General features: G+C 37.2%; 1 non-coding gene across 1 annotated transcript; it reads right to left on the reverse strand.

Annotated features, from left to right (window-relative positions):
* Window positions 1-71004: 71004 nt before the first annotated feature.
* LOC113831300 lies at window positions 71005-71213 on the reverse strand. The gene has a single exon (XR_003486039.1). It is a non-coding gene; the product is annotated as a small nucleolar RNA U3 (small nucleolar RNA).
* Between the last annotated feature and the right edge of the window lie 72966 nt (window positions 71214-144179).

The following is a 144179-nucleotide window of genomic DNA, read 5'->3' on the forward strand; positions in this document are numbered from 1 at the left end:
GACTTTTAAAAAGACCCTCTTCTCTCCATGAGGAAGAAATCATAGGCACTGCTCAATTAAACTGCCATTCCTTAAAACTTAGTAAATTAATAGAATATCAGAACACAGAGATTCCATCATAAAAACACAGGCTTCCAAATTTTGATCCCAGAAATATAATTTGCCAGCTTTTGCACACATACAAATAAGAAGTGTGGAACAGATGCTTGAAATAGAAGATGACTAAATTTTGCTGAGAATTTCCTTTGTTCTTTTTCTTTTAGAGTGTGTTCAAGGAAGAACAATGCATGCAGTTGGGGAGTTAGAGGTTTATTCTTGAAGGAGAAAAGCCAACAGGAGCAGCGATTTATCACCAGAGTGTGGTCTTAATGGTTTCCTATGAATGTGATTTTGTTCCAATCAGCTCTGAAATTTCTGAGAAGAGGTGCATTAACTGGTCTCCCTGGATCTGATTATCTACCCTAACTATCAACATGCTAGTCAATGAGTATTAGTCAGAGGCCAGCTAAAACCATTGTCGTGATAGTATTTCTAAATCCACCCAGAGAAGAGCTGAGAATCAAAAATTCATTCTCTTTAATAGTCAGTCATGTGATGATAGGTATTTTAAGACTGCGCTCTAATTACTGAGGTGGTGGATCAAGTCCATTTTACCCGGACCCCTGCCAGTGTAACATCTGTTAAATTTATTGCCTCTCCCCCAGTATGACTGTGCAGTGTTGATTAAGTAAGCATGTGGCCCTTCCAATTTGGTGACTCAAGAGAGCCCATATATCACTTAGCACATCAGAAAGCATGTTCAATTGCTTTTGCCTTCATTTATTACCCCCTAGGACAGAAATGACTCTTAGCTTTCCTGATTAAAACACTGTGGCCATGCTTTAAGTTTAATTGTATACGTTGCCAGTTAATAGCATGCACTTCCCCCGGGCACAAACTTTTAAATCTCATTGAGATTGGCTCTGTGCTATGACAGCAGCTCTAGCTTGAGGAAAATGCTTGTCACATTTTTGGTCTCTAGTTATATAATGTGTTAATACATGGGAAGAGACAATGCAACTTAATTCTAAACACACCAACCTTAAAAAATTATTTAACTCCAATGAAAATGATGTAATTTTGACAACTATTCTGTAAAGAAAGCAGGACTATTTTAGGGAATAGTCAGGTAATTTGGAGCTGATGTAAGCAATTCAGGAAAGTGTATGTCACTAATTACAAATATGAGGGTCTTAGAAAATAAGCCCACACAAATTTGAAGAGAAAGAATAACGAAACTTAAAGTGATTGGGAAACATTTAAATGAAATAATCAAAATATTCTTGAACATTCCCAGAACTTCATTGAAAGGTTACTAATTAACTTTATATTTATTATAAAAAAACGCTGTGTTTAAATGGAATTTTGGAAAACAATCATGAGTTACTTAGGCTAAAAACATCTATGTCAATTTTTAACGAATTTCCTCATTATAAAAAGAAAAGTTTTAGGAGAGGTAGAATTCTCAAATCAAATTTCCATGAAGAAACTTAGAGTTTAAGAGACTTCTAGGCATATACTTTCCCCAACCATCAATAGAGGATTGCCTGAAAAGGGAGACTGAAAAGACAAAAAGTGATTAAGATGTAATTTTAGCAATTGTACCTGGGGAAGAAATGGTCTGTATCCATATATCCAAATAAAACAAACTTGAAAATAATCTACAAAATAGGTGATCATTCATGTGACACAAAATAGTTGAAGTAGAATGGTAGTAGATTAACAAATTAGGTTTATTGTTTAAGATTTGACAGACAGACCTTCCCATTTTTAGCTGCTTTATTTAAATGAAATATAGGCATTGGGTCATTTTTTTAAAATTTAAAAATGTATTTTAAAATTTACTTTGATGATTTTCACATTAATATTATTTTACATTTTAATCAATTCCATGTCAATAATAAAGCACGGATATGTTATAGACATGACAATTAATGGTAGCTCACAAAGTTGCTTATCTAAAATAAAAACTGCTTTTTATATTGGTATGGAGAAACAGTGGCAACATAAACCAACTAGTTCATTGACTTCAAGAATTTTACAATTTAGTCAGATAGTTTATAAGTGAATAGATACATGTTTAATGAACTATGGAGACACAGATAGCCTTTTAAGATGTAGAAATAAAAAATGATTTTATTCCACATACAGCTGGGATGACTTTGTGCTAGAGAATGAAATTATCAAATTTTTATCTTAGACATATCACTATAGGTGCAGTGTGAAAAATAGGTTTCTTTAGAGTAAGGATGAAATAGTTCCCAGCAAGGGGACAAATGTTTATCTAGGAAAGGGAGGCTGGTGATTGGAGTAAGTAGTAGCTGTGGATGGGAGTGACTAGGGACTGACAATATTTCCTTATATTTTGATTGTCAAGATGATATAAATTACTGGTAGGTTGGGTGGCGCTTAGACAAAGAAAAGACAAGAATGAAATGTGACAACAGGTTTCAAGGGAGAACAACAGAATAATGTTGCTTCCTGGTTTCTGAAATGAGGATTCACTGGCCAAGAGGGTGACTCAAGAGCTCTGATTTGGATATGTTAAGTATGAGTTATCCATTAGATATTGGAAGGGATGTACTGAGTCTAGCTACATTCATAAAATTACAACTCAGGGAAAAAGTAAAGTCAAAGACAAATTTTCTGTTTGTCAGGGCACATGTACTTTGTAAAGTCAAAGGACCTTTAAATAAAATAAATAAATAAAACCCTGGTGTCATTTAAAGTATTAAAGAATCTAGGCTATGGTCTTAACTGTCTTGAAGTGAAAAGAGGCATAGAAATCACCAATGGATGTCTCAGGGGAGTGGCCAATGGAATAAATAAAACAAAGCCCCGTAGTGATACTCTGAGTTTTGACTGTTACTGAATGAAGCTACACTGAAATTCACAGGGGAGATGATTTGAAAAGAAACACAAAGCACATTTAAATGTACCCAGACTCTAGGAACTTGGTTACAACAAAGTTGTGAAGAAGAATGATTCTAACCCCCATACTTTGTTATGAAAAAATGTTTATTTTTCCCTTCTGAAGTTGCTGGAATCACTTATTGAAAAGGTATAATAACACCGGGGATTTGACCTACTCACTAGAAGATGCCTGTCTTCAACTTCAGCTGTGGTGTGGAAAGGAAAGATAAGAGATTCCATGCCTATTTCCAGGAGGCCATAAGGAGAGGATGTTTCAGGGCCGAGATGACAGCAGGTTGTTACAGGAGACATGTAGGTCTTTGTGCTCACAGATAAGCACTAGGGACATCAGGAATGTTAAATACATAGGATTGTCTCTTTAAAGAGAGAGATATACAGCCTGTTTTCTGCCCAGAAGACTGCTAACAGATGGCAGTAGTTGGGTAACCTTTGAGATATCTGTGTGGTCAGACACACTAGATACCCTAGACCCTTGAATTTGTTTGTGTCAGTCAATCTATAGCATTATCCTGCCCAGAACCTTATCTTAAACCTGTTTTCTCAATTAATCCACAGAACTTATCTTCATAGAAGATGTCACAGTTTACAAAGAGTTGATGCCGTCATGTTCTATTTGTGTGTATGCACAGAGTATTGACTTAATTATCAACAGGAAACTTATTCCAAATTGTGTTATGCTTAAATATACCTAAAATAAAGTACTTGAGTTTGAACCTGGAACCAACACCAGCTACTGAGTCACACTGAGCGAAGCTACCTTCTTACCTCCTGTGTATCATTACCCTGTTGGCCTCACTGGTTGCAGAGCCTCCTTGAAACTTGGGTTATAATAGTGGAGACATTCCAAAATGACTGACCATTGCTGGCATAGCCAACTTCACAGGTGTTTGGTTTATTTGAATATTAACTGAGTTTGGTCATTTCAACATAAAAAAGTAGTTTTCTAAATATAAGATATAATAAATAGTCATGATTTATTGAGATAAATTTTTTCTTTACAGATATCTGTTTTATTCAAGTTATTTTTATAGTACACATGCTCAATGTGAGGTTTTAGATTAAATGTAAGTCTTTTCTCTGGGGGACTAGCCCTTACTTAGAAAAGGTTATCAAAAGATTCTGTTTAGTTATTGATCTACAATGGTGACTCAGCTGGTGCAATAACTTCGCAAAAGTTGTGGAAATAACCATTCATTCTCTGATTGGATTTAAGGCTCACTCCATGAAATGAAACCTATGCCTGACACTGCCTGGGTAGCAAAAATCTGGGACTAGATAGATCACGGACCTAGGAGAAATCCAAGTAATATTGTTCTGGTAAAGGTAGATAGTAATAAAATGACTAAATGGCATTTGGCTGTACACACATAAAAGGGTCTCACCAATCATCAACAAAGAAGATTTTTACCTACAGTTAATGGGAACAAATGCAAAGACTCACAACAAAACTACATGCAGAGAGTGAGAGACATTGGAATACTCAGTTTTAAGTGTGATGTTTCCATTAAACCTCTACTGCAGAGCTCAAGAACTTTGCAGAAGAGGAGGCAGGAAGAATATAAGCGCCAGTGGGGATGGAAGACACCAGTAAAACAATGCCTTCTGGACACAATATGACTGATGCTCATGTGATTTCTTAGAGACAGTCGCAACATGCACAGGGTCTGCAGAGTTCTAAGCCAGATAAGGTTTCAGTTCTGAGAGGTGGCAGGGATAGGATGCCTCATCCTTCACCAAGAAGTTATTTCCAACTGAACCATTCCCTAAGTAAGAATTCGTTTTCTTCAATGCAGTCTCACATACAAACTATATATAAAAGAAGACCCCATGCCAGCAGTATATATTAGCAGAAAAGAACCCAATGTTATTTTTTGAGATTATTTTTGCTCTCATAAAACTTGGTCTGGTCATTTTTTAAACCTTACTGGTTTTTGCCTATATATTATGGTTTCCAATTTTGAGTTTTTATGGTCTCTCTCTCTCTCTCTCTCTCTCTCTCTCTCTCTCTCTCTTTCTCTCTCTCTCTCTCTACCTCCCACCCTCCCTCCTTTCCTCCCTCCCTTCCTCTCTCTCTCTCTCTCTCTCTCCTCTCTCTCTCTCTCTCTCTCTCTCTCTCTCTGTGTGTGTGTGTGTGTGTGTGTGTGTGTGTGTGTGTGTGTGCTTCTCCTGATTCCCTTCCTGTTTGTTTGATATATTCAGGACTGTTTTTTTTTTGTCCTGTTTGTTTTCTAAAAAGAGAGAGAAGGAAGGCATGAAGTTGTATGGTTGCAGAAGTGGGGAGGCTATGTAAGGAGATGGATATATGGATATGAGAGATGGAAAACCGTCATCATAATAAATTGTATGGGAAAATAATTTTGATTAAAAATAGCATTCTGTTTAGTTCTGCTCTAGGCATTTTCTTCACTTGTTATTTGATTCTGTCTTGCACAAAAACTGAAAGTCCCAGAGACAGATACTGGGGTTCAAGCTTCAAGCTGAAGATCAGAGAAGCAAAGCAGCCAGCAAGTAGATCTTACCTCTACCCAGCTGAAACTGCAATCCTGTCTCCACGAGTCCTCAGAGGCAAAAAGTTTTCAGATTCTGTCTCCTTCTCTCTATATTCCTTTCTCTGCCCAACCATATCACTCCTGTCTCCACCTCCCTAGTGCTGGGATTAAAGCCATGTGATCCCAGGTGCTGAGATCACCTTTGTGTGAGCTGTTTCTTTTAAGACTGGATCAATTTTGTGTAGTCTGTTTGGCCTTGGAATAACAGACATTGGCCTATCTCTGCCTCCCAGGTGGAGGGATTAAAAGTGTTTACCACCACCACCTGGCTTCTACAGCTAACTAGTGTAGCTGGCTTTGCTTTCTGTACTCTCAGTCAAGCTTTAGTAAACCATAAATAATATATCACCATAATTCTGTGTTTCTTTTGAGTTGCTTCAGTGACTAATTATAGACAATTTTATTCATTAATTCATGACTTGTTTATGGATACAAATAAATCTTTATCTCTTATAGCTGTTCAGATTTTAGACAATTTTAACTAAATTTCAGTTGTAATTATCTCTCTAATTTACTATTATCCAATGTGAAGCACACTAAAATATTCATTCATTTATAAACATGTCTTTCAGAGGTGGGAGAGGCAGCATAGAGAATATGGGCAGAATCAGATAAAAGTATCTGTGATTGGCTATTTGATGTTTCTTTGTATTTATCTGTCAAGGTACATATAATTATCATATATCAATATATATCAATATGTATGTATGTATGTATGTATGTATGTAAGTATGAACTATCTAGTATGTGTGTATATCACATGTGTGTCTAGTGCTTGCAAATGCCAGGGCAGGGATTCAGATTCCCAGCTACTGGAGTTGTGGGCAGTTGTGAGTTGCTATGTAAATGCTGAGAACTGAATCCAGGTTCTCTGTAAGATCAGTAAGTGCTCTTCACTGCTGAATCAGGTCTCCAGCCCTGAAACCTAGCATACCTAAAACTAAAAGTGGACTATCCTTCTAATCTATCCAATGTGAGTAGAAGGATACTCCTAAAATAAGACCTAGGCTATGAGAGCCTTAATTAATTTGCCTTGAATTTTCCTTGTGGCATATGGATTCCATTAGCAATAAATGCTCTTACCTCCCAAGTATGATTTCAACTATGAAATTATCATTTTAATCTTAGAGTTAATCCATAGCAAAATATATAAAATAATATTAATTAAGGAAAGGCTTGGATTGTTCTCATTTATCACCAACTGTATTCAACTAAACATCCTGACAGGGGCCTCAAAACTTTCCTTCATAGTAAAGTATATCTAATCTTATAGTTTGACATAGAACATAACTTATATGTTGAGAAATATAAATCAAAATTGGTAAATGTTGGATTTTATTTTTTTAAATTTGAAATGCCTTAAAGGAATAAAATATGCCAAAATATAAATTAATTCTTACTTTCCTTGCTTATGAAAATATAAATTATAACAATTTTCCTAATTGAGGGGCAAATACATTTCAGAAAGAGATAAATGCATGCATTGTACATGGCTGGCTTTCTCCACTAAGTATTCTTGATTTATTCTTTAGTGATATCATACACATTTACAATATATCTAATTTTATTCACCTCCAACTTGCTTCTTGCACTCTCCCCAGGTATTTCTAATATAAACTCCTCCCATCTTCATGATCTACCCTGATTCTTTCTGTTAATTTTATTTCACTGAGTTCAATTGGTGTTGCCTGCTGGAATGTTGACTGATCTTGTTCTTGTAAAAGTAACCATTTGATGTGATATTCTAGGCATACTATGGAAATATACAAAGAAGTCCTCATTAAATCTTAACTGTCATTTTTCTTGTGCTGTCCTTGACTCCATGACTTTTGTGACCTGGTTAAATCAGTTATGGTCACAGTCCTTGTGACCTACCTAAAATTACAGTATCAGTCTAATGGCTTACACTCACATTAGAAGATGAGATAGTGGTCACTGGTATTACTTAGGAAAGACTGGGCGGATCCAAAAAAATGAATAAAATGAATAATACAAATTAGACAAACACACATGATGAAATATAAAAAAGAAAATAATACACAAAACCAATAGCTGTTTAAGCTTTGGTACAGCTCCTCTCATCTCCAGTGAACAGAAAAAGCGTGTTATTTCATTAACATGGCTTTATGCAAATTTAAGAAAACCTATTGACTTAGGGAAGGAAAGATAACACCAAGTTTAACCTGCCTCTTCATAGTTCTCTTCCATTAGTGTAACAGTGATAATTTCAATTGCTATAAAGTTTAGTCAGTAATTCTTTTCAAGGGAAATATATAAATATTAAAAATATAAGAATCTACTTTGACTTTCACATACTACAGCAATGCTTTCAAATGATATTTTAATAATTTCTTCACCAGTTTTTCTGGTATTTGCTAGTTAACCCAATTGTATTTTAAGGAAAGCATTGCCATTGATGGCTTAATTTTGTCAAATGTTTTGTGCTTTTTTATGGCACTAGAAAATTAATCTATCTTAAAATTTCTATGAGAGGGATCATGATGTAATTTACAATAAAGTAAATTTTGCTGTTATTGTGTATTATCAAATAAAAGTGTCATTTTTAGCATAGAATAAATACTAAAATTAATTGGTCAGCTATAATGTGTTATATGAGACAACAATTATTTCAGTCTTCCTAACTTGGAATACATCAGCTGGCAATTTTAAGAATATTAGAACTGTGTCTCAGTAAAAGACCTGCACAAGATGTGGAAGCTGGTGCTTCTGAGGCAATGCACCATTTAGCTTTCATTGGGAAGACAAGAATATTGTTGTGCAGTGGACTGGAGGGAACTTGAATTAGTTCAGTCAATTAAGTCATGATTAATTTATGTTAGATCCTGCTCTCTTGAGTCTATAAAAGCTAAGACTTTAGTTAACCAGCAGTATTTAGTTTAATAAAAGTAAAGTCTTTAAAAATGAATTCTGCAGAGAAAAAAAATCTACTGCTGACATGATCAATAGACAGCAGAATTGCATTTTAATTTGTGCCAGTAGAAGTTTGAATGAATTAAGACTAAGTAACTAATAACAACAGTTACTCCTTTCAAATGGATAGCCAAATTTCCAAGATTGTTATTAGCATGGCTTATCCAGTAACTCCTACCCTGACATGTCACACATTTCAAGTATACAGGAGAGCAAGGCTTTCTTTGCAGAAGGAACTGCCACTAATGATAAGTTCGTGTTGTCTCTGGGTCTAAATAGAAACAGTCAATTGCTAGCACCTTCAGTCAAAAATGCTTCTGCAGGGGCTGTGAGTAGATTGTGATTACTCTAATTATCCTTCTGAACATAATGCATGAGTCTAATGGGTTTTTGTGTATGTATGGCATTTAGAGAGAAATGTAGCTGAATGCCTAAGCCACGGGGAAAATAATAGAGATTTACCCTGTTCAATGGAAAGAGCAGAAATTAATCTTAAGGAAAATGCCTTAATTTTGCTCACAGAGTTGCTCAGACACTTGCACACAGTATTTGAGTGAAGGCTCGTGTTGCATTTAGGAGAAATCTTTCTTCAAGAGAATAAATGAAGGCGATACCTTTAAGGGTACCCTCATGGATGGTGAGGAGAAGCTACATGATTGACTATACTCCATGGATGTCTTTTAAAGCATTGAATAAATCTCACCAATGCCATCTGAAATCTAAAAATGTCATGATGATGCTATCATATAGCATTAATTTTGACAGAACTACTGCAATATGAGGCAGTGAGTAGGTGTTGTTCATATAAAACTTGATACAGCAGTGAATACTCTATGTGGAAATTGCTAGACCAAACGGCACAGCCAGGGAATATTGGATGTGGAGGCACCCTCCTCGGCTTTCAGTGCTCTTCTACTCTTTCCCCCTTGCTCCAGGTATCACAATGTGTTTTCCAGTTTGACCCTGAATTCACAATCCTCTTGTCTCCACCTCCTCTGTAGTTAAGATCACAGGCTTTCCAGCTTAGTTGTGCAGTCTTGAACAATTCACTTAAATTATTTGCCTGCAGTTTCTTTCATACATTGAGTGGAAACAGTCCTCATCAGCCCTTCCCAGGCTGTCATGCAGATTTCATGGGTTAATGAGGATCAATCCACCCTGCAGGCAAAGCCCTGAGGAATTTGCCTGGCAAGGAGCAGATGCTCAGGGAATAGCAGTGCTAATTAGCATATGGCCTTTCCTGTCACTTACCAGCATACTTGCAGAGTATGTAAGATGGGGTCTGTGAGGAGAACAATGACCAGTTAGTAGGCTGGAATGTCAAAGCACCTGGTTCTAAATCCTTTGTTTTGTTACAAACATATACAACCAAAGGATAGAATGGGGACTAGCATCAGCCTGATTACCTAAGCCATCTTCTGGATTGTATTTCTTTCTCATTCTCTGAGATATAGTTCAGGGCAAACCACACTGTCCTTACGTGAAAAATGAAGGCTAAGTAGAGATTTCTCTCCAAATAAGTTCTAACATTCACCTAAATATAAGCTATTAGCCACAATAATTACTTTCAAATATTCCTGCAATCCTGTTATAATGCATTCAGAACTACCATTAGTGCCCATATCAAATTTCTGTGAGTACAATATTTACCTTCTTTTTATTTGTTCATTCTTAATTTTATATAGTGGGGATTGGTGACCATCCCTGTGATATTTTTTTCAAACAATATTTTCATTTATTCCCCAGAACTCCGATTAAGGGCATAAGTATCAGATATAAAGTAGCTGTTCAAAAATTTAAATGGGAAAAACTCACTCCATGACTGTAAATGCCCAAATACTTACATTACACATCATGAACCACAGGCTTCAAGTATTGATCCAGGACAGCCATCCATCTTGCTAACAGCAGTGTAGCATGAAGTAAGAAAAGTCTCATCTTTGTGACATGTCATGTTTCATTGCCAGAATGAGATTTTTTTTCCTTTTCAAAAAACATTCGGCAGATAATGATACAGTGGCTCAAATATGTTATTTTCATCAGTAATGATAATAGTTTCTATAGATATAGAAAATCATCAGTGGCTTGTTCACACACAAGAACTAACTGAACTGAAAGGAAAAGTGATTTTTGACAACAATGACACCTGCAGCGTTAGGATTTTATTAAGTATTTTTTAAGTTTAAATTAGAAAGAAGCTTGTTTTATGTGTCAATCCCAGTTTCCTTGCCCTCCCCTCCTCACCTGCACCCCAGTGACCCCCTATCTCATCCCCTTTCTGCTCCCCAAGGAGGGTGAGATCCCTTCCATGGAGGATTTTCAAAATCTGTCATATCGTTATTTTGGTAATTTTTTTTGTAAAAAATTTTTAAATTTAAATTAGCAAAACAATGGCAGGAAGGTAATAAAAGTGCTGTCTTTTCCAGAATGGTTGTGAAGATATCTGTGGGTAATGTTAATGTTAGGTTTCGCCCAAAAAGAGAGAATTAGATAGTGAACTATGTTCTATGATTAAGGAGGATAGGTCACCAAAGTAACTTAGGAATTGGTTAGGTGAGAGGATTCAAGAGAGAATTAGATAGTGAACTATGTTCTATGATTAAGGAGGATAGGTCACCAAAGTAACTTAGGAATTGGTTAGGTGAGAGGATTCAATGAGTCAAGGAAGGAAGATAGAAATAAGAAAGGGAGTATGGGGAGGGTCAACTAACACTAAAGGGCCATTAGAAGGGTCTTATGGAAATCTACTATTGTAGAAAGTTCTTACACATATATATATATATATGTAAGAACTTTCATATTAAACTTCTTTCTCTCCTTTTTATATTCACATAGTATGCTTTATGTTAAGTTAACTGAATCCTATCATTGAGCTACTTGCTAAAATTTGTTTAGGAAATTTGACTGTGTAAAATTATTTGTTTTATTCCAGGAAAATAATTTAACTCGGTGGAACAAAAGCTTGGACTCACGTTTGTTTTTTTTTTTTTTCTTTCAGATTTTCTTTTCTGTTTGCATTGCTTTTTGGGGATTCAGAAGCATGAAACGACTCACCACTGGCTCTTGGAAATAANTATATATATATATAAAAGAAATCTAAATGGAGTCACCAAATAGCAGGGGAGACAGTGCCTCAACTTGTCATTTTTGCTACCAAGTGTAATTTATAGTGCCGGGAATGCATTGCATATAATTGAGTTGTTTGCCAAAAAGGCCCTATAGAAATGTCTGAATTATTTCCAAGGCTATTGAATGCTATCTACAAACTGTTGGTAAAGACAACACTTATATCTCACTGAACATGGGGAAGTCAAGTTGGTGCTTCACTCCTACCAACTAGTGCTCATGGTACTAGAAGGTACTTTATATGCTATCAGAGGAGAAAGGTAACCACAAACCCAGATCCAAAAATGTGGTGTACAATGGTGACCCATCTGTCTGATATACTGGTGTAGTAGTGGCACAAATGTCATAGAAGTAACCAATTGCTCTCTAATTAGATTTAAGGCTCACTCCACAACATCAAGCACTGCTTGGTGGACAAAAGTCTGAGAATAAATAGACCACAGGACTAGGGGAAAACCAAACACTATTGTTCTTCTAAAGAAACTCAGAAATAAAATGACTTAGAATAGTCTGCTCTACACATGCATCACATTTTTTCTCAGTCATCATCAGAGAAGTTTCCTCTTGTGATGAAAACTAGTACAGGGATCTGTAACTAGACAATGTGCAAAGAGTGAAAGGCTTTGTAACAGTTATAAATGGGATGTCTTCACCAAACTCCTCCTCTTGGGGGCTGGGAGGCTATGAGGAAGAGTCAGTAGAAAGATTTTAAGAGCTGGAGATTAGATGGCACTAAGGAAAGGTTGTCCTCCAGATGCAAACAGGACTGACATACGCATGAACTCAGATAGACTATGGTGGCATGCACAGGCCCTGCACAGGTCCAGGCCAGATGGAGTCCCATACTTTAAAAGTTATGTTCAATTAAAAAAAAAAAACTAATTGGTTTGGGCAGATCTAATGGTCCATGGTAGTCCATGTACTTTGCATGCTTGAGGATCCAGGTTGATCTAAGTGAGGAGGGGAGGGAGTGAAGAAGGAAGGGAGCAGGAGAGGGGGCATGGAAGGCGGAGCATAGGGGAGAACAAAGAAAAGGAGAGAAGAGTAGAAAGGAAAGGCGAAGGGAGACTGAATTCCATGGGGACCTTATATAACTACAGAGTTTGGCCCTGTTGGAGAAAATTATGAAGACAATATCTGAGCCATCTACCTACTAATCAAAACTTTCTGGAAAATATAGATGGACAGAATGAAGATAATTTAAAATAAATACTTCTTTATACCACTAAATGATTTCACACAAGGACAGCCAATTTTATACAAAGTAACTAATGTGATCTTTAAATTATTATTCTCCTTGGAACCTTAAATGGCTCCTTAGCACACCTAAAATAATGCCTAAATCACTTTTGTGCTGGCATAGCCACAAATTACCTGGCCTAGGCACTTTCTCTTCCTCACTAATTTCTCAACGCTCTAATTTACTTCTCTCTAACCCAGTACCGAGTTGGGATGTGCAAGCAAATGCCCAAAGCATTCCTGGCTGTTGTCTTAACTTTGCTTGCTGCCTTACCCACATACACATGTTTTACCAGGTCCCTAAGCCAGCACTACTATCTGTAAGAGACTCCTCTTGATGCCACATCTAAAGCTACACCCCTCTCTTTTCACACTGCTATTTCCTTATTATCTGTCAACATCTGGCTTTAATTGTGTATTTGTCTCTCTTGGTACCCTATAAACCCACTAGGATGTAAACTTCCCGGGGAGAGCTACGTAGACCATGGCTTGATATACACATCACTGGCAGTGTGTGCTCAATAATTATTTATTAATGAATCAATATCCAATGTTAACACTTCAGTTATAAAAGTGAAAAGTAAGCCAGGTGGAGGTGGCACATGCCTTTAATCCCAGCATTCCAGAAGCAGAGGATGGTGGATCTCTGACTTTGATGCTAGCTTGATCTACAGAGTGAGTTCCAGGGCAGCCAGGGATACCCAGAGAGACCCTGTCTCCAAAAAAATAATTTAAAAAGTGAAATATATAAAAAAATAAAAAGTGAAATATAATGTTTTGTAATGCTTACTTGGGGTGAAACTTTTAGTACCTTTTGTTCATAAATTGATTTAATCCTCTCAGAAAAATAATGTCTTCTTCTTCTTCACATCTATAAAGAAACTGAGGCAATAATGTGTCAAATAGTTTCCTAGGACACAAGTGGAAAGTGATGCTGTCAGTCTGGTCTCAGAGCTGAAATACCAACCACTACTTCATATTCTCACTCTTGTCTTTCCCTGTCTCTCTCTATTAAGAATATACAGACCTTCTTATATGCATAGATATTCTAAAGTAAGTTAAATTTAATAAAATATTTGGAGTATAATTTTCCATGCCATTAAATGTATTACCAAAGTATTATCTTAATTATTTTATTAAAATTAATACATACAAATAATGTGTCTGGATCTGATCCACCTCCTATTCCCTTCCCTCTAGTTCCATGCTTCCCTCCCACTTTTCCCTTCCAAGTTCTTGTGCTCTTTCTCTCTCTACTTAAAAAAAAATTCAATTGCCACTGAGTCTTAGTGCTTCCTTTAAGTGTATGGTTGTGGGACCATCTACTGGAACTTGGGTAGCTTTTCAGGGCCTGGGTCCCTGAAGAAAAGTGACTCTCCCTCTCCCAGTAGCTATCAGTTTTCAGTAGCTTCTCAGTTAGGCGTGGGGCTTTATCTAGCTTGATCTTGTGCAGGTTTTGTGCATGCAGTCCCCAGCCACTGTGAGTTTGTGTGTACAGCTGTGCTTTCATGTCCCACTGTAGTTGGAATTTTCTGTCCTGCACCATCCTGCAGCTGTTCAGTCCCAAATAAACACACAGAGGCTAATATCATCTTGCTTCATTTTATTGGGGAATTGAATCCACTGATACTGAGAGATATTAGTGAGCAATATCTGTTAACTCCTGTTACTTTTTGTTGGTGGTGATGGTGGTGGTGGTGGTGGTGGTGTGTGTGTGTACTTCTTTTTGTTTTACTGGTGTGTGATTATTTCCTGTATTTTCATAGGCATAGGTAGCCTCCTTGGGTTGGAGTTTTCCTTTTGGTACCTTTTGTAGGGCTGGATTTGTGGATAGATGTTGCTTAAATTTGACTTTGTCATGGAATATCCTGTTTTCTCCATCTACACTGCTTAAAAGTTTTGATGGGTATTATAGTCTGGGCTGGCATCTCTTAGAATCTGCAAGACATCTGTCAAGGCCCTTCTGGATTTTAGAATCTCCATTGAGAAGTGGGTTGTGATTCTAAAAGGTCTGCCTTTATATGTTAATTGACCTTTTCCCTTGCATCTATTTTATTGTTTGTTTTGGTTTTGGTTTTTCGACACAGGGTTTCTCTGTGACCTCAGGCTGTCCTGGAATTGATGCTGCAGACCAGTCTAGCACAAACTCACAGACATCCTCTTGCTTCTGCCTCCCTGAGTGCTGGGATTGAAGATATACACCACCCACTGTCCAGCTCCATTGTATCTTTTAATTGTCTTTCTTTGTTCAGTATGTTTAGTGTTTTAATTATTGTGTGGCATGGGTACTTTCTTTTCTGGGCCAGTCTATTTGATGTTCTGTAAGCTTCTTGTACATTTATAGGCATGTCCTTCTTGAGGTCAGGAAAATTGTTAAAAGTATTTTCTGGGTCTTTGAACTAGGATTCTTCTCCTTCTTCTATTCCTATTATTCCTAGGCTTGGTCTTTTCATAGTATCCCAGATTTGCTGGATATTTTGTGTCAGGAATTTTTTTTATGTTTAACATTTTCTTTTACTGATGTATCAATTTCTTCTGTCTTATCTTCTATGTTTGAGATTATCACTTCCATTTCTTGTATTCTATTGGTGATGCTTGCCTCAGTAGTTCCTCTTCACTTACTTAGATTTTCCATCTCCAAGATTCCCACACTTTATGTTTTCTTATTGCTTCTATTTCCATTTTCAGGTCTTGAAAACATTTACTCATTCCATTCCAAGTTTTTTTTTTTTTTTTTCTTAGCTGTCTTCAGTGGATTTCTTCATTTCCTACGATTTTTTTTCAGGTTTTCCTGGATTTGTTTAAAAAATTTATTCATTTTCTCTACTTGTTTGTTTGTGTTTTCCTGAATATCCTTAAGAAATTTGTTCACTTCCTCTTTATGGATGTCTATTATCTTCAATACGTTGGTTTTAAGGTTATAGTCTTATGCTTCAGCTGTGTTGGAATATTCAGGGTTTGCTGTAATAGGATAGCTGGGCTCTGGTGGTGACATATTTCCCTGGCTATTGCTAACTGTGCTCTTTATGCTGGTCTTTAAGCATCTGGATTTGCGATAATTATATGTAAATGTCGATTTCTGTGTTTATCTCTGTTGTATGAGTGTTTTTCCCCTTTGTTTCTGTTTCCTCTCTGGCCACCTGGTTCCAGTGACATGTAGCCTGTAGTTATGGTGGTGACTGGTGAGTCCTCTGGTCCAGTAGGGTGCCTCTGTTGGGGTTTTGGCAGCCTGTATGACATCTGGGATCCTGGGTGCCTGTGTTATGGGAATATGGTGAAGGAGAGGGAGTGGCTGGGATATGGTGGGTGACAAGGATGGTGGACTTTAGGAGGAAAGACATTAACAGAATGCAGAGGAAAAAGAATCCACCCTTCTGCTGCATACAAGAAATCTACCTCAACATCAAAGGTAGACATTACCTTAGAATAAGGGCTTGGAAATTTTACAAATTTCTGCTCTCTTCCAATAATTGCATTTTCTGTTTAGTAACATATGCTTTGCAAGAAATTTAGCTATATTACTTAACTTTCCCAATTAATTAGCTTGTGGTTATTTCAAATAACTTCTTACCAGCTTCCTAATATTTATGTTTTTTGGAGTTTGACCATGTGTCTAGTCCTGGTGTTTGTGATGTGTGTCTTCTGTCTCCTCTGTTTATACTGTTGTTTGTTAGATTTTAGAGCTTACCTGTTGTTTTCATATATGGTTTCTTTATGCTTCATAAATACCTTTGTCTTTATACATTTTGTCTGATGTTGCTTTCATTTCCTTGTTTGTTAACGTGGAGGCAGAATCTTTGATGTTTCCAGCCTTCATCTTTCCTAATGCTTTTAAGATGATTCTCTCTTCTGCAAATAGATTTGCTTTTTATCTCATTTTAATATTTTATATTTCTATAGTTATTAAGATTAAAATGTTTTCTAACTTCTTGTGGTCTTCTGTACAAGTAATCTGGAATGTTGGTTAAGTTTTGCAGTTAACATTTTGCTATTTTTCAGGCTTAACTCCAATAATCAGAAAATACTATCTGCATAAATTCAGTCTTTTGAAATTTACTAAAGCTTGTTTTATGAGGCAGCATATGTTTAATTTTGCTGAGATGTGGGATGTGTAGGTACTTAAAATTTTATTTCAGAGATGCTGATTATTTTTTTAGGCTTGAAAAAAATCATAAATTCTGTTGGATTTTTAATTCTTCATTTTCATTTAGTTTATTGATACTGAAAGGGTTCTGTTTAAAAATATTTTAGAATAATTATAGTGTTTTCAACTCTTCTCAGATTATCTTTACATAATTTAAGTGTACATTATTTGGTACATATACACTGAAACTGTTCATGTCTTTTTAATAGGGTCATAAATCATCATGAAATTACTCTAATAGAGATTCAGTTTTCTCTTAAGGTAGTTTTCATCAAATTAAACAATTAGATTTGTATAATGCCGCATTTATATTTACTTTTAGTATTTTTGTGTAGTTATATTGAAGGCATGTCTTTTCTAAGTTGTAGATAGTTGGATTATATTTTGTCTGTTTCCTGCCTGACAATTGATTTCAGTTATATTTGGTTTATCTGTTTAATTTAACTTTAATATACTTTCGATTACATATTACTTTCATTGGTTCTACTTATATTTCTAATTTCTTGCCTTTACTGGAACCAATTACTCATCTTTTCCACTTTTCTTTCTACTATGTTGTCCTTTCTCAATGCCGTCTACATATCAAAGACAAATCTTTGGGACACTTAGGTTATGGGGCATATTTGGTGCTTACTGTGCCAAGTAGGCATTGTAAAATTTTAATCTAATTATTCATCCTCTTTCTTGTTGTGTTGCTATAGAATAATGAATATATAGAGGTAAACACATGTGTATATGCACAAAAGTACACACACACACACACACACACACACACACACACACACACACACACAGTCTTAATTCCCAGTAGTCCTTTATAAAAGTATAATTACCCTGAATATATGTTTTTCATATACATGCTTTTCCAGGTATTTTAGTTTTTCTTTTATTCTCTATTACCACTTGACATTATTTCCTCTGCTATTAAAATGTCTCATAATCTCTCTTTTCCTGTTAATAATGTGATGTTGAGTGCCTGAGTTTTTGCTTGTTTGTGCTTTCTTAAATCCACCTTTGTGATGGTTAACTTTCATTGTCATCTTGACAGAATTTATAACCATTTGATACTATTAGGTGTGTCTGTGAAAACCTTTTTAGAGAGGGTGACCTGAAGAAAGAAGACCCTCACTTGTGAATTGGGGTCTGAAACTGAACAAAAAGGTGAAAAGAAAACTGTCCTGAGCAGCAGCCTTGTCTCTCTTTGACTCTATTGGATGTGACCCACTCTTCACCTTTTCACTATTTTTACTTCCTTGAATGATACACTGCATCTCCTCAAATAGTGAACCAAAACTAAAACCTTTTCTTAAATTGCTCTTTTGATATGTATTTTTCATAGTGAGGAGAAAAGCAACATTCATTTATTTTTGAATTGTAAGCTTCCACAGCGAAGAATTCTAGATTGGCAGTAATCACTTCAAGGTAATGATTTTTATCATTGTCTGGATTCTATTTTTATTCCTGTGTTTACTGTACTCCTTTGAAATCAACTTTTGTCAACTTTGAATATTTTTCACATATTTCTTTGTATTGCTTTATATGTTCATTCTGCTTGGGGTATTTAGTATTTCTTAGGTCTGTGACTTGATGATCTCTGTATTTTTTAGTAATTTTCACAAATTGCCCTTTTAGTTACTATTCTCTTCTTTTTCCTTTTGGATTATGATTAGATGTTTTAGACCTTTTGGCCATTTCACACACTGAATACTTCTCAGAGCCTTTTCTGTTAAATTATTTTCATTTTATTTTTTATGTGGTTATATGTTTTGCCTGCATGTATGTCTATGCATTCCATGTGTCTGCACCCATGGAAGCCAGAATAGGATGCCTGAACTCTCAGGAACTGCAGCTAGAGATGGTTGTGATCCACCATGTGGATCCTGGGAGTCAAACATAATTCCTCTGGACAAACAATCAGTGCCCTTAACCATTGAGCTATCTCTTCTACCTCCCTTAGAGCTCTTCTATTAATGTCTTCATTTTGTCTTTTTGTTATTAGTATCCCAGTCTCTAATTATCTTCAATGTATATGTGATTATAAAAACAGAGCATTTAGCTTTTGTACATTTTATTGTGAGAATGTGCATCTGGTATTTGTCACAGTTTTTGGTGGTCTTTGTAAATTCTCCATTTTGTTCTTTAATTTTATGACAGAATTTTTCATATGATTAGGTAACACACACACATGCTATGGCTTGTCTATGGATATAAGATAACAGCTTTTGTGAAAATCGGTTCCTTCCTTCAATCATGTAGGTTCTGGGGAATTAAACTAATGCCTGCAAACTCCATAGCAAGCATATTCATAGTGAACCATTTCACTGGCCCTCATGATAAAAATCAGTCACCATTGTTTTATATGTAGTTACTTCATCCTTTGTTTTTTCCTACCAATTTCTTTTGTTAAGTTTTCTACCTTACTCATTTTTGTCAATTCCAAGGCCCATTTTTCATGTTTGTATTGTAAGCACAAACAGAGATACCTTGAATGTCTAGAGAATGTTATGTTCTCTGATTTTCTCATGCCTTTTCTCAGACACAGTAGTAATGGTCCACAAGTTTCATTCCATGATTGAAGCCCTTTGGAACTCTCTACAATTAATTGTGTGATTTCCCTTTAATCAAAGAAAAGTGGAGTGGAGATGAACTTGACTATTTCTGTCCCAAAATTTTCTTTGCTTAAGTTTCTTGATTTGAAAATTATACCTTCTTATATATGTTTTTAGGTGAAAAGTTTGATGTACAGTTTTTGTTTCAGTGTTTTATGTTAAGGTAATATGTTTGAAGTTTTGGAAATAATCCAGATTAAAGTTATCCTTAATTTTTCCTCAGAATTTGTAAATACCAAAATCTAAGTAAAACTTCAAAAAGAACCCTTCAAAGTCATTTTATTAATATTCCTTCAGTTCCCTACAGAAAAGACAGAGAACTAAATACAGAATCATTTTAAGAATCTCATTGTGTGTCTTTTATCATTTGTTTAAAATTTTATGAAGCAACATGGCTGAAAGCTTAGAATTGTCCAAAATAATAGAAAGGCAAGATTCTTGTGTCAAAAGTAGAGATGCTAGCAATAGATGCAATTAAAATTTCACCTTCACCTTTCCCTTTGTGGAGTAGTAATTGAACACTGCACACCCACGCTCAGGATCAAGGACATATATAAGAGTTGCATGTGTTTATCCTTTTGTTTATAGCTGTTCCTCACAGTTGGACATTTCAAGTGAAAGGTATGTGTAGGGGAAATGTTAGCCATGCCTTCTTGGGGCCTGGCACAGGTGATGCAGACTACACACACTTGGACGTGGTCAGAGTGACGTAGCAAGGCCTTAAATAGAGAGACCTGCCTTCTTGTGACCTTCATATTTAAGGCCTTGCTAGAAGAGAAGCTGTGCCAGTCTCCAAAAGGGCATGGCTAACATTTCCTCTACAGGTATGTCCCCAAGTGTAGCTGAATAAGGAGACAAAAGCTATGGCCTGGGAGAGATCCCTGTATTCTACCTAGTAGCCTGTGCCTAGAAATGTTAGTTTTTGAAAACCCTTAAGACCCTTAAAGAAATAAACGTGACCTGCATATTTGATAGTGATTTGGAGTTCCAAAATTAAAATTCTTCCAGTTTTCTCCAAAAGAATTCTTGGGAAATCTCTGCATATCCCTTTCATAGCCCCTCTAGATGTTTGCAGACAACATAAAGTTGGTTAGCCAGAGACAAGATAAATAATCTTTAAAAACTTTTCTCAAAAGAGTAAAATAGCACACTCAAGGAACTACAGAAGTGAGAGTTAGACATCAAATCCCTACAGTCAAGTTTTAGTATTTAATTAATTAATTAGCTAATTAATTAATTGTGTGTGTGTGTGTATGTGTGTGTGTGTGTGTGTGTGTGCATGCCTGTGAACGGTTTTGCCTGCTTGCATGCATGTCCATCATGTATGTGCCTGATGTTATTGAAGGTCAGAAGAAGGCACTGGATTCTCTGGAAACGGAGTTACAGATGGCTGTGAGACACCATGTGGGTTCTGGGAATTGAACGAAGGTCCTCTGCAACATCAACACATGCTCTAAACTACTGAGCCATTTGTCCTGTCCTGTCCATAGTCCATTTTAAAGAGGAGTAAAACAGTAATTTGTTAGAAGACATGAATGAGTGACTTAAGGCCAGGGTCTGTATTAAGCACAAAGACAACTGCTCAAAAACAGAGATTTGTTATAAAGAAAAATAGGGAATTCATATCAGGACTTTACTGTTGTCTGAGGGGATGTGGTATTACTTGGAGTTAGAGGAATATTTATGGTGAATGCTTTATTTTGGGGGTGAGATAGGGGCATAAAAAAGCATCTCCATATACGTTCAAGGCATGATTTAGTTAATGTCATTGATAAGGAGAACAGGAGGTAGAAACTCTTCTGACAGGAAGTGATTGCATTTTCAGCCTTGGCCAGAAGCTGGAAAACGTCTTTGGTTCTGTCATATCTAGAGGCCAGGGAGGTCAAAAGGGGCTTCAGATTTCTTATTTTTCTCTTTCTTCATGACCACCCTGGCCTGGACTTAGTCTAGAGACCAAACCTTCTGGTGAACATCGTCGGAAATGGATATTGAATTTTTAATTATGCAAATGGATTATTTTCATTTTCCAATTTTACCCTACTTCCTAAATACTTTTAAGTCTCCAAGGGAAATGGTAGGTGGCTAGACAGGTTATTTTAGCCTTGGAAGCTACTGAGAATGCCCTTTCCTCACACTCAGTTTGAGCCCCTACTTCAATTTCCCTGGTAATAGAAAAGTAAACATCATTGTTGCCATTCCTTAAGCTTCTCGTTCAAAGAGTGGAATACTTTTGGCTTTGGGTGGACACAAATCATTCTGTTCTGCTCCAAATGTTAGACATTAAAACTGTTGTCTTCCCTGTTAATCGTCATTCCAGTTGGGCCTGCCAATCAGCTGACCTGGAAGCTTCCCTTTTTCTCAAAGTTAAATCACTTGAAGATAGGTTAGGGAGATGGGAGGAATAATTATCTTCTTAATGAGATAATGTATGTCTCCTTCCTAGAAACCTCTGCATTTTTGAGACCCCTGTATTTGTGCCTGCCTTCTTTCCTGAATTACCCAGAAGAGCGCAACTTCCTTTCCTTCTTTTCTCTCTTTTTCTTTAAGATACTGGCTAATCCTAATCGGGGAGCTGCCAGAATGAGAGGAGGATAAGAGGGGGGGGAGGAGGAAAAGGAGGACCAGAAATGTTGATTTGGGGGAAAGAATAGAGGAGAACAGGATGAGAGCTACCATATCAGAGGGAGCCATAAAGGTCCGAGGAGAGATCTTGCACTAGAGAGATTTCCAGAGACAAACAAGGATGACACAAACTGACAATCCAGGCAAAGATGGAGAGGATAACCTAAATGCCCTTCCCCTATGATGAGACTGATGACTACTTTATATGCCATCCTAGAGCCCTCATCCAGTGACTGATGGATGCAGAGGCAGACATCCACAGCTATACACTGAACTGAACTCTGGAACTTAGTTGCAGAGAGAGAGAAATGAAGATCAAAGGGGTCGGTACCAGGCTGGTGAAACCCACAAAATCAGCTGGCCTGAACAAGGGGGAGCACATGGAGCCCTGACTGCTCTCTGGGAGGCAAGCACAGGACTGAATCAGACCCCTGAACATGGATGTCAATGAGGAGGCCTCTGCACTCTAGAAGGCCACTGGTAGTGGATTAGTATTTTTCCCTGGTGTAAGAAGGGACTTTGAGAGCCCATCCCATGTGAAGGGATGCACTCTTGTCCTGGACACATTGGGGAAGGGCCTATGCCCAGCCCAGGATGATGCGGTGGACTTTGGGGAGCCCACGTTAAGGGCCCTACCCTGCCTGGGGAGTGGAGGGTGGATGGGGTAGGGGGCAGGTGGGGGATTGGGGGAAGGTTGAAGGGGAGGGGAGGGAGAAGGTATTGACATGTGAAGCAAGCTTGTTCCTAATTTGAAAAAAAAAAAAACCTCCAAAACAAAATGATACTGGCTAATACTAGCCCTGAATGTCTGGACTTCCTCACTATTTCTCTGGAGCTTCCTTCCCTTCTGCCTTCCTCCATGTAGTTGCTCATGACTTGGATTTCTTAGCCTGCCTACTTCCTTGGACAATGACATAAAGGCAGTGCTTCCTGTCTGTCTATACTACCCAGCTCCCTCCTCTTGACTGCTGCAGATGTCTATAGCTTATCTGCCATGCTTTTGATTTGTTATTGTTTATTTGTTTCTTTTTCCCCTCAAACTTTAGGAAAATCACCCCAACCTCCTTCTAAGTCCATTTGTAAATTCTTTTGCTAATGAGCCTAAAGTAATCAGAAAAAGAAACTCAATTTCCCCAAGTACCATTATCCTATATCTAAAATAGACTCTCAAACTCTGGGGTTTTAAATGATTTTATCTGGAATCTTATTTCAGACATGTGGATTTTACTTAACCCAAGATGTCTTTTTAATCCATTTTCTAAACTCTGTTTCCCAGATTCAATACCAACGCTTAGAAAATTCTTAGCTGGAGAAATACCTTTAAGAAGTTGCTCCTGGATCTATTTGCTATGATTCCGTTAGAGCCTTTAGTATTTGAGGTATTATCTGTAATGACTAATGAAGAGGAGCAAACTCATTGGACCAGGTAAATCTGGCTTATTTCATGTCAGCATAATGTTCTCTATAGTTTTGATTAGTTATAATTTTTTATCAGGTTATGTTGAACAGACCAGCCTTTTTACTGTGAAGCCTTTTTGCTTGTGGGTCAAAAGCTTGCACATCAAAGTTACCTCTAATGCAGAATTAAAATGCCTGACTTGTACAAAATGTACTCATGCATGCAGTCATTAGGAAAGATGATGGCAATTAGCCCAGCTGGTGTCAAGAGAGCCATGGCTATGGTCAGTACAAGAGACATAGATTTTAGGCAGCTGCATCAAAAATGTGCAAGATATTGCAGACAGCATGGGACAATACCCACCTGTGAGCAGGTGGAAACAATTAAACTAGTTTATAGAAACTCTACTTCTACCAGATCAGCTTAAACACAAGAATTGGAGGAGTTACAATGAACTTCTAAATTTCATCACAGGGTTTAACAGAAACTCTATTTGCAAAAAATGACAAACTATAGATTATCTGAAGCCTAGGTTCTTGTGGTTTCTGAAAGCATGGCTTCTAGTATAATACCTGGGTATATCTGTATGTGTTTTATTAGCTGAAATTAATGATTGATAGTCTTATAAGGCTGGATCATCTTTCTCTTAATCCAAATGCAGTTTACAAGCCATTTCTGTTTTTTACCCTTCAGGTTTGAGGCAAAGGCTGGCCATTTCTCTGAACATTCGTCAATAAAATGAACCTGGGTAAAGCCACACTGTTATTCCTCTGTGTGTTCTTCCTTCTCCCATCACTGTGACAGATTTTCACCAGTCTATTCAATCAACAGCATCCCAAGTAATTCTGAGATCACCATGGTCTCTGCTCCAAACTGTCTAGTATTTTCCCTAACATACATGGGAAATCCAATATCCTGCTCAGAGCACATGGGCTCAGAACTATGACCAGTCTCCTATAATTTTCCCCTCTTGTATCTGTTTAGGCCCCACTAAATTCCATGAAATTTCTCATACACACCATGATTGGAATTTTAGGGTTTTTCCTCTAAAATTTCCACACAGATCTGCAAAGTGAATAGATTCTTGCACTAGTTGATGTCATAAAGGCAGATTTTACTCAATAATAAGCATTGCAATGGGAAGTATTGAATTGAGTTAAATTCTATTGAAACAAAATGCAGATATTATTAAAGAAGGGTGTGTGACTAGAGAGAAAGTTAGATTTAAGGGGGTCTAGCCTGCCAGCTACTCACCTGGGTGTGTTCATTGGAGCTTTCCAGGAAACAGAATTCATGTATCTTCATGACAAATGGCAGCTGTGCAAGTTAAGTGCCCTCCAGACTAAGTCTTTTACCCCAGGAATGGAGAACAAGAGAAAGAGAGAAAGAAAGGCATTTCCTCCAATGCATTTATTTCAGAGAGCTCTCACTCAGGACTCTAGAGTCAATTATGGTCGAAAGACTAAAGCCTTAAGAAATTGGATTAAGGTTTGAGATTTGTTAGCTTTCTGATGTCCTATGAGAAGTTCATAGACTATCTGTTCATCACCAGCTTTTAGGTGGAATAAACTGTCTACACAGCTCTGGACTGGCATTTCAGGCAGGTAGCTGCAGAGGACCAAATGATCATTCAATGATGGTGGTGAGTGGCTGGAAACTGCATTCAAATTCCTCTCTCTTCTCCCTCTCTCTCTTTGTCCCTCCCTCCATCCGTGTGTGTGTGTGTGTGTGTGTGTGTGTGTGTGTGTGTGTGTGTGTGTGTGTGTAAAATAGTCATGAACACTAATTATTACACAGGAACAAGAGAATTGCATAATTTGATTAAAGGTACCATATCATGAGATAAATGAAAATTGAACAATAATCTTTTTGAAAGAAAAATTACCTTAAGGGCATTGATAACATTGACATAAGAGCTAAATTATCTGATATTAGGGTCCTGAAGAAAGATAGTAAACACATTTGGGTATATATCAGCATAGTTTGTTTTTTCCAAACTGTTGTATTTATAATGTAAGAATATAGATATTTGTGTGTGTGAGTGTTGAAACTTGTAATTTTGGCCACGTAACAGCTGGTGTTAAGTGTGATATTAAAGCTCAGTCTCATCCTTTGTGAAGCTTTCCCACTCATATTACAAGGACCCGGCATGACAGCCAAAAGCATGCCCAGATTTCTCTTACATTAGAGAGTTAACTGTCACATGTTGCTTTTCTGATTGCCACATAGACTGTGTTACTGTTATTAGAACACAATAATTACAAGGAGGGAGTCCATTTGTGACCTCTATTCTTATCACATTCATTTTTTGTTAACTTACGTATTTTAGTGAGACAATATTACTTAGACTATACTATAATGTATCCTATTATATTTGTGTCTCGACACCTCTAGTCTACCTGCAACTCTTGTTGGAAGGAAAACACTCATTATGCACTTGAATCATTTAACCTTAAATCCAAACTCAAATATTATTGCACATATATGTCTATATTGAATCAAATGAATGCTACTTTAAACATATTTATAGATAGGGATTTACAATCATATACAGTTTATGGATCTTTCTTTTCATAGATATTATACCACTAAAATAACGTTAATGGGAATCTTCTTCTGAGAAATAGAAATTGTAATTAGATGAACTGGAAGGCCATGATGGTTGTCACTGAAATGGAATTCTGTTTCCTTTCTAGGCTCCTCAAAACACAGTACTAACTATGGGTCAAATTTTTATCTTAGATGATGAGGTGCATATTAGTCTGAGTAACGTTGTCTATGGGAATCAAAAAGGATAAACTTTTAAAAACATTTTTAAAGTAGATAAAAATCCCTACTAGTCATTTAACATAACATATTGCACTATTTATTTTCTCAATGCTCATGAGAAAATATTAATGACATACAGTGCTACTTCATTCTGATATAGGTCATTAAGTCACTCTTGCTCATTTAAATAATGCCACAGTTGCTTCCACTCACTGAATTTCAATCATAAACTTTGCTCAAACAACATAATTGATCATTAATGTTCTCATTCGCTCCAGGCTCACTGTAGATTATTTTCTTAAGAGTGTAAAATTATTACCAGGGAGTGAGAGGCTAATCTCTTCTGTATTACACTTGGTTACCCATGAGGGATGTATTTTCAAGCTAGAGTGGGGTGGGTGGTGGTGGTAGAGCAAAGAACAAGTAAACCTAAGGCTTTAAAAGCTGGATTTATAAAGAGATTTCAGCCAGGATTGCAATATTATTCAGACCCCAATATATAGACTTTTGGAACTACTTTCTCCATTTTGTATTAAGAAGGAATATAAAGTTGTGGCCAGTTAATGTGAAATGCCTTGCTTTCTTCTCAAGAAAGAGAATCCTGGCCCAATTTTAAAACATAAGGTTTCAAAATATTTAGATTTTCTGGCCCCTAGAAGATGAATATCCATGCATCATTATCACACTAGTCACCCTGACACTGATTGGTACTATTGTAAAATAAGCATGCCCATCCTCATTTTAAAATATCTCATGGTGATAAGAGTGTGTGTCTCTGTTTTCACCCTTCACATTACATTTAAATAGGAATAATGTCCATAAAAGTAAACCAAACAAAATCAAAACGTACTGCTTGAATTTTAACTTGCACAGAAATGACCCAATGAAACCAAGGGTTATGCTATCTATTTAGAGTTTTGGAATCAAGTGTAATACATTCTACAAATGCATTTATCTATTTTTTCTGAAATCTTGGCAAATTAAATGGAATAAAATGCTATTAACCAGCAAAATATCAGCTAAAGAATGATACATATATTTTAGAAATTAGAAAATGGGATGAGATGGAAGGGGAATACAAAAGATATTCTGGTATTTTTTTTCCTCTGAAAGTGTCTCTTTTGGGCATCAGGTATGGTAGGACTGACGTTACACAGCGACTGAAGTTTTGAGTGACTTGAGGGTGTCTGAAGGAGCCTTTGATCCTGGGATTCTTTTCCTAGCCTGTGCAACCAAACTACTACTTCTACCTTTCTTGATAGGATGACCAAGCTTTATTTTGTGGAGTTATTGAATTCAAGGCTCCTTATGCAAAGGGGCTCAAGGCATAACAGGAGAGCTATAGAGTCTTGGCATTAAAAAGAGCCAATAAGCAGAGATCTAAATCCTCTCCACATACAATACAAATACATTAATGCCATAAACTGGTAACTCAAGAGCTAGGAGTATAAACCTGATCTATATCCAAATAGTCATTGGAAAAATATCTAAAAGAGAAGAGAAGAATCCAGATAGTGAGAGGTCAGAGAAAGGCCAGTTGTTTTTCATTTTCATTATACTTTTGAAGTGCACTTTTTTGGTCATTGTTTTTGAATGAGGGGTTAAAAAATATACACATAAAATAAAGCATGGAAAAAAGGTTACTGGCCTGAATGGACAGAATGGAACTTAGAGCCCTGTGGATAGCTTCTAACTCTCGAATCTGCTGTCAAGCAGTGGATGCAACCTTGAAACATCGCCTTACTAAGTTGCTGAAACCCTCCAGGAGGCATTGATAAGGTGAGATTTGGCTTCTTGCAAGAAACGAGTCTTTAATTTCTTGGTCTTTCCAAATAGCCAAGTCTATGAGTAAATCACATGGGGCCACATAACACAACTGTATAGTGCTGAAAGCCAATGAAACGGTCCGCAGAAATAAGAATGAAGTGATACCTAGATGGGCCAGTCCATCGTGGGCCCACAAGCTCTATAAGCCTTTTTATACATGCCTCATAGGAACCCTCAGTTTCAGCCTCAGTATTAGCAGACATTTCTCTAACAGCCCAGAGAGTTAGCTTGCCCCCCCCCCCCATTAGCCCTTATCTTCTTTACACATGCTTTTCATCCTGATGCCATCTTGGTAGGATATAGTTCTTGTTTCCAGAGTGAGCAGGAATGGAGTGTGCAGGGGCTTTCGTGACTTTGATCTTTCATTCTCATAATGCCCTGGAAGCTATTTTCTGCCAAGCTGATGAGAATACTAATCACCCTGGCCTTTGGCCTAGTTCCTCTCTTATTTTCCTTTCTCTGTCCAAGTTCAGACAGACTCCATTTCCCCATAGTTTACTAATATAACCCATTCTTGTTCCTCTGGGATGCTCTTCTGAACTTCTTATAAAGTAGACTCATCTATGCATTATGCATTTTACTGTAGTGTTTAAAAATGAAGCAATTTATATAAAATTCAAGCTCTGCAATCTGGAAATGTGTTTCCAGCAGTACTCTGCACTTCAGTGTATGAAGAATTCACCTGTGAGGCCTGTTAAAAGAAAAGGTGCCTGATCCTTCTCCTAATATGTGTTCAATAGTCCTGAAGTGGGGCCTGAAGAGTGTCTATGTGTGTAACAAATATCGAGAAGCGAATGGGTTGACATCCATGCTTTGGAAAACATGAATTTAAAGACGATTTTTCATTGTTTGTGAGATTTAGAATTTTCCTACTTGCACCACATGAGTATCTGGTAAAACATGTTATTTATCTAGTGTGACTATGTCAGGGTGGCATCCCCAAACCCACAAGGGATGAGAGAAATAAACAGTTTCCAAATTATTGAAGTATGAATTCATATTAAGAAGAAAGTAACAACAGTATTGGGAAACCCCATAAATCCTACCCCCAGTGAAGAGTAAAATAAGAATTATATGACATTTACCCATCAAGTTAATATTTGCCTAACAAATGAAATACATTCTTAAAAGAGAAACAAACATAATGGACTGAGCAATAATCTTCATTTTTACAGAAGTGATGACTTGCAAGAAAATTCCAGGGGAGCCAAATGAAGCTGAAATAATTTGAAGGATGCAAATATAAGTTAATTTTAATGATTAAGGATAATTTAACATGCTGCTATTAATTGTGATGTTTGGTATGCCTGGTTGAACAGAGAATTTTTCTTCAGGATTCTCTCTCTTTTTTTTTTTTCTTGAAATTTCTTAACCCTCTTTTTCACCGACCAGTGAGCTTGGGGCTGTAGGGATTGCTCAGCAGTTAGCACAATCCTACTTCTCTTGCAGAGGACCTAAGTTTGGAGTTTGGTTGGCTTTTAGCACCCAGGTGAGTTACTCCCCAACACCTTAACTCCCAATCTATGGGATATCACATCCTCATATGGAGTCTGCCCCCACAAACTTATCCCGCATGTACATATGTACTAATTAAAACTAAAAATAAATCTTAGGAAGAAGATAGTGAGCTTTTCTGGCTAAATGTATAAGAATGCATCAGTGACTCTACTATTTATGCCAGCTTCTTTGGGTCACATTCTAGTCCCTTCTGTGAAGCAGTGCAGCAAAAGACGGTGTGTTATGTTGGTTATCCATCACAGAATGCTCTACATTTGCCATTGGAACCAGAGACCTCAGTGGTCTAAACACTAAGATATTGTCTCAGAAACTGTATCAGCTTTCGTGTGCAAGTGAGGATGCTGAAACTGAAGCTACAAAAGCAATTAATTGACAAAGTTCAATTTTTTTAAAGATTTTATTTATTTATTATGTATACAGTCTTCTGACTGCATGCCAGCAGAGGGCACCAGATCTCATTCAAGGTGGCTGTGAGCCACCACGTGGTTTCTGGGAATTCAACTCAGGACCTCTGGGAGAACAGTCAGTGCTCTTAACCGCTGAGCCATCTCTCTAGCCCTGACAAGGTTCAAATTTTACCACCCAGTTTCCTATACAAAATAAATAATCTGATAGAAGGGTATGGTTTTACAAGACTCCTCTCTGTTGGATGAAGAATCATCCACTGGAGCAAAGAAGAAAATGTAGATGTCTATCATAGGGGCTCCAAGAACATTTCTCAAGACCTTTGGCCTGTAGCCCGCTCTTCGGAGGGTGTCTGAAGCATGCTTACTCTTTCTTCCTTACTCTGAAACTGGGCTGTGAATCCCAGTTCTATAGAATCAGGGATCACCGCGGCAGAGCTCATGTAGAGATTCAATTTGTATTATCTCCGAAGCAGAAGATTCTAGTTCACCTAAATCTTGTGACAAAAGAGTTAAGACTCAAACAGTTCTTTTAATAATGACGAAGTCGAGGGCATGTTGCTGGTATTCCTTGTCTAGGGTCAAATTGCCGCTCATCAGCTGTCATGGTAGTTTAAAGTGCCTACTTTTGTGAGGTTTGAGACGGTCTCTTACAAAGTGCTGTCTGTGAATGTAAGAAGGAATTAATCTTTGAGGTACTTGAATTGATTTTACATCTTCAATTTAGTTTTCATTTTCTTACATGTAAGACAGGACTTCTAGCTGTAACTGCTCAGAATTGTCTCATGTGTACATGAGCTTGAAGGGGAGACAGAGCTGAACCCAAGCTGGAGTCCCCGTGCCCCTCTGGCAGAGTGAGCTTTGCTGCCTTTCCTATGCTTCTCTACTTTAGCTCTTACCATATTTAAGGGAATCTTTATTCAGTTCACAAAGAAATAAAACAGTAATGTTTTAAAATATATGGTATCCAATAATGCATTTAGCTGTCATGATAAAAATTGTGAGCCTGGGCAAGATTCCCCTCATCAATAGAAGTGGCGCTGCCAGCCCAGACCTTTCATTCTCAGAAAGAGATTTTTCTTCATTATGAATTACTATTTGGAACTTTCCCAGCATGAGAACTGCTGGAGAAATATTTCAGAATGTGCATTTTCAGTGTCCAGGGTTGTGCTGCAACAAGACAATGCAGAGCCTGCGAGATTCAGTGCGGCTTTTGTAATTCAGCTCACAGAAGCAGCTTCTATTTCAAAGGAACCACCTGGAGGCCCAGCCCTTCATGGTCAAGTTTTGCGTCTTGGAGAAAAACTCCTTGAGGGATTTTTAATATAACTTTTAAAAATGTGTTTAGACATAGCGAAGTATGTTGTGTTTGCTGTGCAGCTCACAACTGTTTTCCATATGTAGTTAGTTTTGTAGCTACACTGAAGAAACGGTATGGGACATTTCCATCATGCCATGAAAACCTCTCGTACCCGAGAGGGCTAACCTTCACTCACATTCTAGTACTACAGCTTCCACTGTCTGCTCTTAAACCTCATGTCTGGTGCAGGCCAGTTCTGTTTGATTCTTTTTTTTTTTTTTTTTTTTTTTGAGACGCAATCAACCCTTTTGAAGATGAAAAGCACGTTTTTTTTTTTTACTGTTGTTTTACAGTCTAGTGACTGTACATAGCTTGATTCTATTACTTACTGTTTTGTGAGCATGCTTCAGAATTTTTTCTGTTTTGAGGCCACCACTGACAAAGCTGCTGTTCTTACATCGGTGTTTTCTGCACACATTTGCTTTAGGCTCTGAGGGGCAAATCGCTGTTATATAAAAAGGATATGAACAACTTTGTTTGTCTTTCTTTTCCCAAAGTGATCAGCCTTTCCACAGACATCCTTACTGTGCACACACCTGGTAGTTTCATGTCTTTGCCATGTGAGTCTTTTAGTCCTATTATATTTTGGTAAGCGTGTTGCCATTTTGTTGTCAGTTTTATACTCCCTCGAAAGAATAATCAATACCTTTCAAGTGATTATTGGACCTTTAGAAAATCACTTTTGTGGAATACAATTCCAGCTACCCTTTTCATTTTCTTTTAGGGTTACCTGTTTGCAATTGAGACACTGGGAACAGTTTATATGGCACATATGTGAGCACATTCTCAAACATGTAAGTGGAAAACATCCTGACCAACGTGCATGCCATTTGTCCTCAGAGTGACCTGAGTTCTAGTGTGAAGATATCAATTTAATACGGTCTAGTACTGCAGTAAAGCATCATTTCTTCATGAAATCTTTGCCCTCTGCCAGATTCTGAAAGTATGATTTGTGGTCAGTTTTGTCATTCTTCTTGAATATTTTCTTTCCCTTGCAGCTTTTAATATTCTTTCTTTCTTCTGTAAGTTTAGTGTTTTGATTATTCTGTGCTGAGGGGATTGTCTTCTCTGATCCTGTCTATTTGGTGTTCTGTATACTTTTTTGCACCTTGAGAGACATTTCCTTTATTAGGTTAGGGAAATTTTCTGCTATGCTTTTGTTGAAAATATTTTACATGTCTTTGATCTGCGTTTCTTCTCCTTCTTTTATTCCTGTTATTCTTAGATTTGATATTTTCATAGTGTGCCAGATTTTCTGGATGTTTTGTGTGAGGATTTTCATTTTAGAATTTAACACTTTCTTTGACCAATGTATCTATTTCTTCTAACATATCTTCAGTGCCTGAGATTCTTTTTTCCATCTCTTGTATCTTCTTCATAAGGCTTGCTTCTGTTCGAGTTCCTAACGTTTTCATTTCTAGTTTTCCCTTAGTTTGTGTTATTGTTGAACTGCTTCTTTCATTTCTTTCTACTGTTTGTGTTTTAATAGATTTCTTTAAGGGATTTATTTACTTCCTCTTTAAATACCTCTATCATAGACATAAATGCTATTTGAAGGTTTTGTTATGTGTGGCACTTCTCAAGGTCTACTGTTATGGTTGCTGAACTGTACTGGAGATATATTATCCTGGATATTACTGTGTTTTTATGTTGATTAGTGTCTAGGTATCTAGGTCTGGGGTATTTGTAATTATAGGCACTGATATCTGATCTTGTCTTTGTTGGTGGGTGCTTTGCTCCTTGGTTTCCATTGTCTTCTGTTGTTCTTATGAGGGTGTGGTATCTGTGTATTGCCTGGTAAGGAATTCTTCTGTGATCCTGCTAGGCATGGCCACTGGAATTTCAGGATAAAACAAGTTTCTAGATATTGAGAGCTGCTAATAGGGATGGGCTCTGGGGAGCTGAGGGGTCTCCAGGAGAGAGGAGAGCAGGGTCTTCTACCAGGATCTGCTTAGTCCCATGGGAATTAGAGCATAGAGTGAGGATAAGCTAAGGCAGGTAGTCTGTTACAGAGCTGGGGATGAAACTGGGGGGCTGAATTTGGAAGAGAGGAGGGTGAGTGAAGATCCGCAGTTAAACCACCTGCTTCTCTGGCCATGGGAATACCTGCTGGGGGCTGGGATAATGCAATGAGTAGGGACCAAGAAGTTTGGAGGGGAAGAACTGTGTGATCCACTAGAGATGGGGGCAGGAAGATGGAATGCTACAGCATGTGGTCTGCTACAGATTTGGGGGAGACTGGGGATTCGATTTAGAGGAGGAAGAAGTGAAGATCCACCGTTAGCCCACCTGCTTTCCTGGTCAGTGTTCCTTGCTGGTTCTGGGAGAACTGAATTAAAAGCAAAATATGAGGTAAGGTTCTTTCTTTCTCTTTCCTTCTTCCTTCCTTTCTTTCTTTCTTTCTTTCTTTCTTTCTTTCTTTCTTTCTTTCTTTCTTTCTTTCTTCCTTTCTTGTTTTATTTATTTATTTTGTATACAGCCTGCATATATGCCTGCAGGCCAGAAGAGCACAACAGATCTCATTACAGATATTTGTGAGCCACCATGTGGTTGCTGGGAATTGAACTTAGGAACCCTGGAAGAGCAGCCAGTGCTCTTAACTACTGAGCCAACTCACCAGCCCCAAAGTAGAGGTTCTTATAACTCATTTTTATTATGTTTCCCTATGTGGATATACGAATGTCCTATTCATGGAAAGTGGCATTCTCCCCGGACTTGCATTCCAATAAAACTTAGGTTGTAAATCAAGAAAGTACACATGCATTATCTACTCCTAGACTTTTATTCTATTCCATTATATTTAACTGTTTTTCTCTCTTACTAAATGCTATGTTAAGTTTTTCAATTTCAAAGTGGTAGTTTAAAAATATAATTTTCCACTATTTGCTTAGACATGCCACAAGCTTAATATTTCTATATAAACAGTTAATCTCTTGGTTCTCTGTTTCTGTTCTCTTGCTCTCTCATGCACATACACACACACTCACTCACCCTTAGATTTGGATTAGTTTATGCTACATTGTATGTTTAAATGAGAATTTCCTTTATAACCATGTAATTTTCTAATCCAAGAACAGTCCCTCCCCATCTTCTCTCCTTTGCCTTTTATTTATTTCTTTTATTTATTTCTTTTATTTATTTTTTTATTTATTTTTAACTTTCATTGATTCTTTGAGGGTTTCACATCATACATCCTGATCTCACCCAATCTCCCCATCTCCTGCCCTGCCCTCTGCCCTTGCAACTTCACCCCCAAATAAAACAAAATTTAAAAGAAAAGCCAAAAATCAAATAAAACAAATCAAATCAAAACCAGAAAACAAACAAATGAGCCCCCCCTGCCCAAAATGGGGGGAGAAGAATGTCTTCTTGGAAGCTGCAGTATGGCCCAGTGAGTCACACACTTCACCTTTTAGTCTTTTCATCTTCACTTGCAAGTGTTCATTGCCATGACTCACTGGTCTGGTTTGAGGCCTCTGATTGCTGCAATACCATTGATAACGGAGTCCCACTGGGTCTCTTCTTGGATATTTTGTTGTCCTGTGTTGTGGAGATCTTGTAGTTTTTGGTCTGTAGGTTAGCCTGCTTCTAATGCTTTAGCAGTTTGTAGATGAGGTGGATGTTTGAGTGGACCAAGTCATAGTCCTGGTTCTAGACCAGGGTGGTAATTGGGCTGGTCAGCCCACCCAGTGCAGTCTGAAGCTGGAACCTGGCCAGTTCTGCTCTCATTCAATCAGGTCCAACTCACCCACACTCACACCACTAGGGCCAGCTCTATCCCTTGCCCAGGCAAAGTACAGGGCCCTCTCTCTGGTTTGCTGTAGAAGACATAAGAGCGAGGGGGCAGGGTGAGTTCTCCTGCTCTCAGGGTTGGCTCACCTGTGCCCCTGACAACAGGGTTAGCTCTAGTGTGCTGCTCTGGTGGGGTGCAGGGTCCACTCTACTGTGTGCTGCAGCTGGTGAAGGGCAGGGCTAGTTTTTCTGCTCTCATGACCCTGGGACCATCTTTCTTGACTGCTGCAGGTAACAAGGGCCAAGGGAGCAGGAGTAGAACCAGCTCTCCTGCTGCAGTATCCATCCAGGGGCAGAGCCATCTACCCCAGTGTACCAGGATTCTAATTCTTTGAAGAGATGCCTACCCCCCTTCCAGTTGTCTCTCTCAATACCTTCTCCCTCCATCCCCCCACAATCTGGTCATCCTGTTCTCATGTCCACTTCTTAATCCAATGGCTATGTCTATTCTATTTCTCCTTCACAGTAAGATTCATATGTGCCCCTTAAGCCCTCCTTGTTACATAGCCTCTCTGGGTCTGTAATTTGTATCATGGCTATCTTTTACTTTATGGCTAACATCCACTTATGAATTGGTACATATCATGCCTGTGTTTCTGGGACTGGGTCAATGTTTTTCTGTCAGCTTAGTGGGTACACATGAATCGACTGATATTTTAATTTTTGTTGTGGACCCATGGCCCTACAGAGATGCCTAGCTTTTTGTTTTCAATTAATCACTGGTCATATGCTTGTCCAAGAACAGCTTCTAAGTTCTTGTTACATATGTCTGGAAAATATACCACCATGTAATATTTATATGCTAGAATAAATTACATGCATTTTGATGTATTTGATATATTAATTATACATTTATCTGTGGATTCTATTTGATATTTGTTAATATATGAATTTTAATGATCATGATAGATACAAGTAATTGTAAATATTTTAATAAAATACAATTAAATTTTATTTCTACTAAAATTCTTATCAGATTTTGGTATGAAGTTTATTCTGGCTAGATTAAAAAGCAAAGCAAAGCATGATTTCAGCTTTTGGAAGAATTTGAAATAAAATTATTTTTTCTTAGAATATTAAGATGTTGAGCAGTAAATCAGCTTTTACTTAAAAGCTTAAAATAATACAAATATATCTTTAATGGATATAGAGTTGTATCTGCAAATCAACAGGTTACATAGATAATTGATATTATTTAGATTATTTATATTCTTTTATGATTTTTAAGGATTGTGTTTAATCTACTGAAACAACCCTGTTGATAATTTATTTTTTCATTTCATTAAAATTTGTGTATTTATTTAGTATGTTTGTGGTCTGTATCCATATATGCACACACACATTAATGATCTGGCAAACTTGGAGGTCTGAGGGCAACTTTCAGGAGTTGGTTCTCTCTTCCAACATTTAAGTCCTGGGACTGAATTAAGTTCATCATGCGTGAACACAGCTGCCTTTAGCATCTGGTCATCTTGCTGGTGTACGCCTTTTATTAAATGTCATTAGTATCTATAACAATGGCCACTATTTTTGGTTGTCACCAATTTTCTTGAACTCAATATTACTTGATATTTAAAAATGATACTAGGGCTGTCTGGAAAAACTATTAGTGGTGGTTGCATTTTGGAAAGGAATTTTAGGGCTGGATATTCATTTCTTAATGTCTTAGTTTCTTTGCCTATAGCTGTGATAAAGTATCCTAACAAAAGTAACTGAAATGATTTATTTTTGGCTCCAATCCAATATTGCTATCTATTAAGTGAGGGATGTCACTTTCTCCAAGAGCTGAGGCTGCTGGTCACACTGCAACAATTGTCAAAAATCAGGGGTGATATATGCTTGTGCTCATCTCACTTTCTTGATTTTCTATTGCTCAGGATCTCAAATTAAGCCATGGTGCCACTCACAAGGGTTAGTGCCTCCACTCCAATTAACCTTACCAAGAAAATCCCTCACAGCTATGCTCAGAGTCCTGTTTTCAGGGAAATTCTAGATCACGCCAGATTGACAATTTTGATTAACTACAATATGTACTTTGTGTTTTATTTAAATCAAATGACATTATTTCTGATTTTTTGCCATTTTCTAAAAAAATTCAAGTAAAACACTGTGCTGGTTTAAAATAAAATGCTCCCCAAAGGTAATGACACCATTAGGAGATGTGGTCTTGTTGGAGTAGGTGTGGCCTTGTTGGAGGAAGTGTGTCACTGTGGGTGTGGGCTTTGGGGTCTCTTTTCTGGACTTCCTGTTGCCTTCTGGTCAAGATGTAGCTAGCATTATGTCTGCCTGCATGCCACCATGGTCCCTATCATGATGATAATGGATTAAACCTTTGAAACTATAATCCTCAATTAAACGTTTTCTTTGTAAGAGTTGCCATGGTAATGGTGTCTTTCCATAGCAATAAAAACACTAAGACAAATACAAGTATACCATGAAGTATAAAGAGTAAAATATACACAATTTGAACATATTTGACATAACAAATTATTAGATATACTAGTGTAATTACTGTTAATACTATAATCCTTTACATGAGCATGTAGCTGGGGACTCACTCATTTACTTATTTATTTTTTAGCAAAAGAACAATAGAGTATAATTGTGTTGGCCAATAGGAAGTCATTCCTCTTGAGGGTGGGTGATTGCTAATCCAATTAGAAAAATAAAACTATCTATGTTAAGACTTAAATTTGCATATTTGAGCACTTGGATAGCTAGGTCTTTATATATTTTGTAGAAACTAGATCGGAAACAGAATTATGGCTTCTCTCTCTCTCTCTCTCTCTCTCTCTCTCTGTGTGTGTGTGTGTGTCTCTGTCTCTCTCTCGTGTGTGTGTGTGTGTGAGAGAGAGAGAGAGAGAGAGAGAGAGAGAGAGAGAGAGAGAGAGAGTGTTTGGAAATATCTTCAGACTCTGACTCTAGAACTATCAAGACCATTCTGTTGACAGTCTTTTGTTTATTCTTCATTGTCTAGGATGAATCACTTTACTTACAAGGAAAACACTGTATATGTGTGTTTCTTAAAGTCTAGCTGACTCAGTCACTAGAAGCCTAAACTGAAAAAGTGTTTATTTTCATTTTAAGGTTACTTTTTACTATTCATATGTAGAAGATAAACTTTGTCACTAGAAACTAAGAAAAGCAAGAATCTTCATAAACATGCTTGCATCTACAAATGATAGTTGGAACAACTTATATGGAAATTAAAAAAAACATAGGAAAACATTATGCACATATACAGCTATATTTTATTACAATTATTTCTTATATCTGTCAAAATAAATAAAATATTAAGAAAAACATACTACTGTTTGACTTTATGTGCATTGCCCCTTAAGCAGAGGAGAGAGGAAGACATGAGAGAGCAGGAAGATTGAGTCAGGGCAGGAATAGAGGAGAGCAAGAAAAGAGATACCATAATAGAGGGAGCCATTATAAGTTTAAAGAGAAATCTGGCACCAGGGAAATGTCCAGAGATCTACAAGGATGACCCCCTAACAATATAAGCAATAGTGGAGAGGCTACCTTAAATTTCCTCCTCTAATAATGAGATTGATGACTACCTTATATCCATCCTTGAGCCTTCATCCAGTAGCTGCTGGAAGCAGAAGCAGACACCCACAGTTAAACACTGAGCTGAACTCCCAGAATCTAGTTGCAGAGATGGAGGAGTGATGAGCAAAGGTGTCAAGACCAGGATGGAGAAACCTACAGAAACAGCTAACCTGAACAAGGCTCATGGACCCCAGACTGATAGCTGGGAAACCAGCATGGGACTGTTCCAGACCCCCTGAAACATGGATGTCAGTTTGGAGGTGGGGGCAATCTATGGGGTCTCTGGTAGTAGATCAGTATTTATCCCCAGTATACGAATGGACTTTGGGAGCCCACTCCACATAGAGGGATACTCTCTCAACCTAGACACACAGGGGAGGGTCTTCTAGTGACTGCTCCAAATGATATGACAGACCTCACTCTCCCTGAGCAGCAGAAATGGGATGGAATAGGGGGTTGGTGGGGGGGAGGGGAGGAGGGGAGGAAGAGGGAAATAGGATTGACATGTAAAACAAACTTGTTTCTAATTTAAATAAAAAGTAAAGAAAAAAATAAAAAATAAAATTAATACATGCTAAGATTTTATATATTTCTGTAAGAAACAAGTTTATTATATATATATTTCAAAACAAATTTATAATTTACTGTGTTTTATTATATGTACATGAGTATAGGATTAGTTTATATTAATTTTTTAATATTGAAAATTTATCAAGCTATATTTATTTCCTACAATTCTATTTTCTTTGTGATAATCTCAAGATCTGTCTGTAATTTTATACATTTTTCATCCTTGGACAGGACTCATTTCTTAAACTTGGGGTGTGGGATAGAGTAAGATTGATTAAATGTTCCCTCTGGTTCAGTAGAGTTCTCAGCAGGTCATGGAAATCTAGATCATTCTTAATATGAACCATCTGCTTTGAAGTTGGCTCAATTGTGAGAGCGAATTCACTTTTATTAGATGGAGACTAATGTGGAGAATGAATCAGACAAAGTGATTGTCCTCAGAGAACCAGATGAAATAACATGATAAGTTTCAAAAAAGGATTATGTTAATAGAGCCCAGGGGTTCTTAAGCTGGAAGATCCAGAAGTTTTGATTTTTTTAATTTTTAATCTTACAACAAATGAATTGCATTCTAACTAATAAAAATAAGAAAAGTTTATTCTAGACAGATGGAATAGAATGCATTGGTTTGTATGTCAAAGTCAGGAAAATTTAAAGAATCAGAAAAGTTGACAGAGTAATCATGGGTATATAAAAATCAGTTCTTTGTGTTGAATATTTTTGCTTGTTTTATTAATAACAGGACTATTGTAAACACTGTTGACTATTCCTATTTAATGGGAAAGCATTATTGTTAACTGTGTAAAACCAAGTCACCACTAATTTTCTTCTTTTTCTTTTTTTTCACTGGAGTTCTTTTTCAGTCTCTTGCAGAATTTTCTTTCTTTCATTCCACCATCTAGCCTTAAAAACTGATGCTACCCAGCTGTCCCATATTGGTATGTTCATATTGAGGGAGTTCACCGCTGAACTGCAAGTATGACTTAAAAACTAGTAATTCCAAGATGTAGCTGTAGAGGAGATTATTTTCCAGAATTCTTGGCACATATATCCATTTATATGTAGACTTTCCTCCTGGGTGTCTCTAAGGGGCATTAACTTTAAGAAACTGACTATATCTTTTTTTTTTTTTTTGCCTACCTTGCCATATTTTTTTAATCTCATTTCAAATTTTCTATGCTAAGAAATAACATTACATCCACCCTATTTTCTTGGCTACAAATCTGGAAACTGGGGAGTCATCCTCAACAGCCAACATCTTACTGCAGCAGATCACCATTTTCCTGATGAATAATCATCAAAATTAATGACCTTTCTACCCCTCTTATTTTTATCATCATATTTCGTCTCTAAGAGCTGGCTTGAGATAACCTTCCCACTGTCACACATTCTGCAGTGTTGTAAGTCTAGGGACCATCATTGCTGATACCTGGCATTTGATTGTAAATCTTACTCCTAATAGACCCCATCTTCAAGTCTTCAAGTTTTGAGGGCTACTTCATTTTTAACTTGCTTAACCTTTTTTTCTTTAAACAAGTATGATAATATATATCCTTATTATGATAATAAGGGAGGTTTGCTTTAATCAAATAATTTGCCTGCTAACAAATGTAAACATTTTAATTATATGGTGAAAGTTGTTAGTAGTAAAAGACCTGAGTGCAGACCAACTTTCCCTCGGGAGTTGAAATATTGAAAATTAGGAGTTTACTTACAGAAAATACAGTATGCATGCTAAATATGAGGTTTGCTTAATTAAATTAAGCCATAAGACCTTGTTATATTAGAAAACAACAATAGCATAACAAATACATGTTTAGTTTACCGGAAGTTGCTTTAAAAATGTAATAATTTATAAGAAATTGTGAAAATATTTGAGAGTTTGAAGATATGCTTACTAGTATTTTCATGCTGACCTCATTATGGAAATAAAAGTGAGTTGACAGTTTTGCAAAGAAAGGTTTAGTCTTTGCACAGAATGCAAAACCATACTGATTTGAAACTTCCAAATGAACCCATTCCCCCCCCCATCAGTGAGGACAACAGACTAGTGACTGGCCTCTTTGTATTCAAATACTGACTTAGGCAGGTCACTAATTGCTTCTGAAATTATAGCTGTAATGCTGACACTGATGATATTTTGATTCTGTACAGATGACATATAATAGCAGCCCTCTGCCTTACTGTCCTCATCATAGCAATTCTGACATGGGATATGGATTATAGATACTAAAACATTGGAGACTGGGAAGCTTAAACTTAATATTTTTTTACAATTGCAAGACATTTTTGTCTATTACTGGCTGCAGACTTGACTTTGAGGAGTCTACAAAATTAGGATATGTGTGGTCTAATTTAAGTCACAAACTCTGCATCTAAAACTGGGCATAAACAAAAGAAAAAATGATGAGTATCCTAAGACTGAACATTCTAAGACTTCAAGAGTTTCATTGTAGCACGGCAAATAAAAGACCTAGAGGCAGATATTGGGGTTCAAGTTTCAAGCTGAAGATCAGAAAAGCAAAGCCGCCAAGCAGTAGATCTTACCTCTACCCAGCTGAAAAGACAATCCTGTTTCCATGAATCCTCAGAGGCAAAAGGCTTTCAGATCCTGTTCCCTCCTTCCCTCCTCCTTATATTTCTTTCTCCACCCAGCCATATCACTCCTGTCTCCACCTCCCTAGTGCTGGGATTAAAGCTGCATGATCCCAGGTGCTGAGATCTCCTTTGTGTGAGCTGTTTCTTTATGACTGGATCAATTTTGTATAGTCAGTGTGGCTTTGAATTAACAGAGATCTGTCTACCTCCTAATCCTGAGTCATAGGATTAAACCTGAGTACCACCACCACCTAGCTTCTATAGCTAACTCATATGGCTGCTTTACTATTTTTGTCTCCAGTGGCTTTATATAAACAATATATCACCATATTTCAGAAAGTACATGTTTATACATTTACTTTTACTTGGCTATAATAACTATTTCTATAGTCTCAGGAACTTTTCCCAGTGCAATCATGAACATTAGTCTTCTAGAACACAAAGGTTTAATATAGGATAATATGAGAATGACAATGAGAAAAGACAGTACAAGTGGGGTTTTTGTCTATGTTTTTGACATTTAACATGCTTTCTCTGGAATTTTAGTGGGTAAAAACTAATTAGTTAGACAGAAATATCCAACACACTGCATTTAAGAGACTACCCACCTCATAACACCGTTAGCTACATACCTGCCTTGTTATGCCTGTAGAGGCATTGTTGTCCTAGAATCTTAATTATTGAACTGATGTATAATAATAAATTAAATCAAATGTTTTAGTAGGTAGAAATATAAGCAATTACTTTTATTTTAAATTTACTAAGCCATTTCCCTTTTATTAGTTTGTTAGGACTAAAATTCATTATATCCCATTGACATTTAGATAAACTATTTTGGTCATTACAATATCATTTACAAACTACAAAGAATTTCTTTAATTATAAGTTATAGTTGGCTTTGTTTTGTATATATTAAAGTTTTATTGTTTTTTATTGAGTGACTTAGAGATAGTTTTACCTTTGCAAATAAAACATTACCTGAATTTGCAAAAATATTCTTTGCATAATGCATTATTTCCAAATTTGTAAATCAAATCAAATATGATAAAAACTTCTTAGTCATTTTTTGGAAACTAAATTCCATCTTGATTTATCACAAGATTGAGTAAGTTATTTCCTTTTATAATGATATTAGATAAAAGTTGCATGGTTCCAAAATGCTGCAGTAGTTTCTTTGTGGTGAGCTGGGTAAACTCATCACCACAGAACAGTCTTGAGATCTTGTGCTTGGTCACCAGTGGAACAGAACTTTGAAAAACCCACAAAGGGGTAGATTTCCTGAAGCAAACTAACCTGAAAATGCTAATTTTCACTATCAATGATTGTTCTGTATTCTCTGAAATTTTATTTTTTTGTTTTAGTTTTTATATGACATTATATGAATAACCCTGATTAGATCACTACAAATACTTCACAAAAAATCAACTTGGAAGTGCTGAGGAAATGGCTCAGTTAGTAAAGTGCTTGATGTGCAAGCTTGAAGACCCAAGTTCAATCCCATAGAACTCATGAGAAATAGACATGAATGACAACTGGGACCTGTTATTCCAGAACTGGAAATGTTGAAATGGAATACTTGGGGATTGCTGGCAATCTGGTCTAGTTAACTTGGTGAACTCTTTGTGAAAGACTCTCTTGAAAAACAAGTTAGATAGGGACTGAGAAAGACAATTGATGTAGACTTATGACCACCACCTACATGTGACTTGCAAACATGAACACACACATGCACAAAGAAATGAATAATTTAAGGGAGTAATGGTTTATTTTGGCTCATGATTTGAAAGTACACTTCACCATGTCAGGGAAGAAGTGAGAGCAATTCTAGGCTATGGCAGCAGGGGCCTAAGTTTGCTTGTTCACATATATGTGAGTCAGGAAGTAGGGAAAGTGAGATTCTTCCAGAATTTGCTGTATTTTTAACAACAACAACAACAACAACAACAACAACAACAACAACAACACACACACACACACACTCATTTATGCATGCATACATGCTTTCTCTTCAATTAATCTCTTCTGGAAATAATCTTAGACACTCCCAAGCATATACCTCACGAACACCCTTGGTGATTCCTAATCCAACTGAGTTAGCAATCCAAATTACTAATTAGTAATACATGTTGCATGGAGGCATTAAGTTATCATACTATGCTTCATTGAACAGCTGCAAGCTTTATATTTCATTTAATAAAACACAATTCAGAAAATACATATTATGTTTCAAAGTTTCTTTCTCTTTGCCATACAGTATAGTTTATATTCTAAAGTGGAGTTTGTTTTGGTTAATTATTTTGGCTTCATTTCTCTAAGAAAGCTGATTCTTCAAAAATTAATTTCACTGAGCCTGTGGAATATTAACATTCTGAAAAGATCTCTGAGAAAGTTTCTTTTTTGAATGCCTTCTTTACCTCTCCTTATATTTTTATTATTTCATTTTGATCTCACTGGTGTCTATGTTTTCTTTTCTATACTTTCCTATTTTTTCTTTCGTTTCTGAGAAAAGATAGTGTTTTGAGGATAATCTTTTGGCAGGATTTTATTTAACATTGTAAAGTGAAATGTAATGGAGTCAGAACTAGATTGGTAACAGATATTTTATTAAGAAAGTACTCACACAATGAGTCCATTCAGCCAGGAGGGAGAGGTAAAAGAGAGCTGCGTGCGTGCGTCCCTGATATTTAAAGCCTTCCTACTTCACTCTGGCACCTGTACCAGCCCCCAAGTGGGCGTGGTCAGCATTTCCCCCTACAACTGTCTTCCCTATATGTCAGTCTATATTAGTTTACAGAATCTTGCTTTTTTTTTTACTTAACAAAATACAGTCTGCCTCGACATCTTGCTGTAACATGGCATTTTCAATCACTGGCAAATGGAAGGCTATATAGAGGTTGCAATTGATGCAGTAATAAAAAAATTGATCTGCACGGTTTTTTCCTGTTGTATCTTTAAAGTAAAATAATTAATTCTTAGAAGTAGAACTATTGCCTTGTTACATTAAAAAATGGCATAAGTATCACACACACACACACACACACACACACACACACACACACTAAGACAAGTAACTGCAATTTATGAGTTGAGAGGAAATATTTATTTGTGAGTGCCTTAACTTCCCATTCTAATAAGTTAGATATTGTTGTATTTATTTCTATAGATACTGTCCAGGTAAGAAATTTCAGTAGTAATTTGTGGCTGTCTGTTTCACCAGGGCCTCATCAACAGTTCTACTTTTAAAACTTATCTGTATGGTCAGTGAGGGATGAACTACCAGTAAAGATTTAATTTGTAATTATGTTATAATGAAGAGAATGTATCTTTGCACATATTTAAAATACGCATACCTGGATGTTTAGATAAATTATCTGTTCATGTCTTTTATCTTCATTAAAAGTATCTTAAAATTTACATTAGTGAAATTAATCCTTTCTCCAAAATATAGCTTGCAAATGTCTCCTCTCAACTTCTCAGTTTTTATTTACATCCCCTTATAAAAGGATTGTGTGTGTGTGTGTGTGTTGAAATTTGTTTATATTAGGCCTTTTAACAGTGATTCCTATATAACTATGATGTACTATTGATTTTAAGCCAGTCAAGAAGCTAAATAAAAAGGCAAAAATAAGCTTCAATTTTAAGGATAGTTTGTTTATTTCCTCATTTTAAAGCACTGGACATTAAACCTAACACATCTCACATGCTAGGCAAGTGCTCTACCATTGAGCTTCAAGCCCAGGACTGCCGATTTTCACTTTTACTTCTCTTGTATGAGTTTACATGAAATCATAACATGTTAAACAAAAATGACTAAAAGTAATTGTAAGTATAGTTTGATAGGTAATGAATGAAATATCTTAATTTTACTTACAACTTACCTATTTTTTTTCAGTACGTGCCATCTTCTTTAGCATTGCCGAGAACTCTTTTTCACTGTGACCATTGTTCTCTGTGCTGACAATCTCCTAGAAATCTATTAGGCTCAAAGGTCTCTGTTAAGACACCCAAGAAGAGGCCACTAATGTGTTTCAATGTATTGTTTGAATCACAGATGTCATTACCTCAGCTCTTTTCATACTTTGCAGGGTTTGTGGTAAGACAAAGGCATTTCCATTTACTTCAGGTTCCAGGGGCAGTTGTTAATGAAGGCCTGAGAGATGGATGAGGCCAACATTTGTGCTCAAAATACTGAAACAAACCTCATTCAGTCTCTCCCCATATTTCTATTATTTTCACCTTTCTCTCTTCTCTCCCCTCACAGGTAAACAGCCTCACTAGGCTCTCATTAACCGTAGCCTACTGGTCATTTCCTATGTCAATGCTTTGTCTCAGACTGCAAATTTGTCTCTCAGACCTCAAAACTTCTTCAGTTCCCAGATGTTTTTGCTGAAATGATGTCACACATTTTCACCACACAGATTTTGTCTCCTTTCTTCATGTTATGTTTACATTAGCCAAAGGTATTATGTATCAGAACTAGGCTTTAACTTATAGAAAAACTATTTTTTAAAAGTCCAGAGTTGAAGTATTAGGAGAGTGAAACTATAAACTTCTGAAAGAATTTCATCACCAGAGAAATGGCACCTGTGTGACAACAAGGTCATGGGGAAATCAGTGCACTTCTGAGTCATCTTCTGTGACCCATTCTGCTGTTAGTTAGTGGTGTTGAAATAGGAGGGGTCCATTTTAATCTTAACTTGGCTGTCTTCTCAGGTATGTTAAGTACTCTCAGATGTTGCATTCATCAGTCCAATTCTCTTTTGTAGTAGTTATTAATTTTACAAATCCGAAGTCAACAGTATCATTCCTGTCACAAGCTATGAATGGGTGCTCTTTTTTTTCTTTCTACTTAGGTCTCAGCACCTCACTTTGCATCTCTTGGCTCTGGAACCTCATGACATTCAGGAAATCTATTGCTCAGATTCACCTATCTACACAAGCTAATTTTAAACTATAGAATGTCAAAACTTGGGTTCAAAACAGTATAAAAGAATGATGCTTTCATTAATAAGTGTAAAGACATAGCTTGAGTCTCTTCTCCCAGGTAAAAGTCCCTTATCATCACTGTTTGTGCTTAAACAACATGAATTGCTCCTCGAACATGATGGACAGGAGAAAATTCCAATCTCACTCAATGAAATCTTCAATATCTTCAAAGGATAAAAATTAAGTATAAAATTTCTAGTAGGTGCAGACATTTATGTTTTGGGGCATTTGACTTTGCACTGTCATTTTGTAAGACTTTTTATTTATTTAGAAAATGAGCTTGAATTTCTTGTAAGAAGAGATACTCAAGTTTCTATAAGAAAATCCAGCAACTATTCATTGTCAAACACAATGGAAATTCAGTGTCATCAAAATATGTAATTATGTAACTCTCATCTAGCTGGAAAACCAGTAACTGAATTTGAATTCTTTCACTATCAACAGCTATGGACTGATGACCTAGTTAATGTGAAATGGTGGCATAAGGCTGCTTTGCATAGACACAACCATCCTTGAAGAGATAGCCCATCTTTTCTGCTTATTACTCCACAATTTAAAGTTGACAGGGAGATTCCCACGTGGTTCTGGCTCGGCTAGGAAGCAATTCATGGGTGAGGGAAGTAACAAATTGGACAAAAACATACATTAGATTTAAATACTTGTGTTGGTAGTTATGAACTACAATAGCTTCTTACTAAAACCTGTGTTAACTTATATGTCTGATGCTTTTAGTCATCATGGTGTTTATGGTTTTAGGAAGTGGCATTTAATATTTATTAGATTGATTTCTTTATTAAGCAATTCTCTACTCTTAAAGAAAACATCAGTCACAGAAATAGAACAAAATATGTGATTATTCCCAGCACCACATCTTCAAATTCTATTGTCAGTACTAAAGGTTGGTGACAGTAGGCATTGTAAATCTACCCTTATTTCCCTTTAGAAAGTGATTGTACTTCATCCTTTCTTGGATCAAAATGGAAATTTAAATGAATTTCAGAGGCATTTAAAATGTCTGAAGCTAGTTTTCTAGAACTTACATATTTGTCAAGATTTCAAGTGTCTTGAGAGATGGTTTAATGGTTAAGAGCACTTAGTGCTCTTTCAGAGAACTCAGGTTCCAAGAATCTACCCTTAAACCCAGTTCTGGGGGATCCAATTACCTCTTCTGACCTCTGTGGGTATCAGACACTCACATGGTACACACAAATATATTCAGGCAGCACACTTATACAAAGAACATATAATAAATAAATCTGAAAAGTTATTTTATATGTAGCATACATAATATAAATACATGAGTATAATTATAATATGTGAATTAATATATACAAAGTATTAAGTCCTATAAAAGTATTACATTTAATTTTATAAAGATATTATAGAGAGGTTTTTAATCTTCTTAAAATGCAATTCAAGTAGGCAAAAACAGAATACAAGTCTTAAGGCTGGAGAGATAACTCAGTGGTTAAGAATCCTGGTTATGTTTCCAGAGGGCCTGGGGTCACTTCCCAGCACTCACATAACAGCTCACAACTTTCTGTAACTCCAGTTCCATGGAATTTAACATCATCTTTTGGACTTCCTATGCATGTGACTCAGAGACATACTCTCAGGCAAAACTTATCCATGTAGGCTTAAAAAAATAAAAACAAAATACAACTATCCCATCATGTATCATTTTTAAACTAATTTTTAAACTAATTTAGATTGAATGAGAGCAAGATTTTATAGTCCAAACTTTGGATCTTAATTGTTGTTTATTATTAGAAATGTCTTTGAACCCATTTTGAACCCAAGTCTTTGACCTTCAAGACTGGTTTGAAATAGGGCTTTGATTTACTGAGCTTCATTACTTGGGAGATGGAGTTTGGGGTCTATTTACTGATTTCTTGTATTTTGCTCCTCTTATATTGTGAATTAGCTATCTTGGTCTGATCCCATATAAATGGCAGTGATAGGTATTCAGGTGTTCCTGAGTGTTGAAAATATATGTGTAGAGCTAAATGGAATAAATGTATGTGAATGCTGTAGATAGCCATGTTATCAATGAGATAGAACTGCTGAATGCTAGAGAAAGATGGAAGAATGCTAAAATGTAGATAGCATATGCCTTTAATCTCAGCACTCAGGAGGCAGAGGCAGGTGGATCTCTGTGAGTTCTAGGCCAGCCTGGTCTACAGACCAATTTCCAGGACAGACTCCAAAGCAATACAGAAAAACTCTGTCTCAAAAAAACAAACAAAAAGAATGCTAAGATGTGACTGATTCCAGGAGTCTCCAGGATCACAGAATGATCCAGCCAGCTTCTACTGCCCTGACATCCTTGAGACTACTCTGTCCTTAGAAATCTACTGCCTCCATGATGAACAAGCAGAAACTTGGGCATTCTTTTTGCATGATGCAGAGGCAACACTAAGAATTGTCAAGTCAAGTTCCTCTGGATAGAAGTTACTATCATGCATCCAAACAGTTCAGGACCCCTTTCTAACTAGCTTTCCTATTCTTGTGTTAGATAGGATGTCAGTCTCTTTAGGTGCAGATACCTTGGAAAAAGATACTATATCCCTTAGGTGGTTTTATATCATCAGGGCTATTTCTGTCTTTTCTTTGCATACACACAAAAAAAATACTTTTTGAGTGTGTGAAAAATTCATGTTAGAATTTCTCTTAGTTTCAGTTAATGATATATTAAATAAGAATTAAGAATATGTAAGCAATTCTGTTTTTCTCTACATATATTGTGTTTCAAGGTGAATAGTGACTGCAGATTTTCATCAAATATCAAAAGTAGACATTTATTTTCATTTTTGAATTTTCTCATAATAACGAAACTGCCACATCAACCTTTAATATTTAACTAACCCCAAGGCAGATAAAAAATCTTGTGCCAATTGACAAAAAGTTTAATTATATAAAATGTCGAAGGAGAAAAAAATACATTGTTGCCATTTAGAATATTATCACTGACAAGTGGATAAGACCAACTTTCAATTTTTAGAATTATAATAATTATATATCATAGCCATTTCTTAGAAAATCCCCTTGTCAAACATAGAAAGGGGATTTAATAAAATTACTATGGAAGAATTAGGCAATCAAGTCAAAATAAGTACTTAAAGCACTCATCCCAGGAAAAATTGAAAAAGATCTTGTCAAATACCAGTATAAGTTCCTTCTTCAACTGACAATTCATGGCAAAAATTCAGTGCCGGTTTCCTTGATTATGAACATTGCCATTCTATAGGAAGTATAGTTTAACATCAAGCCCAAGATGTAGTAAGTGATAAAAACATTAATTCAATGGGCTATGTTAATAGAAACAGTATCCTTAAGAGAACTGTGTTTTGAAAATCTTCAACGAAGAATACACCAACATTTTCTCACCATGCTCACCATGTGAGTTACAAATTATCTGGTTTTCATGGCAAATGCTTTCCAAAGTAACATTCATATATAAAACAAAGAATCAATCAAGTGAAAAGGAAGTACAGAGAGCAGGGAGAATCTTCACAAACTAGACATCTGATGGGGATTAATATCCAGCATGTAAAAATAACTCAAGAAACAATGAATCAAAAATGAAACAACCCAATTAAAAATTGGGTTATGGTTTTTAACATAATTCTCAAAGGAAGAAATAAAAGTGGCTAAGATATGTCTTGAAAAGTGTCAATTTTCCTAATAAATTAGGAAGATGCAAATTAAAATATTGGCCAAGATCAAGAAAACAATTGATAACAAAGGTTGCTGAGAATGTAGGGAGAGGGGGCAATTCATTTGCTGTTGATAGGATGGAAAACTGATACAGTTACTATTAAAATCAGTGTAGAAAATTCTTAGAAAGTTAAAAGTAAATCTACCATATGATCCAGATTTATAACTCTTTGACATATCTCAAAGCAGTCAACATGCAACTCTGCAGACACTGACTTAGCTTTGCTCATTGTTACTCTATTCATAATAGCAAGGAAATGGAAACAAACTATTGTCCTTGAACTGATGAATGGACAATGAAAAGTAGTTATCCGTAAAGAAAACTTAATTCATAAAAATTTAAGGAAAATGGATGAACCTAAAGGTATTACACCAAATGAGGTAATTCAGACCGATGAAGACAAATGCTGAAGATTATCTCTGACTTGTGGATCCAAGCTTTGACTATTTAGATGTGAAAGTGGAACCTGAAGTTATCTAGGGGGTAGAGTTCTATAGAGGGACATTATGACATAGGTATTATGAAGGGGAAATGGGAAAAATAGGTTGAAGAAGACTTTAAATAGGAAAGGAAGAGGGAAGGTAATACAGAGGGAAGGGAGAATTAATAAATAAAACACTAAGGGTCTTTAAAAGTCATAGGAAGACAGTTGTTTTATGTTTCATAGAAATATATATATATATATATATATAATATATATATATATATATATATATATGTAATACACGCACACAGCTAAGATGGAGTTCATCTCATCAATGCTCTGTAAGACACCACAGGTAACAACAACAAAAAAGGCCCAGTGTCAGGAATGGTTACCACTTTTGTAGTTTTTGGACAATGAGATTTCATAGATGCTCAAACATTATGTTATTGACATTGATCATGGTTACTTTTTAGAACTTGATGTTAATACCTTATTGCTGAAGACACTGCATTCTTAAATCTTAGGAAGGAAGAAATCAAGGTAGACGCTTTCCTAGAAGCTTCATCACTACTGGCTAGTTTTCATAGTGCTTGAAAGTGTTCTGTATACCAGAGGAGAATAGTTATCAATGTTACTGAGATGTGAACCCTATGAAATGCAATGAAGATTTGTCTGACATGGGTATAAAAGTAGCACGAATGTCATTAGAGTAACCAGGAATTTTCTCATTAGATGTAAGTTCTCTTCCATGAGACAGAACCCATACCTAGAACTGTTAATAGGGTGAACCTGTGGCTAGAGGAGTCATAAGCCTTGTGGGTGAACCTAATACTATTATTATGCTATATTGCTATTTTATTAAAACTACTTGCAGTGAGGTATTGCTATACATATGTGCTCATTAGTTTTATGTCAATTTGATTCAAGCTAGAGTTATTTGGAATGGGGAGATCAGTTGAAGAATTGAAATCACTTCCATCTGGTTTCCCTGTAGGCAAGTCTATGGGGGGTATTTACTTGATTAATGATTTGCTTTTGCTTTTTTAGTTCCTGCTTCCAGGTTCCCTACTTGAGTTCCTGTTCTGACTTGTCTTCATGATGAACTGTGAGAAAGATGTGAAAGCCAAATAAACCATCTCCTTCCCAAGTTACTTCTGGTCATGGTGTTTTATCTCCCTGTGGAAAGCAAGCTAGGACACTAATAGATCAGTGAGCATTTCAGTCATCATCAAAGAAAGTTCTTTTTGCAATAGTTGGCAATTAACAGAAACTTTTAACTAGTAAATCCTAGCCCAGAAGCTACAGTCAATCAATAGCTTCTGCAAGAAGCAGTTTTTTTTGTAAGGGTGTGGCTTCTGGTAAGCCAACTATGCTTTAGTGGTTTTTATTGCTGTGAAAAGACACCATGGCCATGGAAAATCTTATGAAGAAAACATTTAATTGAGGTGGATTACTTACAGTTTCAGACATTCAGTCCATTATCGTCATGAAGGGGAGCATGGTGTCATTCAGGCAGAGGTAGGTAGTGTTATAGCTAAGAGTGCTACATCTTAACTAGAAGGCAGCAGGAAGTTGACTGACTTATCACATCAAGGGAAGCTTGAGCAAGAGAACTCAAAGCTCATCCCCACAGTGACACACTTCCTCCGACAAGGCCACACTTCTAATAGTGCCACACTGCCTTTCAAATCACGATAGTGGGTTAACATGGAATGGAACTGGAAGGAGTTTGTTGTGCAGCATAAATATGGTAAAAACATGTTATATCAAGTTATAAAAGAACTAATAAAATATGTGTTAAAATAAATTTTTATTATTTCAAGTTTTCATACATTTACATAATGTACGTTGATCATACCTGTCCACCACTACCTCTCTCTAACTCTCTCTAGTGTCCCACCATCTCTGTTGCAACTTTATGTAATCTTTTTATTGTTATTAATAAACCTTAACTATTTAGTGCTGTTCATATGTGGAGGATTGTCTGATGGGTTGTCTGGCCATCAAAGAAGAATGGTTGTCTTTCCCTCAGTAACAATTAACAGCTTACAGATCCTTCCATATGGGTGGGATTTCTATGGCTCCTCCTCCTTCCATACAGATATTTTGACTAGCTTGATCTTGTTCGGGTCTCTTGAAGGTAACCACGGCTGCTGTGGTTGATGAATGTAACAATTATGTCATCTGCAGAGAATTTCACAGCTTCCCTCTCTGTCTGTTAGCTATTATATTCTTTCTTCTCCCTCTCCCAGAAGCTGCATGATTAAAAACTGACTTCTGTAAGCATATTGATTTTCATACATCTCTATGGATAAATGTGCTTCATAAAATGTGAACTTGATCAAGTTAATCATAATTGATACTTAATGATACTTTTGTAGATAATATTCAGCTAGTCACTCATCCAGGGTAACAGAAGAGCAGTTTTAATTAAAGATTGATATTGATGCTGATTTTTATTTTCACTTTCATTAATTCTTGTGATTCTTATTGAGATTTTTTAACTAAAAAGTATTTTTGTTGAAGTTAGATTTCTATTCCTAAGGATGCTAATGCCTACTAACTAACTGTTATCTGGAAGTATTTAAAACTCTGATTGTATAAATTTGACTATGACATATAAATTATAAGAAAGAACTACATTGAGAAGTTATCAACATACTTTACAGAACCTATTAAAATTATTAACCTTTTCAAAGCTTATGAATGAGGCCTTATCTAAAATCTGCATTGAATTTGAAAGACTATTTCAACATGTTGGTCATAGTAGAATTTACAGTTTTTTAGAGATAATTGTACATTATTCTAATTTGACTTTGAATAGTTTATCCTTGCTAAAATTGCAAAGGAATATAGGTTATTGTCATTGCTCTTGATTAATTATCAGAAATTGAAGGTAAGTCCCTATTGCTGAACACACACACACACACACACACACACACACACACACACACACACACACACACACCCTTTTGATATAGAACTTGGAAAAAATGAGCTGAATCTGACTTATAAGAATTCTTGAGGACTAGCTGTCTTAATACTAAAAGTTGCTAAACAAGCTCTCAAAGAAGAAAAACAATCAATGGTTCTACTCAGCTATAATTCCTACCCTATTTATCATGGCAAGATAGTCCCAAAGGTAAAATAGTGGAACATGTCTTGGGAAAAACTATAGATATCTAATTGGACTTAAGATCTGCTCAACAGGAAGGGATTTATGCCCTTATACTGTAAACCTAACCAACTACCTATGGCTACTAAGGCCACAAACAACAAAAGAGAGCCTATTACTACCATTTTCATCAACAGTATCATTTTTTACTGTATTCCAAGTACTTAGTCTTGTACCCACAAATAAGTACAGCTTCATCCCTCATCAAGGAAGATTTTCTCTTTTTTTGCAGCAGACAGAGACCATTAGAGAAATACACAACTGATCAAAATGCAGAGAAAAAGTGACTGTGGCATGCCCTACTTCATCTGACTCTTTCACAATACAATCTTATACTCAAGAATCAGGGATTCTGGCATAAGAAAGGACAGAAAGATTGTAAGAACCAGAGGACCAGGGAGGGAATCTGCTACAAGATAGTGTCTTCTATATATGTCAGATGGGCTATACCCATGGAATCTCAACAATATTATGTAAACAAGACCTAAACAATAACAAAAACAGTTGACATGCCAATATGGGTGGGGAATCTCATAAAGTTTCACACCTAAGAGAGCTACATGTAATTAATGACTACTTAGAGGAGAATCAGTCTTCTCCAGAAATAATGTGCACCCTAATTTACAGAAGGGCCAGCCTTAATCAGATACACACCACTGAATAACTCATATATATATATATTGCATATAATTAAAGAATTAATTAAATAGATATAACTAAACAATTAATTGTAATTATATATAAATTATTTATAATTAAATATATATAATTAAAGTATAAGAAGTCATACTTATGGGAAGGTATAGTGACCACAGGAAGAGATGCACAAAGACAGAGTCAATAATATAAACATGTTATTCATATTTTAAATTCTCAAAAAGATGGATCAAGCATGCGCTTCAAACCAGGCCAGTTAGTAACAAGATTCATATCAAAATTTCAGATGTAAGAAATGACATGTTTAATTCAGTTCAGTGTAAACAACTGCGGCTGCACTTAAGCAAATAATCATATTAAAAAGGTTTGTATGAGTTATGGAGGATATCCTGAAGCTCTCTCTCAGAAATTGTTTATTGTCTAATATTCCACACTTCAGTTACCACAAATAATAATGTTGATTTTTTTAAAAGAAAGTTGTTTCTATTCATGATTATCTGAAGATATACATATGCATGCTATACTGTATTATGACAGATGACCACTTTTTTATTTTCTCTCAAAATGTTAAATATTTCCTGAAATCTGTGGAACAAATGCACAGCTGACCTTTCATACAGATAAGAGATCTTAGGCTATAAAAAGTACAAGGGCCTCCAGAGGGAAAGTCAGCCGTGGCACAAGGCTTAAATTTTTTTTCCTTAAATGTTTCTACTAGGAACCAAAGAAGTGATTTTTCATTTATATCTTTGAAGCACCAAAGGAACCATAGAGTGATGCTCATAAGATAGGAGCTGTGAGAGATTTACCCGAAAGCTTTGTACCTCCTAATAAGCTGACACTCTTTCCAAAAGGTACTAATAAGATAGTTTTAGGAGCTGGATAAATGGCTCAGTGGTTGAGGTGTTCTTGCTCTTCTAGGGGACCCAAGTTCAGTTCCTAGTACCCATGTTGAGTGGCTCACAAACACTAGCAGTAACTCCAGCTCCAAGGAATCTGATGCTCTCTTCTGACCCTCAGCAGTCACCTGAACACAGATACAAGTGTACATACATAATAAGAGTAAAGTCAAACATAATATATATTAATTATAATTTGTTATTGGATAATTAAAAAAAACACAGGTCTAATTTTAGTATTTTTCTCTTTTGATATCATGATAGAATGCATATTTTTATTTTAAGTTTATGGCCTCCACATTTGATCATTATTGAAATTTTGCTTGTTTTCTACTTTGTAAAACATATCTCTAGATTCTATTCTTGGAAACGAGCATAAAAATAAAAGCTCACCAATATTTCAAATAATTATTCATCAGCTGTATGTATCTCAGAGCACTCATTCTCGGTTGTCCCTATTCTGACTGGAAAATCTGAACAGTGTTCTGTTGTCACGCTCTTTCTCATTTTCTATCATACACAGCCAGTTATATAACTTCTATTTTCCCAAACACCTCTGAGGGCAGGGTTTAAATGAGTCCACAAGATGCAAGGCATCTTGCTTCTCAAGGTCACTGTGAAGCAGGATGCCACTACAGAACTCAGTTTCATCCGCATATTGGGGTAACTACAGTACTAGAAGATATCGCATATGAACTCTTCTTACCACATTTTGGTCATTTTTAAATTTTTACATAGGTGATTTTTACACATTATTCCCTTCAACCTTTCTATGACTCTCTATGGTACAATTAGCCTACAGAAGAGCATGCCGCCACTTGAGTGCAGCATGCTTATATTGTCAGCCTAGGAGGGATTCCAACACTTTACCTCAATGTTCTGCTTATGCCATTTACAATTCCACTTTTCTGTCTTCACCACCATCAAGTACATATATATTTCACGAAATTTCCTATAACTTTATAAAATTTATTTATATGTTTTATATTAATCAAGTTGTATATAAGAATGACCTCTGGGCAAATACAACTTATTTAAAACCTGGATGTGTTCCCGTTTTGTATCTACCACAACATCCTGTATGTAGCTGATGGAAATGTGATTTTTGAAACATTTCTGTGATAATTAAATTATTCACTAAATATTTTAGTACATTTTATTCTTGAAATGAGTTTAAGTGAGAATACGCTTGTTCTGAGAAAAGCTTTTGCTCTATAGATATCTTTTTCATTAAAATGGTCCTGGATACAGGTGGATTGACTAAGCACTAGATCTAGATTTTTGGATGATTTATTCTTTGTTTATAAGCACATGACACATATGGTTGTCTTTAAATGACAACAGAATATAAGTGAAGTTCATGTTGTGGATAAAATATAACCTTATCTTCTAGAATTCCATTTACTCAAACAGCATGAGTGCAAGAAACTATATATAAGTGTTTGAAATGGCTGGCTGCCAACATATATCCACTCTTCCCTTGTTTCTTATTAAGGGAGTTTTACCTTGGGGTAACAGTACAGTTTATCTAAGATGCCCACCTTCTGAGACTTCCTTGTTTCTTATAGTAGGTCATGTAATTTATGCACCCAATTTCATGGGAGAGGATTTTAATATGATATAGATAGATAAGTGGGATTTGGAATTAATATGAAAGACATAAATATGCTTATTCATTTATCCCTTTATATTTATTTATATTTCTTCTTTTGAATATGATACACAGGCTGTGTGGGGAAACTTACACAATTAAGTAGGAAGACAGAATGCCTGTGTCCTTGGTGATACTGAGGAAGTGCTCTTCATTGCCTTGCTCATGGTTTTGTACTTGATAAATATACTTTAACTTGATCTGATAAGGTTAGGTTTTCCTCTTTGTTCAGCTGAATATAATTCTAACTCATGCAGTATTTATGAAAGATCGCATAAGGTCATGTTTGAGGGAATCTGTGGTATATATCACACCTTCACATAAATTTCTGAGATCTACATGTTATCAAGGTCCTTCTGTGCCTGATGTAAGGAAGATGTATCTAAAGGACAGGCATCTTGTTAGATAACAACCAGAGAAGATGGAAAGCTACCTCATAGAAAATGGTATTTTCATGGTATGGAGAATTTTATTTATTGATTTGCTTTCATTTTGACTTCAACACAAGACTTACTCAGATGAAACTGGCACAACGCTTGTCATAGGAATGTTGCTGAGAGTTATCGTTAGCTATTTTCTCTGAGTTTTCAATTCTAGCTTTAGTTAATCTTGTTCTCTTAAATTGTGTGGTTTTCATTCCTCAAAGAGAATAATGTGCTCTCCTCTATGCTCTTACCACTAGAAAGTGCAATACAAAACTACTTTCCAGTTTCTTAGGACTCTAAGTTTTGGTACAGTATTCTTTTTCCATGGTGACTATTTTGTGTGCTAACATGGCTTTGTTTGGTTGCCTTAACTTTCCTTTTGCTCAGTTTTTTTTCTGCCTTTATACAATTCTGTTGCTTAACTAATTGGACATGTAGCTTCAGTTAGATGTAAGGTCGAATATTTTGAATAGAGCATTCTTTATCACAGGTTATTATGAGCACATGGAGGAAGTTCTATTATCTCTGGAATTGAGTTGGTGCCTGGAGAGCAGAACTATTATTCTCTTGCAGTAGATGGTTCTCAAGGTAACATCCTTTTCTTCTCTGGTCTCTAAGTCTTCTCTATGTATGGTGGGTAAATTGGAATGTCCTTTTCACCTTTCCCTTCCAAGTTAAAAACATTGTTCTCTGAGTCATCAGTGATTTAACATGACTTCCATTATTTTGGGGTCATCAGATATAATTTTAGGCAAGCTAATATTGATCTAAGAGATTCTTGAAGTGTACCTAAATGTCTACACTAGTCTAGCCACATGTTCAACAAATGTAGAGTTGAAGAAGCCAAGTAAAATAATTAAGAGATGTGTATATTTTTCTGATTAGCTAAACAAATTAAGGTTTGCTTTTAGCCATACACTTTTCAGTGTTGATGGCCTTTAAAGTATTTCTGAAAAACGCTCACCCTAGTTTGTATTCAATATCCTTACTGTTGTTTATACACGTTAGAGCGGTGGTTCTCAACCTATGGGTCCTGACCCCACTGCAGTCGCATGACTTTTAACACAGGGCTTGCATATCAAATATTTATATTACAATTCATAACAGTAGCAAAATTACAGTTATGAATTAGTAATGATATAATTTTATCGTTGTGGTTCCCCACAACATGAGGAGCTGCATTAAAGGGTGGCAACAACAGGAAGGTTGAGAACCACTGCCTTGGAGAATCAAATCACTATTTCCTTATACTCCTGATCCATATTTCTGAATTTTATCAGGCCAAAACCAATTCCAAATATTTCAGCACCACCTCCTTATCTTGACAAATTAGCCAAAGTAACCATTTATGCTATTGCAGAGGCTTCTAGCCCAGGCCACAGACAATCCATCAGTAACTCAAAATAAGTATATTTTTAGCATTGTTTGGGTACTCAGAGCATTTCCAGTTTATTAGCTTATAGTTAAGATACAAAGTAATTTTTCTTGTAAAAGTAGTTATCAGTTACCTTTTGTTCAATATTTAAATAGATGTCATGCTCTTCATGATAAAATCTTACAGTAAAATGATTACAACTAATTGATATTTTACAGTTAAATATCAAAGTATTCTATCAATTTGTTTTTAAAGAAAATGCAGAAACAATCATATTGATTATACATTTTACAAAAGCAATATTTCAAAAGTACCTGGAAGGGAACAGTGAGTGTGAGCATTACTATCCTGTAAGTAAGTATTCTTAAAAAGAATCATCACAAAATTAAACCCCAGTATCAGGTACCACAATATTCTATAAAGGAGGAAATGGGAAAAAAAGGAGGGACATTTAGGTAGCGTGGGCTAAGCTAATACACAGGCAAAGGGAGACTTAGAGGGAGGAAGGAGAGATAATGGCAAGGATACTTGGAAACGCTGTGGGAAGACATTATTTTATTTTACTTATAAACACATGCACACACACACACACACACACACACACACACACACACACACACACAACACACACACACACACACACACACACACACACACACACACGGCATTATGTCACACAAAGTGACGATGTTCTTTCCAAGAGCCATAGACATTCTGAAAAAAATCCCCAGTGCCAGACATAGGAAAGCTCCATTATAGCTATTGATCAAAGAGGTATAAGAACAATATCGGCTATTGCAGTTGCCCTTGATTTCTTCCCAGAACTTGGAGGTCAGACAATATTGGTGAAGACAGAACACACACACACACACACACACACACACACACACACACACACACACACACTCATACACAGTCGCACATGTTTCTGGATATTTTTAAAGACGTAAAAAAGAAAATTGAGAACTTCAATAGTAAAGCAGTCGATACAATCAAATAGAAAAAATAAAATAGCAGAATTAAACCACATGAAGTTGGTTAACTGCATAATAGACAGTGCTGATGAGGAACTGATAAGCTGAGGTAGAGACAAGAAAACAGGCACAAGTAACCAGTGTTGTTTAATGAAGAATGGATACTTACTTAAAAAAATAAAGGGTAGAACAAAAAAGTAACTTATGTGTAATTGGAGATCCAGAGAAAAAAGAAAGGCAATCCTCATGCATTAATTGTGATAATTGTTTTTTTGCCATCTTGCTTCTGGTAAATAATCACCTATCCTACTGTTCCAGTGCTGGTCTGGGAGCTCAGGGGAGTAATAGCCTCTCCTACCAGAAGTCCTTGCTTGCACTGTTTTGTTAGCTAATGTCTCCCTTACTAGCCCATTCATTTGCACTTCTATAAACCATGCATTCCTCTGGCTTGCCCTCAATCATTTCCTGGGATTTATTTTTTCCATTAAAATTTGTATTTATCTCACCCTACCTAATTCTTCTAATTCTTTTTAGCCTTCTCTTATCTTCTATCATAGAAATGTTGGCATTTTCTACTCAGTGTGAGTGATTTTTCTTTCTGTGCTCCTAGGAGCCATTCTTGCTAGCTCCTTTGCCACAGAGACTGGAATCCCAAACACTGGGTTAAATCCTGTACCCCATGAAGGTTCTCCCAAGTCAATAACTGCTCCTTATTGGATCTGTTGTCTCATTTTCTGGTTGGATGAGTTTCAAGGTCTATGAGGGACCTTTCTATCATCAGGCCCAAGTATCCCCAACAAAGTTGTGGACCAACCCTGTTTATTATCCTAGTAGCCTGAGAGGAGAAAGGCAGTTCTTCATTAGGCATGTCTTTGAATTTTCCTCACTTAAGGGAGGATATAAGAACTTTCCTAACTCAGAAGTGTCAGTGAATCCTAAGATTCAAGAATTGAGGGTTTCTTTTCTTTCTTAATTATGTCCAACCTTGAGACAAATGCCTTGCTTGGTTATGAACTTAAACTTTTCTGGGTATTGTATGCTGTAATATTTTAGTCTTGGTCTGATTCTCAGCTTTCTCTGACATTTTTAACTGTAGCTTTCTGTCCAAGCAATAGATCCCCCTTACTCTCAGAATTTTCCATTTAGCTGCTGGCTAACTGTCCTTAGCTTCCAAATAAAATAGTTTTTTTCCCTTTAGGATAGCATAAGTGACATCCTAACTTAATTGTCTTCATAGATGAAGTTTCTTCCCAATTTCTTCAAGGTTCGATTTTTTTTTATTATTATTTCACATAGCATCTTTTCTACTGGGAAGTACACTATTGCAGTTCAACATCTCTGAGACTGAAAAGTTGAATTATTCATTTAGAGGCTTTCCAGGTTCCCTCTGCCTTCTACCACACAGACAGTGGGCCCCATCATTAGCTGAGTAGCAGATGATGGAGTCCCAGATATCACTCCTATAGCTACATGTTTTTGTTTGCTTTGGCAACTCCTAGTATCAACAGTTACAGTTCATGGTTTCTGGAAGTAGACACAGGGCTGGGTTACTAAGTTTTGGGGGGAGTTCTCCCAGAAAAGCAGCTGTAGGAAAAGTGGGAAGAAACTCATTTGTTTAGTAGATAGTGCAGAGATGCAACTTGTTCTCTATAGAAATTACAGCCTGCTCTGAGGAAAATTCTGTAATGATATGATTATTAGGGCCTTTTCCAGGTTAGAATTATGAAGCTGGGAATGAACATCCCCATGAAGATCATTTATTAGCTGGAAATAACTCAGAGATGATTATATGGAGGTGATTGAAAGCTAAGAGGTCTATTTGTCACTATGCAGCTCTGTTTTGCAGAGGAAGGATTTGGATGGTTATTATAGTTACACAGTAGGAGACGATGACAGAACAAGTAGAAAACAAAATAAATAAGGATGTGGCTATTGAAAATGACATTCTTACCATTATTGATCAAATTGATATCAATAAAACCACTGCAAGTAACAAGTGCAGAGTAACATATTGCAATTGCCTTCAGATACTCACTCATATTGATTGACTCACAGAGTTCAAATATTTGGCATTGAGACACTTTCTTACAATTTTTAAAGCAGTTTTTCAAATGCAAGCTCTACTACAAATATAGATCCCTATAAACCTCCACAAACTGAAACTGTGAAGTGTATTTTGTTGGATGGCATTAGAATACATTAGAAACATAAACATCTTTAGATGATAACATGTTAATCATGCACTTTTTAGCAACTAAGAGCTCAAATTATACATAACAATTAGAAGATATACTTTGTGCTTAGTATAGTGAAGGTATCCCAAGTTCTAGTATTCATCTGAAACCATTCTTGGAGAAATTTCAGTCTTAAGTGCAAATGTTAGACTAAAATGTAGTTTGATAAGGCATCCATCTCAAGAATACAGGGAAAGAAGGAAATTAAACTTCATTTTAGTGATGATAATATTATGCTTATGTTAAATGTAGCCTTTGTCTTTTGGAGATGTGTTCTGAAATATTTATAGGCAAGCAGTAGAATTTTTTGGATTTGTTTTAAAGTAACTCACAGGGAATGGGGCTAGAAGTTTTGATAGATATGTGCACAGGGAAATACATAGACACAAGATGGGACAATGTTTAAATTTATTGGTGGCAACATGAGTCCTATAAAATTCTCAGAAACTTTTTTATAATAAAAAGTTTAAAAATACACATACACAAAAACCAATTCTTAAATTCTAATGAGGCAAAACATTAAGAGATAAAAACTTAAAAGCATGAATATGTAGATGACTTATATGGCTGGGTAGTATGCAATACAAATTATATTTGAGGTAATATATTTTTAAATAGATCGGGCTATAAATTAAAACATTAGGTCAGAAACTAGCCATAATTCCCTTTTCCTGGAATGATGTAGGGACTTTAATAAGAACTTTATGGCAGATTGTATTTTTGCTTTTAATATATGTTCATGGCCTAGAAAAGTATGATATCAGTGTTTCTCTTGGAAATAGTACCCAAGGCTTGTCAGAAGTGCATGTCAGAGGCCGGTGGTCCAGAGCCATGTGTCTTCTTTGATTCAGATCCACAGATTCTAACCCAGCCATGTCCCCTTTTGTAGTGTGCTTCCATCTATTTCAAGATAAAGTTTGGAATAGATAGTAATCTTGAAATAATTATGTCATATATATGTACTTTTGTATATTTTTGTCTGAAAATATTACAATTTTTGCTAAGTCACATGTCTTCATTTTCACATATTTCAGTATCAGTCACTAATCATAGAAATAAAAAAAAGTCATAAATTGTAGGAGAAAGGATGAAATTCCAAGAGCTGTACTCTTCTGAAACAGTTGGTTACTTAAGTATTTTTAAATTGTTTATTATCTAATTTTTAAAATTTGTGACAATTGTTATTTATAGGAGCATTGACTATCTTTGTACAGTGAATATAGTGTTATTTATGACTTACTTGAGACATTCCCTGGGAAACTGAGAATATGATGACTATTTTGTGAAAGGAATTCTTTATCATATGTTGCAATTCCTTTTGTGACTTTGCATGCCACTTTGGAAAACTGAACCATGTCCACCAAATATATTTTTTAATTAGGTACAGGGGTTTCTAAGTGACTATGAGATTAGGTTTGTGGGTTATATTGCTCAATTCTCAACAGCATTATTAGTTTTATTTCCATGTGAACCATCTGTTGATTGAGGAACATTATAGTGCTTGGGAATCGGGCAATATCTTATAAATCTGAGAGCTTTGTTTTATTTATTTGACACTGTATCTTACAATGTATGCAGTATATATTTTATTTCTTCTATTTAAATTTTCCTTTCAATATGTAGTATTTAAATTCGATTCTACTTTTGACTTGTGTTACATTTACATTTTGTACAATATACGTGTATGCAATTATTGTTTTGCACATATATCATTCAATTTCATGGCTTCCCACTTTTCAGAAATAGCTAATTTTAAATGATTTTAATGTCTATAACACCAAACTTTATATTTGGTTTTGTTTATTATTCTGTCATATAACATATTATGTCTGATTTTTTATTTACCTACTTTTAAGTTTATGATTATTGCTAAATAAGATCACATTTTATCTTTGTAAAGGTAGTATGATGGTGTAGCTTATGATACACTTAAAATAAATGTATGTTCTGAACTGTTCGAGTTATTTGACCCTGAAACACTCAGATTCTGAAATGATCTCATTACTTTAATATTTAGAGAATATGTTCTTCTTTGGTCCCCACTTGAATATCTTCTAAGTCATGTATTCTTTTTCTTGCTTTCTAGATATTGGAGTTCTAAAGAAGTGTGTGTGTGTGTGTGTGTGTGTGTGTGTGTGTGTGTGTGTGTGTGTGTAGAGGATGTAGAGGACAGGGCACAAACTTGAGTGTCATTCCTTCGGTACCCATTTTTGAGACAGGATTTCTCACTGGCCTGGAATTTGCAAAGTATGCTCGGCTGACTAGCCAGTAACTACTGGAGATTGTAAGGATTGTAAGATCATGGCAATCTCTCTCTCTCTCTCTCTCTCTCTCTCTCTCTCTCTCTCTCTCTCTCTCTCTCTCTCTCTCTCTCTCTCTCTCTCTCTGTGTGTGTGTGTGTGTGTGTGTGTGTGTGTGTGTGTGTGTGTGTGTTTAATGTGGGTTCTGATATTGAGCTAATATATTCTTGCTTGTAACAATTTACCATCTGAGCTATCTCCCCAGCTCCTAATGTCCATTTCTTCATTTCCATCTCTCCTTGTCTGCCTCTTAATAGACTTCATCATTTAATTAAATTTTAGGCTGCCATAGCAACTGAGTGAAAGCTAGAGGTTTCCTATGTATCCATTCACGCACCCAGTTTTAGCTTCTATCATTACTAATAACTTCTTACTACTAATATCCCTCACCAGAATGATGAATTTGTCACTACCGATGAATGTCTACTGACGTTTTATGAAACAAATTCTTTTAGATTTTAAACTAAAGTTTATGTCAGAGTTCACCATTGGTGTATCACAGTACCACAGAATAGTTTCACTGCCCTAAACATATGTGTGCTCCGGTTTATCCTTCCTTGTTTAGTAACCAGCACTCATTCTAATATTTCAACTTTTGCCTTTTCTCTAATGTCTATTTCCAATCCATTTTCCCCAGCCCACTGACTGCTGGAGTTAGAGGAGTACCAGATCAAGCTCATCTCCATATGGCCTTTTTGTATTGACTTTTAGTTAATACAAATTTTAGTTTTCCCCATGTTATTTCTGAGTTTATAGATAATTTCCTTCTATTGTGGTAAACCATTGGTCCATTCACCTACATTTTAGTTGTTTGGAATTTTGGCAATTGTAAATAAACCTGCTATAAACATTTTTGTTCAAATCTCAGCTTTCCCTTTGGATAAATATAAAGAATTTAACCTGGTGATTGTGAAAGAACATATTTAATTTTGTAATAAAGTTCCAAACTGTCTTCCAACATACATTTATATCAGCAATGGACAGAAATTCCTGTTCTGCCATCATCATTGGCTGCCATTCCTCTCTGGCCATTCTACCCTAGAGTCCCAGGGTCTCTTCTAGCTCACCTCTCCCTCTTTGAGTAACCTGACCTGTAACCGCCAGACCTTTCCTTCCACTGAATAACCCAGAGGGACCTGGAAGCAGAACAAAGCAGCCAGTATCATCTGCCACCATTCCTGTTTTGCCTCTCCACCCTCTCAACAGTTACAAAAATTGGAATAATACCCTGTATCCTATCAGACCACCATGGCTTAAATTAGAATTCAACAACAACACAAATTGCAGAAACTCCACAAACTTATGGAGACTGAACAATGCTCAACTACATTAATCCAGGGTAAAGGAAGAAATAATGAAAAAAATCAAAGAATTCCTAGAATTTAATGAAAATAAGGCACAGAATACCCAAACTTATGGGACACTCAGAAAGCAGTGCTAAGAGGAAACTTCATAGCACTAAGTGCTCACATGAAGAAACTGGAGAATAGCCACACTACAAAATTAACAGAACATCTGAGAGATCTAAAAAAAAGAAGAATAAGGAAACTCACCCAGAAGTAGTAGACACCAGGAAATAACCAAATTGAGAGCCAAAATCAATAAAGTAGAACACAGAAAACAATACAAAGAATCAATGAAACAAAGAGGTGGTTCTTTGAGAAAATCAACAAGATAGACAAACCTTTATCCAACCTAACTAAAAGGCAGATAGAGAACATGCAAATTAACAAAATCAGAAATGAATAGGGATTCATAACAACAGAAACTGGGGAAATACAGAGAATTATCAGGTCATACTTTGAAAACCTATACTCCACAAAATTCGAAAATCTAAAGGAAATGGGCAATTTTCTGGATAGATATCACTTACCAAAATTAAATCAAGAATAGATAAGCAATTTAAACAGACCTATAGCCTGTAATGAAATAGAAGCAGTCATCAAAAGTCTTCCAACCCCAAAAAAGCCCAGGGCCAGATGGTTTCAGTGCAGAATTCTGCCAGAAATTCAAAGAAGATCTAATATCAATATTCTTCAAATTGTTGGACACAATAGAAGCAGAAGGTTCACTGACAAACTCTTTTTTACGAGGCTACAAGTACTTTGGTACCCAAACCACACAAAGCCACAACTAAGATAGAGAACTACAGACCAATCATGAATAATGATGCAAAAATACTCAATAAAAAACTGGCAAATCAAATCCAAGAACACATCAGAAAAATCATACACCATGATCAAGTAGGCTTCATCCCAGGGATGCAGGGATGGTTCAACATAGAAAAATCCATCAATGTAATCTGCCATATAAACAATCTGAAGAAGAAATAAAAGACACACATGATCATCTCCCTAGATACTGAAAAAGCCTTTGACAAAATTCAACACCCCTTCATGATAAAGGTCTTGGAGAGATTAGAAATAACAGAAACATAGCTGATAAACACCTTCAGCAAAAGTGGCAGGATATAATATTAACTCAAAAAAATCAGTAGCTCTACTATATAGAGACAATAAAGGGACTGAGAAAGAAATCTGAGAAATATCACCATTATGATAGCCACAAACAACATAAAATATCCTGGGGTAACTCTAACCGAACAGGTGAAAATCGTGTATGACAAGAACTTTGAATCATTAAAGAAAGAAATTAAAGAGGATACCAGAAAATGGAAAGGTTTCTCATGCTCTTGGATAGGTAGGATCAATATAGTAAAAATGGCAATCTTATCGAAAGCAATATACAAATTCAATGCAATTCCCATCAAAATTACAGCACAATTCTTCACAGACCTTGAAAGGACAATTCTCACCTTTATATAGAAAAACAGAAGAATATATAGAAACACCATTATTATATAGAATTATATAACACCAAATTATATAAACACCAAATTATATAGAAACACCATTCCTGACTTCAAGTTCTACTGCAGAGTAATAGTAATGAAAACAGCTTTGTATTGGCACAAAAATAGACACGTAGACAAAAGAATCTAATTGAAGACTCTGATATTAACCCGCCACACCTATGAACACCTGGTCTTTTGCAAAGAAGCTAAAATTATACAATGGAAAAAAGAAAGCATTTTTAACAAATGGTGCTGGCGTAACTTGATGTGGACATATAGAAGACTGCAGATAGATGCATACCTATCACCATGTACAAAACTTAAGTCCAAATGGATCAAAGACCTCAACATAAATCCAGTCACAATGAACCTCTTAAAAGAGAAAGTGGGAGGTACCCTTGAATGAACTGGCACAGGAGAGTACTTCCTGAACATAACTCCAGTAGCACAGACCCTGGGATTGACAATAAATGGGACCTACTGAAGCTGAGAAGCTTCTGTAAGGCAAAAGACAGAGTCAGCAAGCAAAACAGCAGCCCACAAAATGGGAAAAGACCTTCATCAAACCCACATCCTACAGAGGGCTGATTTCCAAAATATACAAATAACTCAAGAAGCTAGTCACCAAAACACCAAATAATTCAACTAAAACCTGGAGCATAGAACTAAACAGAGACTTTTCAATGGAGGAATCTAAATGGCTGAAAGACACTTAAGAAAATGCTCAAATTCCTTAGCCACCAGGGAAATACAAATCAAAACAACTCTGAGATATCATCTTACACCTGTCAGAATGGCTAAAATGAAAAACACCAACTACAGTTTATTCTGGAGAGGAGGTGGAGAAATAGTAAAGCGTCTCCATTGCTGGTGGGAAAACAAACTTGTACATCCACTTTGCAATTCAGTATGGTGGTTTTTCTGGAAAATGGGAATCAGTCTAACTCAAGATCAAGCAATAAAATTCCACTCTTATGCATATGCCCAAAGGTTGCACATTCATACAACAATGATATCTGTTCAACTATGTTCACAGCAGCGTTATTTGTAATAGCCAGAACCTGGAAGCAATCTAGATGCCCCTCAACCAATGAATGGATACAGAAAGTGTGATACAATTATACAATGGAGTACTACTCAGAGGAAATACAAAAAATGGGATCTTGAAATATGTAGGCAAATGGTTGGAACTAGTAGAGACCATCCTAAGTGAGGTCACTCAGTCACAGAAAGACAAACATGGTATGTATTCACTCATATAAGGATTCTAGACATAGTGAAAAGAATTACCAGACTACAATTCACACCTCCAGAGAAACTTGGACATAAGGAGGACCATAAGAGAGACACAATAGTCCCCCAGTGAAGCAGAAAGGTACAAGAGCCTCTGAACAAATATGGAGTATGGGTCGGGGGAAGTAGGGGAAAGAGGAGTAGAAAAGAGGAGGGGGTGGAGAACATGAGGGATCAGGAAGATTGATTGGGGAGAGGAGTAGACGAGAGCAAGAAAAGAGACGCATCAATACAGGGAGCCACTATAGGTTTCAAGAGAAATCTGGCACAATGGAATTATACAGAGATCCAAAAGAATGACCCCAACTAAGACCCTAATCAATAGTGGAGAGGCTACCTGAAATGCCAGTTTCCTATGATGAGAATGATGACTACCTTTAAATGTCACACTAGAGCTTTCATCCAGTGGCTGATGGAAGCAGAAGCAGACACCCACAGCCAAGCACTGAGCCAAACTCCTAGAATCCAGATTCAGAGAGGAGGAACAAATGGGTCAAGACCACACTGGAAAACCCCACAGAAACAGCTGACCTGAGCAAGTGGGAGCTCATGGACCCCCATCTGACAGCTGGGGAACCAACACAGGACCAAACCAGGCCCCCTGTTAGGAGCTCTGAGCAGTCTATGGGGCCTCTGACAGTGGAACCAGAATGTATCCCTAGTGCATGAGGGGACTTCAGGATCCCATTTCTCATGGAGGGATACTTTCTTAGCCTAGCTAGGCCTTGCCCCATATGACTTGACAGATTTTTAATGATCCCTCCCTGGGGAGTGGATGGGGGGTCTCTGGGGGGTATGGGAGCATGGAAGTGAGAGGGAACTGGGATTGATATGGAAAATAAGATTATTTCTAATTTAAATAATATATATGTACAATAATAATATATATATATATATATATATATATATATATATATATATATTCCTGCTCCTCCACATTTTCCTCAGAATTTTGCAAAATAAGCGCTCTGGGTTGGGTGCAGTATAATAATGTAATAATAGTATAATAATAATAGCATAATAATATAATAATAGGTCTGTAATAGTATCTCTTTATTTTAATTTTACTTCCCCAATGGCATTACACAAGGAATATTTATCTCCTCATTTTCTATCTTTATTTCTTGTGGGGAAAGTTATCTATTACAGTGTTTGGCCCATTTGTAACCAAGCTGTATGTTTTCTTGCTGTTAAAATGTAAGAGCCCTCTGCACATTTCAGGTAACAGTCTTTTATGTGAATTCTTTTGCAAACATTTCCCCTCATCTGTGACTTGTGTTTTTATTAACTTGATATTTTGCAGAACAGAAATTTTGAATGAAATATGACAAAGGAGGGAAAATACATAGAGGAACCTTAGAAACTCTTGAACAAATGGAGCTAAAACAGCAGGGAATCCTCAAATTAAGGAAGGAATTCTAAAACAGCCAATATTCCATCATGAAAATCATCTCATAGTGTGTCTGTCATATACATACCATAAAATGCAATGCTAAAAAGCATAGAAGAAAATCAAGATGACTTTGAAACCATCAGTGATGATTTATTTCCAATACTAAAAGCTTTCTATAGGAGAGGAAGAATTGTTAACTTAGATATTATTAAAATCCGTATACTTTTTCTCTAGATTTTTGTTGAACAGTATCATCTATATTCATAATTTCAACTCTCACTTTTATATTTGACATAGAAACATGTCTTCAATACAGATTTCCCCCCTAATAATAGATCTATTCTTCTTAGCATTCATGCATATTTATACTTAGTAGCTGTGTAGTTTTCCCAAGAACAGTTTGTACACAGCCAAAGTGTTTGTCTTCCTTTTTTAAAAATGATCTTTAGGAGCCAGCAAGATGGCTCAGTAGGTCAGAATACTTGCTGTGAAAATCCAATATTTTGGATCAGATCCTGGAAACCCATGTAAAGGTAGAAGGAGAGTACTGACTTCACAAAGTTGTATTCTATCATCTCCATGCACAGACACTTCGTAATACACATGTACAATAGCAGTAAATAAAATCTATATCTGAAAAAGCATGATATTTCTTTCCACTCAAACTGCCTTTCCTTTTCCTCTCTCCCAAAAGAAGAGAAGAAAAACCAACAATGGCAAAGGGCTGCAGAAATGCAAGACCAAGAACCAGCTTCACACTCAGCAGGGAATGCTACCTTTCACCACTGTGTTCTCTGGTATTCTACACAGTCACAGAAACTTCTCTGCTAATGATCCATATCTGAGCCCTACAAGTATAGTCTTTACATGATCTCTATGTTTGTTCCTTATGCTGATGACTTTTTAAAACTGCCACTCATTCCATGCTTAGGTCAGAAACTGACATGCCATCAAGGCATTTTTCTTCTATCTTAATCACTAATTAAGTGCCATTTGTATTATTATCACCTCATCTTTAACTTTTCAAGAATTCAGTTCTTTCCATATTCATCAATAATTAGTCTCTCCCTGATCTTCTTTAAAAAAAAAAAAAACTACAAGAGTTGTATTAGTTTTCTCCTCTGTCCTCAGCGTGACACACCTCAAATGTGCATCTGACCATGCTACTTATATTCTTCTTCATTTGTTTGTTTCCAAGGCAGAAATGATGACACAAATCACTTAAGACAAGTATCAGTTTACCAGCATAGTATTTGTATGTTAGGCACCTTCCAAATTTCCCGGCATTATCCCCTACTTGTCTTCTCCTTACCTTGATCTCTATTGGCACACACCCTTCCATTTCTAAAACTTTTCATGGTGGGTCACAAATCAGTATTATATTGGTATGTTTCTTTTCTTCTCTTTCTTTTTATTTTCTGGGAATATTTTCTCTGGCCTTGAGCATCTTTCTGATTGTTAGATTGGGAATGGACCACCATGACAAGAGCACAACTCCAAACTTAACAGAAGCAAATTGTCTTAATTAGAACAATGAAAGGCAACATTCTCTGTGGGAATGATGGTTGAACTCTCAGGGGTCTTTGGGATAGGCTTGCATCAGGGAGTTGAGGGTATAGAAGTTGCTGGTATTGAAAATAGGAAATTGTTGGGTTTTCTGAGACTGTATAAGGGGGGAGTTCCAGGTAGGCTCTAAGCAAGTAGACTGTCCTTGACCAGGGTTGGGGTAACAGGGTGAAAAATCTCTGGGTCAAACCAAATTTAGAGCAACACTGATCACTTTCCAATTGTTGAATTGCACCATTTGCCTCTCTCTCCCACGTTCCCTATTATCTTGGCAATTATTAGTTGACACCAGTTCAGGCAATTTTCTTGAACAAATGGTGTTCAATGGAGTTTTAGAAAAGTTGCAGAGAGTGGTGTGTGGTTCATTACTGTTACCCCAAGGTAACATAATTATGCAGCATATCCTGCCTCAAAGCCAAGGACATTGAGACTCTTCTAAACCCAGGCAGGAAGGCATCCCAACATCCTTAATTTGGAAGCTGAAGCAATGATGGAGAGGGCCAGCAGACAAAGATCTTCCATTATCATTTTTATTGCTGCTCATGACCTTCCCTGAAGCTAAAAATTAGACATATTTATCTTACTGAAATTTTAAAAGAATGCTTAGGCGAAATATGCAATTCTATAATGAATGGGAAAGTAATCATTGAAAACTACTTAATCACTAAACTTCCTTTGGTCACTCTATATTTACATGTTTTTTTAAAATCAATTGGCTTAAATACATGCCACTTTTCGGGAATATTTTTCTATAAAACTGACCAATGGCTATTCCCTTTTGAAATCTCTGCCTAGAACATGAAGTTAAAAGTTAATCACAAACCGGAAGGTTATGGTTTTTCATGGTCACAGCACAAAAGCACATCACAAATACATATAAAACTCTTAACTCTGGCCTAGAAATGAATTATCTAAAATTCACTTTATGCTGAGAGGATAAAGGTAATAATATTTGGGTTTTCCAGGCCAGGGAATGACAAAATGACAAAATGTCTGGAATACATGAATATTCTCAAGGCCAGAACAGCATTTGCTTCAGACTCAGATAAAAGCTCTGAGATTTGAAGCCTTTGTAGCAAGACGGATTCATTAAAAATTCAAGTGGCTTCAGAAGTCTCAAATTTGGAGCTTTGTAGAAGACTTGAAACTAAAAATTAATGCCTTGTATAGGCTTAAATTTTATGCCTAACTTATAGTACATCTTTGGAGCACTTTATTCCCAAGTAAATATTTTTAGAAGATTCTGTAACATCTCCTCCTGTTAGCCTTAGATAAATTACACTATGTAGATTTGGACTACTTGAGCTTCAGTTGGGTTCTATAACTTAGTGACTACTAAACATATACTACCCTCCAATGACATCCATCACCTAATCTCTAAATTGGGGGTCACATATGTCATAGCATCAAAGAGTCACCAAAAAGTTTCTTTTTTTATATTAAAGACCTCTATACTATATATATATATATATATATATATATATAATATATATATCACAAGTTTTCCTCAGATTTCCAAATTATGGACTTTATGATCCAAACATTATATATGAGTAAGGGGTGATTAAATAGACCTCCTGACTCAGATAATACTAGTTTGGTTTTGTCTGGAGAAATTTAAATAGTAAATTAGGTTTGTATTCTATCATTTGAAATGGTGTATGGTCCCTGAAATAATAAAACATGAAGCCCCTGCTCACTATTGATTACTTTTTGGCTTACATTTTGAATTATTGCAGTTTATTTCTTTATCTTTTTATCATTTATACAGGCTTATTTACTATCATATTACAGGCATGGTATGAATAAGCTTAATCCCTGCAAATAGCTCATATTTTCTTGGCCAAATTACAAGTAGTAAAAAACTGAAATGAATGTGATGGGTCATGGGACATCTGTGAGCAGTACAGAGGTGAGATGGTTTCCTCTGACTCTGTGGGTAGTCAGGGTTTAGGAGTGACTCTGCAGTGGAGGTTATCTTTTAAGTAAGTAGCAGATGAAATAAGTCGTGTAAAGCAGCAATGGGAGGGGTCTGGAATGGTAGCTGTAAGGAAGTACTGTCAAGACAAGAATATGTGTGTTTGAGAGACAGACAAGTATGTAACAGTAGAAAAAACAGAGAGTGTAGTTTGTGTTAGCAAAAGTTGTGCTCATCCGTAGCCTTCTCTTCCCTGTTCCAGGGAGAGGAGGGAAGCACACATTCATTATGGTTGGAGCAGAGAAAGTAAACCTGGCTTAAAAAAGAAAGAGGAGGCAATTACGTATCTTGGAGTGCTGTTTGTTTCAGGCTGATAAGGTTGCAGGGAGCTACTGCGGAGGTTTAAGCAGGTCATGGCTTGCTTTAGAAGCACTGAAATCTGCTGGTGACACCAAGTGTGGTTGACTTGCACAAATCCTGGAGATTGGTGCAATGAGATGGAAATGTGAAGATAAAAAAGAGTCAGTGAAGAACTTCAGAGAATCATGGGAAGTGAGCATTGTATCCATTTTTAAGAATCTTTACATTTCCAACAAAAATAAAATCCAAACTCCTTATGATATTTAGAAAGTGTCTTCAAAAGCTGTCTTAATGTAAATGTGAAGATATGGAAAGGAAAGACTAGCCAAGAATCAACTTGCTGTGGACACTCTCAGCACAACTCTGTAATTGTGTGGACTTGCACAAACAATGTGATTTCCTTGTGGCTTGTTTCTCTAAGTCACCAAGCAGGACAAAAAATTGTAAGAGAATGTAAGTGAGAATTATGACAGTCCACTTAAACAGTTCACACAGTCCCATCAAGAAAAGAACTCCGTAAATGCCAGCTAGTGCCCTCATACCACGACACTCTTGACATTCACTGTGCTTCAACCCTGCTGGCCTTTTGACATGAACCCTCTAGTGTTTTAGGATTTAAACTTTTTGCCCTCTAGTCTGGAATATTCTTTTTTCCAATTTCCCTATTTCTCTAGTATCTTTCCACTTATAACCTGAAAAGTATCTCCTTTGATATCTTTGAACGCAAAATTTATACTCTAACATTATTCACCACAGTCACATATTTATAGTACTCATAATTCTGAGCGGAAACTCTGTTCCTTTGCTTGTTTAATGTGTGTCTCCTTCACAGACTACAAGCCCCGCTGCACTCACTGTTCTCTTACATAGTTTTATACCCATTGATTTCCCACCCACCTCCAGATTATTTCAACCAGTAAATGTTATAACAAAAAAGAAACATTTGGTGAGGGAATCATTGGGAGCCAGTGGAATGAGTGATGAGTGAGAAATTATTAAACATGACAAGTAGGAGGGGGGAGGAGCCACTCTAATGATGGAAGGAGATGAGCATGTCAGGTGGAGAAATATTTACAGATAGAAATATTTGCACTCCACTGTTGCATCTCAGAAGTGGGGTTAGAATTCACAATTAGAACTTGAAAAATGGACGCATTCAGCTGGAAATGGTTCATGTAATGAACAAAGACAGGTGCTTGGTAGGGAATGACTGTTCGTTCAAATGCAGGTGAAGGAACACTGAAAGGGAGAAAGAGTAACAGGGGAGCTGGGAAAATAACCAAGCAAACAAAACAGGTGTGAGTGTTATTATGGAGGCCACTGGAGAAGCAATTTCAGTCCTTAAATGCAGTTTGGGTATACCAGGGTTTCAGCTCTTTGTAAACAGTTTAGAGACTCTTGAGTTCTTCAAACAGCCTCAGTGTTTTTCTTTGGTGCTATGATGTTATCCTTTCCTCTAACAGACACATCGCTCTGGGTGGGAAGCCTTGGGTCCCAAGGATTCATGAGAGGTTTTTTGTGGTTGTTGTTTGGTTGGTTTTTTTTTTTGTTGTTGTTAGATTTTGTTTCTCTTTGTTTTTGTTTTCATTGTCAATATCAAGAAAGTTTAGGTTACATAGTCTAAAATCTACATTGTAACACTAACATCTCTTTGATTGTGAGTCTAGTAGAAATGTCTTCAGGTCTCACAACTAAAAATACTAGCATTGCCTTTATCCAGAGCCAAGTTCCGCGGGTGACTTTGAAAGTTAACTTTTATTGCTGGGGGGTTGTGTGTGTGTGTGTGTGTGTGTGTGTGTGTGTGTGTGTGTGTATGTGCGTGTGTGTGTACCCACACACATGCATGTATGTCTCTACCACTGAGAGTTGAATTTAGTTCCTCCTATGTGCTATGTAAGCAATTTAACCCTGAGATATATATCCCCAGTACTCATTAGTGTTTAATTTTGGGGCAGGGTTTCCTAACTTACTCAGGCTGGACTTAAACTCACTCAGTAACCTGACAGGCCTTGACCTTGAAAATTTCCTGCCCCAGTCTTCCAAGAAGATGAGACTAAGGCCTATATCATCAGGCCTGGCTAGTTTATAAAATTCTTGACCTGATACTCAGTGATGTACTACAGGCTCATATTCACAGGGTGTACAATTAGAGAGGACTCACTTGCTGACTTACCTATTGCAGACAAGTTACACAAATCAGCAAGACAGGGGAAAGCAGTGTAGACTGAGGAAAACTGTAGATTATTTTGCTCAGGAGATTTCCTGCCTAGAAACCATGTGGTCTTAACATATACTTTAAGGAAGGAAGGAAGAAAGGAGAGAGGGAGGGAGGGAAGGAAGGAAGGAAGGAAGGAAGGAAGGAAGGAAGGAAGGAAGGAAGGAAAGACATTATCTGGAATTTATTCAGATTATTTTGAATAGAGACATTTTTTAGAACCCCATGAACAGAGAATGCAGAGTATGTTTTGTGTTGATTCTAGTAAAATACATTTATTATCTAGTGTAAACCAAAACTCACAGTCCCTCCCCTAGGCCACAGCTGCTAAGCAACCACCATCCTATTCATCTCTGGCTTTATTATAAGATACTTTTGTCTTGTGCATACTCCAGATGAAATGTGGTGACTCAGCTGCTGATTACCACAGAAGCTTGGCAACATTCCTGGGATTCCACCTGGATCTGCCTGATGTAAAGACTGAAGCAATTAGCTAGGGTGACAAGGAAGGACTCAAGCAACTAAATAAGTTCACAAAACCATCCCGATCCCTACTTAAGGCAAGCTTGTTATTTTTTTCCCAGTTCCTCCTCTCACCCCCCAACCCTTCTCAAACCTTGTGCAGAGATGCCAAAAACAAGTTGCAGTAAATGAATAAATTTGGCAGTGTTATAGAAAGAGCACAGTTGGAGGAAAAAGGAGAGTGACAAAAGAGATTGTACTTTCAGCATTTTAAAAAGGACAAGATCAAGGAAAACACATTACATTTATCATTGTGTGAATCCAGGAGACAATTTTTTACCCCATAGGCAAGAAATTAGACAAGAGATTCAGATATTGTTAATGGGCTTTTTATGCTTGAGTCCCAGCTCATTGTCATGAAAGTCACCTCTCTGCCTCTCCTGGAATTCTACCTTTTTATGACATTTTTGCTGAGCTACCCCTCTAGTCATTTAGTCATTCATCCTAATAGTCTATGGCAGCCCAGAGGCCACATCACAAGGCACAGTCTTTCTGCTTCTGTAAATGAGTTCAACTACTTCCAAAACCACTCCCTTTGTTCCTTGATTTCTTTTTGAGCTCCTAGCAACCACCATTGTGTCAGATTCTAAATTTAGATGCATTTCATACATCTCTCTGAATTTCCAAATTATACTCCATCAGTGCACAACTGAGATTAAACCCTGGGCTCTTCAGTCTGGGGAGAGCTAACTACTATATGTGGATTTCTTTTTGCATGGAAGCCTGACTAAAGTAGATGTACAGGAAGAAAATTGGAAAGCTAAAATCTACTGCAAATGATGATGTTACTATAGCAGTAATTTAGTGAGTGCTTTCTGAACATTCCTTTTTTTCCTTCTCTGTCATGAAAACTTCACAGTAAATTTTCTGAACTCTAGACTGTTATTATTATCTCCTCCCTTGCGTATAATAACAATTTCCTTAAAATTACACCTATTATTTATGTGTACATATGTATTAATGTGAGTATATGTACACACATATAGGCAGGTATATGTCTTGTGGAGGACATATATCTGTTGGAGGACAGAAGTGATCTTCAGGTGTCCTCCACCACTCTCTACCTAATTTTTGAGACAGTTTTTTTTTTTTTAATTGAAACTCTGGTTCTCAATATTTTCTGTGCTAGGGAGAATCCATTAAGCTCTAGTGTCTCCATCTTTTTTGGAACTAGGGTTATAAACATGCACAGAATGCCAGACTTGGATCAGAACTCTGGTCCTTATGGTTGTACAGCAAGCACTCAACAGCTGAGCCATCTTTCTGCTTCTACATGATTAGATTGGCTCATGAAGCCTAACAGTTTAAGTCAGGGAAACTTAATGTTGCCCTTTATAAAAGGGCAATACAGAAATCCCCCTGCTTTCCATTATTGAAAGGTTATTTCTTGCTTCTGTGAATTAATCTGTAAATTCTGTCAATCTGTCAAATCTGTAGCATGTAGCAAACATTAGGACACATGAACTGGTTGTAGAAATTATGGGGTTGTTACCAGGCACAGGCATAATCCTCTGATAAAGACACTTTTATGAGATGTGGGGAAACATCACATAAAGCAAACGTGCAGAAAGACCCTTTGAGAAGCAGAGTGGGAATGCAGGAAACTGAAAGCTAGAGGGCTGGGGTTTTGAAAGGCTTTGAAAGGTCTTCCTCCCAAATTTAGAGTTGTTCAGTTTGAAGACAGACATGGTGGCTGGTTGGAATGGAAATGATGTGTTAACATGTCCTGATATGGCCTTGAAGAAGGGGAGAGGGACAAGAACCCCTGAACAAATTGGGAGCATGAGGGCAGGGAGAAGAGAGGAGGGAGGTAGGAAAAAGAGGAGAGAAGAGGAGGGGGGAGGAGAACAAGAGGAATCAGGAAGACTGAAATAGGGGAGGAATAGAGAGCAAGAAAAGAGATACCATGATAGAGGGAGCCAGTATAGGTTTAGAGAAGAATCTGGAACTAGGGAAATGTTCAGGGATCCATAGGGATGACCCCAACTAAGAATCTAGGCAGTAGGGGAGGTTACCTCACTCAGGATTGTTTTCCACAAGCTTTCAGAATTCTCCTTACAAGACTCTATTCTTATACCATGTTCTTATACCATGTTCCAACATGTGATCTCTACTGTCTCTCTTTATGTTCTACATGAATTTCAGCTATGAAGGTTTTCCTTCAAATCTTCTCTTTGCCTAGCATTTTTGATTGCCATATGAGATACCACATGAAGGAAGCACTGCTTAAGATCTATTCTAAGACCATGCTGGAGAAACCCATGAAAACAGTTGACCTGACCTAGTGAGAGCACAGAGACCCTAGTCATAAAGCTGGGGAACCTGCATTGGACCTAACCAAGTCCTCTGAATGTGGGTGGCAGCTAGGAGGTCTGGACAGTCTATAGAACCTCTAACAGTGGAGCCAGTCTTTATCCCTAGTGCACAAATGGACATAGTATTCCCTATGGGGATACTATTGCAGCCCAGATACACAAAAGAGGTCCTAGGCCCTCCCCAAATGATGTAGGTTGGAGGGGTCACTTGGGGGTCATGGGAGGATGGGAGGACAAGGGAATGGGGAGATTGATTGTAGGTGTTTCCAGATTGTCTTTTTATGAATTTAATTCTGTCAGTTTTGGGATAATTGTTGCTAATTTTTCCCCAAAAGTCAGTAAGAGCTATCTGCCAATATTCATTGTCTTTCCATAAGGAGAAAATTTCCTCATTAGTTAAAGGTACTATAATTTCTGCTGGATCTTTTCCAGTCAGTTGAATGAGTCTTAATTTTCCCTTTAGAATCAAATCACAAATCTTTTCTATATATGTCTTTAGCTTTTTATTCTGTTTATGTAGCAGAAATATTCATTCCAATATAACATTTTCTCTCTGCATCAGAATCCAAGAAGGGTATTCTCTGGATGGTAATATGACCAGAATACAGTCTAAATTAGGGTCTACACGATCTACATGTGCATCCAGTATTCTGCTTTCCACCCATTGTAATTCTTTTTCTGCTTCAGCAGATAATATTTGTGGACTGTTTAAGTCCTTGTCCCCTTTAAGGGCCATTTTTAAATGCCTTAAGTCATGTCCTTCCACACCAATTATTGTCTGTAGTTGAGAGATTTCCCTTAGTAGTTTCTGAAGACTATTAAGGGTTTGATAAGGATCTCTTCTAATTTGTACTTTTTCAGGTCTGATTCTTTGTAAGTATATCTTATAAGCTAAATAATTAATAGAATCTCATCTTTGTGTCTTTTGGGGGGCAATCTGTAACTCCCAACAAGGCAGAATCTTCTTCACTGTTTCAAACATTCATTCTAATGTTTCTTTATTAGAATCTGATAATAAAATATCATCCATATAATGGTAAAGAATGGATTGTGGAAATTTCTTACAAATTATTTCCAAAGGTTATTGCACAAAGTGCTGGCACAAGGTAGAACTATTTATCATTCCTTATGGAAAACCTTCCACTGGAATCTCTTAACTGCCTGAGAATTATTAAGAGTGTACAGTAAATGCAGATTTTTCTCTATCATTTTCTTGTAATGGTATAGTGAAAAAATCTGTCACATCAATGACTATGATCAGATATTCCTTAGCAATCAAGGAAGGCAATGGCATTCCAGGCTGCAGAGAGCCCAGTGGCTGAATTACTTTATTAATGGCTCTCAGGTCTGTCAGCATTCTCCACTTATCAGACTTCTTTTTGATAACAAATACAGCCTCTAGCTGTTCCTGCACTAACTTTTCTAAAGCTTCTAGCTTCTCAGAGGTCATAGGCCATTGTCCTACCAGACAGGTTCATCATTTGTACTTTGTGTCCCTCATTTTAAAGCCTTGCTACGTCACTCAGACCACACCCAAGTGTTCGTGGACAGCATTACCTTTGCTAGCCCCCAAGTGGGCTTGGACAGCATTTCCCCTACAATTGATATGTAAAATAAGATTGTTTCTAAAATAAAAAAATAAAAACTAAATAAATAATAAATAAAATCCCATGGTTACAACAAAAGTGATTAGCAGCACAGGCTCTTGGCACTTTTAGATTTATCATTCATAATTATGATCATCTGAGATTATTTATAAAGCTCATGATGCAATGGCAACCTTACTTTATTTGTGAAACACTAATTTGACCATGAACTTTGAGAGCCTGGCATGAACAAGAAGTCAATTATTAAATGTGGGATGCTCCATCTGACATCTTTATCCCCAAATTTTTGCTTATTCCCATGTCATCCGTAGACTTTATGTACGGAAAGATTTATCTGGAATTGTGATCTTTGAAAACTGGACTCTAGTGAGTTTCTTTCTGTAAGACCATGAATTAGGTAACTTGTTTGAGAAATTAATTTGAGAAAAGTCAACCCTGTCAAGCATGTGTTACAGAAGGGAATTTAAATAACATGGATCTGAAAAGACCTTTAAGGTCTTTCCTTGGGGAGGAATGGAATAGCTGTCTCAGGTACTCTGCTCACTATATCAGAAGCACTGGACACATAGGAAATAACTACTGCTAATTTCAAATTGAGACGTAATAGGTTTAGATGTACTTTAATGTCAGTTGTGCTATCAAAAACTATTTGTTAGGATATGTGTTCATGTTTTTGAAGATTTTTTTTTGTTTGGGTTTTACTCAAATGCTGACCCTAAAGCAAGGAATTGTTTACTTTTAAATTTATTCACAGTTTTAGGTGACTTCAGGATACCATCCATAAATCCTAGGGCAGTAAAACAGGGAAACTAGATAGCATGACTTTGTTATGCTAAAATGTTCTAAGAATGAGTAGATAAATACTATTTCTGAGAGTCAGTTTGAAATTCTGATTAAGAGTTCAGGTTTTCTGAGCAAGTAACAAGGTCAATGCTGGTAGCCAATAGAAAACCTTTCAAAAACTCGAGTGTGATTTCTGCTGTGTGGGTGTCATTGAGGTGAAAACCATGTAGGAGGAAGGTCACAGTATCACCAGAAGGACATTTCCTAAGAAGCAATGACAAGGAAAAAAATGCTGCTCCTGTATTTACAAATGTCGTTTACAACAAGGAATCTATCATTAAACATCATTAAATATATAAAAGAGGATCATTATCCTCATCCTTAAATGTTAGCTTTCTCTACATATTCTTCTACATTGTTAAGCTTTTATTATTTGTTATTTGAGGCTGTTCCTGAAGAGACAGAAATGAAATCTACTAAACCCAGATAGAAACCTGACAACAGAACAAAGAAACTATACCACCAAAGGGTTTACTGGGGTTACTCACAGGAAAATGGGTGAAAGTTTACTTATAGAAGGAAGGATGACTCAAAAGCTGCTGCATTGCCAAAAACCCACTCCACTTTGGGTAGTAAGTTATGAAATCGAGACCCTGAAACTCTCTGCAAGTCATTCAGACAGATCTCCAGGTTACAGTCTTCACTTCTCAGTAGTGTTTACTGCCATATAACCTTGGGAGGGACCTTGTTCATCTAGTAAGTTTCAGGGATTTCTGGAGACTTTTGGGTTGTTTTTGTTGTTGTTGTTGTTTATTTGTTTGTTTTGAGACAGGGTTTCTCTGTGTTGCTTTGGATCCTGTCCTGGAACTAGCTCTTGTAGACCAGGCTGGCCTCAAACTCCCTGAGATCTATCTGTCTCTGCCTCCAGAGTGCTGGGAATAAAAGTGTGCACCACCACTGCCCAGTGACTTTTGGGTTATTACTACCCAAGTCTTATTGAGCTTCTCTCAAGCATAGAATGTTTTAGCTCAGAAGAAGTGTTATACAATACTATTTTCAAAGTTTTTTTAACCTTTTAAAATTTGTAATTAAGTAAGTTCATTTGATTTAATTTCTCTTAATAAGACCAATAAGGATATAATATGGCTTAGAGATGTTAGTTACTTGGTCTTGTGTTACAAATGCAGAAGCTAAATATATAAGAATTCTTTATCTCTTTAGCATAAAAATGTAGTAAAACTGAGTATTTTCTTTTCCTTTTGTTGAGGGGTGTTCAGTGCTAGAGATCAAACCTAGGGCTTTGCTGGTAAAACCCTCTACCATGGAGCTACAACCCCAACCTAAAACAAACAAACATTACATTTTCCACCTTAGTGCATGTATTTACATTAATGGTAGAAAAAGCAAGCTTAGCTTGTCTATTTCACTCTCAATTGTGACTCATTTAAATGTTGAAAATATTTTTGATACAACTATGCAGCAATTCAAATATTTATCATTTGCCAATTATTTTTCTATTAAGCCAGAAGCACCATGCAGAGAACTGCATCCTTCTCATGTATACCAGAGACAGAGAGAGGAAACTAAACAAGAAAGCTCATGTTGGTCAAGTATAATTATACAGGATAGGATCTTTGGCCTGTGAGGAGTCAAGTCACAGTAGAGACAAGTAAATAGGGATTTTCATTGCTGATGTTATCGGGTGGATCCGAGTCCACACAGTTACTATGGTCATCAACTGTAAAACAACTCAATTCTGTTGAATTAAAGACTGTGAATTTCCACTACCTTTGGGACACTTCTGAAAATTCTCTGCTCTAGAAGGAACCAATTCTGAAATGGCACTTGGGAAAATATTCTAACAGTCTAAAATTTTTATGTGTCCTATTTCATTGAAAATAGGTCATATAGAAAAAAAACAGACTTAAAATCATCAGTTGCAAATATGCACTGCACTTTTAATGAGGAGAAAAGATATTGGTGACACTTTGCAAACACATTACAAAGACAAACCCATGGTTTACTCAGTTCCAAAGATCAACTTTTGTCTGTAGCATTGTAAAGAGTTACAAGTCTAGTACCATGAACATTTGAATAGTGTTAATATTGGTCTATTTTAATTTTTTTATTTTAAACTTTTGTTGGAAATAACTTCACCCAATCACAGTTTCTGCACCTCCCCACTTCCCCCAATTCCTCCCCACCTCCCTTCTACCCCAGATCCACCAGAACTCCATTTTCTCTTCAGAAAAGTGCAGGACTCCAAAATATGGCAGCCAGACAGGACAAAACAAGACACAATAAGACAAGGTAAAAGACCTCAAACCAAGGCTGAACAGGAGGAAAGAGTCTCAAGTAATAGCAAGAGAATCAGAGATATGAATGTGTATCCTTTGAGACATGCCTAAGAGTGGAATTGCTGCATCTTGAGGTTGGCTGATTCCCATTTTCCAGAGAAACTGCCATACTGATTTCCAGAGAGGCTGTACGAGTTGGCACTCCCACCAGCAGTGGAGTTGTGTTCCCCTTTATGAACATCATCTCCAACATAAACTGTAGTTAGTGTTTTTATTTTAGACATTCTGACAGGAGTAATATGGTATCTCAGAGTTGTTTTCATTTCCATGTTCCTGATGGCTAAGGATGTTGAGCAGTTTCTTAAATGTTCAGCCATTTGAGATTCCTTTAACTAGAATTCTCTATTTAGTTCTGTACCCCACTTTTTAATGGATAATTTGGTGTTCTTGTGACTAGCTTCTTGAGTTCTTTGTATATTTTGGAGAGCAGCCCTCTGTCAGATATGGGGTTGGTGAAGATCTTTTCCTATTCTGTGGGCTGCTGTTTTGTCTTGTTGACTGTGTCCTTAGCCTTACAGAAACTTCTCAGTTTCAGGAGGTTCCATTTATTAATTGTCTATCTCAGTGTCTGTGCTACTTGTGTAATGTTCAAGAAGCAGTCTCCTGTGCCAATTTGTTCAAGGGTATCTCCCACTTTCTCTTCTAAGAGGTTCAGTGTGGCTGGATTTATGTTGAGGTCCACTTGGATTAAGTTTTGTGCATGGGGATAGATATGGATCTATCTGCAATGTTCTATATGTCAGCATCCACTTATGCCAGCACCTGTTCATCTATGTTCATAGAAGCACTATTTGTAGTATGTAGAACCTGGAAGCAACCTAGATGCTCCTCAACTGAAGAATGGGTAAAGAAAATGTGGTACATTTACACAATGGAGTACTATTCAGCAGTAAGAAAAACAATGAAATATTGAAATTCACAGGCAAATGGATGGAACTAGAAGAAAACAACCTGAGTAAGGTAACCCAGACCCAGAAACATGGTATGTACTCTTTCATAAGTGGATATTACACCTAGAACAAAGGATAACCAGCCTACAACCCACAACCCCAGAGAAGCTAGGAAACAAGGAGGACTCTAAGAGAGACATACATGGACCTCCGGAGAAGGGGAAAGGGACAAGATCTCCTGAGGAAATTGGGAGCACAGAGGAAGGGGGAGTGGGGTAGGAGAAAGGAGGGGAGAAGGGGAGTGGAGAGGAGAATATGAGGGTTCAGGAAGGTTGAGTTTGGGTAAGAACAGAGAATGAGAGCAAGAAAAGGGATGCCTTAATATAGGGAGCCATTATGGGCTTAACATGAAATCTGGCACTAGGGAAATCTCTAGGGATCCACAAGGACCCCAACTAAGAACCTAAGCAATAGTGGAGAAGCTACCTCAAATGCCCTTCCACTACAGTGAGATTGATGACTACCTTAAATACCAGAATAGAGCCCTTACTCAGTAGCTGATGGAAGCAGAAGTAGAGATTTCATAATTAAGCACTGAGCTGAACTCCTGGAATCCAGTCATATTGTGGTGAGCAAAGAGGTCAATACCATGCTGGGAAAACCCACAGAAAAAGCTGACCTGAGCAAGTGAGAGCTCATGGACCCCAGTCTGACAGCTGGGGAACCAGCATAGGACTGAACCAGGCCCCCTGAATATGGGTGTCAGTTTCGGGGGCTGGGCAGTCTATGGGGTCTCTAGCAGTGGAAGCAGTATTTATATTCCTATTGCACAAATGGGCTTTGGGAGCTTATTCCCTATGAAGGGATAGTCTCTCAGACTAGATACATGGGGGAAGGCATAGGTCCTGTCCCAAATGATGTGACAGACATTGATGATCTCCATTGTAGGCCTCACTCTCCCTGGGGAGAGGATAGGTGGGAGAAATGGAAGAGTGGGAGCTAGAAAGAACTGGGATTGGTATGTAAAACAAGGTTTTGTTTTGTTTTGTTTTTCAAGACAGGGTTTCTCTGCATTTCTTTGGAGCCTGTAGTGGCACTCACTCTGTAGATCAGGCTGGCCTCAAACTCACAGAGATCCACCTACTGGGATTAAAGGTGTGTGCTACCAATGCCCGGTTTGTAAAATAAGATTTTTTTAATTTAAATAAAAATTAATAATAAAAAATAATCATAGGTACAGCTGTTTATTGTTAGGAATCTTATAAAGCAACCAGCTAGCCACCACAACATATATGCAGAGTCTGGTGCAGACTCATGCAGGCTCCATGCTTGCAGCTGCTGTCTCTGTGAGAGGATGTGAGCCCTGCCTGTTGATTTGATGGGCCATGTTCTCCTGGTGTCCTCCAGCCCCTGTGGCTCCTACAATCTTTCCTCTGCCTCTTCCACCAGCTCCTGATCTGCAAAGGCAGGAGCCTGTATTAATCTATTCAGATCACCATGGCAGTACTGGCTACAAAATCCTGCTATATTGTAGACTCACTTTTCCTCAGTTTTGGCTCTGACTGTGTTTCTCTATCTCTCCTTGTTTCTTTTTCTCTCTCCCCAAACCTCTGTGTGTGTATGTGTGTTTGTGTGTAATTGTGAGGCTTAATGAGAGAATGATACCACCAGAGCTCTGCTGAGGTCAAAAGGCAAATTTTATTCAAAGCATGAATTGTCTGTCGCCAAAAGGAGAGAGAGTAGCCTTGTCAAAAATGGTGCTTGGGTTTTTAAAGAGTAATTTAAGTTGGGCAGGAGAGTAGCAGAGAGCATTAAGGAAAAGGGAATTGTCACCGGCAAAGGGGACAGCCCTTAGCAAAATTTCATGAGGGGTGCCTCTGGGCATTAGGCTTGCAGGAGTCTGTAGTCAATCTGTTCAGCTTAAGGGATCAGCAGACGTCTGAGACATGCAGAATGTTAGGCTCCCATTTCCCAAAGGGCTGAATCTCATATGGTTCATCCACCTTCTGGTCCTAGGTGACTCCACTGGGGGACAGCCTTTCAGTAATTATCAAAAATCTTCAAGACAGGAAAATAATACAAAAGTAGTTAAAATTAAAGTGAATTTTCTGTTCTTCATATCAGGTAGCTTGTACATTAATAAAATATAAGTTATAATCATCATGGAGTAAGATTCAGATACAAGTAAATATGAATTTGTGAAACTTGAAGACCATAAAGATGATGTCTTTGGAAAAAAGATAAGAATTTTGAGCATTTAAAGACAGTTAAATTGCACTTACAATTCACACTACTGACCAACCAAAGTCAAGCTACAGTAAAAACTTGTATGTCAGGGCCCATAGCGGTGGCATCTTAACTTAAGGTCAAAGAGTTCAAACCTATCCTTGCTCTTTCAAGGTTAAAGGCCTAAAACTTAAAGGATTAAGGTGTGGCTACTAAAGGATGTTTGGCCTAAGGTGTGGATGCCTTACCTAGAAAGCAGAGTGATTGATCCAAGGTTACTAGAGGTCTTGATCCTCAAGACCAGATAACAAGAGGTTTGATCTAAGGTATAGTTACTAAATTTGTTGAGAATTAATTTACATCTTTGCTTTTGCCATCCTGTTTAGATGGGTCCATTGTTTTTCTCCTTGGCTCTAAGTCAGGGTTGAATTCATCTCTACCATTTTAAGGAGTCAAGCCTGCTATGTGTCTCAGGTAATGTTTAGAAGTTCTCTATAGATGCTTCATGTCTTACATAAAACCCTAATTAAAATCACCTTAAATATTTCCGTTTGAATAACCTCTTTTCTACCAAGAAGCTGGACCACATGGAAGAAGATGATCAGCATAGACAGGACATCTCCACTATTTCTACTTATCAGCTATGGACAGTTAGGCAAACATTTTGGCATCTTGAAGCCTCAATTCCCTTATGTCTAATGAAGGTAAACACCCTTACTTTCTTCAACCAGGAAATTGATGCACAGAAGACTCAATTGTGAATTCCCAGAATTGTCAAACTAAGGGTAAATAAAGGTAGGGGTTAGAATCAAGGATGCTGACCACACGGCTTGAAGTAAAGAGGTCATACTTTATTATGCACATGAGACTCAGGGACTTGCAAACACCTCTGAATACTGAGGACAGGCAGATGCAGTGTGGTGAAACACTTGACACATTGTTTCTGGTTTGGGGTATTGAAAGATGAGGCAAGAAAACAATCTCAGGTGTTTCCAGATGGAGATCAGCATGGCAGTGTTTTGAGCTCCACATACTTTCTGATTCCCTTAGTAAGACTATTTTTTTTTTTTTTTGTATAAGTCCAACCTGTCTTCTATTTTGTTGTACTGGTAGTCATGAACCAACAAGTTATTTGATTGACTTATTTTTGGAATTGAATGAAGTAATAGTATTTCATAACATGGGTACTAGAATTAGATACATGTATTTTAGGCTCCCGTCTTTTAAGCTACTTATTGTTACTTTGCTTGAGTTAATATGCACACAATCATTTTGAACAAACAGTATTTTATATCTTGGAATGAAGATAATTTTAAAAAGTGATTTTGTTTCCATAAATAGTACTTTCTTTCCCAGATTGACACTAGGATACATTCCTTTTTACATTTGACTGATGGAAAGAAATATGCTCCAAAAGATACAACAGGAAGCACCTGATCTGGTTTTGACCAGCTTTCTCTTAGTTGGCTGTTTTTGACTCAGAATTATTCCTCTCATTACAAAATTGGCAACAGTGGAAGACAGAAAAGGCCTTTTGGATGTGTACATGTGTGATAACTGCCACACTTCAATTTATTTACATAGGACCCCATTCATTCAAACAGTTGCTTTAATTGCCAAGCATGGGATATAGACTAGAGGACCCATTGTAATCTATGGCAGCTAACTCAGGATTGTGTTTATAAATGCACATTTCTTCCCCAGTAAGCAGAGTGGACAGACATGCGGGAGGTCTAACCAGCTGCTACAAGTGTAGACTCTCAGGGCCCGATTACAGAGGCTGGCTGGACTTGTCAACTGTGTGTGGATCCAACTCCGGCTTGGCTCCCATGCTGAAGTCACTGCCTTTTGGGCTGCCATCCAAGTTTGGCATCATTTATCTACATGAACAGGTGCTTCCATAAAATGAGCTGCATAAAAATCAAAGGCTGTGCCAGAGCTCGGTGATTTCTCACTTGTTTGTGTAGAGGGTATGTTTGGAGACAGGCAGTTTCCCTCTGCAGGCTTAAGAAGTCCAATGTAGGAAAACACAGAGATCACCACTCCCCGTTGCAAAAACACTTATCAATACATATCAATCTGGATGACTGTCTTTTAAGAACTTTTTCCTTACAAACATGCCAGTTCCCTAATTTCCGATAATGTGTGTTCTTTGATATTTCACGGCACCAGAAGCTCTATCTTGTGGGACTAATATTTGCTACAGTGATAGATTCAAAGATCAAGAAGCAGAGTAGACTGAGTAGACTGAGACACAGAGAATGAAGCAACGACTAGAGGAGGGAAATGCAGATTTTTTTGCCCAAAGGCAATGCAATATATTTTATTTAAATTGATTTCTTTGAGCACTTACAATTGCTCTAGTACTGGGTGGCCACTGAAGATAAAAATCTTTGAAAAGATTTTAGGAGATTGGAGCAAACTTTTAAAGGGAATCCAATTTTAGAGTTCACTAAATCATATAAACACTAGTAATTTGGGATGTAGAGGTGGCTTAAGTGTCAAGAGTGTTCCCTGCTCTACCAGAGGACATGAGTTTGTTTCCAAGCATCCACTTCTAACAGCTCACAAGCACTTGAAACTCTCACTGTAGGGCATCTAAGGTCCTCTTCTGTCTTCCGTGGAGACCTGCATCTATCTGTGCAAACGCATGCAAACACAAATAGACAACACGGTTTAAACATCTTCAAAATTATAGTAGTATCTATGCTTGGACTTTAGATTATTCCAAATCCTAGTTATCTTAAAACTGATAGATTGATGTGGACTGCATGATGACCATTGGTGCTTGACAGTGTTCAAGCAATTCTACGTTGAGAATCATAGCTCGCCCCCACCTTTTAATTCTCATTTGTAATGATTTTACTTATGCCTTTTCCTTTGGGAAATTTTGTGTGAGCTTTAGTGAGGGATGAGAATGTATACAATAACAATCTCTTTAAATAATTATTTGGAAAAAAATCTCTGCCACAGTGGATCTGTGGCATGCTAACTCTGCCTACTCCACACACAGTATTCCCTATGGTGCTTCCCCACTCCTGATTACACCAAGAAGAGGAAAATTAAAGATTTGCTAAGTGTACATACTGATCCCAGAGATGGAAACACAAAATTGAGAGAAACAATGGGCCCAGACATAGTGTCTGAAGCCATTTAGGGCAAGAGTTCAGTTAATAAGAATAGAATAGTGTTCACAATTTGTGGCTTACTGGATGAATGACAAGATCTTCTATGCCTCACAGGGAACAGATTCTCTTAAGAAATTAGACTGGCTTGACCCTTCACTGCTATATACAGGAGTATACCTTGAGAGAATCTGAATGGTACATATGGTATAGTGGAAAAAGAGCAAGAGTCGGGACCTTCTCTTTTGGGAGCTTATGAGGGGAACAGACCCATATTATAAGACTAAGGTACAAAGAAATGCAATTAGTAGACAGCTCGATACTTGCTGTGCTACATGGTACAAACACTATGTCATGCCCTTGCAAAATGAAAAATCACTATTATGGGTTTGTTTCTCAGAACTTCATGTCTGACACCTCCTGGCCACAAGGGCTGAACCTTGCAGGAGGAAGTGTAAGACTGTGTAAGACAGTGTAACCCTAGTGGGGAGTTACTGAAACTTAGAGGACAATAGGCATTTAGAGTCCTTTTAAACTTACTGCCTTTTGCTTCAAGAAAAATGCTGTAATGATGTTGATGACCATTTTCACCCCAGAATCATTAAGTCTGCTTTTAGTATTGCTTGTGGTTATGATGCAATTACAGAGCATATAAGGTGTAGCTTGTTTTCAATAAATGGGCAGCCCTTCTGATTCACCCCTAGATCCTATCACTCTCCTTCCTTCCTGACTCCACACTTTCTTTTGGGAATCTAAACCACACTGGAACTGGACTCTGACAATAGATATTCCTGGATTGAAGATTTCAGAGAAGTGAAAAACACCAGAATTGTATTAGAAATTCCTTATGGATATTTGAGGAGTGGTTGAGCCTATGAAGACTTATTTATTATGAATAAACATCACTGTCTGAAACATCTTGCTCATCTTGATATATCGTCTCAGAGGGCTAGATCTAGTCAGACTTGGAGGACAATTAAATGTTGTAGGGTCAAGAGACTGTTAGAGAATGCTAGATAGGAATTTCCTATATCATCACTGTCTCACTGCCAGTTACCTCAAAATTAAAATATCACTTTGCTGGAGAAAAATGAAACTGTCAGATACCTTAGGAATGATCTCCAAGTATTTTACTTAACTATGCTAGTTTTTAGGTTAAAAAAAGGGAAAATATAAAATTAAGTTTTTAATATTAAAAAAACATACCTCTACCTGTTTGTTCACATAAATAAAATGTCACAGTATGTTTAGTCTTATGACATATGAGTGGTTTCCTTTCTAATTTTACCCATAAGTTTGCTGTTTTAAAAGTATATTCATCCTATAAGTTACATGTTGTTGACAGGGTGATAGTTTACTTTATTTACTAGAGTTAAAGAAACAGATGTTTTCATTGAGCTTTGTTTATGTCGCTTGAATGTTCATTGTTAATCCTTCTTCAAATTAGTCATTAATTTTGCAGATCAGTTTTTGCTGTTGTCTTGTTTTGGGTTTTTTTTGTAATTTACTTATTAGTTAGAGATAACAATTCTTTCTGTAATATCCCTGGCTGTCTTGGAACTCGATTTGTAGACCAAGTTAACCTCAAACTCAGAGATCTGTCTTCCTCTGCCTCCTAAAAGCTGGAATTAAAGGTGTGCACCACCACTGCCCAACATCTGTACATAATTTTTTTTTGCTCCAACTTTTTTCTTTTACCCTCTAAGCACTGCTAGTATATCCCTTTACCAAATCTCCTTTAAGGTAAAAAAATCTCTCAGAACAAACACCAGTGCCTGCTGATGAATAACCCAGATACAAGGTAACCTCTAGTAGAGGATTTTTATCAATCCTTTAGCTAGGGTCCCTTTTCTCTATTTGGATGTAAATCAAGAACAAACAAAATGTGATTTTTTTCCGTTGATGGCATTTGTAGCATTTGTAGGCCCTTGAGTGCCAACAGGTATGCTGGACTCATGGACTGCACACATTCTCAGAGTCTTATGACTGTGAGTCTTGATTACTAAAGCTCTGAGCTCCAGAGGCCAGACCTTGCCATTCTATATGTTCAGGCCTAATATTTACTCCTTTGAGCCTCAGTGGTTTGTTACCACAAGCTCAAGCGACTAGTTATTCATAGATGTAGCTACAGCAGTTGATGGCCTGTGTTGAGGCATTGGAACTTTTTTGTCATGTACTCTTGGCTTGGTGATGGCTAGTACTAAATAAATAGTCTATGCAATATAAAGACCCTTGGCAACTCCACATAGCCTGTGGTGTCTGCTCTTTAGTTCTTACTGACTTTTGTTCTCCCTGTTCTCCATTTTTTCTACCTTCCTGTCCTACCATCTTCCACCATGCCAGTCACCTCTTCTCTCCATGGTTTGTAACCTGATGATGCTGTTAGTTTTTAAGCTCCCTTCCTCCCACTACTGATACTGCTTCTGGTGCTCCTGTGGGACCACTGATGCTTCTGTCACAAGCTCAGGATTCTCTTTTATGATCAGGAGCATAAGGAGGGAAAACAAGATTCCGAAGCTAGGCTTCTTCGGAGGATAATGATGCAACAATCAGGAAGGTCACAGAGATCTGATTAACCCGAAAAGTGTGCTAAAATGTCAAACACATATTCAAGAGGCATATACAGAATGTAAATGAGATGATTATTTCTCATGCTATCCAACTCATGACTTTCAGCTTTTAAGACCAGTCTTAGTAAAGCATAGGTACAACTGTGTCATCAAAAATCACAAGCCCTTCTTCCTTCAGATCTGATTGATAACAGCTACTGTGATGTTGGAACTGCCAGAGGCCATGCTTTCTCCAGCTTAGCTGTGGGTGGATCCTCCTAAGAGTTACAAAGCCTTGCCTTTTTTGTAGTAAAGGTTTCTGATACTGGTCCCAGCATGGACTAGAGCAAATCCTCCTGAGGCAGGTGTCAAATCAGCCTTAGAGTGTTTCTCTGGAAAGTTTCCCATGCAAGGCAGCCAAGCTCACCTACAGGAGGGATCTGTTCTTTGTGTTCTATGGAGTACTCTGCCATTTTTTCTGTTGGTAGCACTTGGATTTGTGAAGGTGTCAAATAAACAGCTTTGGTTTTGATAGTGTGGGTCTGTGGTGTGTGCTGTTATAAGTGTCACTGGTATCTTAGACAGTAGAGAAGAGGGCATCCAGAGGCCTATAGCCACAAAAATAAAGCTTCCTTTTCTATAAGATGGTAACTTCAGCATGCATGTCTTCCAAAATCTTATGTACTCTTTTGCTACAGCAACCTTAACAGAAGGATCCTGCATGTTACATCTCATGGTAGCCCATACAGAAAACATGTTATGAAAATCTGTTATGAGCAGAGAGTGTGGTGCAGTTCAATGTTTTCTTTCTGAGAGGTGAAAATAGATCCGTCTTTGAAGATTTATTCTTCATGACCATCTGCTCTTATCTCTGTGAATTCTCCTTGCATTTTATAACCCTTTCTGATATGGGGAAGAGCTGGTATGTCTGGTGCTTACACACAATCTGTGAGAAAGAATGCTAGCTAGCAGCTTCATGGACATGTACTAAAAGTGATTTGATATGCTTAGGGAGCTGCATAGATACTTGGTAAAAATCATTACCAACTCAGGAAATATTATATATTTAGTGAGCAACTCTTCATTGTAACCATCCTTTGTGTAGATTAAAATAGCAATAAGAGATTGTATTATATTGGAGGTCTACCTCTGCTTTATCACTCTCTTAACGTGTTCATGTTCATAGAACTTTATAGTTTGTAATCCTAACTGTGTTTGCTTCTCTTTCAACTCTGCCATATTTCCATGGGCCCTGGAAGGTGATTAAAATTCTGCTTATAATATGAGCTAAACAAAAAAAGAACATCTTCAAAATTAAAATTCACTGAGAAAATGAATCCCATAACAAAGTCTTCATTTATATTCAAAGAATGCTAATAATCGTCAGTCTTTGTGTGAGGGATCTAAAATTCAATCAGCAAATCACCTTAACAACAGAATTCAAAATTGAAAAGGCAAAATGGATTCTTGTAAGATAACCAGTTGCTTCTATTGATCAAACCTTGATCTAGGTCTATGCACTATTGACAAGATGTAGGTAGGGTCTTTATAGGTTCATCAACATAAATGTATCATCAGCAAATGCTGTGGTAGTATTTTCTGCTCATTGTCACTCTTGATTGTAACTGGAGCAAACATAATAACTATTCCTTGCTCTCTGGTGATGATCATGCTCTGGAGAAGGAGGCAATTCATCTTTTTGTTTATTTGCCAGACAAATTCAAATCATTTGCTAGCATGAACTACACTAGTACCTCCCTCCCTCTATTTACATAAGCCAATTCCATCACCACCTACAGTCAACATACATTATTTCATATTTGGGTTATAAAGTACTTTTTCAGATCTAAGGTATCAAAAGTGTAATGATGTCAGATAGTTTTTTATTTTTTATTTTTATTGCTTGAAGTTATTACTTTCTGTGTGTTTTTACCATGGTGATAAAAACTAATGTGAGAAAACATTGCTTAGCAGTTCTTTTTCTTCCACTTAGTAGCCTGGAACAGGTATTGAGAGAGAGAGAGAGAGAGAGAGAGAGAGAGAGAGAGAGAGAGAGAGAGATATGCTATAAGCATTCCTGTAAAATGTAGAAATTTTACTTGCTGTTCTTCCACTGAGATAAACAATACAAATATTTCTAACCTAGATATACAGCACAGATAAATGAAGCTCTACAGATCTACAATTAAGAGACAATCCTCAGATTTGGTACCACAATGCTATTGTTTTCACCCATACACACTCCAGACATTGGGTGTTAAATCATTTGAAAAGACTTGCACAGAGTCCTCTCCTTATAACCTCAGAGCTGGCTTATGGGGAATATGATCACAGGTCTCTGTAGTTCTAACACCTTCACAAACTGGATTACAAATACATACATAACCCCAATTGCAATTACTTTCACTTCAGATATGTTATTTTATTGAGCTACTATTTTCCTAGGATAGGTCATATCACAGATTTATGTGCATTATTATCTTTAACACAAAATTTTCATGGGCTCCCATAAGAATTAAAAGCAGACCAGGCATTTGCTCAGTTTAGCAGCTTCATCTCTGTCTATGGAAACAGCATCAAATCAAAGTAGAGCAACAAAATCTTAAACCCAGTCCCTCCTCTGGTGATTTGGAGCACCAGCTGGCCCTATGCTTCTTCTCTGTCAAAGGAGACTATGGGCTCAGATGTATTGTTAAGCTTCCAATCTCAGTTCTAGTACTATCATTTTTGGATAAGCATTTGGTCAGTTTGAATTCACTCTTTCATTATCTTATTTAAGATTAAAAAGATTTAAGTGTGTTGAATCTGAGACAGGTTTCCCATTGGTAGTTTCTGAGGCTATTGTAAAATGAGATGCCTTTTATTCTTGCAGAATATTGAGGAGCTTCAGCAGAATATATATATATATATGTGTGTGTGTGTGTGTGTGTGTGTGTGTGTGTGTGTGTGTGTGTTATTATACCTTATGATGTGAACCAACAGTCAGTTATAATGGGGAAAATGCAACAAGTTTGAAGAAGGTTGGAACTAGCACAATTTGTATAAGTCTATAAAATATATGTACTTATATATGTTGCTCAGTTGTAAATTTTAGAGTCCATTAAGGAGAAACTGGCCACAAATAAAGTCTTGAAACTTTTACTTACATAGCTTTACTTTGTAGTTCATATACAAGACAGGGAGGGTGTAGGACTCCATTAGGGACTAGGATTTGTTCTGTGTCTGGAAGAGGCCATTTGTGAAATCTAGACATGTTGAAGGGGCACACATTTGGATTAGTTCCTATTGTTAGGCATCTTGAGCATATTGCTGGATCCAAGGATGTAAAATTACTCTTGGGTTTTGGATTGGCCTCCTGTACTTGGCTTCTCCAATATCAGTGAGGTTGACCAGTTGTCATGTGTGTGCTCACTAACAGAGTGATGATGGCCTTAAGTCACCACAGTCTGCATCTATCTAGGACAAAAGCCTGTGGTGAGAGAAAGTTAATGTGTAGTTTTCTCACTTTTCATACATACAAAATGTCAGAGAAAGAAAATATCGATTAAGTTCTAGGCTATTAAAAGTCACCTCTTTGCCTCTTACATAGGAAATCATATGTAATGTATATTCTGTGTTAAAATAGTAAAGCTTTACTTAGATCTTATATTGGTTTTGGCCAAAAGCCTAATCAAAACTTTCAGAACAAAGGGGAAATAGATTTTTACCATGAAGATCAAATATAAGTTTAAGGCACATTACACTAATAGTATGTTCTTGAATATGATGATACATAATATTTCAATAAAAATTAGTCAAATAAATACATTTTCTTAAAGAGCTGTTTTGGAAGTAGATTTGGGAAGGCTGAGTTATGGTTACATAGATTTTATTATTTTGTTTTATTATATTATGTATATGGGTTTTGCCTATATGTAAACCTGTGTACCGTGTATGTACCAGGTGCTCACAGAGGCCAGAAATGGACATCAGATCCCTTTGGACTGGTGATACAGGTGAGGGTGAGATGTCATGTGGATGCTGGGAATTGAAGTTGGGTTCCCTGAAACAGCCATCAGTGCCTTTAACTGTTGAGCCATCTCGTCAGTTATGAATATGCAGCTTTTGAATAGTTTATTTCTATCGTGAATTTTTGTTTATAATCACTTCCCAGAAAATAAAAGGCGTTTCAATTTATTAGAGAAAAATAAATAAAAAACCCTTCAATGTGATGTGCTATAGTTCAGGAGTTCTGTAAACACATTTTCACAGAGAAGGATGTATTCTTCTGGCCTGAAAATGAGTCACTACAAAGGGGCTTGAACTTGGTCTTGGTAGAATTTGGTAGTAGGCTAACTATGGCCAAGTCCAATTGCCCAATATCAATTAGAAGGTTCCTTTCTTCCTTCCTTCCTTCCTTCCTTCCTTCCTTCCTTCCTTCCTTCCTTCCTTCCTTCCCTCCCTCCCTTCCTTTTGTCCTTTTCAATATAACAATATAACAGTCTCAGACTTTTAATCTCAGTCACAACCTTGAGGATACCAGTATAGTGTTGACTTTTATTTGGAATATAATCAGCTTGAGAGACATTGTAGTACCTATATTAATTATGTGTCTTGTTATTGTGAGAAAATAGTTGAAAAAATGACTTAAGAACAAGAGGGTCTCACTAGATCAGATCAACTGTTTCTGTGGGTTTCTCCAACATGGTCTTTGCTCCTTTGCTCATCCCTCCTCCGTCTCTACACCTGGATTCCAGGAGTACGGCTCAGTGCTTAGATGTGCGTGCCTGCTTCTGCTTTGATCAGCTACTGGATGAAGAGTCTAGGATGGCAATTAAGGTAGTCATCAATCTCGTTATAGGGGAAGGGCATCAAAGGCAGCCTCTCTATTAGTGCTTAGATTCTTAGTTGGGGTCATGCTTGTGGATCTCTGAACTTTCCCTAGAGCCAGATTTCTCTTTAAACGTATACTGGCTTCCTCTATTAAGGTATCTCTTTTGTTGCTCTCCTCTATTCCTCCCCTGATTCAGTCTTCCTGATCCCTCTTGTCCTCCTTCCCCCTCCTCTTCTCCCATTCTCTTTTTCCTACCTCCATCCCCTCTCCCCCCATACTCCCAATTTGCTTAGGGGTCTTTGTCCCTTTCTCCTTCTTTTGGGAAACCATGTGTTGGACAGAAACAAGCCCTCTGAATGTGGGTGCCAGCTAGGAGGCCTGGGCAGTCTGTGGGACCTCTAACAGTGGAGCCAGGGTTCATCCCTAGTGCACAATGGACTTTGGGAGCCAATTCCCTATGGAGGGACACTATTGCAGCCCAGATACAGCAAGGAGGGCCTAGGCCCTCCCCCAAATGATGTGACAGACTTTGATGATCCCCCGTGGAAGGCATCATTGTCCTTGGGGAGTGGGTGGGAGGTGGGTTGGGGAAGTCGGTGGGGGATATGGGAGGATGGGAGAGCAAGGGAATGGGATTGATATGTAAAATAAGCTTGTTTTTAAAATTAAAAAGAAGAATAAGAGGGTCTATGTTGGCTCTCATTTCAAAGGTGTGGTCATCATGAAAGTAAGGCACAGGGACAGGAGCATGGAGCAGCTGGTCACACTGTACTAGCAGTAAGGGGGCAGAGAGTGATAACTGACTGCTCACACTGCTTTCTTCTTTTCATTTCGTTCAGGACACCACTTCAGGGATGCTGTCACTGTCACCCATATTAGGCTAAGCATTCCCACTTCCATTAACTTCATTTAGAAAATCCCTCACAGACATGCTCAGAGATGTTTTTTTTTTTCTGTTTAAAATTCTAAAAAGCATTAAATGCTGATGGATGTGATTTTTAATTCTTAGGAATATTATGATTTTACAAAATATAACTTAGTTAAGGGAGATTCTTTGTGTATGTGTCAGAAAATGAGAGGAGAACGTGTTTCATGAGACTTTTTTCTTTTAGTTTCAAGGCTATCCACTTGTCATTTGTTCAGTATTCATTTAGATAGTTCGTTTATAGTGGCCTTTGCTGTTTGTGTGCTACCATGCCTTTCATAGAAGGCTGAGCCTCTTACAATACTTTCAAGGTTTCCTGACTACTTTTTGAACAGTTTAACATTAAAGAAAACTAAAACTCTGTGCTTGTATTCCTATTGCACTGAAAACCCTAAACTACGACAGTTTGCTCAGTGTTTTCAGAATGCCTGTGGAATGCCAGAAACAGGCTTCAGTTGGGGAAATTATCCCCACTGTGGATAACTGACTCAAATCTGTAGTGCAGCCGGTGAGTTTTCATGCCTTGTATTATTCCTTCACTAATTGATCTGAGGTTTATACTGTCTGTTATTATTTGATGAGATTCAGTTAATTATTTTAAGGTTGTTTCAAATTTTCTGAGGAAAATGCAACATTTAGAAATCAACTCCAATTTTAAAACAACAGGAATTAAAAGGCTTAGCACATTCTCTTTGATTGTTTCTTATTTTGAAATGTTAAGTGTCAGTTCAACCTTGAGTATTCTAATTCCGGAGAACTTACATAGAGAGATTAATGGGAATGAAAGTCACTCTCATTTCTCTTAGCCAACATGTGTAACATGATTTTCCAGGTCAATTAGTATTAAATTTTGGAATTATTTAAAATTAGACCAGGAACTACTGACTAAATCATTGTGATTGATTATACAGATCTTGTAAAGAAACAAACTTGTTAATAATGTCTCAATAATTTTTTATTCAGAATATTGTTTTGGTGTCTTTATTTGAGTGTTATTAAAGAAGACTAATATTTGAATATTTGAAAATGAAGTTGTAGTTTTGTTTCATTTTGTGATGTTACATTTAAGTCCTATATTTAGCAGGTATTTTCTTAAATTTCTATTGTCTTTTAGGAAATAGAGTTTCCAAACATGGATGCTGCAAGGGCCTCCTAGCATGCTCACTGCTGCTGTATGCTTCCCTGTGTAATTCATCTATCTCTTCATTGTGCTTATATACTTCTTCATTCATGGTTTTGTGGCATCTTAGTTACTTTTCTCTTTGCTGTGATAAGATCCCTGACAAGAAGCAACTTAAGAGATGAAGAGTTTCAGCTTACACTTGAGGGGATTAGAGTCCATCAGGTCTGGCTGGGGAAGTAAGTCATGGCAAGAGGAATGTAAGATGGATGTTATATTTATTCCAAGGCCAGGAAGTATGAGATAGACAGGTATAGCCAGGCTGTAAAATGTAAGGCCAGCTTCCAGTGAACCAGTTACTCTAGCAAGCCTCCTCCACCTCCTGAAAATTCTACAACATTTCAAAAACAGTGTTACTGGTTGAGGACCAAGACTGAAAACATATAAGACTAAGAGGCCCCTTTCAAGTGTGAACCACACAATGAATGTGAAGGTTGGTCATTTCTCTTAAAGTGCCATGAAGTATCATACATAAAGAGTCTTGACACAAAACTAAAAGGTTTCTACAGCGTAAAGGAAACTGTCAGTCAAGTAGAGCAGTGGCCTACAAGACTGAAGAAAATCTTTCCAGCTACACTTCTGATAGAATTAAAAAAAAAAACCAAAAACTAGACATCAAGAAAATAACCCAATCTCCTAGTTCCCTCTCCCCTGCCCCCATGCTCCCAATTGGTTCAGGAGATCTTGTCCCTTTCCTCTTCTCCAGGGCACCATGTATGTCTCTCTTAGGAAGACATGATGGGACAGGGAGGTTGAGTTGGGGGAAGAACAGAAGAGAGCAAGATAAGAGATAATATAATAGAGGGAGACATTATAGGTTTAAAGAGAAATCAGGCACTAGGGAAATGTATGGAGAGCTACAAAGATGACACCAACTAACAATCTAAGCAACAGAGGAGAGGCTACCTTAAATGCCCTCTCCTGATAATGACATTGATACCTAATTCATATGCCACCGTATAGCCTTCATCCAGCAGCTAGTGGAAGTAGAAGCAGACACCCACAGCTAAACCTTGGACTGAACTGAAATCCAGATGCAGAGAAGGAGGACTGGTGAGCAAAGGGGTCCATACCAGGCTGGTGAAACCCACAGAAACAGCTGACCTGGGAGAACTCTTGGTCCCCAGACTGATAGCTGGGAAACCAGCATGGGACTGATCCAGACCCCCTGAATGTGGGTATCAGTGAGTAGACCTTGGAAATCTTGGGGCCTCTTGTAGTGGATCAGTACTTATCCCTAGCTTAGGAATGGACTTTAGGAGCCCACCCCACATGGAGGAATATTCCCTGAGCCTAGACACAAGGGGGTTGGCCTAGGCCCTATCCCAAAGAATATGACAGACTTTGAAGACCACACTATGGAAGGCCTCACCCTCCCTGGGGAGCAGAAAGGGTATGAGATAGGTAGGGTATTAGTTGTGGGGACAGGGGAGGAGGGGAAAGAGAGGGACCTGGGATGGACATATTAAAATAATTTTCTTTCTAATAAAATTTAAAAAAAGAAAATAACCCAATAAAAGATAATGGGCCACTAATATAGACAAGTTCCCCAAAGAAGTACAATCAACTAATAAACACCTAGAACACATCTGATGTTATCATCTATCAGGGAAATTTAAATTAAAAAAGCTTTGAGATTCTATCTGTCCCACAGATGGCTCTCATCAAGAACTCCAGTGACAACAAATGCTGCTGAGGATGTGTCGAGAAGGAGGAGGAAACATTAATTACTGTTGGTGTGAGCGTAAACTATCATAGCCACTAGGAAAACCAGTCTGGAGGCTCTTCAAAAAGCTGTAAATATATCTACCAGCTTTGCCCATCCTGACCATATCCTTAAAGGATTCTATGTCCAACTACAGAGATAGTTACTCAGTCATGTTCGGTTTTTCCCATATTCAAAGTAGCTAGGAAATGCAGTCAGCCAAGAAAATGAATTTTATTCTGTTGTAAAGAAAAATGAATTATAAAATTTGCAAGTAAATGGATGAAACTTACAAATAATTTACACTAAGCAATCTAACCGAGGCTCAGAAAGATAAATGTCACAAATTCTCTCGAAAGTGTTGATCCTAGCCTCATATCTTTAGTTTTGTGTGTTTACTGTGCAGCAGAGAAGGGTCATTGGGGTAGGTGATGTCTTTAGGGGGGAGGAGGATAGCAGAATATGGGTGATATAAAAACAGATGAAATTTGGAGTAAGGAAACCTCAAGCAGGTGTTGGAGGGAGTGGATGGGTGGGATGAGGGGGGATAATTATTTTGCCAACCAAATTAAAAATGTTACTGCTTCTGCATGTCCGGTTGTGTGATTCCTCATTATTAATTGTTTGGGAAGAATCAAGAGGTCCCCAAATAATACAGGTGTTTGCTCTGCTTCTTGGTTGCCCAACAGACCCTATAGTTGAAGACACTATATGACTTTGCTACATGATGGAAATAAGTCAAAATGTAACTTAGCTGGAATCTTTCTTCTTGACAAGTAGCTTTCATACTGCTACGATGTGCTGTGCAGATTGCTCACTGGGCTCTTCTGTCCACTGAAACTCATGCTATCGACAGATTCTTGTGGAGCACAAACCATTATCTTCAGTTATTCACTTATTGAAGAGCCCATTGGGGTTCAGTTTAGCTTTGATGGATAGTTCCATGTCCATGGCCACACAGGTAATCTGGGTGTGGGTGTGGGGAGAATATGGGGGAGGATATGGAAAAAGAGTTGTAAGGGAGGGGGTAATAGAAGTAGGAGGGATATCAGAGAAAATGAGAATTACATTAATCATAGAATAGTTTTAAAATGTGTAAAATTGTCAAAGAACAATGTTTAAAGCTGTGTAAGTGAAAAAATCTTTATCTTTTATTTCCCATGGAGAAATAAAATGCCCAGCACTCCACTGTGGTACCCCAATGCACAGATCACAGGTTCCTATAATATAGAAACAAGCAGTTACTGTGATCTGTTTCCCGTGGGTCCCCCACATATGCTATGTTAGAAATATAGAGGGAATATGGAGATGGTATATACTGTTTGGACAGTGAGTCATGAGCTCAGGGAATCTACTGAAGTGTGTCTCTGGTAAGTCATCATTTCCAACTTGCACAGCCAGGCACACTTAGCAGACACAAAGTGGTAAATGTCCCATGTCCCAGATAATTCCCTCAAGAGCAGGGAGGAGAGAAGCAGAAGGGATCTCACCAACTGCTGTCAGGATGTAGGGTTTATTAAGGCTAGAAGACTACCGAATATGGATTCAAATGGACACACATCAAACTCCGAGGATACTTGTTTGGCTTTTCATAGGATAGACAAAAGGTACTCCAAGTCTGAGTTGAGTATTTAAGTATTTTAGGTTTGGAATACCCAAATGTCCATCAATAATTAGTGAAGTTCATATAGGAATAGAAATAGATCTGGGCCTTGTCAGGCCACAGAATTTAACATGGGGTAATGAACTAGTTGAGGCCATAAATGTCTCACTGTTTTCCATTTACACTCCCTTTATGAAATCAGCAGTGCTGCTATAGGTATGACGAACTGATGTGTCTGGAGAAGTAAAAGCTGAAACCCTTTTCAGCCAAGTCCCTAAACTTCAAGTAGATTTTCTGCTAAGAAGTAGAGTTGCTTGCTCCCATTAGCAGACAGTCATCCCTTTCTTTCAGGAACAAATCCTGACATTAGAAAGGAAAAGTGAATTAAACAATCTAAGGCTCAGTTAAGACCGAGTCTCCAAGATTCAAGCCAAAACTGTATCTTATTTAAAGCTCTATGTGTACCTGTGATATATTTGGACAATCCTATTCCATGCTGCTGCCATTAGTTTCTGCATAATGTTTTTGCCACTGATAAATCCTGTTTTGATTTTTGCCAATATCTAAACCCTTTCAGGGTCAGGTTCTTGACTGTATTTACCCTCCCTCCAAAAATCGTTGACGGAGTTTGAAGATTCAAGCATTATGCTTGTATAAATATTTAGTTCCATATTTCCCACACTGGTAATGCCAATGGTAGTGAATTATCTGATTTGTTATTTGGGTGTTGTGTTTCATCGACCAGGTCAGAATATCTCCCAGTATTTATATCAACTTTCCTGGCTGTGCTCAATTCTGCTTCACAGCTTTTTCAACTGGCAACGTTTCGTTTTGATAAACCACAAGAAAATTCCACTCATGTTAGAGTCAGCATTATTCTGACATTCCTTTAATTTGCCTATTATATAAACTTAAGAATAGCCTCTTTTAAAATAAGTGCAAAAAAACCAATATCTGAATGGTAGGATAAATAATGGAATTTTGGGAATAATAGTCATACATTTTTCTCTTTTTCAAGCATTTGTTTCTTGGACACTAACTTGATTATAGATTACAGGGGTGTAAAGGTAAGATTGGACTTGTACTCTATTTCTTAGCAATTTATATCATTGTGGGACAGTTTTAGAAATGATTATGGCTTGGTGTGACAAATGTTTAGAAAAGCAGTTGCTAAATTCTTGGTAATTACAGAAGTTGTCTACTATTTCTGCTGGAGGAGTTGATACAAACACCAATAAATGTTGACTGCTTTGTTATTTCTGCACAGTGCTGCTTTTTTTCAGGATATCAAATGAATTTAAAAAATCCATCTATGACATTATCACTTTTATTTGTATATCTAAACCTATCCACCTGTTAGTTTTTTAAAAACATTTCCTATTTTCTAAAATTACATGCTTGGCTTCTCTGTGCTTTTGATGTTCTGCTAATCTTGGTTTTGAATACACATTTTTCAAATGTGACTTTCATGCCTTCTAATATTTCTGAGATTATCGTCAGCACTAATGTCCTCATGTAATCAGTGAATGGGGCTTTCATGTAATCAGTGAATGAGATGCTTATGGAAAAACTTGAAAAAATTTGCATATTTTAGCCATTCTGCCCAATTTATAAAATATTTCCACAACGCAGTGGAAGAGGTCTGCCAGAACAGCACTCTCTAAATCGAGTTGTGACATGAGTTTTCCCCTAACCTTTTCAAAATTGCCTTATTTCTTCGAAAAGTTTCTTTGCACTTCAGAAGAAAGATAACCGTTTGAAGTCATCTTGGGAACAGACTGAAAACCCTATCCAACAAGGAGGCTACTGACCTGAGTTAATTGGATACCCACCCTGAGATCGCTGTACATTGAGATGTGCTAATTGCATTGTCTTATCACAACATAATGATGCAATTAACTTGCATCACCAGAATGGGCTGTTTGTTAGCACACATCCTTTCTCAAAGATAGCAATACCCCTGAAGACCAGCACACATTCTGCAGTAAGTTTGACATATAATTGTGCTGAAATGTGGTTTTTAGTGGATCTTCAACCTCTGGTGACCACGATATTTGAGAAAGAAATGTTCTCAGCATGAAGAGGAGAGAAAGGAAAATGACTCTTCCCTTGAAGATTTTTTACCATTTTGCATATTTCTGTCTTGCTCAGCATTTCAACATTCAGTGATCCCAGTCTGAATATATTTTTTCCCTTTTTTTTTCTGAATGCTTGCTTTCAAGATTGTATATGACTTTCCTTCTATGTAAGTCATTGATATACTTAGCTGGATGGTTGTTTATTATTTTAGCATGATGTGCAGAGAAAATTAACAACAATATCCTTTCTGGACATAATAGATATATTCTATGAGTTTTGGTGGCCTGGATATCACATATCTGGGTTTAAAACACATCCTGCAGATTAGTTAAATCTAGAAAATAAGAGTCAAAGGTCATAGAATTAAGAGGAAGAGGTGCTAGATTGGGTGGGTAGAGCCCATGGGGGTAGTTGGAAAGAGGAGAGGACAGAATGAAGTAATTACCCATTTATTTTATAAAATTCAAAAAAATCCTGTCTTTACTTTTCCAAGGAGAGAAAACACTCATGCTATTCTTACAGAATTCTGTCACCTAGATAAGCTCCCATCAAAATTAGGAAACAAGAAGAAAAATTGCATTCATTTATCTAGGTGACTATAAGAATAGACTATCTAACACAGAACCTGTAGTTATAGTACATTTTGTAAACTTCACCCTGTGTCAACACCAAACAGATCTTGTTTCTAATGTTCTTACCACAAGCAAAACAGAAAAGAACAGCAAAGATTATGATTGTGAAAAGTGCAAATATTTAGAATCTTCATGATGGCAATGCTCTTACTAACGCATGAATGCATCTAAACTCATCAAGGTGTCTGTAGTAAATGTATCAAATACTTTGCATATTAATCATATGTCACTAAATTTTCAAAAGTGATAAATATTATCAAGGCTGCATGCAGGTGGAGTACTAGAAGATAACATTTCCTTGATTCCTTAGATTGGAAAAAAAAGATTCTGCTCATAGATATGTGTGAACATGCCACATTCCCACCTGTGTTCCTCCTCCACTCTGCAAATGGCAATTATATAATTTAACCAAGTACACTATGCATTTTCCCTTACCCTGACAATGTCACTGTACTTCATTTCAATGTAATCATGTTGATGTCAGAAGTGGATTCAACCCTCTTCTGTTTGAGCTACAGCTGTGCACTCGGTGAGTAGCATCTAGACTGCTGTACGACAAGACTCTACACTCTATAGTCTACAGATGCCTGAAAGTGTCCATGTGCAAGACATTTATTTTCTTCTTCAATCAATTGTAAATTCACTTATTTTTATATCTGAGAAAATTTAAATTCAATTTTTAGGAGTCTGGAGATTTTAGACTATGTCTGAATGTCTTCTGATTAAAAGAAATACACTTAAACTTATTGTAATTTTTTGCTGTTTCTCCAAGTTTAAATTTGTTGTTTGCCTTGTTTTTGGAGGCTTGCCTTGGATTTCGTGATTTCTTTCATTTAATTCTAGTCTGTGCTTACATTCCATCTTACATTATGTATGCTGAGAAATTGTTTAATAAATGGTAGTGAACTAACAAAAACCCCTTGATAGGTTCATTAAACACAATTCTGAGGAAGTCATTATGCAATCTTACTCTTATATCAGAAATAATTAAAAGCAAATAATTCAAGGAAAATAATTTTCCTCACTTTCACATTTAGTTACAAGGCATACATAATTTCAGGGAGAGTCTTAGTAATTCCTCCCTGTGGGTACTTAAGACATAGTTATATAATCAGTTATTCAGGAACAATTGAGGGGTCATTCATTACAATCAAGTACCTGTAATTAATAAGGGACTCAAAGATATTATGAGCTGATTTTTGGACCAGAATAAATTGGTTAGATGGCTATTTCATATTCTATGTAACTCAATAGGAATACAATTTTATAGGAGAAGTGAACAAAAGGCATGCCTATTTTCTGTGTATGGGACTCCTGGGAGGAGGTAGATTAGTTTTAGGAGACATTATGCAAGTTGGGGCCAGTTCTTTCCTGGTTTATAATAAGGCATATGAGAGAAAAATCTGTTAAACAAAAGAAGCAGAGACAGAGGCAACGAAAGAAGAAAATTAATCATACCTTTAATCTGCAAAACAAAGGGCGTACTATGTTTCTTTTGTATACCATTTTATTCTTTGAGATAACAATGTAATTATATCAATCTCCCTTCTCTTTCTGTCTTTTAACTTTCCCATGTACCACTCCTTGTTCCTTTTGGTTCCATGTCTCTTTTTCCATTAATCATCATTGCATATCATATGTGTTTATATACCTCTACAATCCTTAATTTTATGCCACATGCAAGATCTTTGTGTTTCTCAAACATAGTTAATAATAAAAGATTTTTGTTTCTAGACATCTTCATACTGACCCTAAGATCAAGAGATTTAAAAATGATTAAAGGCTATAAATTTGTATGGCTTCTTATCTGGGTAGTAGTCCCAATGACTATTTTTAAATTAAAATTTAATTTTCAAAGAATTTATAAGATGCATGCATTAATAGGGCATTAAGTGATGTTTTGATTTATTTACATATTGTGTGGCTTTTCACTTTTAATTAATTTTTAGGTTAGTATACAAACTAGTGGGTTTCATTATAGCACTAGACTAAGCATTTATTATATTTATTTGTTTAGTTATTAAAGCTTTTTGAGAAAGGTCTTTCTAGGTAGCACAGACTGACTTTGAACTGGTCACCCTCCTATTCCTGCTTCCTGAAGTGTGGGATAACAAGGAGGCATAACCAGAGTAGGTTTATCATTTCTTTATGGCTAAAGCATCTTAAATCTTTTTTAACCCAGTTTTGGTAATGTCTAGTGGAGTGTTGAGCATACTCACCCCGTTATTCAATACAGTAGTCCAGAACTTTTCTCTCATGTAACTGCATCCTAATAGCCCAAATCAATCAGAATAACAATGACTAGAATTATCTATATGGACCTTGCCTGGATCTCCAGCTGTCTATATATCCACATGTACATGCTTGTGAGGTCTCAGGACTAAGACGATTAGCTGAATGTGTATGTCTTTCCTGGCAACATGAAATCCTTCAGCAGCCTTACTCATAACAACTTCACCAACTACGTCATGTTTGCTTAAGTAACAATGTCCTCACATGCATACCCAATTACCACAAAATATTATGTGAAGAAAGATATGGTATACAAACAGAAGTTTGACTGTGTACATTATTGCCACTACGTTGATCAATACAAATGAAAATAATCTAGTTTAATAAATTAGCATTATATCTAATCCTTTGACAATTTAATATTTTTCTTGGCTTTCTTTATTTTTTCCCCCAGATAATATTCTTTTGCTCTATAGGATAACATGTTGGCCTTAGATTCACACTCCCCTTTTTCATTTTACCTTAAACAAAATTCTAATCCTTTCAAGTCTTTCATTGTGTAAGATGGTTGGCTGGAGAGATGACTCATTGAATAAAAGGCTAATTAACAAGCATGAAGATTTCATTTTTTATTTTGGATCCCAAGCATCCATGCCAAATGCTGGATGCAGAATCAAGCTCCTGCTATCTCAATGATGGGAAATGGAGACAGGAGGATCCCTAGGATTTGCTGGCCAATCAATTTGTCTGATTTGGTAATATTTCCCAATTCATTGAGAAACTCTGTCTCAAAAAATAAGGTGGATAACAACTGGAAAAGGCAGCTAATATTGACCTTTGCTTTTACACACATGCACACATAGACTCATTCCCACTCATACATACATAAATGTATAGAATAATCCCCCATTGATACATTAAAAGTGTACACTATGATACCATAATCATACATGATAAGTAAAAAAAAATAGAGCATATTTAAAATTATGAATTAGCATTATACAAAAAGAGAAGGAATAGAAATATCATAAAAGATCATGTGAATTTTGTTTTACTGAAATAGTTTTGGGGGAATTGTATGTATTCTTACTTTGTTGGACTGTTTGTCTTAGCATTCTCCAACTGAGTGCCTTTCGTCTATATCATGTATATAAGAGGATAGCTTAAGAGGATAGCTATGTTGTTATGCCTTTAACCTTCTATTGGCCCATGAAGAATTTCTTTTGTGATATAAATTTCTGTGATATACTGTGAAACATTTATTTTAGCATGTACTTTTGCATCATTGTAGTACATTTTTAAAACTTGCCTGAAAGATATCAGTAAATCAATTATTCAGATTTCTAGTTTGTGTGTGGGGGAGTGTGAGCTCTTAGAAACCAAAAACATACTGTTTTTCTCCCAAAGTCATGGCCTATTTGTTATTTCAAATATTGGTCCTTGGAAAAATCAGAGCTCTTGCTGAGGGATGGTGCTCATGTGTTATAATCATTCTGTATAATTTCTCATGTGTTGTTTCCTTTCTGTATTTAGTGCTTACATTTGAGCATGTTGGGATCTAATTGTTGCAAAGCATTCTTTCTTATCCTATCTTATATTCTGGTAAACTGTCCCTAAATTACCAATTAAAATAAAGCAAGACAAAAACAAACACACAGTTTTCAGAAGAAAAACCTAAACTAGTAAAATTGAATATCCTTCACTGTTTGCCATCACTATATTTCAATATTAGTTAAAGTCATTTATTATATTTTATGGGTTTCACCTCCATTGTTCTGTTTGAATTCTTCACACTTCCCATCATTTGTTTTCTGCACCCCTTTTCATTCCAAGGCCTCCTGTCCTTTACTGGTCAACTCAAGTTTTCTTAGAGCACAGAGGGAGTTTTGAAACTGTTATTTAAGCACATATTGCATCCCCACATGGATTTGTGGTGAAACATGAAACTGAATTATTCTTCCTGTTACAGGTAGCCTCTCAGAGACCACTTGAATACCTAATACCTTGGCATCCACGGTGTGGTGTGCTTTGCAGTTAAAGAACCGTTCATAATCATGTGAACACTTAAGTGATGCAGAATGCTATGCAGTGGCCTCTGTGTAGAGTGGCTCACTGGTCACCAATGCAATGTTCCAAAAGACTTGCAGTATTTTAGGGATGTTGTCATAGAAAGGATTATTAGTGAGTTCAGGAGTTCTGTCTTCAGGGATCTCCAAGTTTACTTGGGAAGAAGAGGTAACATTTCACGCAAGAACAACTGACAGAATACAGCATAGGCAGTTCCGGCAAGTGATATGGACCATGACTTCTACGCAAGCATGACAGGGAAGGGACCTTTCTGAGGAGGGACTGCCCGGTCAGGCAGCACAAAATTAAAAGTTATAAAAGGTTGAATGGATCATGCATACGTAATAAAATTTCAGCAGACAGACAGGCCTTGGGAATTGCATTCACCATTGAGTTTCTCATTAGGAATGTTTCCTGGGAGGAATAATTAATAATAATAATAATAATAATAATAATAATAATAATAATAATAATGACCAGAATGAAAGCAAGCATAAAGCATACTGTATTGTGTGTTCTGCCATGGCATGCTAGATGCTTTTCATTATGCAAGGAGTACTGAGGGTCTAGGATGTTGCTGTGTTTGAATAGAAAACGTGTTCTGTATCCTTTGTTCCAGCTGCTTTGAAAAGACTTCATGTTTCAGTGTTAGAAGAGATGTTCATTTGTTTCTGGAATAAAATAAAGTATCTGGTTTAGGAATTTATGTGGTACCTGTATTTTTCTGCAAGCAAAAATTGAAAGTGAACATTGCGTAATCCCTCTGGGACACGCAATGTCAATATCTTGCTATTAGGAACCACAGGCTATTGCCACTTAGCCTAAGCCTTCCTGATAATTATTCCAGCAACTTGTTGCCTTTGTGACTGGCTTAGACCTATCTATATTCAGACATTTTAAGAAGAATGTGTATTATATAAATTCTAAATGATATTAATAACTCAGCACATGAATAATTGATTGCTTAGTATACTTAACATTTTCAGCAAATTTCCATGATCCTCAAGGAGACCAGTGTTAAATTTGCTTAAGGTGCTAAAGAAAATGGTAAAGTTTCTGCAATTTGATTAATTGAAACCCTAAGGACATGACCCAGTCACCTGATGATCTGCTAAATATGCAAAGGTGAGAGTGTTTGAGAACACAATTATAATTACCAGGGTTTAGACCAAGAAAGACTTCCCTCTATTTTAATTGTGTCGTCAAAGCTTATAGCAGGATCGAGGTTGGCAGACTTTTTAAAAAATTAGTTATTTTGATAGGATTTACACAGTTTTTAGTACCTCTAGTGTTATAACAATAAAACTATGTAATTGAAAACTCTATGAAAAACTTCTGGTCTCTTGTTTGTTTCCAAATTCTCATAAGGTACAGATTTTCAGTTAATTTGCACTTAAATCCTTGCTCTCTATCTCCTTATGTGTTCTTATTGTTCCTCTTTCTTTCTTTCTTTCTTTCTTTCTTTCTTTCTTTCTTTCTTTCTTTCTTCCTTCATTCCTTCCTTCCTTTTTTTCCTTCCTTCATTTCTTTTTCTTTTTTTCTGAGACAGCATTTCTCTATGTATCCCTGATTGTCTTGGAACTCACTCTGTAGACCAGGCTGGCCTATACTCAGAGATCCTCCTGCCTCTGACTCCAGAGTCCTGGGGCTAAAGGCATTAACCACCACTGCCTGGCTCCTTATTTTTTCTTAAATGTAAAAGGACACCCTGCAATTCCCATGCCCGATCCTAGTTTTTTCGGTTCCCAATGGAAAATTCTACTGAGCTGTGACCAATTCAACATCCCCATGGTTGAAAGGCATCTCTTCTAGGTCAGAATCTCTCCATATTTAATACTTTCTCTGTTAGTTTGTGATGCATATTTGTGTTTTAGCAGCATATTATGTAAATTATTACTTTTAAAGACAGTCAAATCTAAACCTGGTTTTATAGGTTTGACAAATATTCTGTGATTTTGTGGAATCATGGAGGAAACTGAACTGAGAGTGTGTAAGTAATTTGTACAATTTCCCCAAATTTTTAGGGATTTGAGAAACACACACACAGACACACAGACACACAGACACACAGACACACAGACACACACACACACACACACACACACACACACACACACACACACAGAGAGAGAGAGAGAGAGAGAGAAAGAGAGAGAGAGACTTTAGAACATAAATGGAGTATTTAAGGTCATCCAAGAAGGTAGTGTTGTATGATTGTAAAACTCAAGTATACACAATGAAGAGAAGTGATAGCCCAGAGTCTTTCCAGCTATTTCCTGAGATATAAGGATGATTACATACATAAAACATTCCAAAAGAAAGAAATTCCTCATTTCAATAATGTCATCAATCTCAATTTTTCAAAGTTATTTAGTGACTACAACTCCTTTCTGAAGTATTTTTTCTTATTTTTTATCTAATCTAAAACACTGAATTCTTTGATGAGACAGTGCAACCATTTATTATCAACAGACCAGTACAGAAGGCCAAAAGGGAATCTCATTTAAATGATCCCCTACAGCCTTAAGTAGCAAGAAAGTCTTTGCAAAAGGAAATGAATATATTTTAAGAAGAAAGGTTGACTCAAAGAAAATCAAAGAGATGAAGAATTTACAAATTCCACGTGTAAGGACAAAAATAATCTGACATCTGCAGCCCATCCATTCATTAAAATAAGACAATCTGTGCAACCCATTTCTGTAGCTCTTTTGCAGACTGGCTTAACTTTTCATTCTCATAAAATTGGAGATGAGCTGTTTGGTTTATTGGTAATTGCAGCAGCAGTAAACTGGCCCTATGTTTGCCAGTCCACAAACCCCACGATGTCTATCCTCTCTGACTGCAGTGCCAGCCTGCTGCATCATTTTAGCTCACGACGTTCCTTGATGAAAAAGCAGCAGCTGCTAGTTCAAAATAAACTTGTTTCTGTTTATGCTGTCAGCAGAAAGCTGTTTTAAAAAATCATTAGATGCATCATGCTGTTGCAGTATGTTAAATTGCGAGGCTTCAAGAAACATTCCCCAAAGATGAACACCATGCTATCTCTGTGCCTGCAAAGCACAGTGTTTGTTTCTTTGAATGAATAATTCAATTGCAGGTGAGATTGGTGATCTCAGGTGTTCACTCATAATGTAATGAGAAGAAAACATGGTATCGAAGTCCCTTCCAGGTTAGTGATCTCCACAGAAAGGAAGAGTTCTTCGAACCATAGGACACTAAGCTCGGGCCTTAGTGGCAAGGCTGAAGTTGCTTAAGCACGATCTATGCAGGTTTGAGAGCCATTCCTGATTCACCTGAACTGTACTTTTATCCACATGATTTGAATCTTACACAGTGTCTCTCTTGTTAGTAGATTTTATTAGTTGTGAGAGTGTGCATAGCTGATACACATTTGTCCAGATACTGGATAATGGACACAAAGGACAATTTCATACAGACAGTCCATAAATACATCTTTGTAATAAAGATGTATCCTACTTATTCCTTTATTTGTCACTTTGAATACCCCAAAAAGTATTTTGAAGATTGTTTTTTACCCAGTGACATTTATAAAATTGATTATGATAAACTGTTAAAATGAATTGTAAAACCCAAAGTGTGGTATTTATTAGGAAAATATGTTTATTTTTTTAGGGTATAGAAGAGCCACAGAGCATCAGGAAACATTTCCTTAAAAGACAACAGGTAGGAAAATAAGGTGTAGCTTACTTCCCTTTGTGAAATAGTATGTGTGTGTGTATGTCTGTGTGAATGTGTGTGTGTGCATAAGTGTGTTATGAGTGAGTGTGTGTGTGTGTGTGTGCCATACATAGGCAACATTGGAGAGTAAGTTATTTCTCTGGGAACAATTAATAATATGGTAGATCTTTGCCTTAAGTTTTTTGTAATATTTGAAGTTTATAATTAACATGCATTGTTTTAATAGCTAGAAATAACTGATAGTAACACATATTGTGAGACTGTGATCATGTAATCAACATTTTTGAGGTAAGAGTTTAAATATAAATGTCATTGGATTTTAAGAAATGTTTACCCTGTGCCACTATCACAATGAAAAGTGTTTTATAGGCTTTTGCAATAAACTTCCTATCCATCCTCAGAATTAGGTAACCATAGAAATTATTTCTCAACCAGTATTAATTGTTTTAGACTTTAAACAGAAAACAATCATCTATTAGCTGGGTTGTCTATGTTTTATTTTGATTAAGGTGTTAAATTTTGGATTCATTTCTTCATAATATGAATTAATTTGTTGTTTTATGCTGAATATATTAAATGGATATACCATAATTTGAGTTTGTATCACCTCATTGAGAACTATTTGAATTAGATATAACATTTTTTCTATTTCAGAAATCTATATACAAGTACATTATAAGCAAATGATTTATTTCCATTGTTTCAACAACTATACTAATGGGATAATAGTTAAATATTTGTTTAGTTTAGGGGTTTTGTTTTGAGACAGTCTCATTTTGCAGCCCTGGAAGGCCTGAAACACCCTATGTGGGCAAGGTTGGCATCAAACTCACATAATTATGCCTCTTCTACCTCATGAGCATTTAAATTTGTTCACACCACATCAGAGAAGCTTCTTTTTACAGTAGGTGGGAATTTACACAGAGACCCACAACTGGACAATATTCAGAAAGTCAGAGACTTTGGAGCACTCCGTTATAAATGGGAGAATTTCAGCAAGCTCCTCCTCCCTAGGATCAGGTATCCATGCAGAAGGAGGGGAAACAGTTTGTAAAAGCCAGAGGAAATATATGACTCCAAAGAAATAGTGTCTTTGTGACACAACAGAACCTGATTGCTTCCTCCGTGAGGACTAGCTTTCATGGTATCATAAGACACTATGCAAGCTTCCAAATTAGAAAAGCAAAAAACATTCCTACCCAGTTATGATTCCTGCAAACCACATTTATTACCAGAATGGCATAACACTAAGGATACTGTTAAGGATTCCTGCTTCAATCCTGTTGCCACTTCAGCCTCCAAATAACACACAGAGAATCTATTAGTTACAATGCTGTTGGCCAATATTTAGGGCTTCTCGATCTTAAGTATTAACCCATAACTACTAATATATGTATTTGTACAAGGTCTTATCTTACCGAGAACACCAGACTCATGTATCCTCTCCTCCTTGGAGCACATGGCAACTTCCTACTACATTTCCCAGAATCCTCCTTCTCTCCTAGTCCCACCTATCTTGCTTCCCTAATGGCCAACAGTGTTTTATTCGTCAACCAGTAAGAGAGACATATTTACAGAATGGCATCTCCCATCAGGATACAACAGTGGCACAGATGCCTTGTCAAACCAATATCTTTCTAATTGGTTTTAAGATCTACTCAGCAAGAGGGAAAACATGCAGGTACCAGAAACCTAGCTAATTATCCAGTGGTAGTGAAGTCAAGAACATTGGATGAGAGCCTACAGCCACTAATTACTAGTATAACCAGCCTAATCCCTAACAGCAATTTAAACATCCGTTCTTAGACACACAGACAAATGTAGTCCTCACTGTCATCAAGGAAACTTCTTGCAAAAGACAGCGACAACCACAGAAAACCAAAACCAATCAAAATGCAAAGATATGGCACCCAGACTCAATGGATAGGTCTATAACACATTTATTTATTTATTTATTTATTTATTTATTTATTTGCCATTTAAGGTTCTGAAAACATTGTGCAAGAGGAGATCAAAACATTTTAAGAGCCAAAAGATCAGCAGATTTCATGCAGTGGCAGTGTCCTCCTAGTACCCCCTGGCCAAGACTCTGACCCTGTCATATATTTCTTGCTCTTAGATGCTCTCTGGAATCATGGTGCATGACTCATAACCCTGTCACTCTTGCATCTTTTATGCCTGCACAAACAGTACCAGGCGAACAATGCTGCCAGGTTGGAATAGAGCCTGGACCACATTTGCACAGACTTTTGTGGGCTGACCCTGGAAGTACATAACTAGGATACTGTTTTCCAGCAGGGACCCGGTAAACAATATTCTTGATTTAGGCTTTCTCCTTTCAAATTAAGTTGCATTAACACACGAGTGAACTTTCTGTGGGTGGAATCTTGCTGTTAGGGTACCTTTCTTCTTGTAGTTCAGAGCACCCACTTCCTGTTTAATGGTGTTAAATGTTTTAGCAATCACAGAGCTTTCAACACACACACACACTTCTCTGATACTTTAAACTTGCTTAAATACCTTCCCTTCATCTAGGGTCACTTTTTTTACCTGTCTTTCAGTTTCCATCACTTTTTAAAGAACTGTAGGGGGAAATGCTGACCATGCCTACTTGGAGGCTGGCACAGGTGATGCTGCCCACTCACACTTGGGCATGGTCAGAATGACGTAGGAAGGTTTTAAATGTGAGGGTCATTCGCATACGGCTCTCTCTGTTCCCTCACCCACCTGGCTATAATAAGCCATCCATTTTTCAAACTAGCTCTGACTTCATCGCGATCCACATTTATTGCATTTCTCAATAAACACCTGCACCCGAAAGAAATCCTGTCTTGAAGTTTCCTCTGCCAAACAAACTAGTTCTTTACCTTTAAATTAGACCAGCGCACGTTCTCAGGACATGGAAAGAATGTAGCCAAGCTCCTTGCCAGAATATCACATGAATGGCCCATGCCATTTACTTACAAGATTTATATTACCCTGTGAAACCTCATCAACCAGCCTTCACTGTTTGTAATTCTCACAGTATTCTTGTCATCCAAGATCCTACCAGAATGGCTCATTAAGTTCTGTTTACAGTGTTCTCACCCAGTGTTCCAATCTCTCCTACATTCCTCTTGCAAACCAGTTCTCAAGACCAATAATGCATGGTCAGGTTTATCACAGCACTTCTCATTAGGCACTTGTTTATTTATCTCACTGCTGCCACAAAGTACTTGGCAAAAGCAACTTATACTCTTCACCAAAGCAGGAAAGGTAGAGGCAGGAAGACAGGTAGTCTCATTGCATCCAAAGTCAAGAAACAGAGAACAATGAATGTTTGTGACCAGTTCACTTTATTTTTTTTTATTCATCCTAGGACCCCAAAACATGAAATGACATTGTCCACACTTAGGGTGGGGCTTTCTGAATACTGTATTTTTAAATACTAGAATAGCTTCTATTGAATTTAGGTAATTCCTCACAGATATGCTCAGAGATTTGTTTCCATGGTGACTCTAGTTCCATTAGGTTCACAATGAAAATTAACCACCACACTCACGTGTGATGGACTTTGGTGTGATTTGTCTGATCATATAGCTTCCCCCTTAAACTGTTATTCAGTCATCCAGAGCTTTGACTTGTTCTGCTGTGCATGTGTTGAAACATTTCCTCCATCCCCATGGCTTGCTTTATTTTTACAATATAAATTGTAATTTATATTGGCATTATATTTATTTACCTCTTTATTTATTTTGAGATTGGTTTTTGATAGATCCAGTCTGTTTCTAATTCTTGGCTTCTAGAGATCCTGCTGCCTCAGCCTCTGGAATAAGGACTGCAGTTGAATACATCATATATTGACTGGATATAGTATTTATAATTATTTGACAAGTACCATTCTTTTTTCTTTATATTCTTACTCTTTCTTTCATCTTCTTTTCTCTCTTCCTGCTTCCTTCCCATCCTGTCATCTCTCCCATCTATTCTCTCTCTTACTTCCCTTCTCTTTTCTTCCATCCCCTGCCTCTCCCTCCACCTCCCCACCCTTCCTGCTCACTGTCCCTTTCCTTCCTCTTTCTTTTTCCTGAGAGACTCTCCTTTTGTATCCCAGCTGTTTCAAAGTCCCACTCCTTCCTTTTGTTCCCAAGTGATGAGATCACAGAGATGCTTCCTTCCTTCATTTCTTTATCTCCCTCTTTCACTGTTTTGTTATCTAATATATCTCTGTCTGCTTAGAGTTGTAAAGGTTATATATTAAAGGTAAAGGTTTTGTTTCAGAAGTTTTACTCTTTAAATTTTTATGTTTAAATCTTTTTAAAAATTGTCACTTTTTTTTTCAAGACAGGGTTTCTCTGTGTATCCCTGGCTGTCTAGCAGCTCATTCTGTAGACAAGGTTGGCCTTGAACTCAGAGCTCCACCTGTCTCTACCTCACCAGATCTGGGATTAAAGGTGTGCACCATCACTGCCTGTTCTTTATCTTAACTTTTATAAGAAGAAGATATACTTGCTAAAACATATGACACTTAAAACAAAAGGTACTCTTTTATGAATATTTTCCAAGTTCATCTCTTACAAGTGGTTCCAAAAGTTTCAACCTAGGTGATTGTGTGGATCACTCATTTCCTCTCTTGCAAGGAGACTACATTTACATTATTATCCTTATTTTACTTGTAGAGAAGGCAATGTTCTGTTTTGTTTGCTCTTCTTTTATCTTTTTATCTAAAAGTGCTGTGTACCATAAAATGTAACTTTTGGTTAGATGTGCTTTACAGGATTACCTAACTAATGCTAATAGAAATATTTCATGGATTCCTACAATGTACAATTTATTAGTCCAGGAAATAAATCATATGAATTCAAATATTTGCTATAGGTAAATACAAGTAAAGAGGTAATTACAATCTGGTTTATAAAGGAAGGACTACATAAAAGGAAACATCACTGGCACTGACAATTAGCAGGGAATGGGTCCCTGGCATGGGCTTTAGAGTCCACACAGTGGTTGTGCACAGTGAGTTATATCTTCTCACACAGGTCATGCCATTTGAGAAGAAAAGGGGTTGTACGAAAAATGATTTTGCTTAGCATGTCCTCGGCTTGTTTTTCTCCCCTAGCTTCAGCTGATAGAAGTTGTTATGGGTAGTAAATCAATCTTCCTGTAACCCAGTGCTTCAGATGGGTTTTATGTTCCTGAATCACAGCAGGACAAATGGATCCATTATGGGCTGTCTTCCAGCAAGAGTGCGCCTTGAATGAACATACAGCTGCTCTTGAGCCTCCCCTTAGAGTGGTATTTACTCATCTTTTTTTTTTTCTGAGTTTAACTCTTGGAGTCTAGGAAAAGACTTTCTGTCATTCCTTATGTGGCTAGTCTTTACATGCTCAGGATGTGTAGGATAAGGGCTCTGGAATTAAGTTGGATGCATGTAGAAACAAAATAAAAATACCATTAGTTTTGTTAATTAACTTAAAATTTATTTATGTAGCATGTGTCATGTGTGAAGAACTGTGCCTAGTATTTGGAATTAAAATGCAAACAAAACAGACACAGCTGATATTCTTATAAATTCACCAAAAAGTGAGAATATATTGTATTGGTTAGCTAGCTAGAATCATAATGAGTAGAGGAAGGAGAGGGTATGGTTGATGACTGATTGGTGAACTAGTGGTATTTTAGAAGAATGATTTCAAACTATATTTAAAAGGCCCAGGGAAGCAATTAAAAATTCTAAGCAGAGAGATAATATAATACAATTTTTAAAGTATAGTTATTTCTCTGCTTATGGAAATGTAACTAAAATTCTTTTAAGTTACCTGATAAGCTGTAGGGAGCCGTCCCTGCATTCTCCATTACAAGATGGCGCCTGCATCCGGCAGGCACCAAATGTAAACAAGATTATTGCGCAGGCGCTGGGTAATTTTCCATTCCTTGATCTCTGCCTATTCCGTGGCGTCATATGGCCGGATGAGCTGCAGCCAATCATGGGGTGACACGTCCGAGGCGGCGGTTGCCAGCCTTTATTAGGGGACGGGATTCTTGGCTCGGGGTCTCCGCTCTGGGAAGCTTATGCTCTTTCACTCTCAAGATGCATTAAAGCTTGTCTGCAGAAGGATCTGAGTGTCCCGTGTATGATTTCTTGCTGGCGAGAAATACAGAGCATGCGCAGGACATATGGTGCCGAAACCCGGGAACATGTGAACATCTCCAGCACCACGGAGACCCCTCTAACGAGGCGGATTCAGAACTGCAGGGTGGTAAATTCGGAGAGGTATGTTTTTTCTGGACTTTGGCTTGGGAATGTTGCTATTGTGGGAGGTTAATATAGAGGCTTCTATGCTTTTACTAGGAGCTATTTTGACTTTTCTCACTGTTGTAGCAATCTTAAAGAAGTCCAGAATTACATATCAGAAACCGAATGTGGTGAGAGATGGGGCGCGCCTAACAATAAAATATAAGAAAAAAGGACCTCCCGGGATGTCTAGTGACAAGGGAGTGAATAATTTGTTAAGAGAAACAGCAACAAATAAGAAAAAAGGACCTCCTGGAATGTCTACTGACAAGGGAGTGAATAATTTGTTAGATGATTCTGTAAATAAGTTTAAAGCTTTAAATCTTGATAGCTCTGATGACTCTAAAAGCTCAAGAGATAAAGTTTTAGAGGAAACAGCTCAGCTAGGTGAAAAAGAAACAAAAATGGAGGGAGAGAAAATAGAGTATAACCAGTCACACCCCGGTAAATTTAAGAGACCTGTTAATTCAGCGGGTGTACTTCCATCAGCACCCCCATTATATGAGTTACAACAAAAATTTGGTACCGACTCCTTTTTACCATTAGAGGAGCGGAGAAAATTGCAGATGGCTTTCCCAGTCTTTGACAGGGGAAAAGGCCGCACATGTTATTCAAAACTTCTTAGAGGCCTGGGGTGCCTGGGAAAAGCCTCATATCCTAAAGATGCTCAAGTAATTTATGTATGCTTGTTTTAAAATGTTCTATTTCCTGGTACGGCCATTTTGTAGCTGGTCACATGACTGACGGTAGCCATTTTGCTAAAGTTAAAAAAAGGATACTTAGACCGCCATCTTAACTAAAGGTGACCGCATGGAAATTAGAAGTACCATCTTAGAAACAAGTTTTTCAGTTAAGATTTAAAATGTTAATGCTTCTATATATTAAAGAAAGACCTTAAGGTCTTTTTAAAACCAGTTTTCAAATGTTTGATTTTATTAATGTTTTTACTTAAAGAGCTTCAATTTAGAATTATTTTTAAGCAAAGCCTGACAATGTAAAGTTCTTGTTTTGTAAAAGATGCTAATCTATTATGTTGGTAGCACACACCTTTAAGCTCAGGGTGTTGATGACACACGCCTTTAAATTGAGGGCATTGGCGGCATACGCCTTTAATCCCAGCACTAGGGAGTAAGAGGCAGATGGATCTTTATGAATTCAAGGCCTGCCTGGTCTGGCAGATCAAATTCAAGGACAGGCTCCAAAGTCACAGAAAAACCCTGCCTCAGAAAGAAGTTAAGCTACTGTTTAAGGAAGTTCAGCTGTATTACAGAAATAAGACTTTACCTAGCCACCTGTGTGCTTCTTAAAAACAGATAATGGGCCGGCTTATACCTCTCAAAAGTTCCAGCACTTCTGCAGACAGATGGAAATTACCCATCTAACTGGCCTACCTTATAACCCTCAAGGACAAGGCATTGTGGAACGTGCCCATCGCACACTTAAGTCTTATTTAATCAAACAAAAGGAGGGAATGGGAGCATCCTTACCCTCGGTGCCAAGAGTTGCAATATCCATGGCACTCTTTACCCTTAATTTTCTAAACACCGACGCTCAGGGCCATACAGCGGCCAAGCGTCATACCTCAGAACCTGAAAGGTCTAAGGAGATGGTAAAATGGAAAGATGTCTTAACTGGTCTTTGGAGAGGCCCGGATCCTATTCTCATAAGATCCAGGGGAGCGATATGTGTTTTTCCACAGGATGAAGAGAATCCCCTGTGGATCCCGGAAAGACTCACCCGAAGAGCCCCTTTGGACCCTCAAAAGTCGGAACTCCACCCTCTCCCCGGGAGTTGAGAGCCGCTATTATCCAGATTAACTCCTGTCCTTGACGGAGGGACTGTCATCATGGATTGCTTCAGCTGTCTCCTATTTTAAGGAATGGGTGGAGGTGGGATTGTTTGGTGCAGCCGTTTGCTGCGGATTGATGTTGCTTCTCTGGCTGGTCTGTAGGCTCAGGGCTCAAACTAAGAGAGACAAGGTGGTTATCGCCCAAGCGCTTGTAGCTTTGGAACAAGGGGCTTCCACTGATATTTGGCTAACTATGCTTAAGCAATAGGCCGCTGGCCAGACAGCTCTTGCACACCCGGAGCCTAGGCTCATTGCACAGGGTAGAGTGCCTGGCTTGAGCAGCCCATGAGGGATGTCGAGCAAGGCATCGCACAGAGAGTTGCCCAATATGCAGGCTTCTCTGGGAGGCATGTTGTCCTGCATAAGGGTTGCCTGCCCTAGTCTCCCTTTCCCAGAAAAACGGCAGAGGACAGGTCGAGAGCGCTTCGGGTCAAGCTAACAGCCTGATGGCGACTCTTGTACACAGTCTTAATATTTGATTGGGAAGGTACAACCTCTGCCTCTATCCCTCAACATTTGGGTGACCTATTTGCTTGTAAAAATATAAAGCCTTATCATTAATTAATAAAAAAGGGGGAGATGTAGGGAGCCGTCCCTGCATTCTCCATTACAAGATGGCGCCTGCATCCGGCAGGCACCGAATGTAAACAAGATTATTGCGCAGGCGCTGGGTAATTTTCCATTCCTTGATCTCTGCCTATTCCGTGGCGTCATATGGCCGGATGAGCTGCAGCCAATCATGGGGTGACACGTCCGAGGCGGCGGTTGCCAGCCTTTATTAGGGGACGGGATTCTTGGCTCGGGGTCTCTCCGCTCTGGGAAGCTTATGCTCTTTCACTCTCAAGATGCATTAAAGCTTGTCTGCAGAAGGATCCGAGTGTCCCGTGTATGATTTCTTGCTGGCAAGAAATACAGAGCATGCGCGGGACAATAAGCAAAACAAGATATAGCAGAAAATTAAACCCAAAGCCATAGCAATGTACATGAGATGTGAAAATGGTTTGAAATGGCTTGGATACAAAATGTGGTTATAGTCCAAATATACTTAATATCTAACATCAGGACCAAACAAATGGTCACAACTGTCAGGTGAAGAGGATCCAGGTGTGAAGATAGACACTAAGGATTCTGATTTGCATCATGGGTTATTTAGAGAAAGATGTCTTTCACTGACTTGGAAACAGAAAACACATAGCAAAATGGTGAGTTTGGGGTATGGTAGGTTTGACATATCTATAAAATATAAAAGTGGGGGTATCTAGGAGTGAGTATAGAGGGTACTGAACTGATGATATGCTTTGAAGGCATACTGCCTAAAATTGAAATCAAAGACTCAGGAGTAGAAGAGCTGACCTAGGAATATAGAATGAGGAGACCAGTGCCTTAATTGATTCCTGAAGGATGTCATATTCAGGGACAGCAGGGGAAGGAGCTTTTGACAGAGGTAACAGGAGAATGCTTCTGAGAAGTTGGAGGAAAACCAGAAGTATCTGGTTTGAAAGTAAAGAAATTTTCTAAGACGGCACAGATGTCTGTACCAGGCACGTCTGTGAATTCCACAAGGGAAGAGGAAGGGCTGACTACTGAATTGAATATATTAAGTGGTGCTTTTAACAAGAGTAGTTTTGATAGATTGGTGTCAGGTTCCAGACTGGACTGAACTTACTAATAAATAGCTTGTGTGAAATGAATGCCCAGGAGGAAAAAAGTATTAGCCATGATTATGGGTAGCTTTGTTCATATTTTATAGTGAGTTAAAGTTTTCTTTGTCTTTAAATATTCATGCTTGGTACAGTACATATTTTATTTCAGGGAAAAGGTTTCTTTGTCCTTAAATTTTTATGCTTGAAATGGCAGGATCCTAATCAATTACCAGAAGAATAGGGCATGCAAAAGTGAAAAGAAAATGCACTATCTACCAGAGAGCTGTATTTAATATGCTAAATTCACAGGTTTACCTCCATAAATATTTATTTAAGCTTTATAGCCATAATCTAGACTATTATCTGATAAAATGCAACTGGAAGAATAAATCAATTCACAATTTTGAGGAAAACTAATGAATTTCACCTCTCTAACACTTCTTTAGAAGCTTTAGTATGTTCAAATTTCTAAACTGGTAGTCTCACAGAAGATGATTGAAGACTTTCTCCAGTCAGGAGAAAGTACATATGAGAACACAGTAGACTTTGGCATTGGATTGGATCACTGAAGTGTGGACTATGAATGGAAAAGAACAAAGGTGAAAGCAGCATCGTTAATCAAGGAGCTCTGTAGATGACTGGCTATTGGACACAACATTCGTATCTCCTTCATCCAATTTCGTGTGAGCAAATGTATCAATCACCTAAATAAAGTGTAAGACAAATTGTGTCCTACATTGGGAACTGATGTGAATGCATCTCTACATATTTGGGCACTAGAAAAATTGGATTAGAAAAATAATGCATGTTGACTGGGAAAGCACTATATTTTTCTTCTTCTAAAGTCATGGTCATTTTCCCGAATGGGAAAGCATTTTAAAATAATATTACTTTGGAAACACCTTTTTATAAGAACTTTAATGTAGTATAGCTAGAGCAATAATCTCAGCTGAGCAATAGGTCAGCATATACTAACTTTTGCTTCTTCCTCTTTATCCATTGTGGGTAAGATTGATGAGTGATATGCCCTGCAGTCTGTAATATAGCCCTGCTGAATCAGCATAACAATAATTAATCCCATGATTATCACATTTAAAAGGGTCTTGGAAGGATAATTAAAGTGGTTTGTTGTTGGTGAAATCTACTTTTTTTTTAAGACTGCTAACTTTATTGAAAACTTCCTTCCTTGAGCTAATTTCTATTTAGATATTTTCAAATGTGTGCAGGAATAGTTTCTGTGTTGTCCGTTACACAGAAGTACTAACACATTTACAAAATCTTCAAGTCTAAATCTATAATAACATTTAATGATGATCAAGTCAACAGTTCCTTCTTTGATAGTCTTTCTAAGCTTTTGTGAATTGGAGTTTCTACTTGTCAGCTATTTTGTAGGAAAGATGAAATCATGAATAAGACCTTAGATGGTATCTTATAGTCAACTTATTTTGTGTGTAATGTTGTACAATTAAATATCAAAACCAATTACACAAAGTGCAGGTCTTTGTGTACATTCTTAAATACTTCAAATTATTAACAATGATCTTCAAGCTCTCTTTAAGGAAGGAATATGAAAATCCTTATTTCATAATTTGATATCTATATTTATTCACTTAGCTAGCTGTTCATGAGATATTTACTGAATTTCTCATGCAAGTTGTTCTATATAATGTTCTATGTGCATCTACCAAAAGATACTTATGAGTATTTAAGCTCAATTTATATCTGTTACCTGTAATACTATGTTTTTTTTTTTTCCTGCTAGCCCTTTATCCCTGTCTCCCTAGGGGGTGCATGTTAGATCATCACTTTTCCTCACTCAATTTTCACAGGTGATTATGTGTGTTATCATTTTCCTTTGGAAGAAGAAATTCTTGATATGAAAGAAGAACCATGAGTGCTGGAGTGTTACAGGGTTTGGGATTGGGTATAGGCCTGTTGTCAGCTGAGTGACTGGAGGCAAATGAAACATCTTAGCTTTCCTATTATTGCCTGTATGTATCTGTATAGTGAAAAATCTGTTTTACAGAATGGCTCTGAGGAATACATATGTGTCAATACTGTCCTCTGATTTCCTGTCATTGTATTGTATTCAGCACCCAGTCTCATGGTTCCTGCTTTGTCATCTTCTTCAAGACTCCATGCCCTAGCAGCTCTGGTACCAGAGGCTATTCATGTTTTTCATTATTGAATCCCTGCTACTTAGTTCAATTCCTCAACACAGTAGGTATTCAACTAATGTTTATTAAAGTGATGGTGATAAATATTTATCAAGAGTCAATACCTCTTAGTAGCTTATGGTGTGAAAGGAGATGTGGATACATAAAAAAACTTTAAAATTGATAATAAAATGTAAAGATACTTGAACAAACCATGACAGCTTAGGCTGGCTATGGAGTTGAGGGCATGTGTCTCCCTGGTGGCTGCTGGATGTGGTAGGGCTTAATGTTCTCCTTTAACAAGATGGTTTTAGTGCAAAAGGTGCTAGAATCCTAGAGAATGTGCAGACCAGCACAGTTGATTGACAATTGAGCTGATTTAATTTAAAAAAAAAGGCATTTTAGATAAAGGAGCATTGGCAAGAAAGATGAGACCATGCAACTTTATGGATGGGTTTAATGATAATGTGCACATGTCTGAGGACAGTAATATCTGGTACAAGCATCCCCTTTGAAGGAAGATGCTCAATATTTTGATAAACATGGTTCATGGGAACTGGTAGGGAGATAGATGTTCATTTGGAAAACTAGGCTATGACTAAGGATTTGAATTTGGGATAATGAGAAGCTTGAGGTTCCACAGCACAGAGAAAAATTGAAGACTGTTAAACAAGGAGTGATATTGTGAGAAAATGCTGTGCTTAGCTGGGGATGTGAGGAGAAATCTTTCTCTTATTCAACTTTAACAGTGTGATCTAAACTTCACAGGGAAATCAATCAATCAAAAGAAAACAACCAAGTAGTCTCAAATTTTAGCTAAGTCAGATTAAAATGACTATTCCTGAGCTCTTGTTATATATGCTATTTTGTAAGTCCCATTAATTTGTTTAGTTAAGTGTGTGTGTGTGTGTGTGTGTGTGTGTGTGTGTGTGTGTGTGTGTGTGCATTTTTGTTGGTTTGTATTTCATGCCACACTAGTTGAGGTCAAGTGACAACTTGTGGGAATGAATTCTTTCCTTCTGCCATGTGAGTTCATGGATCAACTTCAGGTCATCAGGCTTGGTAGCAAGTGTCATTTCCTGCTGAACCATCCTGTAGACCCATGCTAGATCAATTTTTAATGATGGAAGTGTTGGAGTAATCATCTCTATTAATTATCCAGAGTAGGACAGACCTTTTTCTGAAGGTCTAGTGTAATGGAGAGTGCCGATTTCAGGGAAGGATGAATGAGCTTGCTGATGCATGGCTATTGTCCTTGTAGTTATTTTAAGGAAAAAAAAATGTACTTTGTATCCTTCCACCCTCTTTTTCAGAACCATTTCATTTAATAAATTGTTTTATCTATTCTTAAGTAGTTTCTTCATTGGATATAAAAACTATTAATTATCCAAAACAATAATATTTCCTTGTTTTAATAACAATAGAAATTTATAGGTCACCATTTTGTATTACTTTGTTTTTTTTTCCCTTTTTGTATTCATTTGCAGAAGAATTTCCTCTTGTCTCAAATGGCTAATGGGAACTGACCATCAAGATGTCATACCTCTCCTGTCTGTCCAGGAGACTAGTCACCTAAATCATAGCCAATCATACTCTCCAAAATGTAGATATCTGATGAAGTCATATAAAGACGGGATTTGGTTAGATGTATTCTCATTATGGAGCCCTGAAAATCTTTGCATTGTTCCTAATGTCTGTATTTCCAGGATTTCCTCTATCCAAGGATATCTGCCGGTTTCCTTTTCATTTTATAAAATGTTTCATCCATATGCTGCCAGAAAATTAATCTTCTCAGTTATTAGTTTAAAATGGCATGACCCATCTACATCATATGAAATTTTCACATAATAAAACATTTACAACAAAAATCATTTGTTGGTAAGAATCAAAAATATCAGTAATATATTTTTGTTAAAGACTGCAAATTTTCCAAATTTAAAGTTTTCTTTTAATGAGTCATTAAATTGTTTTTTTTTGAAAGGACAGTCCTTTATAACCTGCATTCTTCCTGCCAGCCTGGGCCCACAGCTGCATCAGTCCAAAATGAACACACTATATTAATTAAAAGCTATTGGCCATTGGCTAAGGTTTCTTATTCATATATATGTATATATAATATATATGAATTTTATTTAAATTAGAAACATTATTTTTTAAAGCATTTTTTATTTTTATTTATTTATTTAATTTTTTTTTGTTTTTTGAGACAGGGTTTCTCTGTGTAGCTTTGGAGCCTATTCTGGCACTCTCTCTGGAGACCAGGCTGGTTTTGAACTCACAGAGATCAGTCTGCCTGTGCCTCCCAAGTGCTGGGATTAAAGGCGTGTGCCACCAACGCCCAGCTTTTTTTCAAAGTATTTTTTTAATTTTTAATTTTTGTAGAAACATTATTTTACATATCAATCCCAGTTCCCTCTCCCATCCATCCTATCATACCTCCAATAACCCCCCATCCCATCCCCCATCCACTCCCAAGGGAGGGTGAGGCCTTCCATGAGGGATCATTAATCCATTCCTATAAATCTAAGTATTTCCACGTGGTCTTATCTTACCAGAGAAAGGTCCAGGGACCCCCTTACTTCTCTGGTGTCCTACATCTCAGCTGTTCAGCATCTCAGCAGAGAAGAGAAGAGAAGAGAAGAGAAGAGAAGAGAAGAGAAAAGAAGAGAAGAGAAGAGAAAAGAAGAGAAGAGAAGAGGAGACATTTCCTGTTTGTCCCTGCTTATATTCTGATTCTGCCCAGCTCTGTCACTTCCTGCCTGGCCAATCAGCCAATAAGTGTTATATTTATTAACCAATAAGACAAACATATACACAGAAGGACTTCCCCCAACAATCCTTTTCTTATAGCCAAATGTGGATTTTTACACAAATACATATTCGGTCATTAAGTGAAAAAAGTGTCAGGATGAGTTTGAGCTTGAAAAACAGTAAGGTTTAGTACTTAACAAATGCTGCCTGTCTTACTGCTATGATGAAACTAAAACCCTAGCTCCTTTATTAAGTAGCATTTGACCTTAGATAATGTTCTATTTTATTTTTAATTACATACCCATCCCAGTTCCCCCTCTGTCCACTCCCCCACCTTCTCTCTACCCAACCCCAGTCTGCTCCTTAGAGAGGGTAAGGCCTCCCAAGAGAAGTCAACAAAGTCTGTCTCATCACTATGTTAAGCCCTCCCCCTGTGTCTAGGCTGAGTAAAGTATCTCTCCATAGGAATTGGGATCCAAAAAGTCAGTTCATGCACTAGGGATAGATTCTTGTCTCACTGTCAGTGGCCCCACAAACAGCTGAAGCCATCCACTGTCTCCTGCATTCAGAGGGGCCTAGTTTGTTAATAGGCATGTTCCCCAGCTGTCAGTCCAGAGTCAGTGAGCTCCCACTAGCTCCAGTCAGCTGTTTCTGTGGGTTTCCCCATCATGGCCTTGTCCCCCTTGTTCATATTATCACTCCTCGCTCTCTTGGACTCCAGGAGCTCACCTAGTGGTTAGTTGTGGATGTCTGTATCTGCTTCCATCAGTTACTCAATAAAAGTTCTATAATGACAGTTAAGGTAGTCCTCAATCTGATTACAGGGGAAGGCCAGTTCAGGCACCATCTCCACTATTTCTTAGAGTTTTATCTGGTGTCATCCCTGTGTATTCCTGGGAAATTCCCTAGTGCAGTTTTCTTGATAATCCCATAATGGCTCCCTCTATCAAAATATTTATTTCCTTGGTCTCCCTATATGTCCTTCCCCCAACTTGACCATTGGGTTCCCTTATGTTCTCCTCCCTACTCCCATGCTCTCCTCCTCTTTCCCCTTCCTTCTTCTCCTCTCCATTCCATGCTCCCAATTTGCTCAGGATCTCTTGTCTAGCTTTCCTTCCTAGGTGGATCCATGTATGTCTCTCTTAGGATCCTCTTTGTTACTTTGCTTCTCTGGGGTTGGGGATTATAGGTTGGTTGTCTTTTGCTTTATGTCTAATATTCACTTAGGAGTGAGTATTATTCATAATAGCCAGAACCTAGAAACAGCCTAGATACCCCTCAACTGAAGAATGGATAAACCAAAGATAGTACATTTTCACAATGGTGTATTAGTCAGTGGAAAAACAAACAAACAATGACATCTTGAAATTTACAGGCAAATAGACTGATCTAGAAAAAATAATAAAAACATCCTAAATGAGGTAACCCAGACCCAAATAGATAATGTTCTTAGTGTCTATGGTTCTCCAGTTTTTCACCTTTCAGATGGGGAGAAGGCAAGTTATCACACAGTCCTTAGTTCACACCAAGAACTCATCAAATAGATTTAGACTCCATGCCCAAGATACATGCAAGGCCAAACTCATTTTTAGATTCCTTTAAGCAGCAGAAATATTAGTTAATCCATGTTCATATTTCCACTTCTAATCATTGCAAGAGTTTCTTTTCCCAGTTTCTGTACTGTGGCAACATTGGGATTTGCTAATATGACTATTCTGTATCACTTTGATGTCTATGCAGAAATTTCCTATCACTTGTAATAGTATGAAGATTTGGCAAAACCAAAGCTTGCTATCATGTTCCTGAAATCTAAAAGACACCATGACTCTTAACATTTGTAGACTTATGTAAGAATGACCCCTTTAGATAATGATATTTCATTACAAATCTTTCCCAGGTAGCCTGACTCTGATGAACAACTAAGACATGATTCTTATTTTGTTCACATCTGGAAGCCACCCAGTGAGCTTTAAATGCTTAGTCTAGATCCACCAAGCCATATTAACGCTGCCAGAATTCTTCAAGAGGAGCCGGGATCGCAGTGTTTTCTCCAAGTCTCCAAATGATTCTAATATGCATACAGTACTAAATCATTGCAGTGTGATCCTGCTAACCAATAGACCAAGAAGTCAGAAAGTATGGAATTTACAAAAGTCTCTTTTATTTCTCACTAACTGTTTATAATTTTCAGACTGAAGGGTTTTGCATTGTGGCTCAATACTGTGATTAAGCTTTGCTTGTAACATTCAAGATCAGGTAAGAAAAGGCAAAAACCTTCATATTTGTTTTTTTTTTCTGTTTCACTGTCATCTCTTGGGGCCTTCTCTTTTCTGAAGTGGAAATGGAGGAAGAATGTATATTGGGAAGAGGAGAGATGGGGGAGTAACTAGGAGGAGTAGAGGGAGGGGAAATTGTGGTGGGATATATTGTCTGAGAGAAGAATCTAATTTCAATAATAAAAACTCAGGTATTACAGTTCAAGGAAAAAAACTGTTCATATTAGGTACTCCTTTATCTGTAGTCTTAGCCTATAATGATTTATAATTTATATAGCAATATTTAAATATATCTCTAAAAACTAACCTGAAGTAGTAATTTAGAAAGTATATGAGGGAAATTTTTCTGAGTTATTTGAAGAAGCAACATTTCAGTTTTTGGCTTGCCACATAGAGTGAGTTTGGTAGTTTTATTTTCCTGAGTCATTTGTGGAACCCGTTTGTATTATTGGGTACCTGGAGTATAATGCCTGAAGCTATGAATAAAGTAGAAAATCTACACAGCCTTACATGATCTATGATATGTTGTTGTACTTACATACTTTTCAATCCTCTAACAAATGGTTGACAGTACTTATATAATAAAGATTTCATTTTGATCTGGTTTGAGTGTGTCAGTTTTAAAAGGCAATGTTTCAAGAAGAGAATATCTAATTTAATAGTCTCCATGACCATCATTCCTGCAGGTTAATCTTTTCCTTAATGCATTAGGTACTCACAGGCAATGAAGTGAGATAAATATATCAATCCTTGCACATCTAAAGTAACAGACAAAGAAAGTCAAGTTCAGTGGTACAATGCATCAGGAGGGAAACTAAGCCTAGAAGAATGTGCAGCACTGAATTTGGGCAGCTGGCCAATGCTTAGCACTGCCAGAGAAGTGCAATTTTATTTTAATAATCTATTTTTTATGTCAAAGCCAAAAGCAGCATTTAGACCAGTTTCAACTTCCCATTGGTTATGACAATTTGTACTCCAAAGCTCTCGATGTAGCCCAGCTGAATTTATATATTAGCAGAGCAACAAACATATTTGCTCTTCTCATCTTTGGAAGGTGCAACAGAGAGATAATCATGGAGGGAAGGTCTAGACATTTCCAAGCCCTTCAGTACTTTAAAGTACCAGTCTATAGAGAGAACATTTGAATACTGAGCTCAAAATGTAGCAATGTGGTATTGGAGGTCAGCAATTTAAAGGAACAAATATTATACAAAGATGCACATTGTTTTATGCAGATGAAATATTTGGATCTAATCTATACACAGATGACTGAAGCATGAATATTTGCCACACAGCTAAAATAATTAAGAGAGATGGAGGCTCTAGGAAAATGGGTATTAAGACTATAAGATGTGCTATTTTACAGGACTGACCTGTTAAATTTGTCTCCAGCCTTTCAAGGTTTCTTTTAATAGATTTACTTACTCTATGTAAATGTGACCAACTGTAATTCAGTGATCAGCATCATAGCCCTTTATAAAATCTTTAAGCCAATCGTGTGTGTGTGTGTGTGTGTGTGTGTGTGTGTGTGTGTGTGTGTGTGTGTGTGTGCGTGCATTGCCTTTGACTCCATCTCATGCTGTGTAGATGTCTTTCTTTCCCCATTGGGTCATTCTGTGACTTGTCCATGCATAGTTCAGACTTTTCATCTCTTGTTAGAACAATATCTCTGTTTTAAATTGTCTGGTGCTGATAGATTTTTTTCCTAGTCACGAATGGTACTCAGTTTCGTTGTTGCTGTAACTTAATATTTGTTAGAAACAAGTTAAATGGGAAAGAATTCATTTTGGCTCATAGTTTAAGATATTTCAGACCATAGTTTTTATCCCTGGGAAGTTGCAGAGAAGAAAGCTGTCCACCTTATGGAGGAGAAGAAGCAGGGAGCTCTGAGATTTGCAATAACCTTCAGTGGTACACCAGTAATGATCTACTCACTCTAAATGAATCCTACCATATGAAATTGTCCCTACCTCCCCAAATAGTGCTGCAAGCTGGCCACCAAGCATTCAATACTGGAATCTGTTAGAGATACTTCATACTTGCACCATATCATCAAACAAGGGAATATATTTTTAATTTCTTCAAAATTAATGTTCTTTCTATGAATTAGGAACTCTATGCTTATTTTTAATGTGTAATTATAAATGTATATCAAATTGATTTAAAAGTTCTTTTCATTTGTCATCTCCAATTTGCATGATAGATCATGTATGTATAGTTTTCTTTTAAAATTTATCTTAAGGCTAGGCATGGTGACACGTGCCTTTAATCCCAGCACTCAGAAGACAGATGCAGGCAGATGTCTCAGTTTAAGACCAGCCTGGTATATAGAGTGAGTTCCAGGACAAGCAGGGCTTCACAAAGAAACCCTGTCTCAAAAAACTAACAAAATTTTATCTTAACCTGCGGCTAATAAACATCAAAGAATGTAGATTCAGATATAAGATGTCAATTGTTTATTTCTCTGTACGGTGCTTGAATTTTCTTTCTTATTTTAGAAATGTGGCTTTCTGGGTTTGCAAGTTATCCAGCTTATATGGCTCAGTTATCCAACTTATATTGATTGCTCAGTAACACACACGCACACACACACACACACACACACACACACACACACACACACACACACACACACACCTATCATCTATCTATCTATCAATCTAACATCATCTATCATCATCTGTCTATCCTCTACCTATCATGTATCTCCTATCTATCTATAGTCATTTGGTATATTTGATGAAATATGGATTAAGTTAAAAACTTTATCTCTCTGAAAATTTTCAGATGAAAACAGCTCACATCTCTTCTTCTCTTTGTTTCCTTTCTCTAGCACAGAAATTTGAAGTTCTCATACAGAATGATTTCATGAGCATTTGACATGAATATTATGGTAATGTGCTCTCTGATCAACTTTTCCCATATGGGTTGTCAAAATGTAAAGCTAGTGCTCTGATCCTTCTTCAGGCCCTGCCATGGAGAGTCAGGTAGAAGATGCCCTCAGGTATTAGTCTCTTAGAGGTCAGTCTCCACTTCAGAGTGTTGTCAAAAGCAAAGCCCAGGTGGCCAGATCCTTCACCAAAGGAGGCTGGGGTATAAGGACACAGTCATTTCTGTACGAAGGAGATTATGGGTGGACATGGGTTCCATGTTTCACACTGAGCTGACCAAGAATTTTCCCAACATTTTTCCCCACTGGTGTCACAAATATTTTTCCTTAATAAATAGTGTGCAGCTCAAACTGGACCTTATGGCATGTTTGCTTCCAGAGAACCTAAGATATGACAAAATTTCTATGTATTAAGGTTAGCACATAATATTTTGAATTCAATGATGGTTCCAGTTTAACTATATTAAAGACAATTATAAAAATATTGAACTCAGGAAGTGGTCTCCTTTACTAATTCATGAGTTACCTCGGGAGCAGAAAGGGGTAGGATAGGAGTTTGGTAGGGGGTGGGGAGGAGGGGAGGGAGAGGGAACTGGGATTGACATGTAAAACAAGCTTGTTTCTAATTTAAATAAAAAATGGAAAAAATTGAACTCAAAAATTTTTGATCACTGGTTATAATAATCTCAGCTTTCATACCCCGTCTGATTACTGTATACTACTTCCCAAATATTGGATAAAGTGCTAACTAAGTAACAGAGTTTACTCATAAATCTTAATTAACACAAATCAATGAATGATTGTTTTGCTGGTTTTCATTCTTTATTCTTTTTTTATTCTTTATTTTTTCCTCCATTTTTAAATTTAAATTAGAAACAATATTGGTTTACATGTCAATTCCAGTTTTCTCTATCTCCCCACCTCCCCTGCCCCCCAACTAACACCCTACCTATCCCATATCCTTTCTGCTCCCCAAGGAGGGTGAGGCCTTCCATAGGGGTTCTTCAGAGTCTGTCATATTCTTTGGGATAGGGCCTAGGCCCTCCCCCATGTGTCTAGGTTCAGGCAGTATCCATCTATATGGAATGGGCTTTCAAAGTCCATTCCTATGTTAGGGATAAGTACTGATCTACTACAAGAGGCCCCATAGATTCCCAAGGTCTCCTCCCTGACACCCACATTCAGGGGATCTGGAGCAGTCCCAAGCTGCTTTCCCAGCTATCAGTCTTGGGACCAAGAGCTCCCCCTTGTTCAGGTCAGCTGTTTCTGTGGGTTTCACCAGCCTGGTCTTGACCCCTTTGCTACTCACTCCTTCTTCTCTGCATCTGGATTCCAGTTCAGTTCAGTTCATTGTTTACCTGTGGGTGTCTGCTTGTACTTCCATCAGCTGCTGGATGAAGGCTCTAGGATGGCATATAAGTTAGTCATCAATCTCATTATCAGGGGAGGACATTTAAGGTAGCCTCTCCTCTGTTGCTTAGATTGTTAGTTGGTGTCATCTTCGTAGCTCTCCAGACATTTCTCTAGTGCCTGATTTTTCTTTAAACCTATAATGACTCCCTCTATTATGGTATCTCTTTTCTTTCTCTCCTCATTCTTCCCCCAACTCAACCTTCCTTCTCCCTCATATCCTCCTCACCCCTCGTTTTCTCCCCTTCTCATTCTCCTCGCTCCCTCTCCACTTCCCCCATGCTCCCAATTTGCTCAGGAGATCTTGTCCCTTTCACCTTCTCCAGAGAACCATGTCTCTCTTAGTGTCCTCCTTGTTTCCTAGCTTCTCTAGGTGTGGATTGTAGGCTGGTAATCCTTTGCTCTATGTCTAAAATCCATATATGAGTGAGTGCATACCATGTTTGTCTTTTTGTGACTGGGTTACCTTTCTCAGAATTGTTTCTTCTAGTTCCATCCATTTGCCTATGACTTTCAAAATTCCATTGTTTTTTTCCCAGCTGAGTAGTACCCCATTGTGTAAATGTACCACAGTTTGCCTATCCATACTTCAGTTGAAGGGCATCTAGGTTGCTTCCAGGTACTCTTAGGCATATACCCAAAAGAAGCACATTCATACAACAAGGACATCTGTTCAACAATGTCCATAGCAGCATTATTTGTAATAGCCACTCTTTATTCTTTTAATTGTTTTATCCAAGCATAGTGGTACATGTCTATATTCCCAGCCATGGAGAGGTTTAAGGCCAGCATTCTATACAGTGAATTCTAGATGACTCTGAGCTATGGAGAGAATTCTAGATCCATTTGATCTACATGAAATGAGACCTGTCTCATTAAAGAAAATAAATGAAAAGAGTGTTGTAAACATTAAAAGAGTCACTTTATTATCAAAACATAAGTATTAGCCTTAAAATCTGGATGTGTTGGCTAATGCTTATACTGTTCTTCTAGAAGTTATGAATCTCAGGCCAGGCATATGTGTGTGTGTGTGTGTGTGTGTGTGTGTGTGTGTGTGTGTGTGTGTGAGAGAGAGAGAGAGAGAGAGAGAGAGAGAGAGAGAGAGAGAGAGAGAGAGAGAGAAGCACAGAGACAGATACAGCATGGCTTAACTACATAATAAGTCTCTGTCTAAAGTTAAAAATCAATTTTATTCTATTTCTGTATTGCTTCATGACACTGAAGTTATCAACTCCAAATAGACACAGAGTTGCAGAAAGTCTAGGTTTACAATTAATGTGCAGACTCTTTCTCACTCATTTGCCATCCTGATTATAGATTAGAATATTGCTGGCTCCCCAGAATATTCCCTGGCTGATAACCCCAACCACTTTTCCTATGCAACTCACTTTCTTGCAATAATATCACACATTAAGTTGGAGATGTAAATCATATTATTTGGTTCCCATTCTACTATGCTTTTGTGTGGATGGTTTCACCCCATATTGTTTTTTATTGAGCTCATGAATGTTGTGTATATTAGTACATTAATTTTAACTATTGGGTAGTATTCTCTTTTACTGATTCTATTATGGAAAACCTATTTAGCTTTTTACTACTAAAAAAGTCGCCTTGAATTTTTTTTATATTTTGCCATACTTCATATGGATTTTATTGCATGTATACATAAAAATCCAATTTGTTTGATCATGGTGTAATTCTGTATTTAACTTTGATGGACAGATACTACAGTTTCCCAAACAGATTGTAACAAATTTAACTTTAAACTTTCCTAACTGATATATTATTTATGATTTATTTATATTTTTGGTTTTTCGAGACAGGGTTTCTCTGTGGCTTTGGAGGCTGTCCTGGAACTAGCTCTTGTAGACCAGACTGGTCTCAAACACACAGAGATCTGCCTGCCTCTGCCTCTCTAGTGCTGGGATTAAAGGTGTGGGCCACCACTACTCTGCTATTTATGATTTATTAAGGCTTGCCTGAGGATTCAGAAAGCAAAGTCAGGCACAAACCATAGAAGCCAGGCACACACCTTTAATCCCAGCAGTCAGAAGCTATAAAGTGGTGGTACACACCTTTAATCCTAGGACTCAGGATTAACAGAAAGATGGATCTCTGTGAGTCCAAATCCACCCAGATCTACACAAGACTAAATCAGTCTAAAAGAGAATTATAGCTTACACCTTTAATCCCAGGACTCATGAAAGGTATATAAAACAAGAGCAAAGAGTCAATATGAGGAACTGAAGATAGGAGCATTCATTTTCCAGTCACCTTGAGAAGAGTCAACAGGATCAGCCCATTCAGCCTGAGGTAGTGGTAAGAGCTAGTGGCCTACTACTTTTCTTCCCTGATCTTGGGCTTGAACCTAGTATCTGTCTCTGGGTCATTAATTAATTTTCGTTACCCATCACCCTGTGGGAGTTGCAGTCTCCAGTTCACACATGTCACTGTAGCTGTTACTCATTTATCCATTCTAGAGGCAGTGAGTTGGTATTTGTTTTTGTGGTCAATTTCCTGTCTATCATTAATGACAAAGAGCACACATTTCATCTGTAAAGTTTTTTTCAATTGCATTTTACTGTTTCTTGTTTTGATCACCATTATTTTTCCTACAGCAAAAATTATAAGCTTTTTGTCACACGTATTAAAATATATTCTGGGGCCTGCTTTGTAACTTTTCAAAATGTTTTCTAAAAATAAAGAGGCTATAACAGTATTGTGATACTTCCATTGCTAACTTTTTCTGTATAGTTAGTGTTTTCTATATCTTAGTTAAAAAGTTTCTAGGCCTAGTACCAAGGTACTGAGGATATTTTCCTTCAATATATCCTATTACAATAACATCTCCCTATACATGTAATATGCATATGCATATATATGTAATGAATATGAACATAATTTTGATAATATGACTTTATTTTAAGGTATTGAAGTGTTTTGTATTGCATACATACTCAATTTACTGAAGAGATGATTTTTTTTTTCCCCAGGAGTTGACAGTGTCAACTTCTCATCCTTTGCTGCCTTTGGAAGATTAATAAACACTTTCTGTGTCTAATGAATTGATCTCTGTTAAAGCTTTCTCCCGTTTGTTAGTGGTGAATTCTGCTGACTGACTTCTAATGCCAAGTCCATTTTGTACTACTGGAGTTAAATGAATTTATTCATGATGTATTGTACTATTGCATCACTACACTAATGTTGCTCTTTGTTTTCATTTCACCACATCTACATTCTTGAGTGATCTATATCTATTGTTATATTCTCTCCATATAATGTTTCTGTCAGACTTTGTCATGAGTTATGATGCCTTTACAGTATTAACAAGCAAGTATTCTTATCTGCATATTCCCCAGATAAATTTATAAATTCCTGTTTAATTTACACTAAATTTACATGAGAGAAAGCACACAACAAAAAGTTTTTGAGTGTTCTTTTTGAAAAATGCATTAACTGCAAAACAAACTCAAGTTCTTAAGAGCTAGAAGATTGGTGACAATGTCTATCATGCAGATAGTTTGGTACATGCTGTCTGTTTCAAGGCATTTTTACAACTCATCTGACATTTCAATTCAAAGATACAATTTTTCTTGTTTTTGTGTGGAAACTCCAGACTAGAAGGAGACACCATTTATTACTTGTATATCAAAATATTCTTTTTTGCTTTTTCCTTTTTTACTTAAATTAGAAACAAGCTTCATTTACAGGTCAATCCCAGTTCCCTCACCTTCCCTTCCTCCCCTACTCCCCAGCAAACTCCATCCCATCCCCTTTCTGCTTCCTCAGGTGGTTCCCAGGCCTCGGGTGTCTCTAAGCAGGGCAGAGGAAAGATATAGTTTTTCATAGTGGCTTCTTTTAAAATTGATTATGTCTGTAGAAATTGTAGTGATCACTCCCTTTTCCTTAATGTTTTTATAATATATTATTTTCAAATAATAGTATTTTTATTATTATTTAATATTATTTAATAGCTAATAATATCCCTTCTAATTTTTTAGAACCTGTGTTATAACACAATTGGTTATTCTTTATCAGGGACACATTTTTGCTTTGTTGTAAGTTGTTTTACATTTAAGTGACTTTTGCTCTCATTATTAAAGTTTTCTTCCAAAATAGTTTCTGAGGCCCAAATTTACCATGTTTTGCATCACTACAAATTTCTGGGTGACATGGGCCTTTATGTTATTCTTTCTTGCATAGTCTTCTCCACAAATTTTAAGTGACACTTCACTTTAAGATCTTTGTGTTTGTATCTCACAATGTGGTATGCTGTTTCCTTTTCTTCAAATTCAACATGGTTTTATTTCTTCTCTATCAGGGGGTTGCTTAAAATCATATTGCTTAAGTGTACCAAGCTTTTTCTTTTGGGCCACCTACCAGCTCCCAAATTGTGACATGGAGGGTTATTATTAGTTTTGAATGTTTGGTCTTAGCTCTTTTCTTGCTAGTTCTTATAACTTGGCTGGATTCTCTTCATCTATGTTTTGCCTAGGGGCTTTTAAAACATTTTTTATTTTCTTTATATCTTACTTTTCTGCTGTGTCTATGTCTACTGGCTTCTGGTCTTTGTCTTTGGGTGTCTCCCTGATTCTCTGCTTTCTTCTTTGTCTCATTCCTCTCCCTTCTCCTATTGACTTTTTCTGCCTGCCTGCTTCTCTTATCATTTCTCTTGCCTAGCTATTGACCCACTAGCTTTTTTTTATTAGACCAATCAGGTGCCTTAGGCAGGCAAGATGAAATGAATGCAAAGCACCTTTACATAATTACCTTGTATTGTTAAATGAATGCAGCATAAGCAGATGTAACACATATTCACACAGTTAAAGTAATATTCCACAACACTACTTTTGATATTTTCTCATTATATTTGCTGATGGTTTTAGCTCAGTTCTTTTGGAGAAAGACAATGGATTCTAAGTCTCACATTTATTGAAGCTCCTTTGAATCCACACAAATGATCCAGTCTGGTCATTAATCCTCTCATATTTAACTATATATATATATATATATATATATATATATATATGCACAGGTATGTGTATATAATAGTTAATATGTACATATGAAATAAGTATCAATTATAACAGTTTGATCGAGTCTATGTCTTGCTGGTTTTATGATTGCTTCCTGAATTTATGTCTGTTAGTTTTATGGGAATTACTGTGAAAGGGATATCATAATCTCTGTAGCCAAGATTGTGAACACATATATTTCCCATCTGATTCTGTCAACTTTGCTTTAAATATTCTTCATATACTTTTAAGTCATATTTTCCAATTTTACAGTTATTTTTGGAGAATTTTATACTTTACTGCATCTACATCACTCACACCCTTCCTTCTCCATTCTCTGACTACTCCTTCCTCCATCCCAAATTCATGATCTCTTTTTTAGTTTTTATTATGTCTAGGAATACACATACACACATATACACATATATATGAATATATAATTTTATATATAGCCCACTAAATCATTTGTCTTTGTTCATTTGTGCATGTGTCCAGGGATGATCACATGGTAGTGGGCAACCTCTTCTGAAGCTCATTCCTTGAGGCAACCAATTCTCTATTACTCAGCAGCTGTTGACCTCCTACAGCTTCTCATCTTCAGGTAGAACCATATGGAATTTCTTCTGTCTGCATTTTCTTCCCAGACAGAGAATGAAGCCAAGAATAGAGGACAGAATAAACAAGCTTCCCATGAAACAAAACAAGTAAATAATGTATGTTCTCAAGGTTCATAATTGAACCTTGGCACTGAAAGATCTTGGGTTTCTCATTTCCCAGGTGCCTTTATGCACATTTGTGAGGTAGTGGCATATTCATGAGGTGGGTGAAACTGTTCCACTCCAAGTGAATTATTGAACAAGTATTTATTTTAAAATGCATCTCTCTATGATATTGTTAAGAAGTCCACAAGGAATCCCATTCCCACCGTTGGAGGCCTTGTTCAGGGGATACTTCAGATGATGGGGAGGAAGGATTGTAGGAGACAGAGGGGTCGAGGGCATCATGAAAATATCACCTACAGAATCAACTATGCAGGCCTCACAGGGGCTCACAGAGACTGAAGCAGCAGTCACGGAGCCTGCGTGGGCCTGTGCTAGGTTTTCTGCATATATGTTACAGTTGTGTAGCTTGGTATTCTTGTAGGACTCCTAACAGTGGGAGCAGGGGTTGTTATATCTCTGATTTTTTTTTTTGCCTGCTTTTGGGACCCTTTTCACCCTAGTGGGTTGCCTCATCCATTCTTGATGTTAAGGTTTGTGCTTAGCCTTATTGTAACTTATTATGCTGTATTTGGTTGATATCCTTGGGGGGCTTGCTCTTTTTTGAAGGGAAATGGAGGAGAAGGAGTGGATCTAGGAGTGAAGGGAGGTGGAGGGTAATGGAAGGAGTGGAGAGAGGGAAACTGCAGTCAGAATGCAACATATAAGAGAATAATAATAATTTTTTTAAATTTTTTATTAGTTCAAATTAGGAACAAGCTGGCTTCACATGTCAATCTCTTCTTCCTTCCCTCCTCACCAACCCTCCCCTCAACCTCCCACCCTCTCCCCACCCCATCCACCCTCCACTCCCCAGGCAGGGCTCCCCAAAATCCACCACATCATCCTGGGCCGGCCCAGGCCCTTCCCCATGTGTCCAGGCCGAGAGTGCATCCTTTCACGTGGGATGGGCTCTCAAAGTCCCTTCTTACACGTAGGTCTGAGGAGAGATCTGGCACTAGAGAGATTTCGAGAGATCTACAAGGATGACACAAACTGACAATCTAGGCAATGGTGGAGAGGATAATCTAAATTCCCTTCCCTTATAATGAGACTGTTGACTACTTTTTAATGCAATCCTAGAGCCCTCATCCAGTGGCTGATGGAAGCAGAGGCAAACATCCACAGATATACACTGAACTGAACTATGGAACCTAGTTGCAGAGAGGGAGGAATGAAGATCAAAGGGGTCGGTACCAGGCTGGTGAAACCCACAGAATCAGCTGGCCTGAACAAGGGAGAGCACATGGACCCCAGACTGCTGTCTGGGAGGGCCAGCACGGGACTAAATCAGACCCCTGAACATGGATGTCAAAGCGGAGGCCTCCACTCTCTATGGGCCCCTGGTAGTGGATTAGTATTTTTCCCTGGTGTAAGAATAATAATAATTTTTAAATGCCCCAGGGGGATGAAATCATAGTGCTGATGATACCACTATGGTCTTGAGGATACAGATATCCTATGGAAAGGATGATCCCACTGATATAGCACTGGGAACAAAAACAACTTAAGGGAGAAACAGTGTATGGCAGCTTAATGTTCCATCATAAAGTCCATAAATGCAGAAAGAACATGAGACCAATCTGCTGTATTACATCAGTAGTTCAGAAGAGAGAGAATAGAAAGTGAAGCTAGATCACAAATCTTCAAAGTCCACAACTGAGTGGCATATTTCTTCCAGCAAGGTCTCTACCTCCTGAAAGTTATATTACCTCAAATAGCACCACCAGCCAGGAACCAACTGTTCAAACACGAGCACATTTCACATTCCTATTATAAAAAGGACAAACTGAGTCAATAGCCAAAACAATCAGAACAAAACAACCCAAAATCTAGCAGAGCAAATAACACATTTTGCTTCTCAGTGTCTGGCATGTAAAGCTTAGGTAGCTCCATCTCTCCAGCTCTGGTACCTGCACATATACAGCCTTTCCCTTAGGCTACCTTAGCTTCACATCTCCATCTCTCCGTGGTGGACCTCCCACCTCTCCAACCCTCAGAGCTACATGCAATGACTTCTCAGGACCTCTTTGCAGGGACTTCAACCTTTGTGACACATGCGGTGCCTGGACTCAGCTTCTCACTGTGACTCTCTCAATCTCACATCTTTGATGCCTACAAAACCAGATCCACGTATCTAATGCTCAGGACTTTGCCAAGTTCTACTGCTAACTCATAGCCTTGTCTCTTTGCACTATTGCTGGATCTATTTCTGTATGCTGATCCTGGAGAAACACTTTCTTAGACAGGTACTTTTGAGGAGCAGGCAACCCTTTCAACTTGAGCTTTTTGTTTAAATGAATTTGGATCTACACAAGATGTGGCATCCTCCAAGTTTATCATTGACATCTTCAGTACCAGCCTGTTTATCATCCTGCTTTAAAATTTCCTTTGCCCAGCCAGGCGTTGGTGGCGCACACCTTTAATCCCATCACTCCGGAGGCAGAGGCAGGCGGATCTCTGTGAGTTCGAGGCCAACCTGGTCTCCAGAGCAAGTGCCAGGATAGGCTCCAATGCTACACAGAGAAACCCTGTCTCGAAAAACCAAAACAAACAAAAAAATTTCCTCTGCCCAACAAATCAGACCTTTATCTTCAAATCCAGCTTCACTGAGGTTCTCAGGACACAAGTGGAATTCTTGACCAAAACATCACCCATTGTGGGTTGTGGGAAGAGCAGTGTGTGTTCTTTATTACTGAGCCATCTCTCCAGCCTTTCAGTGGCTTTTCTGGTCCAAATTTCCAAACTGTTTCACATTTCTCACCCTCAATAACCCCCAAATAGCCTGCTTCTAAAAACCAATTTCTTTCTTCAAGACATTACTCTTTGCTGTGATAAAAAAAAAAAAAACCCTGACAAAATGAACACAGACAAAAGGATTTGTTTTAGCTCACAGTTCCAGGTGACCGTCCATTGTAGCTGGGACGTCACAGCTGCAGGAGCTTGAGTTGATCATATCACATTCATAATCAGGAATAGAAAGTGATCAATACATACATGTTCTTGCTCAGCTCACTTTCTCTTCTGTACAGTTCAGGATCCCCTGTGTAGGGAATGGAGTCTCTCACCTTGGTCATATCTTCCTACTTCAATCATCTTAATGGAGATGATTCTCCACAGACATGCTCATTTGCCAAGTTAATGTTGATAGCACATCTTCCCTGGTATTTCTAGATTGGGTCAAATTGACAGTTAAAACTATCATGAGCAGGGAGAGCCTTTCCAAGGCTTAGGGTAATTTGTACCTGGTTACCCAATGTCTAACTGCTTGCCTGACTTTATGTACAGCACTGAGGGCTGCACCTGCTTCCTGGAATCATTCACTTAACATCCTTATTGATAGGTGCAGTCATAAAGCAAGAAGTAAAGAAAAAAAATATCATGGGATTAAATTGAATTTCTCTTAAAGAAATCAAGGAAAGCCAAGAAAAAAACAATCT

Source organism: Cricetulus griseus, chromosome 5 (genome assembly GCF_003668045.3).
Source record: "Cricetulus griseus strain 17A/GY chromosome 5, alternate assembly CriGri-PICRH-1.0, whole genome shotgun sequence".
NCBI lineage: Eukaryota > Metazoa > Chordata > Mammalia > Rodentia > Cricetidae > Cricetulus > Cricetulus griseus.